We start from the raw sequence: 122,438 nt of genomic DNA, 5'->3' as shown, positions 1-122,438 counted from the left end.
CCCTTTGGCCCTCGATGTTGCGCCGACCTGTGAACTAATCTAAGCCCCTCCACCTACACTATCCCATCATTATCCATATGCTTATCCAAGGACTGTTTAAATGCCCCTAATGTGGCTGAGTTAACTACATTGGCAGGCAGAGTGTTCCATGCCCTTACCACTCTCTGAGTAAAGCCTCTGACATCTGTCTTAAATCTATCACTCCTCAATTTGTAGCTATGCCCCCTTGTACAAGCTGAAGTGATCATCCTCGGAAAATGACTCTCACTGTCCACCCTATCTAATCCTCTGATCGTCTTCTATGTCTCTATTAAATCCCCTCTTAGCCTCCTTCTCTCCAATGAGAACAGACCCAAGTCTCTCAGCCTTTTTTCATAGGGCCTGCGCTCCAGACCAGGCAACATCCTGGTAAATCTCCTCTGCACCTTTTCCAATGCTTCCACATCCTTCCTGTAATGGGGCGACCAGAACTGCACGCAATATTCCAAATGAGGCCGCACTAGCGTTTTGGACAGTTGCAGCATGACATCACGGCTCTGGAACTCAATCCCTCTCCCAATAAAACCTGACACACCATAAGCCTTCTTAACAGCACTATCAACCTAGGTGGCAACTTTCAGGGATCTATGTACATGGACACCAAGATTCCTCTGCACATCCACACTACCAAGAATCTTTCCATTGACCCGGTATTCTGCCTTCCTATTATTCCTCCCAAAGTGAATCACCTCACATTTATCCGTATTAAACTCCGTTTGCCACCTTTCGGCCCAATTCTGCAGTTTATCTAAGCGTCCCTGCAACATTCTTCCACACTGTCCACCACTCTACCGACTTCAGTGTCATCTGCAAACTTACTAACCCATCTACCTATGCCTGCATCCAAGTCATTTATGAAAATGACAAACAGCAGTGGTCCCAAAACAGATCCTTGAGGCACACCACTAGTAACCGGACTCCAGGCTGAATATTTTCCATCAACCACCACTTGTTGCCTTCTTACAGAAAGCCAGTTTCTAATCCAAACTGCTAAATCTCCCTCAATCCCGTGCCTCTGTATTTTCTCCAATAGCCTACCATGTGGAACCTTCTCAAAAGGCTTTACTGAAGTCCATGTACTTCACGTCAACTGCCCTTCTCTCATCCACATGCTTGGTCACCTTCTCAAAAAACTCAATGAGGTTTGAGAGACAAGACCTGCCTTTGATGAATCCATGCTGACTATCTCCAATCAAATTGCTGCTTGCTAGATGATTGTAAATCCTATCTCTTATTATCCTTTCAAAAATTTTTCCTACAAAAGACGTAAGGCTCTATGACAGGTCTATAATCCCTACTGCCCTTCTTGAACAAGGGCACATCATTTGCAATCCTCCAGTCCTCTGCTGCTAAACCTGTAGACAATGAAGACTCAAAGATCAAGGCTAAAGGCTTCGCCACCTCCTCCCGAGCTTCCCAGACAATCCTCGGAAAAATCCCATCTGGCCCAGGGGATTTACCTACCTTCACACCTTCTAGAATTGATAACACCTCCTCCTTAGCAACCTTAATCCTTTCAATTCTAGTAGCTCATAACTCAGTCATCTCCTCTACAATATTCTCCTGATCCTCAGTGAAAACAGATGAGAAATAATCATTTAGCACCTCTCCAATCTCCACAGCATCCACACACAACTTCCCACTTCTGTCTTTGACTGGCCCTATTCCTACCCTAGTCACCCTCTTATTCCTCATATACCTATAGAAAGCTTTAGGGTTCTCCTTTATTCTACCTGCCAATGTCTGCTCATGTCCCCTCCTTGCTCTTCTTAACTCTCTCTTTAAATCCTTCCTAGCTAATCTGTAACTCTCCATCGCTTCATCTGAACCATCTTGTCTCATCGTCACATAAACCTCCTTCTTCCGCTTAACAAGAGATACAATTTCTTTCGTAAACCACGGTTCCCTTACCTTATCGCTTCCTCCCTGCCTGGCAGGGACATACCTGTCAAGGACACACAATATCTGTTCCTTAAACCAGCTCCACATTTCGATTGTCCCCCTCCCCTGCATTTTGCTAACCCATTCTACGCCTCCTAAGTCTTGCCTAATTGCACTATAATTGCCCTTCCCCCATCTATAACTCTTGCCCTGTGGCATGTTCCCATCCCTTTCCATTGCTAAAGTAAACATAACCGAATTATGGTCACTCTCTCCAAAGTGCTCACCTACCATTAAATCAAACACCTGGCCTAGCTCATTACCAAGTACCAGATCCAGTGTGGCCTCCCCTCTTGTCGGCCCTTCGACATACTGTGTCAGGAAACCCTCCTGCACACATTGGACAAAAACTGATCTATCTGACGTACTAGAATTATAGCACTTCCAGTCAATGTTAGGGAAGTTAAAGTCTCCCATAATGACCACCCTGTTCCTTTCACTCCTGTCCAGAGTTGTTTTGCCGATCCTCTCCTTCACATCCCTGGAACTTTGTGGGGGCCTATAAAAAACTCCGAGCAGTGTGACCTCTCTTCTCCTGTTTCTGACCTCAGCCCATACCACCTCAGTAGATGAGCCCTCAACAAAAGTTCTTTCAGCCACTGTTATACTGTCCTTCACTAACAAAGCCACACCTCACCCTCTTTTACCACCTTCCCTGATCTTAATGAAAGATCTAAACCCTGGAACCTGCAACATCCATTCCTGACCCTGCTCTATCCATGTCTCCGAAACGGCCACAACATCGAAGCCCCAGGTACCTATCCATGCTGCAAGCTCACCCACCTTATTCCGGATACTCCTGGCGTTAAAGTAGACACTTCAACCAGCTTGCTGTCTGCCAGCACACTCCTGTGACAGTGAGGTCCTGTCCATGTCCTCTCTATGATCATCCTCCTGTGTACTAGAACTACACCTCAGTTTCCCATCCCCCTTCTGAGCTAGTTTCAACCCACCCGAATAGCACTAGCAAATTTCCCACCCAGGATATTAGTGCCCCTCTGGCTCAAATGGAGACCGTCCTGTTTGTAGAGGTCTCACCTTCCCCAGAATGAGCCCCAATTGTCCATGTACCTGAAGCCCTCCCTCCTGCACCATCCCTGCAGACACGTGTTCAGCTGAAATCTCCCCCTGTTCTTTCCCTCACTATCACGTGGCACGGGTAACAAACCAGAGATGACCACTCTGTTTGTTCTAGCTCTCAGCTTCCACCCTAGCTCCCTGAAATCCTGCCTGACATCCCTATCCCTCTTTCTACCTATGTTGTTGGTGCCTATGTGGACCATGATTTGGGGCTGGTCACCTTCTCCCCTCAGGACCCCAAAGACACGATCCGAGACATCACGGACCCCGGCTCCTGGGAGGCAACACACCAACCGTGAATCTCTTTCGTTCCCAGCAAACCTTCTATCAGTCCCTCTTACTATTGAGTCCCCAATGACTATCACTTTCTTCCTATCTCCCATTCCCTTCTGTGCAAGAGGGACAGACTCTGCGCCAGAGACCTGCACCCTAGTGCATATCCCTGGTAAGTCATTCCCCCCAACAGTATCCAAAACGGTATACTTGTTTTTCAGGGGAACGACCACAGGGGATCCCTGCACTGACTGCTTCTTCCCCCTTCTAACAGTTATCCAGCTTTCTTCATGCTTCGGAGTAACTACTTCCCTGAAACTCTTGTCTATCACTGACTCTGCCTCCTGAATGATCCAAAGTTCAACGATCACTTATATATCAGAGGGATGAAAAAAATGTCCCTCCCTTCCTAGAAAGCTCTGCACCGAGGTACTGCTGTTGCTGCAGCCAGAAATGGAAGGCTCCGACGCTTGAGGTAAGCTTTTGAAGTTTGAAAAATCTCTGACTCACAGGCTTCCTGACAGGCCCCTGGTCCAAGCTCCCGCTCACGCTGCTGCTCAACTAGAAATGTCTTTGGTGGTGGGGTGGGATTGTATATGGCGGAAGTGTCGGAGGATGATGCGTTGTATCCGGAGGTTGTTGGGGTGGTATGTGAGGATGAGGGGGATTGTCTTTTGGCTGTTATTGCGGGGCGGGGTATGAGGGATGTGTGGTGGGAATTGCAGGAGACGCGGTCAAGGGTGTTCTCGATCACTGTGGGGGGAAGTTGTGGTCCTTGAAGAACGAGGACATCTGGGATGAACGGGAATGGAATGCCTCATCCTGGGAGCAGATGCGGCGGAGGCGAAGGAATTGGGAATAGCGGATGGAATTTTTGCAGGAAGGTGGGTGGGAGGAGGTGTATTTCAGGTAGCTGTGGGAGTCGGTGGGCTTGAAATGGACTTCGGTTTGTAGGTGGTTGCCTGAGATGGAGATAGAGAGATCCAGGTAGGTGAGGGATGTGTTGGAGGTGGCCAAGGTGAACTTAAGGTTGGGGTGGAAGGTGTTGGTGAAGTGGATCAACTGTTCGAGCTCCTCTTGGGAGCATGAGGCTGCGCTGATACATTCACCAATGTAACGGAGGAAGAGGTGGGATTTAGGGCCAGTGTAGGTGCAAAGGAGGGACTGTTCATGTTGAGTTACCTTCAGTTTACAACGCAGAAACAAACCCTCAGGCCACGTCCTTATGTTAATGCTCCACACATCGAATCCTATCAGAACGGCCCATCCTTTTCTTCCAAATATTCTCACTTCTTCAAAACGTGTAAGCTATTTGCCTTAATGATTCCACAAAAATTTCAGCTTTTCTCACCATCGTAGTAACAGTGTTTCTCTTGAAATTCTTGAATACTTTGGGCTATTTTCTATTTTATTTATGTTCCCTCATTCCAGGTTTCCTACAAATAGAAAGCATTTCCTGCTGAACCCCTTCATATTTTTAAAGATGCCTATTAGGGATTCAGAACTTCTGTTTTCTGGAGAAAAGCAGCTTAGATCCTTCCATTTTTGTGGAACGTGATGGCTTAGTGGTATAATCGCTGCCCTATGAATCCAAAGACCTGGATAATGTTCTGGAGACCCGGGTTCAAATCCTGCCATGGCAGATGATGGAATTTGAATTCAATAAAAATGTGGGAATTAAGGCTCCAATGATGACCATGAAACCATTGCCAATTGTTGGGGAATAACCCTTCTGGGTCACATAAATCTGCCATCCTCATTTGGTCTGGCCTACATGTGACTCCAGACCCACAGCAATGTGGTTGACTCTCAACTGCCCTATGAGATGGCCTAGCAAGCCGTTCTGTTGTACCAATTGCTACAAAGTCTCAAAGAAATGAAAGTGGATGGATCGCCTGGCATCAATCTGGGCACTGAAAAAGACAATGGCAGAATCAGCCCTGTTGACTCTGCAAAGTCCTCCTCACTAACATCTGGGGGCCTAGTGCCAAAATTGGGAGAGCTGTCTCACAGGCTAGTCAAGCAACAGCCTGGCATACCTTACAAACAATATCCCAGACATCACCATCACCATCCCTGGATATGTTCTGTCCCACCAGCAGGAGAGACCAAACAGAGCGGGTGGCACAGTAGTATGCAGTCGGGACAGAGTTGCTCTGGGAGTCCTCAACATTGACTCCAGATCCCATGAACTCTCATGGCTTCAGATTAAGCATGGGCAAGGAAACCTCTTGCTGATTACCACATACTGTCCTCCGTCAGCTGATGAATCAGTACTCCTCCATGTCGAACAACACTTACAGGAAGCACTGAAGATGGCTAGGACACAAAATGTACTCTGGGTGGGGGATTTCAATGTCCACAACCAAGAGTGGCTCGACAGCAGTACTACTGACCGAGCTGGTCGGGTCCTAAAGGGCATAGCTGCTAGACTGGGTCTGCAGCAGGTGGTGAGGGAACCAACAAGAGGGACAAACATACTTGATCTCATCTTTACCAATCTACCAGCTGTAGATGCATTTGACTGCAGTGCTTCAAGAAGGCAGCTTCTCAAGGGCAACCAGGGACTGGCAATAAATGCTGGCCAGACAGTGACACCCACATACCACAAAAATAATAAAATAAAAATAATCTCACAGACCTAGGTATCACTCTTGTTAATCTCTTTTCCACCTTCAATAATGCCTCATTGACCTTACTGTAACATGGGAACGTGAGCTGCAGAAGTGCACACAGTATAGCCTAGCCATGAGTTTCTCAGCAAGTCTAACCTGACTTCCCTCTTCTTCACTTCAATCACTGTGGAAATAAACCCTAGTGTTGGATTTATATTCAACACGATTTGTGTATCTGATTACGTAGATCAGGCAGTTTGCAAATGCAGATCGTGAAATGATTGGTAACTTCTTTTCTGTAACAAAATAAATAACAAAATGATTCAGTGCAAATGTCTTTTAGTTAATTCCCACCTCCTTCTCCATCTTGTACTGGTTTTACAAAATAATAATCTACTCCAAATCCTCAACATTGTTGTAGGGCATACAGAAGGATGGACAATTCTTAACTCTGAATGATCTACTTCCCCTTGGGATGTGTTCTCCGACCTTTGGAGTACGGTGTATGTTGCCAGTACATGCTGATTGTTCTCCATAAGTTCTGGAAAGGATAAATAAATTAAACAGGAAATGCAAGCATCATCTCTTTGCTGACAAGGGGAGAATCTGATCACTGGCAGGATGCATCCTACATTATCCCTAGTAACAACTGTGTTGATATTATGGCTTTAAGAAGTGTATATTTTATTGGGGCTTTTTGTGTAAAAAGGTTGAGAGAAAGGTGGTGAGCAGTCTACTCAGAACCATTAGAGTAAACAGTTTGCAAGGTCTTGGGTTTCTTTAAAAAAAGTTGGAACAATAGAAGCAGCCTGAATGGGTGTGACAAGCCCCTGCACAACTAGGAGTTTCAGTTTTTAGTAGCAGTTGCTGAAGTTTTGAAGCTGGATGTGGAAGCTGATTTTCCTCACTCATTTACAGTAGAAAGCTGGGGTTTGTCTGAGCTGTACATCACACAATATATTTTACAGAATTTGCCTTGTCAGTGGTGTGTTTATGGGATGTTACCATATTGGAACAGTTACAGTTTAGTAGTTAAATAATCTATTTTTTAAGGTTTCAATAGAGTTAAGTCATTCCAATTTCTTCTTTCTTTTAATGTATTGTAACTATAGTATATGAATAAAGTGTGCTTTGCTTAATGCTGAGTAGTTTGACCAATCAAATTGCATCTGGAACACAACAACTTACATTTACCTTTAAAATGAGTAAACTTTAGGGTCTAGGCTATCTTCAGAATATACTTTGAAGGGTTTTGATCTGGTCCACAACATAACAACAACACAAGTAAACCCCTCTCCTCTCTGAACAACAGTGTTCAGGCTGTCTCAAGTCTGACTCTGGTTTATCAGAATTGAGGGCGGAAGCTGCAAATGATGAAAGGCCCTCTGGTCTTTGGTCTCCTTGGTTTCCATCTTAAACGCTTCCCATGCATCTTCTGCTTGGAGATGGGTAGCTATAAGACCACAAGTGCTGTATTTCACTGGCCCTAGTTCCCACTGTCCAATAACCCATGCTGTCTGACGCTACTATCATAATCCACTAATCTATCATTTACAAAGGATGAAGTCTAGTTGCTTTCCTCATCATCGAGTCCAGCCTGAGTCGACCAAACATACAATCCCCCTGGTTGGAGCAGCAATGACCTTTGATATACGCTGAATCTGAACCTACTTCCACATGAGCAGGTGAGCACAAATAAATGGTGACTATTCCAACTTTCTGCCCATTGGCTGAGATTGTGGGGAAATATCCTGTTCCTTGTTGGACGGAATTAAGAATCCTCACACAATGATGATCACACTGCGCATTGGGCTCCTACTGAGTATTCACCATTACTTAAGCTTGTTGCATTTACCTTTCTTCTTGTACTTCCAAATCTCCGGCAGAATCACCCTGAGAGCTGCCAGACAGATTCTCATCTGGAGAATGAGGATGGGAAAGAGAAACATGAACAATATTCAGTGGAACTCATTCTTACTCACTTAGTAGATCTCACCAATTGCCATTGGCTGTACTAAGTTAATAATAATTAACCATGATATTAGAGGGAAAATTATTGTGGAATGCAGATCTTCATTGAAGAATATCCTGGTTTCCCAAACAATGGTTATAGGCATCAGTATTGATAAATAAGAGAATATACTGAGACAGGCAATAATTAACCTGGATATCAGTGAACAAAAGATGAGTTCAGAGAAACCTGGAAATTCCAAGGAAGCAAGAGCACATGTGGGAAAAGAGAAGAGAAGACCATTGAAATAACTGCACAGAGGCTGGTATCCTGTCACTAAGTCACCCTTTATTTACTTGTGCACTGAATGCCAGCTATGGCCATCCAAGCCTGGATTCAGTCCCCCTCAACCCAGGAGATTCCAAATCCCCTGTTAATATTGATCAGCCAGTGCCTCTTGATTGCCCCAGGTTAACAAACCCTATGAAGGACTTCATTGTCAATGAGGTCCACTTGGTTACAATCACTGCATTCTCCCCACCGCCAACCTCCTTCAAACATCCAGGGATGTAGGCCTCATCTTTCTCTTGTAGGTTTTCCTGTAACGTTTTTGCCTCAGGTCTGGTTCCTCTGATTTGGACTCTGACACGTGTGGCGTGCACTGGACTGCAGCCCGTCTCTTGCATCTGGAGCTTCTCAGGAAATTTTCCTCCTTTTCTTCCAGTGGTAATGGTATCGAGGCTGCACCCATCTGGAACTCCAACATTTCCTTGACACGAGCTGAAGGGGAAGAACTTATGCTTTCTGACAGACTCTCTGTCTGTTTGAGGGGTCAGGTATGTCTTACTCCAGCCCAGTTTATGAGGTAACAGCTTTCAGGAGATCCACCTTTGTTGAGGATCGTCGTGCCTACCAAAACTTTGTAAATCACAGGACCTGACCTCGCATCAACCTCATCTCGTACCCATGACGGGTCATTTCAATGGTTCGGGCAACAAACCCTGTCCTCCCAAATAAACTGTCTCTCTCACTTAGAGGAACCATATGGCTGACATTGGTGTTTCTGCTGCCAGTTCACTCCATCCCACAGGTCTGGGAATATCAAGTTTATAGTGGTGCAGAGTCTTCTTCCCATCAGCAATTCCACTGGAGCTATCCCTGTTGTTCTGTGAGAGGAGGTCCTATAATCAAAGAGGAACTGGGGCAGTTTGGTATCAAGCGAAGCTGTAGGCTGCTTCTTCAAGCCTGCCTTCAACTTGTGGACCACTCTTTCTGCTAGGCCATTGGATGATGGATGGTACGGAGCTGTCCGCATGTGCCAAATGCCATTCAATGTAATACTCAAATTTCATGCTGGTAATGACATTCCACTGTCCGTGACCGATGCTTCTGGGAGTCCATGAGTTGTGAACGATGTTTGCAGCTTCTGAAATGCCATCCATTAATTTGCCAAATGGACTTTGTGCTCATTCAACCACTTTGAATGGGCATCCACAATGACTGGGAACATTAAGGCCATGAAAGTACCAGCATTGTCGACGTGCAACTAGGTCTAGGGTTTAGCCGGCCCCATGCATGTGGGGCTGCCGCTGGTGGCAATTTTTGTCCTTGTTGGCACTCTGGGCACTGCCCCACCAACATAGCTATGTCAGCTTCCAACCCTGGCCACCAGACATAGCATCTTGCTAGCATCTTCACCTTGTAAACCCCTGGATGACCCCAGTGGTGTTTGGCTAGTATTTAGCAGTTATCTTTACTCCAGACAATCTCTCATGCCCCCCAAGGAGACATGCCATCCTCTACAGTGACCTGGTCTTGCCGGGTCCAGGAAGGTTTCAGCCCCTATTGTGATGGCTCTGCTGTTTCTCCCATTGCCATTAGCTGTCTTAATTTTGCTGGGACAGGATCTTTTTGTGTCCACAGTCAGACATGGGCAGTCATGACCAGAAGGACATCCTGACAGTTTAAAGCCAGAACAGACTCTTCCAGAGGAGGCACTACTGGTGGAGTATCTGCCAGTGGGAGATAGCTCAAAGCATCAGCAATAGCCACTTGGCTTCCTGGACGATGTTGTAACTTAGAATTGAAGAACTGCTACAGTGTGGGAATAGGCCCTTCAGCCCAACAAGTCCACACCGACCCTCAGAGCATCCCACCCAGACCCATTCCCTATAACCCCCCTAATGCACACATCCCTGAATACTACAGGCAATTTAACATGGCCAATCCACCTAACCCGCACATCTTGGGACTGTGGGAGGAAACTGGAGCACTACGTGGAAACCCGCACAGACACATGGAGAACAGCTGAGCTGCAGTGGTGTTACGGAGACACGGAGACAAGCTCTGGCCTGTCGGCTGATACTCAGGACAAATGGATCCAGTCATGAACGGACAATATTTGTAAGTTCGAGCCATCCAATGTGCTACATGGGCTTTCATGACATCCTCCCCCTTGATGCAACTATAGGGAAGGTGATATTATACCCTGCACATAGCATAGTCCAGCTACTGGAAGCTGGCAAACTGAGAGTGTGTCATTGATCTCTCTTCCAATCTGAGCCAAAGATTAAAGGAATAATTGGGTTCTCATGTCGTGGCCAGATTCGGGGAACATACTTTTGCCCTCTCCCTGCATTAACCAGTTTTTGCTTGAATAAATGTCTACCACTTGCCTGAATCCTGCCTGCAACCTGAGTCTTTGTCTCTGGTTGAGAGGTGTGCTCCTGCAGATAATAATTTGCTTTCCTGTTTCTTTTCTACCAAAGTGGATAACCTCACATTTATCCACATGATAGTACAACTTAGATGCTTTTGCCCACTCACTCATATAGTCCAAATTGCACTGAAGCATCTCTCCATCCTCCTCACAACTCACCTTCTGACTTTTGTGTTGTCTGCAAACTTGGAGATATTACACTTAAATCATCTAAATCATTTATTTTGTGAATAGTTGTGATCCAAGCACTGAACCCTGTAGAGCCTAACTAGACACTGGCTGTTACTCAGAAAATGACCCAATTATTCCTACTCTTTTCCTCCTGTCTGCCAACCAGTTCTCTATTCATGTCAGTACACAACCTCTGATCCCAAGTGCTTCAATTATACATGTTAATTTCTCTGTGCGTCCTTATCAAAGGAAAGTACAAGGGAACTACATCCACTGGTTCCACATTATGAACTCTGCAATGTTGTGCTTGCAACCTCACTGGCCATCTGCTTGGCACCTCTCCTGGCACACAGCTTGCTGTTATTCTTGGCTCTGTGAAATCTACAATAACAAACTGTGAGATTTTAGATTGCCGGAATAAGATCATGCAACATTCATGGTTCTGCATTTCAGAGAAATTGACTAATTTTGTTGGACCTGGAGCTATTAAATTTCTTTGAATTAGTCAAAGTTATGATGTTTGTTTCTGGTAAAATTATGCCTCTGGCATTTTTAATTTTTTAATTATTTATGCTCATATTCTGGAATGGATAGCATCAGGCCTCGGTGATTTGCCTATGTTACATCTCTTTGTTTTTCAAAATAAGAAACTCACTAACTTCTCTCCGTAATTCTCTTCTTGTTATGCCCTCTCTTACACAGCTACTCTCCATTGCAAAATATTTTAAAAATAGGTGGCGAGCAAAAACAAAATACTGAAAACAGCAAAACAAAACAGAAAATGCTGAAAGTATTCCCACGTGGAATTAATGAAGGTCGGGAAGCGTCTGTGGTGAGAGAAATATTTAAAGATTTCAAATTTCCATCTCCATTTTCCTTTCTTCATAGATGTTGCCAGACCTGCTGAAGATTTCCAGTATTTTCCGTTTTTGCTCATTTAACAGGTCTGTCATTCCCTAATTGACAATTATGGCCTCATTTTAAACTGCCTTTCATGGGTTAGCTCAGTCAGCTGGACAGCTGGTTTGTGATGCAGAGCAATGGTAACACTGTGGATTTAATTGTTACACCAGCTGAGGTTACTGTGAAGGGCTTGCCTTCTCAACATTGCTCCCTGCCTGAGAAGGAGTGACCCTCATGTTAAACTCTCCACCAGTTGTCTCTCTCTAATGAGAAAAGTGGGACTATGGTAACTTCACCATAGCCCATCTTTTTCTTCATATATTGATGACAAGCATTGCTATCAATTTTGTAGGTCTTTTTCAAGCTACTTCAGTATTTCCTTTTTCTCACCACACTGTTCTCCCGAATCCACTGGATTTCCATTTTTCCTTGCCCTTGGGTAAAATGTTTACAAGTGTTCATAACACAGAAACAGTCCTTTCTTATATTCATTCATAGGATGAGGGCGTCGTTGGCTGGGCCATCATTTATTGCCAATCCCTAATTGCTCAGACAGCAATTGAGAATCAATCACATTTCTGTGGGTCTGGAGTCACCTGTAGGCCAGACCAGGTAAGGATGGCAGATTTTCTTCCCTCAAGGACATTTGGACCAATAGATCCATGAATGCATTTGTGATCTGTATGAACATCCTCCACTTCATCGAAAATGAGTCAATATTTCCTTCTGTTCCTATCTCCTTCATGTAATTACGTAGCTTTTCCTCTTTCTGTGCACTAGTAATTCTGCGATCATGTCTCCTAGTTGAAAGGTTTGGTCCTTGACGTATTTGTCTGTCTGTTTCTACATCACTTCCAGAAGACTTTCAAGTGATTCACCCGACATCACAGGCTTGTAGGTGTTACTGTCAGAACTTTGCAATGCAGCCTGACGTGGAGCTGAACGTTTCTGTTCTAAAACCCTTCACTTGATTGTATCAGACACTTGGTATCTGTAAACTAATTCAAAAGGATTAATACCAGGGGACTCACTGGGAAACAGAAGAACATCTGCCTTTTATCCCAGTCATGGGACTATTGGTTGTAATGGAGCCTGATCATTGGTTTTAGGATCTGGTGGTACCAGTCCAACACCCCATGATGACAGCATACAGCTGAGTCACACCCAGGTTACCCATGGCTTTCTGCTGAGCATGAAATGTGAGCCCTGGTCTGACTAGATAAACAAAGAAACTAGCAGGAGTAGGCTATCATCCCTTTGCATCTCTCTGCCATTCAATATGTTCATGGCTAATTCTCTGTCTCAATGTCATATTCCTACTTTATCCCATAACCTTGGATGCCTTTAATATTAAAATATTATCATTCTTCACTACATTTGTGACTCAGATTCCACAGTCTTCAGGTGCAGAGAATCCCACAGGTTCACTGCCTTTGTGCGAAGAAATGTTTCCTCATTTTATCCTAAATGGATGACCTTTTTCACCGAGAATGTGACCCCTAGCTCTGCACGCCCCAAAGATGGGGAAAATCCTCCCTGCATTAGTCTATCCAGCACTGTTAGAATTTTATACATTTCAATCAGAACCCCTCTCAGCCTTCTAACCTCTGAAACATACAGTTTTTACTATGTTGCAAATACAGAGGTGAGGAGGGTAATTTGTTTCCGCTGTCGTGGAATTGTAATATATTTTATTTTTGTGCCGGATAGGGATGGAGAATTGTTGTTATTCATGCACATGTTCTTTCGATATTAGCAGCGCTGCACGTGTTAATCTCAGCATCAGGATGCTGCACTATAAGTTCACCACAGTGCAATATGAGCCAGTAGCTGGGCACTTCCTGTACATGGGGTTACGAGGGATACTGGTATGGGAGGAATTTAAATGAAGCTTGTTAGTTATTCTCCTTTAAAGAATACTCATTTTGTTAGGGATGTATTTCGCTCTACACACACCTACTGTGAGCCTGAAATCCTGGAGACCTTACTTTACTGCTTAACATTAGCTGCCTTACATTTCTTTTTTTTACTTTATTGCATTGGTCTTAACTTTCTCATTTTAATCCAAATATAGCTCATTTAAAAATACAATCTTTCCTACTTCATAGTAATTTGTAGATGGTCCCTAACAGTAGCTTCTTGCCAACCTTCTTCCTGTGAAGACAATCCTTGTTTATTTCACTCTGTTTCAAACTCAGCACAAGCTGCTCCTGAGAAGGTCCTGCTGCCCCTCCGTTTCCCAAGGCAGTCAGACCGTTCTGGATGAAGAGCTAGTTGAATTCTGTCATCACTGTCTTAGCAGATATTGTTCACATGGAAACAGCCAGTCAGAAATGGGCAGCTATTTCTACGACGCCCTATTTGTTGAACAGCCCCCACACAGTAACAAAAATTGAACGGTTCCTCAAAGTGCAGCACAGGAATCGTAAGTATCAAGAGTGTGCTGATACAAAAGATCCATTGTTCCATAAGTCACTTCAACGTGTGAAAATCCAATTGAGTCATTGATTCCCTGATTTACAGGTTAGAGGTTTAAAAGTAATATACCACACCAAATTTTGTCATTAACAAGAGGATAATCCTATCCACTGTAAACAAACTTATTCTTTAATCAAACAAGAAATGGATCTCTAATATCAGAGTACACAGCCTCAGCTTTATACCTTTAAATTCTCACGCACGTGCTCATATATACACACAAAAACAGATTAGACCATTTGGCACAAATACTAGAGAGAAAATATCGTCAGGAAGACTGTAATTCCAGAGATCAAGAGTCCAGATTCCAAGGATAGATTTAAGTGACTCACACAGTCCTTTCAAATGTTAGCACTAATGACACACTGCTGTTTGTGAAGCAATGGTTGATCTACAATTCAATGATTAATCAGTGGGCCTGTGTGTTTTCTGGTCAATGAGTTCTCAGTTTTCAGAGCCCTGTGTCTCGCTTTCTCAGAAGGAAAGAAAGATGTGCTTCTTTTTCGGCTTTTGGACATTATCACAGAGAACCAGGAGAGTCCTGACTGTCTCTGCTGCATCGTACGCACAGGTCTGTGGCAACATGCACGAGAGGGAATCAGAAAGCCGTTGTCAAGGCATTGTCTGTTGTTTCGGGAGGCAACGGCCTTTACAATGATCACTTGACTATTAATCCAGAAACTCAGCAAATGTTCTGGGGACCCAGGTTTGGATCTTGCCACAGCAGATGGTGAAATTTGAATTCAACGAAACAATTTATGCAAATGATTTGGACGAGAATATAGAAGGCGTGGTTAGTAAATTTGCGGACGACACCAAAATTGGTTGCATAGCAGGCAGTGAAGAGGGTTTATAAAATGTGAGGCTGGATGAACACAGCAGGCCAAGCAGCATCTCAGGAGCACAAAAGCTGACGTTTCGGGCCTAGACCCTTCATCAGAGAGGGGGATGGGGGGAGGGAACTGGAATAAATAGGGAGAGAGGGGGAGGCGGACTGAAGATGGAGAGTAAAGAAGATAGGTGGAGAGGGTGTAGGTGGGGAGGTAGGGAGGGGATAGGTCAGTCCAGGGAAGACGGACAGGTCAAGGAGGTGGGATGAGGTTAGTAGGTAGCTGGGGGTGCGGCTTGGGGTGGGAGGAAGGGATGGGTGAGAGGAAGAACCGGTTAGGGAGGCAGAGACAGGTTGGACTGGTTTTGGGATGCAGTGGGTGGGGGGGAAGAGCTGGGCTGGTTGTGTGGTGCAGTGGGGGGAGGGGATGAACTGGGCTGGTTTAGGGATGCAGTCCCTACTGCATCCCTAAACCAGCCCAGTTCATCCCCTCCCCCCACTGCACCACACAACCAGCCCAGGTCTTCCCCCCCACCCACTGCATCCCAAAACCAGTCCAACCTGTCTCTGCCTCCCTAACCGGTTCTTCCTCTCACCCATCCCTTCCTCCCACCCCAAGCCGCACCCCCAGCTACCTACTAACCTCATCCCACCTCCTTGACCTGTCCGTCTTCCCTGGACTGACCTATCCCCTCCCTACCTCCCCACCTACACCCTCTCCACCTATCTTCTTTACTCTCCATCTTCGGTCCGCCTCCCCCTCTCTCCCTATTTATTCCAGTTCCCTCCCCCCATCCCCCTCTCTGATGAAGGGTCTAGGCCTGAAACGTCAGCTTTTGTGCTCCTGAGATGCTGCTTGGCCTGCTGTGTTCATCCAGCCTCACATTTTATTATCTTGGAATCTCCAGCATCTGCAGTTCTCATTATCAGTGAAGAGGGTTTTCTAGGATTACAAAGGGATCTTGGAAAAATGGGTCAATGGACTGAAAAATGGCAGATGGTGTTCAATCTGGATAAATGCGAAGTATTGTAATTTGGTACAACAAACACGGTTAAGGCTTGTACAATGAACGGTATGGCCTTGGTATTGTTGTAGAACAGAGGGACCTAGTGGCGCAGTATATAATTCTGTGAAGTTTGTGTCACATAACGACAGGATGGTTAAGGAGGCGTTTGGCACTCTTGCCTCCATTTCTCAATCCCTTGAGTATAGGAGTTGGGAAGTCATGTTGAGGTTGTAAAAGACATTGGTGAGGCCTCTTCTGAAATGTTGTATCCAGTTTTGATCGCCCAGTTATAGGAAGGATATTATTAAGCTGGAGAGGGTTCAGAAGAGATTTACCAGAATGTTGCCAGGTATGGAAAGTTTGAGTTGCAAAGAAAGGCTGGAAAGGCTGGAGCTTCTTTCGCTGCAGCATAGGAGATTGCGAGGTGGCGTTATCGAAGTTTATAAAACATCGCGGGGTATGGGTAGAGTTAATGGTAGCTGTTTTCTTCCTAGGATGGGGGATTACAGGGCTAGGGGACACATTTTTAAGATGAGAGGAGAGAGATTTTAAAAAGACATGAGGGGCAATTTTTTTTTTACACAGAGGGCGATTTGCATTTGGAATGAACTTCCTGAGGAAGTAATGGATGTGGGCACAATTACAACATTTACCAGTAAAGGTTTGGAGAGATACGGGCTGGGATCAGGAGGGTGGGATTGGTTCAGTTTGGGATGATTTTTGGCATGGACATGTTGGACTGAAGGGCCTGTTCTCCTGCTGCATGTCTCGATGACTCAATGGGCAAAAGAATTATGAGGTGAAGTGAGAGTGACAGCCCTTGACAGCAAGGCTGCATTTGACTGTGTATGGCATCAAGAGATTGTGGCTCTGGAGTGAATTAATTCCTCTCTCAGGGTGACAACATTTGGACTTATTCACCGGCTCATAAATGGGCTATTGCCCTTAACTCTGCCAGACCACACCGCTGCAGCCAAGGTCTGTAGTTTCCTGATTCCTCTGCCAAATTCCATCTTCTCAAGCAAAGATCAAGCCTTCCTCCAGCCATGATATAGCTACTGAAGGAGAAGTTCATTGAATCATGAGGAGGGGTAAAAGAACAGAGGACCAAAGATAGACTAATTATCCCATTGAGCTGTTCAACCATTCACAAGTATCGTGGCTGATCTGGTGTGGCCTATCATTTCATTTTCTTGCCTGTCTCCTACTACCCTTGCCTCATTTGTCAATTAAAAACGAGCCAAATTCAGTCTTGCAGATAGTCAATAATCTAGCCTCCAATGCAGAAGATACAGTTAAACATTGATTACCCTCAGAGAAATCTCACCTCATTCCCCACTAATGGAAAACTTTTTTTTTGGCTAAGTGTCACTTTGATCATGTTTCTCTCCATGGGGCCCAATGGGTTTTCTCATCATATCTTACTGAACTTTCTTCATTAACCAAAGACACTACTCCCATGGTGACGCTCATGAGCGATTCTCACCTCAATCTACCAACCACTGTTCCTGGAACAAACCACTATTCAACGGATATCTTCAAAGACTCAGCACCCCAGGTGGCCACACCATCTTTAAAAAATTACCATTCACCTTAACAAGCGATGGCACCCCAAAGCCACTCTGCTCACCAAAGGACAGTCTGGTAGAAAATGCCAGTGAGGAGGAAAGTGATACTGGATTTGCCCAACTGGGACCTGAAGGTCCGGGGAGCTGGAGAGGTCTGGGGGGTATTCTTTTCCCACAGCTGAGGAAGCCTTACCATCAGACATGGGCAGCCTGCTCGGAGGTCTGTATGATCGTAACGGTTCAGAGGAATGGCCAGCAGTGACATAAGAAGGTCAATGACCTTCTGTGGTTGACCAGGGTGTATGTGTGTGTAACACTTTTGTCTCTGCTACTTTACAATCACAGGATGGGCCACTGGGAAGGGGATGTGGATATCTGGGGCCACACAACAGATTCAGGTTGTGGCTGGAATTGACTGGTCAAGGACAGCTCTCTGTTGCCTTCTTTTGTGATGCAAATTGAAAGTTCTTGATGGGGATAAAATGACTGCAAGGTCAGGGTAAATGAATTGACCTGTGTGAAAGGAATCATAGAATCCCTACGGTGTGGAACCAGGCCAGTCATTCCATTGAAGTCCCTCTGACCCTCCGAAGTGCATTCCACCCAAAACCACCCCTCTAACAATTCCTGTAACCATACTTTTACCATGGCCAATCCACCTAGCCTGCACACCTTTGGACTGTGGGAGGAAAATGGAGCACCCAGTGGAAACCCACACAGACACTGGGAGAATGTGCAGACTTCAAACAGATAGTCACCTGAGGCTGGAATCGCACCCGGGATCCTGGTGCTATAAGGCATCAATGCTAACCATTGACATACCAAGTTGCCCAAGGAAGTTTCAGAAAACACCAATCTTGGAGCTTTTACATAGAAACTAGGAGGATCGCTTTTAAAGAGAAAGTACATTGGATGTTGGGGAGATGTTTCCATTGGTGGAGAGGCTAGGATCTGAGACACAGCCTAAAAGTAAAGGGAAGACATTTTGGAACGGAGATAAGGAGAAATTCCTTTAGCCAGAGAGTGGTGAATCAATGGAATTCACTGCCACGGAAGGCTGTGGAGGGCAGGTTATTCAGTATATTTAAGACGGAGATAGATAGGTCCTTGATTATCAAGTGGTTTAAGGACTATGGGGAGAAAGCAGGAGAATGGGGTTGAGAAACTTATCAGACATGATTGAATAGCAGAGCAGACTCGATGGGCTGAATGGCCTAATGTTTTACTCCTATATCTTATGGTCTTATGGTCTAAATTCTACTGATATGCTGTTCCAATAAACACAGGTCCCACTTATATAAATCCAAGTAATAAGAAAACAATAAATTAAAACTTAGTCTCTCAAAGTTCACACACAACGTGTCTTCTGGAATGCTCTGCCTTCTCCACTGTCTCTCCAGCCTTTATTCTGCTGAACCTGCTGCGAGGGACGTTTTTTCTGTGATTTCTTCTGTGAGGACACTTAGTTAACAGTGCCATGTACCTTTTACGATGGTCTGTTTATCTGTAAGGACAGCTCAAATTCTATTACCCATTGTAATTTAGTGCTGTCTTTCATCACATTCAGTTACTCCATTTATTTTCCCATTGTCCCAATTACATTCTCTGGATTTTTTTAAAGAGAACCTAGTGATTTTGTGTGAGAGCGAGGTATTCATTACTCGGGTGGAGGGTTTGCTCACACCCCTTCAAATAGTAGTTGGCTTTCTACTAATTTTGCAAATGCCCTCTTTTTTATACCCTTAATGGCCCGTCCATTTCTTACATTGGGATTGGTCCCTGGTTGTCAATACTATCAAATGTAAACTCAACTGACTTTCAGTTTCCGAGTGCTTGGCTTAAGTTAATTGGCGGATTCAAGCTACCAAAGTTACCAAAGCATTGAAACAAGCATAAGATTTTCAATCACGCAGCCAATTGATACATGTTTCAATCTTTAGAACTTTCTGTAATCTGCAGCTTTTTACAGACCCACTTTCTGTACAAATCTCTCAGGTTGGAAAAACACTTTATCTCTGAAAGGGAACACACATGGTTCTCCTTTATCATTTTTTTTACAAAAAATTCTAGCTTTCTGCCTTCATGATTTTACTCTGTACAACATCGTAACACTCTGAGCAGAATGGCAGCGACAGTGAAAGTGACGATTTGACCCAGTTCCATCACCACCACGTCAGTCCCCACATGCCCAAGGTGAAGCTTTTCAAGCAAAGAAAATGGGAATTCCCTGAGACTTATTATATCTTGTTCTATTCCAGTAATGGAGTTATATTCAAAGTGTAGAGCTGGATGAACACAGCAGGCCAAGCAGCATCTTAGGAGCACAAAAGCTGACGTTTCGGGCTCTCTGATGAAGGGTCTAGACCCAAAACGTCAGCTTTTGTGCCTCTAAGATGCTGCTTGGCCTGCTGTGTTCATCCAGCTCCACACTTTGTTATCTCGGATTCTCCAGCATCCACGGTTCCCATTATCTCTGATGGAGTTATATTCATGTGGGATCACCTGGTCACCCCAGTACCTGGCCTTTAGAGCTTTCACACCTGGAAATAGCTCTGACTATTTTCTCATTTAAATGAAAAGTAACCTCTCATACATAAGAACCTAAATTTGAAGGGACACATAGCTATGTACTATATTGCTCAGTGAGGGAGTAAGCCTGTATAATAGACGTGTTAATTGCTTCAGAGGTTCTATTCAGCATACGGTAAATATATATTACAAACTGAATTTTGGTCGGTGAACCTTGGAGAAACTGACTGAAATCGTCACGGTGCCTCTTTCTACACATTTAGGAAAAGGCCCATTTGGTCAGATTAATTGCTTTGGTGGTGTCTGATATGTGAATATAGTTGTGGTGATTATTGAACAGTCCATGGTCCAGTGATAACTGATTACTGAATTGAAGGTAATTGGAGATTGGTGACAGATGGTTATTGCATTAAGTCCTGACATTGTCCAGATTAAAGTTGGATTTGGGCATTTTAGATGGTGCGCCAGAGTGATGATCCGGGGTAAGTGAAAATTCAGTTTAAATTGAGTAATTGCTTTCATGGGTTTGAGGCCACATTTTACTTTGACTGGAATTTCATCTGGACCTTACATGGGTGAATCACTTGAGGTGTACTAGGTATATTCAGGGCTTAAAAAAAAATTCTTAAAGCAGATGGTTTTGCACTCTAAATGCCAATGAACTCAGCACACGTGCTTTATGCATACAAGTAACTACAATAAAAAGTATGCAGTATAAGTCAAGATTACTCATTGTAAAACTCAGTAAATTCAACAAAACCTTGCAAAATTCATCATTCCCAGTCCCATTCTTTAGTAACCCCTGTGTGTTGGACTTAAGCCGATGTTTGCATGTTTCATTGCAAAAGACTCTCAATTCCTAATCTGATAAATTACTGCAGTGCTTTCACTAAATGAATTTTGCTTACTGCTACAGAATTTCCAAGTAATAGTGAGGATTTTCTGTCACCAAGATCATCGTTCTTCCAGTGTAGGTGGGAACAGCGAATGGGAACCTTGCAGAATCCCCGTCATAGGCTCTAAAGGAAATATATGGATTCCTCTGGTCAGTTCCTGTATGCCTGGAACCCTCTGAAAGTATCTATTTAAACTGTAGAATTCAGAGGGACTGCTGAAGTTAGTAACCTCAGAGAAAAGTAAGCCTATGAAATACTTGGTCTAACTCCTGGGTAAATATTTAACTGGCTCCCAAATTATCTTACACACCCCCAACTATACCTCTTCTAGGCCCTTTACACTCTCTTCACCATCAAACCCGACTCTGTCCCCCTCCAGTGTGGGATCTGACACACCCCTCCACCATCAAACCTGACAACTCCCAAACTATGTGCACGAGACATGACAGCTTGGACCCAGTCCCCGCTCTCTTCCATTGCTGGACCTGCCCACCGCTTCCCTGCACCAGCCCTGACACTCCCAGTCCTGAAGCGGGAACCTCACAGACATGTCTGGACCAAGCAACCCCCTTCTCCTACTGCGGCACCCCTTCTAGTGCTTTAGATCTGAACTTCTCCCTCTCGAGACCTTATAGCCCTCCCAATCCCCGGGCCCAGCGCAAAACATCTTCTCTGCCGTCCGCTAGCACCCAACAACCCCTCTAGACTGCTTTCTCCTGGACCTGATATCTTACACACCCTGATCTATCCTAAAAGCTGCAACATCCTGGCTGCCTTGACAGCTTGCACTATGTACATGTGGCACCATACTGCCTATCCACATGTCACTATTCCAACCACTGTACCCTACCAACCAAGGACCCCTAACAACCTGGCACTGCATCCCATTACCACCTGGTGACCTATTGTCTGACCCGGGACAAAGGCTCAGGAGGCAGGCAGGGTTCAGGCAAGTGAAAGACGTTGCTTCCACCAGAAACTGGTTTATGCAGGGAGACAGTTCAAAGGATCTTCCCCGAATCTGGTTTCAGAGGCTAAATCAATGTCACCCCCTCTGGCTTTATAAAGAAATGCAGCTTTTTAAATGCATTTTGTGTTATAGCAATCAAATGCAAAGTATTCACTGTCTTACCCCCTAATCCAACCACACAATCCTGTGGGACACCTAATCAGTGATGGACACTTTTATGGACAGCCCCAAGTTCCCATGATCTTATGGCAGAATCTTCTGTCAGAAATGCAGAGCTGTTTTGTTGCTTAAAACACAAAATAATTTGCGTAAGATTCCCATTGTTTGGAAAATCCAACCCAATATATGTTCAGCATTATCATCTTCCGAAAATTTGCTTTTGGAGGCCTCAACTGGTACACATTGTTATGGAGGAGCATTTGCAATCCTCTGGTATCCAACCACAAGACTGTAATTCCTATCACTGAACTACAAGATCATATCACACATCATTTCACATGTGATGATTCTTCATGTCGTTCACATCTGGCCACAAAGACCGATCCCCACAGTTATTGAATGGGATTAGAAACCAAATCTTTTCAACAAGTGAACAATATTTTGATTACCCAATGGGTGGGCTAACTACTGGCCCCAGGAGTAAACAGAAAGGATATACTTAAGCCTGAACCCTTTGTACTCATGTGTGTTCTTGTCCACTGTAAATATATCTGCACAGATTGGCAAAAGATTGGAGCTAACTTCTAGCCATCTAGTGATAATAGGAACTGCAGACACTGGAGAATCTGAGATACAAAATGTGGAGCTGGATGAACACAGCAGGCCAAGCAGCATTTTAGGAGCACAGAAGCTCCTAAGATGCTGCTTGGCCTGCTGTATTCATCCAGCTCCACACTTTGTTATTTCAGCCATCTAGTGCCTTGTCTCTTCCAGTGCTAATTATTTTTGCATCATCTACCTTTGTATACATGTGATGGTGGGATTTATTTTTTAAAAGGTCATACATGACATGGATTATAGAATCCAGTAACTCCATAGCCACAAGGAATAACAAATTGTAGGCTCTTGAGATAAGTTTGAGATGAGAGGAAAAGGGCCCAGCTGTTAAGACACTAGCCTGTTACCAGTGGACCTGTTGAGCCTGCTGTCTGTAAAAGGGAAAATTGTGGGTCTTGGCGTTCCATTCGAGGGGCCTGGGTCATATTTTGGAACCACTTTCATTGAGATGGAATTTTTTTTGGAGTGAGTTCCATTTCCCGAGTTTCTCAGGCAGTGCATGTTCAGTCTTAGTCAGATATTGCATTTTCATTTAACTTCCATGCAGCTGATTTTACTATTGCATCTGTTTCTGTGTGAGAGACACACAGACAATTGATTGCCATGGGCCTCAATCTACCTGAAGTGCATTTAGTGGCAGGTGAAGAGACATCTGCTCTTTGTCGTGAATGCATTCAGTGGAGAAAGGAGATGAGGGAGAAAGGAATGGCTGGTTATGCTGAAACAGTTAAATGAAGTAGATTGGAAGCAGGGTTGTGTGGAGCATAAACACTGATACAATTAGGCTGAATGGCCTGTCTCAGCTACAAATACCATAAAATTGCACTCCTTTCATCATCCTCAAAAACAAGCATTGAAAATCTTTTTTCTTCTTTGTTAAAAACACAATTCCAAGTGGGAGGAAGGAGAAACTGTCTGGAAGCACATTCAGTGCAGTCAAGGAACAACAGGCCAGGCCTTAGGCCATGCCAGTCCTATTCTTACGAGTGAATTGGGCCCATTTTTCACTTTGGACACAATCAGGCAATTGAGCGTAATTTATGCCTGTGTTTCCAAATTTAATTTATGAATCAAAATTCCATCTAAACTTCATTGAAGAAAATGGAATGTAAATTTTGCAAAATACAAGGTTCAATTTAAACATAAAGAAAGTTTTTAATCTGATCCAAACACAAATTAACTCAATTACTGCATGAATCTAATTGATTGAAATTAATTTTGAGTGAATAATGTAAAGAGTTGTTACTTTCCAGTCTCTTTTACCTCCTCCATCTTCTCTTCCTTATCTTCCAAGGATGCAGTTTATAGAGTTGTTTATACATTTATAAATTTTTTTGCATGATAATTTGTTTGTTGCATTTAAAGTTTTTGAATAGTTGCTGGTTTGGATATGCTTTTATTGAAGTTTTTAAAATGTTGGTGGGTGGTTATGTATTTTGAACATTTTCCTACATTTTGAATATGTATGTTTCTGAATAAAATTTTACCACTCATGTTGATAAAGTGTTACATTTTCAATGCATTTGCTCTTAAACTGAACAAGAAGCTCTTCAACAAACAACTCTATCAATGTAATGATTATAATGAATTGCATTCTATTTTTAAAATCATACTGTCCAATCTTGTGATTTTTGCACAGTGGAGGGAAGGGATGACATGGAATGTATTATGCAGAGTCATGCCTTCAGATTCCTGCACCCTTAGCCTTCCAATCCAGTTCCTGCCTCCCATGCAGACCCAACTCCAATTTCTAAGGCATACTATTTTACCTAACTGGTTCCGCTGTAAGGATTTCTACGTTGTTAGAAAGTGCAAGCTGCAGCAGACTGATATGGCCCCAGTCTGCCAGCATCTCAGGACTTTCATAACTTTACTCATAATTGCTTATTGCAGACCACTTTGCAGATCCACTTGCACTTGTGCAGTTCAGACTCTAACTTGGAGGCACACTGGAAACTAATATTGTAATGCTGCAAGAACATTCTGCAAATAGAAACTAGAAGATTCATTGGAAGATTTTGGACGCTGATGCTCTCTGGAGTTGAGACAAAGGTTCTGTCATCTGCTCAGGGCCCCAGTGAGCTAATGACGGACTCCATACTTCTTCTTCAGCAAGCCGAAGAAAGGAGGGTGGGGTACAGTTCAGATCCTGTACAACCCAAAATTGGGACCTCAGCAAGGAACCTGTGTGTCAGCTTCTTCAGTAATCTGTCCTTTCTTCATATGCCTCCAATAGGGTTATCTCCTTCGACACCTGACAGACATGTGAGTCCATGTCGAGAATCTAACTTTCCAACTTTTAAATTCTAGATTTCTACCTTTTTGTTGACGCCTTTGCATTGTGGATGTTAAACTTGTTCACGTGGCACCGTACCCTCAAAGAGGAGATGTTTCCTTGCTTCAGTCCCCAGCCAGACCAGAAGATGAAACGTGTCTGGAATCATTTGTCATCCAGTTAAAGTGCCAGTGTCTGAGCAGTGGAACAGAGGTCCCCAAGCTGCAGAATTCTTGGCAGTGCCCCTACCACACCTCTCTTGGGACCCAATCCAATACGATTTTACTGCCTTTCAATACGACCCTTCTGACTTAACACTCTACCCCACTCTTGACCAAGAGATAATGGGAACTGCAGATGCTGGAGGCCGAGCAGAGGTGCTGCTTGGCCTGCTGTGTTCATCCAGCTCCACACTTTGTTATCTCCCACTCTGGACTCAATTAGATCTGATTACCACCATTCACCACAACCCCTACCAACATGCCACCTTACCATATTAACGACTTGACTCCATTCTGATTCACTAAAAATCATTAAATAACATTTAATTAACATATTGTTTAGTCCAGAGACGTGCAGCTTAGGTGGATTGACCATAATAACTTGCCCCAACGCATTTAGGAGTGTGTAGGTTAGGTAGATTAGTCATGGTTAATGCCATGGATAAGGGTGGGGAGTGGGTATAGGTGGGTTCTCTTTGGAGGATTGGTGAGACTTGATGGACTGAATGGCCTCTATTTGTGCTCTACGGATTCTATGAAAATAAATATTGGAATGATGACAAAGGGATTTGGATGAGTTGAGTTAACAATGGCACCCCCCCAAATGTAGTATAGAGACGGGAGACACTGATAGACACCACTAGAAGCAAATATGAAGAGACAAACCCTACCATCATTTGCCCCTACCAGGTGCAGCCTAACAAGCACACAGTCTGTGGTTTTGAAACAAACAGTGATTTAGACTGTATGGTACAGCCAAGAGCCTAAGGACTGACATCACACAGGCCTCATACAGGTGAGAGGGAGAATACTATATACAACCTCACTCGATAGCTATCAGCCCTGGGATTCCACTTGCACCACATTTTGTTTCAATCCCTATTAAACTTACGCATGCAGGATTGTAGAGTTAACTGGCATTAAATCAGAGACCAGTGATGCCAATCAATACTGCTGATGAACTGAGAGATTCTTTCTGGAAATTCTTTGAGAAGTATGACACGTGGATAAAATTCCTACCGGAGAAGCTAGATGAAGTCGGAACACAATTAATGAGCGCCCACCAAACTTTCACTCATGGGGCACAACACACTGAAAAACAACAGGTTGAAGTAAACGAGATTACTAATTATTACTAATTGATGGGATGACAACTGGAACTGGGACACAAATATTCAGATCCACCATGAACTTGACTCCTCTCCCATGTGGCTGTTGTTATAATTGCATTTATTTTAGTGTATTTCACAGCTTTAACCATTAAGATCAGTAGAGGAAAAAATAGATATCCCAACAGCTTGGCACCATCACCATGGGCAATAATATGCCCGAGTTCAAGAACCTTAGGATACAGGAAGCTCCTGGGTTATTTTCCAGTTTATCTTATGTATATATTTCTCATTTATGTATTCCTTCCTGTATTGCTAAATTTCTTTTATTCTACTAGATTTTATATTACGATAATGTGTTATCTCAATGATTTACTGCTGTATGTAACCATGTAAACTTAGTATGCATAGTTGCAACGCCCCACACTTTACCATCGTAACCTGCATGCTCAGATAAGTATCTGATCCATACCCATAATGGCTTATGCTCTAGGTCACCTTTAGAGCAAATCTACCTTGAACCCATTTACCTCATGAGAAGCCCAACCTGGCTTTGTGCATTTAGAAAGTGAATGATATTTGGTAACCCAACTGCTCAAGTAAAATTAAATCATTAAAATGGAACCAGCTACAACCATAATGCAAGAACTACAAACACAGCAACTGATATCCTTTTATGGTATTTTGTATATTACATTGGTTTTATTAGTTGTGATTTTAAAAAGGGATGGATACCCTAAAAGCATAATCCGCTGTTACCTCTGCGGCAGAGCGCAACAAGAAGACACAATGCAGCCAGACACACCAGTCACCCTACTGTACATCAGAGACATATCAGAGATGACCACAGGTCTACTCTGGCCCCGAGGTATCATTGTAGCCCAGAAACCAACAACCACCCAGCGACAGCAACTGATGAACATAAAGGATCCCATACCTACGACCAATAAAACCAATGTAATATACAAAATACCATGCAAGGACTGTGAGAAACATTATGTAGGCCAAGAAAACTGACAATAAGGATACATGAACACCAACTGGCCACCAAGAGATGTGCCCAATTCTCGCATGCATCCATTATAGCATGAGCCAAACAGAGACATGCCAGGGAATTCCTGGAGGCCTGGTATTGCATCAACAAACACATTGAACTGTATCCGATATACAAACCACTGAAAAACAGAACCGGAAGTGATGCCAAACACCCCGGCAAGCCAAGGCATATAAATAACAAGTGGGACAGAACACTGAATGGAGGTGCGTGGATGATGCTATCCAGCAGGGTGACGAAACATCTGCAACCAAATACACCAGCTCAGCGAGCAAGTCTACAAGCTCATTCACAACCCGAGCTACAAATCTTCTCAAAAATGTAGATAGCATCGTAACAGGGTAGATTTTCAAATTCAGTTTGAGGGAGTGCAGGTTGGACCTCAAACTTAAGGGCAATTATTGAGGTATTAAGAAAGAGATGCCCGAAGTATCCTGGGAAAATAGACTAAAGGGAAAGTCAGAAGATGAGCAGTGGCAGACATTGAAGTAAATATTTCACAATATTCAGCAAAACCTTATTCCGATCAAAAAGAAGAACTCAATGAGAAGACAGAGCCATCCACAGATAACAAACGTGGTCAAGGAGAGCATCCGATCAAAAAGTAAGCCATATGATGTAGTGAAAACTAGTTATTGGCAGGACGATCGGGATTTCTTTTTGGGAACCAGGAGCAGGTGACTAGAGTGCAAATGAGAGAGAAATTGCTTATGAAAATAAGTTGACACGAAATGAAACAAAGTACAGCTTCAATGGATATATAACATAAAAACTAGTAGATATATTGTGCATGATGGTTGACACACTTGGATAGGTATGGATGTACAATCTTAAACGGAAAGGTTTGATAGCTCAAGAAGTGACCACTCACCAGTGAATCGATATTGTCTGCACAGTTGAAGGAAATGAACAAAGTAACTACAGGAACCTTGTCTCCTTACAGACCAATCATCCGCCAATAATTGATTGGGTGAGCCTAACTGGGACATGTGGACAATGTGGAAAATGATTTACAGATCACTTGAGAAGAATTGAATCCAGGTCAACAAGTTAGCATCCTCTGATGAAGGGTCTAGGCCCGAAACGTCAGCTTTTGTGCTCCTGAGATGCTGCTGGGCCTGCTGTGTTCATCCAGCCTCACATTTTATTATCACCCTTATTGGGCTTTGCTTGTTACTGGTCCACTGGCCTCACAAGTGTTTATCCTGGTAGTGGAAATACTGAATAAAATTATTTGCACAGAGGTGTCTTTACTAAGTCACTGCAGATATATGATGTGGAGGTGCTCGTGTTGGACTGGGGTGAACAAGGTCAAAAATCTCAAAACCCCAGGATATAGTCCAACAGGTTTATTTGAAGATGCAAGCTTTTGGGGTCTCGCTCCTTCTTCAGCTGTCAGTGAGAGAGGTGGCATCAGACACAGAATTTATAAGCAAGAGATCAAATGTCACTGAACTGATGTGAATAATTTGAACATTCAAAGTTGGCTGTTGAATCTTTAATGTGTTGGGAAGGATTAATATGCAAATTCAAGAATTTCTTTCAAGTCGCTGCCCCAAGATAACTAAAGGTTTTATCTGTATACAGAGTTGACATCTCAGGTCAGACAATGACCCTTTGATCTTTTGCTTATAAATTCTGTGTCTGATGCCACCCCTCTCATTGACACCTGAAGTGAGACTCAAATGAGACTTGAAAGCTTGTGTCTGCAAATAAACCTTTTGGACTATAACCTGGTGTTGTGGGATTTTTGACCACTGCAGATGTATACACACAACATGGGTGTTGGGGGGAAAATATAAGTACTACTGCTGTACGCTGATAGTGTGGGGAATGAAAAAAATAGAATCCAGGTCAACGGACTTCAGTCTAAAGGCCTACAGATCTTTCAAGTCAAAAGAGAACTCAAACTGGAAGAGCTGTGAAATAGAGTAGTTAAATTTAGAAAATCAGAGACTCGGTGAATATATAGATGCTAATTACATTTTAAAAAATAAGCTTGGGGCTGGTTGTTGAATAGTTAATGTATAGTTAATAATAGTTGAATGGTTCTGAAACATTTAGTGCGGCAAATTGCTTTAAGGTCTACCTAATCGCAATAAATTAGTTCGGGAAAAGGCAGACCATGTTGGGGTCTCAAACCCATTTTTCTACATCTCCAAATTGTCATAGTCACAATGTCTATCTTACTAATGCAACTTACATTTGATAGTTATCATGCAATCAACTACATCTTATGAAAGACAATAGTCTCATCTCATTTGACTACCTAATGATTTTTCACTGCTACTTTAAACTAAGTCGACCCAGTCTGAACATAAGGCTGGTGACAGGCAGCTCTCTAACCAACCACATGTTGGCAGTATTAATGTTTCAGGTCCGGTGACCCTTCCTCAGAGTGGGTTCTGAAGAAGGGCCACTGAACCCGAAACGTTAACTCTGTTTTCTCCTTCACAGATGCTGCCAGATCTGATGAGCTTTTCCAGTAACTTTAATTCACATGAATATTTGAATTGATATTAAACCTTAGTATATAAGGTTTGATTTCCAATCAAATACAAAACTTTCCACAAGTAGGTTTCAAGAAATATGGATTTGAAACAAATTTAGCTGTTAGCATGGAGCCCTGCCAGCTGTTCTTTTTCCTGATGTTAAAAACAGTCTAAGACAAGATAGCTGGGTGGCTCAGTGGTAAGCAATACTGCTTCACAGCACCAGGAACTTGGATTTGATTAGGATGAGATGTGAAGGCTCAGTTAGGGCACTTGAGGGCTACGAGGTAGCCAGGAAAGACCGAAAGAGGGAGCTCAGAAGAGCCAGGAGGAGACATGAGAAGTTGTTGACGGATAGGATCAGGGTAAACCCTAAGGCTTTCTACAGGTATTTAAGGAATAAAAGAATGATGAAAGTAAGATTAGGCCCAATCAAGGATAATAGTGGTAAGTTGTGTGTGGAGTCAGATGAGATAGGGGAAGTACTAAATGAATATTTTTCAACAGTATTCACTCTAGAAAACGACAATGTTGTCAAGGAGAATACTGGGATACAGGCTACTAGCCTAGTTGGGATTGAGGTTCACAAGGAAGAGGTATTAGAAATCCTACAGAGGGTGAAGACAGATAAGTCCCCTGGGCCGTTGGGATTTATCCTCAGATCCTCTGGGAAGCCAGGGAGGAGATTGCCGAGCCTTTGGCATTGATCTTTAACTCGTCATTGTCTACAGGAATAGTGCCATATGACTGGAGGATAGCAAATGTGGTTCCCCTGTTCAAGGAGGGGAGTAGAGACAACCCTGGTAATTATAGACCAGTGAGCCTTACCTCAGTTGTTGGTAAAGTGTTGGAAAAGGTTATAAGGGATAGGATTTATAATCATCTAGAAAAGAATAAATTGATTAGGGATAGTCAGCATGGTTTTGTGAGGGGAAGGTCGTGCCTCACAAACATTATTGAGTTCTTTGAGAAGGTGACCAAACAGGTAGATGAGAGTAAACTGGTTGATGTGGTTTATATGGATTTCAGCAAGGCGTTCGATAAGGTTCCCCATAATAGGCTATTGTACAAAATGCGGAGGAATGGAATTGTGGGAGATATAGCAGTTTGGATCGGAAATTGGCTTGCTGAAAGAAGACAGAGGGTGGTAGTTGATGGGAAATGTTCATCCTGGAGAGCAGTTACTAGTGGTGTACCGCAAGGGTCGGTGTTGGGTCCGCTGCTGTTTGTCATTTTTATAAATGATCTGGATGAGGGCGTAGAAGGATGGGTTAGTAAATTTGCAGATGACACGAAGGTCGGTGGAGTTGCGGATAGTGATGAAGGATGCTGTAGGTTGCAGAGAGACATAGATAAGCTGCAGAGCTGGGCTGAGAGGTGGCAAATGGCGTTTGATGCGGATAAGTGTGAGGTGATGCACTTTGGTAGGAGTAACCGGAAGGCAAAGTACTGGGCTAATGGTAAGATTCTTAGCAGTGTAGATGAGCAGAGAGATCTCAGTGTCCATGTACACAGATCCTTGAAAGTTGCCACCCAGGTTGACGGGGCTGTTAAGAAGGCATACAATGTTTTAGCTTTTATTAATAGAGGGATCGAGTTCCGGAACCAAGAGGTAATGGTGAAGCTGTACAAAACTCTGGTGCGGCCGCACTTGGAGTATTGTGTACAGTTCTGGTCACCGCATTATAAGAAGGATGTGGAAGCTTTGGAAAGGGTGCAGAGGAGATTTACTAGGATGTTGCCTGGTACAGAGGGAAGGTCTTACAAGGAAAGGCTGAGGGACTTGAGGCTGTTTTCATTAGAGAGAAGAAGGTTGAGAGGTGACTTAATTGAAACGTATAAAATAATCAGAAGGTTAGATAGGGTGGATAGGGGGAGCCTTTTTCCTAGGATGGTGACGGCGAGCACGAGGGGGCATAGCTTTAAATTGAGGGGTGAAAGATATAGGACAGATGTCAGAGGTAGTTTCTTTACTCAGAGAGTAGTAAGGGAATGGAACGCTTTGCTTGCAACGGTAGTAGATTCTCCAACTTTAGGTACATTTAAGTCGTCATTGGACAAGCATATGGACGTACATGGAATAGTGTAGGTTAGATGGGCTTGAGATCAGTATGACAGGTCGGCGCAACATCGAGGGCCAAAAAGCCTGTACTGTGCTGTAATGTTCTATGTTCTATGAATATTTGAGCCCAGTGGCAGCTCTTTCACTCGTGAGTTACAAGTTCAAACATGTCTAGATGGCTCACAGTAAGAGCTGCAAGATTCCTTCAAAGCTGGTGATGACCTTAGTATTTAAAGGTTTGATTTCCAATCAAATACAAAACTTTCCACAAGTAGGTTTCAAGGAAATATGGATTTGAAACAAATTTAGCTGTTAGCACGGAGCCCTGCTAGCTGTTCTTTTTCCTGCTGTTAAAAACAGTCTAAGGCAAGATAGTTGGGTGGCTCAGTGGTTAGCAATACTGCTTCACAGCACCAGGAACTTGGGTTTGATTCCACTCTCGGGCGACTATCTGTGTGGAATTTGCATATTCTCCCTGTGTTGGCTTGGGTTTGCTCTGATTTCCTCCCACAGTCCAAAGGTGTGCAGGTTAGGGTGGATTGGCCACACCACGTTGCCCATAGTGTCTAGGGATGTGTAGGCTAGGTGGATAAGCCATGGGAAATGCCAAGTTACATGAATAGGTATAGGGGTGGATGTCTGTAGGATGCTCTTTGGAGGGATGGTGTGGACTCAATGGGCTGAATGGCTTGTTTCAACACAGTAGGGATTCTAAGAGTCCAGAAATGTACAGTTAAAATTATTCAAAGACCATAGCATTTTTGGATCTGTGATATTTGATGACGCAATTAGGTTAGCATGGTATGGTTCTATGACTCTGGTCAAAATCCATTGATTACTTTAGGAGTTAGATGAGGGCAGTTAGTGCCTCTGCAAGCGTAACAGTTTCAATGAGGCCTCTAACTAAAAGTCCATGGAACTAATAGGTGAGAAATTCTGGATGTGAGTTTGCTCGCTGAGCTGGAAGGTTAGTTTTCAGACGTTTCGTCACCATTCTAGGTAACATCATCAGTGAGCCTCCGACGAAGCGCTGGTGTTATGTCCCACTTTCTATTTATCTGGTTAGGTTTCCTTGGGTTGGTGATGTCATTTCTTGTTCTTTTTCTCAGGGGATGGTAGATTGGCTCCAAGTCAATGTGTTTGTTGATGGAGTTCCGGTTGGAATGCCATGCTTCTAGGAATTCTCGTGCATGTCTCTGTTTGGCTTGTCCTAGGATGGATGTGTTGTCCCAATCAAAGTGGTGTCCTTCCTTATCTGTATGTAAGGATACGAGTGATAGTGGATCATGTCGTTTTGTGGCTAGCTGATGTTCATGTATCCTGGTGGCTAGCTTCCTGCCAGTTTGTCCGATGTAGTGTTTGTCTGCCAGACTACTTGGACCCCTTGGCATCAGGGTAGCCCACAAACCCACCAACACACTAAAACAGCAGCTAATGAACTTAAAAGACCCTATACAGACAACAAATAAAATGAATGTCATCTACAAAATACCTTGCAAGAACTGTGACAAACACTACATTGGACAAACAGGCAGGAAGCTAGCCACCAGGATACATGAACATCAACTAGCCACAAAACGACATGGCCCACTATCACTCGTATCCTTACATACAGATAAGGAAGGACACCACTTTGATTGGGACAACACATCCATCCTAGGACAAGCCAAACAGAGACATGCACGAGAATTCCTGGAAGCATGGCATTCCAACCGGAATTCCATCAACAAACACATTGACTTGGAGCCAATCTACCATCCCCTGAGAAAAAGAACAGGAAATGACATCACCAACCCAAGGAAACCTAACCAGATAAATAGAAAGCGGGACATAACACCAGCGCTTCGTCGGAGGCTCACTGATGATGTTACCTAGAATGGTGACAAAACGTCTGAAAACTAACCTTCCAGCTCAGCGAGCAAACTCACATCCAAAGCCTCAACCTTAACTACAAATCTTCTCAAAACTCGCTAGGTGAGAAATTCCACCAGAGGAATTGGAATCACAGAATCAAACAGTGCAGAAAATGCCCTTTAATCCATCAAGCCTGTCCAGCGAAAACTACGTTAAATCTATACTTGGCAATAAAATGTGAGGCTGGATGAACACAGCAGGCCCAGCAGCATCTCAGGAGCACAAAAGCTGACGTTTCGGGCATAGACCCTTCATCAGAGATGGGGATGGGGTGAGCGTTCTGGAATAAATAGGGAGAGAGGGGGAGGCGGACTGAAGATGGAGACAAGAGAGTTGCAGTGGGAGAGAGATTCCCTGAGGTTGGTCTGGAGGGAGGAGGGTAACTTCTTCAGGTTAGGCATCCCAAATCTGTACTTGTCCCACTTTCCAGCATTTGGCCCACAGCCTTATGGCATTTCAAGTGCTCATGCAAGTACTTTTTAAAGGTTGCGAGGTTTCCCACCTAAAGTATCTTCCCAGGCCATGCATTCCAGATACCCATCACCTTCTGCGTGAAAAACATCTTCCTCAAATCCCCTCAAAACCTCCTTTCACCTTATTGACCCTTCGACTAAGCTGCTTTCTATCCACTCCCTCTCAGCCTCCATTGCTCCAAAGAAAACAATATGACTATCTCCAGTCTCTCTTCATAGCTATGTAACTGCTCCAGAGTAAACTTGCACATCATGTGAGCTGCAGTATAGATTTTAGCCCAGTAGGCTCCATTTAAAAATGAACCAGCATGCATGCTGTCAATGGAGATTAACTGATTTCTAGACACTAATTACAAGGGATGTATCTATAGTGCAGGAAAATGACATTGAGATAGAAGATCAGGAGTAATCTAGTTGAATGGTGGAGCTGGTTTGAATGACCTATTCATGCTCCTTTTATTTACGTCATTACGAAATACAATCTTGACTTAGGTAGGCTTCATGCATACTTCCCTGATTCATATCTGAACATGAGAGTAATGCCTTATCAGGCAACATTATGATTTAATTGCTTGAAAGATCACTTTGAAGGCAATAGAATTTACACATAAAGGTAAATTTGCCAGTCTGAGCAGATCAAATCATGCTCTCTCATCAGAGAGAGATAAGTGATGGTGGTTTCACCATCTTTCAGGCAAGGGGCAAGGTTGAGAAAGTGGGACATTTATGGTAACCGCAGCTGGCACAGGAATTGAACCCACACTATTGGCATCACTGTACGTTACCAACCAGCTGTCTTGCTATGTGAGCTAACTGACCCTCCCCCGAGTTTGAGCAGAATCAAGGTGAGGGTGAGATAAAGAGAAGACCAAGCATCCAGTGCCAGATGGCGGGAGAGTGACAGGGTTGCCTGCAGGCTCTTGCCCAGAGCCATTTTCTTCCAACTGAAAACCTTCTTTATTTTACTTTTGCTTCTTCCCTTTTCTTTTGCTTTATTTTCCTTTTTTTTTGCTATCTTCTTTTTCTTTTCCGATTCGGGTTGGTTGGCAGCACTGGCGCAAGCAGAATGATGGTCGTGGCTTCTGTGGGTGATGAGAGACATTCCCATTCCATTCGGGGCCTATGGCAGCGAGTGTTGTTCTCCTGGCATTTGGGGACAGCGGTCACGGCAGCAGGATTCTTCCCCTGGCGTTCGGGACCGGTGACTCCTCCAGCAATTGGGGATGGTGGCACCTACAGCAGTGGACAGTCCAAGATGGCGGCGCTGGCAAAACTGCATCTGCAGCTTAAGTGGGACTGGTGGCCCAGTAGGGGCCGGGCAGCGGAATCCGGGACTCTTGGTTATGGGGTGAGTGTGGGTTCAGTGGCGTTAGTGAAGTGGGCCTAGTGGTGAAGAGATGACACCTCAAGTGGGACAACTTCAGCGTTGGTGGGTCGAGTGCAGGTAGTGATGAGATGGTGGAGGCTCAGTAATGACATGGACAGGGTGGGAAAGAGTGATATTCTGAAGCATTTACTTTATTTTTATAATTTTTTCCATTGACCTATAATGCTGGATTATTTCTTTCTTTACTTTTCTACATTTCCTAAGAATTTGATCTTAAGTATCTGGAACCAGGTACCTTTGAAAGTGAGGTGGCCCTGTAATGCAGTGACAAAAACCCTTCCCTGTACTCCTTTGAGTACATGTGACAATAAGCTCAATTTATTCATTCATTCAAATGATGAAACTTATCTGAACCTGCATTAACGAGTAAAATGTAACAATATGTAATGGTAATATATTACAAGGTATTCTTGAGTTGAGAAAAGTACAGCCATGGTTCAATTTGTAATACACCAACTTTTCAGGTCAAAGTTTGTGGGTTCGCCTCCTGCCTTAAGACTTAATTCCAAAAATCTAAGCTGGCCGTCTATTGGAACTCTGTGTGACTGCTTTATGGTTAATGTTATTTACCCAAGGTTTTCCCAAGTGGGCGCAAAAGCTGCCATGGAGCTATTTTGAATAAAAGCAGACAAATTATTCCCCAAGCCCTGGCCAAAATTGTCTTTCAATTATCACAACGAAAAAAACGTATAATATTGCTATTCCTGAGGACTGGCAGTGTGCAAGGTGGCAGCTGTGATTGCTACATTTCAACAATGTCTGCAACTTATTTCCTTGGTTGTGAGGCATTGTAGGGTCATGGAAAATCAGAAATGCACATCTATCTTTTCTGAATATACTCCTGACTGACCTGATCTTGTGAATTATATTGTGGTGCTGTGATCCAAGGAGGGCACTGTTGTTTCAATTGAAACTCAAGAAAAATTTGCAGAATACATTCAAACTCTCACTGAAAGCTGCTTATTTCCAATTATTTCATAATTCAATGTGTTGAACATTAAATTACAACCACTCTGTATTTTTATGCTATCTAGTTCAAATTATTCTCTCAGAATGAGAATATTCTGGAACTAAGAAGGGTATAAGTTTATGCAAAATGATTTGCTTGTGGATTGGGGGGCTGTTCGTAACTTTTAGGCATAACTGCATTCAGGAAAAAGAAAAATGTTAACTTTATGGAAGTTAATGTGCAAGTGAAACATAGAGATTAATACATTTCATTCTGTTGCGTCCAACTCATAAAACACACCTTAATCATACCAGTACAGAATATCTGTTGGAATATAGCCAAAGTACAAAGTAATGTTAGAGGGTAGTGCTATTGGCCAAAGCAGTTGTGGGGGCTGTATTTTGGAGCTGTGCCCTTGTGAACTGGTTTCTAAGCAGCGTACAGTCTCAGTTATCCTTCAAACTAAGATTACAGGAACTTGGCCTATTCTATTTGCAGGTAAGAAGCTCTCTCAGGGAGAGGTCTCTGAATGTTTGGGTTCTCTCTGTATTTTTATAATTTCCGGATACTGCTTCAGATTCGTTAGACCTTTACAGCTGCATAATGTGTAGCATAGCCTTTTAGCAGCAAAAGAACTTTCATTTCTATAGCACTTTTAATTTGGCTAAACATCCCAAAGCATCCTGCAAGAGTATTGTCAAACAACATTGTTCGCTGACCCAGAAAAGGGGGTCTTGCAGCAAATGATCAAAAACTTGGTCAAAAATTGATTTTAAGGACTGTTTTAGAGGAGCAAAGAGGGATAAGATGATAGAAAGGTTTTGGAAGGGCATTACAGGGTTCCAAGAACCTGAATGTACAGTTACCAATGATGGAGTGTTTAAAATAACAGCCTTTGTTTGCGCTTAGTAAATCAGGTCATCAGTGAAAACGTGCTCAAGGGTATTTACTCCCTTGAAAAGGAACGTGCTGTTACAGAATTGTCTTATGAGAGCAATGTCTTCTCTGTCTCTTTATTTAAAGCCAAACCTTTTGCTGAAAATGAATCAGTTCTGGGCGCTGTGATATTTAAAGGGGAGGCAATGGCCTCTTGGTATTATCGCTAGACTATTAATCCAGAAACTCAGCTAATGTTCTGGAGACTAGGGTTTGAATCCTGCCACGAAAGACAGTGGAATTTGAATTCAATTTCAATAAATCTAGAATTAAGTATCTAATGATGACTATGAAACCATTGTCAATTTTCGGAAAAACCCATCTGGTTTGCTAATGTCATTTAGGGAACGAAATCTGCTATCCTCAACTAGACTGACCTACATGTGACTCCAGAGCGAGGTTGACTCTCAACAACCCTTTGAAATAGCCTAGCAAGCCACTTGGTTCAGGGGAAGAGAGGGATGGGCAACAAAAGCTGGCCAGCCAGCAACACTCATGTCCCCTGAGTGAAATAGGGATAAAAAAATCTAAATTTTGGAGAGTTGGGAAACATATCAAGGAAATGGGTTAACTATGCACATGGAAACAAGGGAAAACTGGGAACTGAATGGCTGACTCCAAAGCAACTGAAGTGGTTTGAGATTATTTAAAGGATTTGGTTAGGTAGAGAGAGAAAAGATATTTGCTCTGATGAAGGAGTTTTATATCATTCGCTCATGGGATGTGGGTGTTGTTGGCTAGACTCACATTTACTGCTCATCTCTTGTCACCCAGAGGGCAGTAAAGAGGTGTTTTTCATGATATGTAATCATAATCTCTAGCTTGGTATGCAGGGGACAATTTCAAAGTTTGCTGATGATAAAGAACTTGGACACATTCAAAATAGTGAGGAGTATGAAAAGGACATTGACAAGCTGGTGGAGTTGGCAGATAGGCAGCAGATGAAGTTTAATGTGGAGAAGTATTTCCTCTCTTCAAGAAAGGAAATAGGGAAATCCCCGGCAATTACAGACCAGTAAGTCTCACGTCTGTCGTCTGCAAGGTGTTAGAAAGGATTCTGAGGGATAAGATTTATGACCATCTGGAACAGCATGGCTTGATTAAATGCAGTCAACACGGCTTTGTGAGGGGCAGGTCATGCCTCACAAACCTTATCGAGTTCTTTGAGGATGTGACTAGAAAAGTTGATGAGGGTCGAACTGTGGATGTGGTGTATATGGACTTCAGCAAGGCATTTGATATGGCTCCCCATGGTAGGCTCATTCAGAAGGTCAGGCGGAATGGGATACAGGGGAACTTAGCTGCTTGGGTACAGAATTGGCTGGCCAGCAGAAGACAGCAAGTGGTAGTAGAAGGAAAATATTCTGCCTGGAAGTCAGTGGTGAGTGGTGTTCCACAGGGCTCTGTCCTTGGGCCTCTACCGTTTGTAATTTTTATTAATGACTTGGATGAGGGGATTGAAAGATGGGTCAGCAAGTTTGCAGACGACACAAAGGTTGGAGGTTTCGTTGACAGTATAGAGGGCTGTTGTAGGCTGCAGTGGGACATTGACAGGATGCAGAGATGGGCTGAGAGGTGGCAGATGGAGTTCAACCTGGATAATTGCGAGGTGATGCATTTTGGAAGGTCGAATTTGAAAGCTGAGTACAGGATTAAGGATAGGATTCTTGGCAGTGTGGAGGAACAGAGGGATCTTGGTGTGCAGATACATAGATCCCTTAAAATGGCCACCCAAGTGGACAAGGTTGTTAAGAAAGCATATGGTGTTTTGGCTTTCATTAGCAGGGGATTGAGTTTAAAAGTCGTGAGATCTTGTTGCAGTTCTATAAAACTTTGGTTAGACCACACTTGGAATACTGCGTCCAATTCTGGTCGCCCTATTATAGGAAAGATGTGGATACTTTGGAGAGGGTTCAGAGGAGGTTTACCAGGATGCTGCCTGGACTGGAGGACTTATCTTATGAAGAGAGGTTGACCGAGCTTGGACTTTTTTCATTGGAGAAAAGGAGGAGGAGGCGGGACCTAATTGAGGTATACAAGATAATGAGAGGCATAGATAGAGTTGATAGCCAGAGACTATTTCCCAGGGCAGAAAAGGCTAACACGAGGGGTCATAGTTTTAAGCTGGTTGGTGGAAAGTATAGAGGGGATGTCAGAGGCGGGTTCTTTACACAGAGAGTTGTGAGAGCATGGAATGCATTGCCAGCAGCAGTTGTGGAAGCAAGGTCATTGGGGTAATTTAAGAGACTGCTGGACATGCATACGGTCACAGAAATTTGAGGGTGCATACATGAGGATCAATGGTCGGCACAACATCGTGGGCTGAAGGGCCTGTTCTGTGCTGTACTGTTCTATGTTCTATGTTCTAAGTATGAGGTGATACATTTTGATAGAAACTTTGAAGAGACACCACTACTTTAATGGGAGTTCAGCAACAAGGGGACCTGGGTGTGTTGTGCATACATTATTAAAGTTGGGCGACGGGGCAGCAAGCTCAGTTAATAAAGTATTCAGTATCCTAAATTTAATTCATGGACTACAGGAGAAAGGAGGTTTTGCTGAACTTATATAAAACACTAGTTAGTCTAGTATTGTCAACAGTACTTTGGGAAGGTTGGAAATGCATTAGAGAGAGTGTTTATGAGAGTGGTTCTGGAGATGATAAACTTCAATTAAGAAGATTCATTGGAGAATTTGTGACTGTTTCTCTTAAAAGGACAAAGGAATTTTTGGTAGAAGTTTGTGAAATCATGAAGGGCCTGAAAAGAATACATAGGCAGAAGCTGTCCCCATTTGTATAAAAAAATCAAGGATGAGAGGACATAGATTTAAAGCAAGTTACAAAAGATGCGAATGTGATGTAGAAAAAAACTTTAGTCGCTTGGTGAGTAGTTAGGATCTGGAATACGTTGGCTGGATGTATGATAGAGGCACGTTCAGTCAAGGCAGTGGATGTTCATTTGAATGGAAACATCGTGCAGGTGTAGGGGGAGAAGGCAACCAAATCATACTAAGTTATTACATTCATTTGGAGACCCAGTGCAGACACGATGGTCTACTCCTGCAATTCTATGATTTTGTGGTAACTTTCAGATTATAGTTAGGCCATTCTTCTCTCACTTCACACGAAGGGCTGTGGAATTCTGAAATGCTGTTCCTCAAAAATTGATTACAGAAATAGCCTCTCACAGATGAAGTGAGAGACAATATATTTTGATTTTAGCACAAGAATTGTTACTCTGCCCTCAAGTCATAATGTGAATAAAGTGAAATGCTATAAATTGGTGTTGGTGTAGCAAGCTCCTTGCTAACAAAACCTGCTTTGTCACTACCATAAAGGTTATCATTCTCACCCTTAAAATGAAACTAAACTCAAAGCTATAAACGTTTACAGTGGGAACTTTCTGAAAAATGAAATCCTGTCAATTTGGTTAACTAAAATGTTCAAAATTATGTTATGGAATCAAAATGAATGCAGTGAGTAGAGGTGAAGGTCACTTATGAAGGAATTGAACAGGCTGAGACTTCATAGGGTTGAATTGGTCGGTTAGGGGCCTCAATGGGCTGAGGGGAGGGTGAGATACCTGCCATCTATTCCCCCATAACCTATCATCTTCTCTTCTGCTGGTGGGAATCACTGTCACCACCCTCCTAGCCAACCCCAGGGGCTTCATTAAAGTCTTGGTCGCTGATATATCACAAAGCAACAGGTTGTCCCCATTCAGCCCCTCATGTCAAGGGCCCAGTGAGGGTGGCAGTACATCTACACGGCTTTATTGCCCCCACACATTCCCCTCCCACCCCAGAAAAACAAAGGGCAACTGCCAGCCAGTTACCTTAGTTTCCAATGGCTATGCCGAGACCTGTTAGAAAGTGCAAGTTCGTGGCTGACGCACAAGAGCAGGATTGGGTTTGACTGTAACAGACTTTCCCCCTCCATCAAATATTCCACTGACTTGACTGCTGGCCACTTGGCAAGGCACTGCAGAATTACCTGTTGCTATGGAAATAAATGCAATGCCAATCTGTTAAGTGTAAATCTTATGAAGTAGTGGAACAGGCTGAAAGATCTACTCCAGTTCTGATGATCCTATAAAGAACAGCATCCCTTCAGCAAAAGTAATTGGAAAATATTTATTTTTCTGCCACAGATGTATCATTATAGGAGAAAGAAACTTTGCAAATACTTCCTGTGAATGTTAAGTTTGGATCAATGGGGCAAATCCTTCATGTTGTTTCCACTTTCTCAGACAGTACATAAAACCAAAGCACTTAACAGATTCCTAGAAGGCCTTGTTAATCATTCACCTGCCCCGCATAATAATGAAGTGGCTACTCTTGTTTGCCATTGACCTCAGAATGTCTCTAACAAGTGAAAGTTGGAGTCAGTAAAATGCATGAACAACTTTGACAAAATGGAAACTTTAGCGTAGCGCATTGTTTGAATGGGATTGGTCACAAAGCAGAATGTGGGAAGAGAAGTAAGAGGTGACTGAAGTAAGGGGTGGGTTTTAAGAAGGAGCTAGATTCGTGTATGAGGGAACGGAGGATGAGTTGCATTAAGAGAGAGTGGCACGGTTGCGTGTATTTTAGCAGAATTCTAGCTCCTGCACATCATCTTATTGAGGAGGCTTATACTCCTGCTTGGACCCATTATGTGGATGACCAGATGGAGTTGCATTTCGGGTGGATTTACATGGACCTAATAAATGGACCTTGGGCGCTGAAGCCAGGTAAAAGTCCAGCAGTGACTGTGGCTGAGAGAAGGAGAGAAACCAGAGGCAGTGGAGTCTCTTTGTGAAGGCCAGTGGGACCTCTCAGGCTAAATAAAACTTTCAATATGTAAAATGTACCTTGCCCACCAGCAGTGGGTGTGAGTATCACTTACAATTTCTATTAGAGTGTCAGAATGTGGCGGGAAACCATGATTTAATTGGGGTCAATTTAAATGCCACTGTCTTATTTTAATCAAGTTCCGTTATTAATAATGTGAGCCCATTCGCTTTTCTCTGAATCCACAGCCAGCCTTAACCAACCAACCAAAGTGAGAGCCGATAATGAAAAGTGTTTCATAATCGAACACAGATCAAGTAAATGATTGAAGACATATCTATTTCCCTTGTAAAACTGAGTTCTGCGTATGCAGAATAGGATACCCTTTGACCCCAGTTATACCCAATGTACACAGAGCACACTGATTCGGGGGCACCATAGTTGATAAACACGAGGTTATTGACTGTTGCTTTGTATTTCAGGAGACGACGCTAAAGCCTACCAGCCCTGTACTGCCTATGAGCAAGTGAGCACAGTGATATAGATGGGCCTGCACCAGAGCACCATGTCCCTTGCCATCCACATACTGGCTTGCATATTCGGCACAGGTTCATGGGTTGCCATCAATGGCCTTTGGGTGGAGCTTCCGCTTATAGTGAATGTTTTGCCTGAAGGATGGGACTTGCCCTCTTATCTCACTGTCATCATTCAACTAGCCAATGTGGGACCCTTGTTTGTCACGCTCATGCACAAGTTTGCGCCAGGGAAGATGAAAGAGATTGTTGCCATCCAGATTATTGTTAGCATTGGAATCTTGGCCAGCTTGCTGATGGTGTTCTTCTGGAAGGAAACTACATCACTGGCAGGCACACCTCGCAGTATGGCGTTTCTGACACTCGCCTTCTTCTTGTCTCTAGTGGACTGCACATCTTCAGTGACCTTCCTTCCCTTCATGATGAGACTCCCGACTAAGTACATGACTACCTACTTCATTGGAGAAGGTCTGAGTGGCTTCATTCCTGGCCTTGTGGCACTGGGCCAAGGTTCTGGGATGACCAAGTGCGTGAATGTTTCAAAGCCAGTCAATGTGACAACTGGTAACTTCACAGAAGAGGTGCATGGTCACCAGATTGAAGCTCAGTACTTGCCTGCCAACTTCTCCACAGAGACATTCTTAGCTTTCCTCACAGTTATGATGATTTTCTGCCTGCTGGCCTTTGTTTTCCTCACACGGGTTCCTCACAAGATGTTTCACAAAGATCAAGTGTCTAATGAGGTGTCACATGTCTCAGCCACTGAACTGGAACTGAATAAGTACATCTCTGAGCGGCCAGCAGACACACAGAGCTTCAGTCTTCATGATCCAGGGAAGGCAATAGATAAAGCTAAGCTTGCAGCCGAAACACAAAGTGTGGCACTCAGTGCATTCACTAAGTATTCCAAGCACCAACTTCTCTTCATTTATCTTCTTGTTGTCTGGGTGAATTCATTGACCAATGGTTTCTTACCATCAGTGCAGACATATTCATGCTTACCCTATGGAAACATTGCTTACCACCTGTCTGCTGCTCTGGGTTCCATGGCCAATCCTGGTGCCTGTGTTATTGCTCTGTTTGTACCCAACAGGTAGGCAATGCTGAATGTTTTGGAATTTGGATGTGGCGAGACTGTTGCAGTGAATCCATTCCAACGTCTTCTAAAATGCAACAGAATGAGCTAGAACAAGTCGTGAATTGTGATGTGATGACCTCTTGGTGCAATTTGGGAAAAACTTGCTGGGAAATGACTCTGTGTAGGAGCCAATACCTAGCATTCCTGGGGAAGAAAAACTCTATATAGGTATAAGATTTGGTGCTTTATGGTGGATTTGCTGGATAACTAGATCAAGGATATGAGCGGCTTTTATAACTGTCCATTACATTTTTTCCTCCTTCACTTCTAGCCCAATGTCAACTAGCACTGAGGTGCAGTCTTCCATGGACAAAGTGTTATGGACCAGACCAGATCCCCTCAAAATATGGCCCAGACTCTAACTTTTCCTTATTTTTAAGGCAACTGCCTCGTTCCAGAAGCAATGCGGCTGGTTGGGGTGGCACGGTGGCTCAGTGGTTAGCACTGTTGCCTTACAGTGCCAGGGACCTGGGTTCAATTCCAGCCTCAGGTGAGTGGAGTGTGTGGAGTTTGCACGTTCTCCCCGTGTTTGCGTGGGTTTCCTCCGGGTGCTCCGGTTTCCTCCCACATTCCAAAGATGTGCAGGGTAGGTGGTTTGGCCATTCTAAATTGCCAATGTGCCCAGGGATGTTTAGGTTAGGTGCATTGGACATGGGAAAGGTAGGGGAATGGATCTGGGTGGGATGCTGTTCAGAGTGGTGGTGTGGACCTGTTGGGCTGAATGGCCTGTTTCCACACTTTAGGGGTTCTACAATTCTAAGATATCAATAGCCAAAAGACTCGACATTAAGCAAAAACACAGTGTAAAGCACTGTAGTAAAAAAACTCAAACAAAAGAGAGAAGAACTTAGAATAACTTAACTCTATTGAAAAACTTAGCAGAATAACAGATATGGTAACTACTAATAATTAACTGTTCCAATGTAGTAACATCCAATAAACATGCCCTTGGCAAAAAAAAAGTCAATTCAGAAAATTAGATTTGTCTCACAGGTAGCCCAGCAGTAGACAGAAACCCCATTTTCTGGTTGTAACCAAGAGAGGGAAAAGATAGCTTCTACTTCTTCAAGGCTACAGCAGCAACTGCTTAAAGCTAAACATAAAAACTAAAGAAAAAACCAGGAAGCCTAGTCTGTGAGAGCTGTCCACACCCAGCCAGATTGCCTTTATTGTTCCAACTTCAAAAAAAATCTCAAGACCTCAGATAATAAAATGTGAGGCTGGATGAACACAGCAGGCCAAGCAGCATCCCAGGAGCACAAAAGCTGACGTTTCGGGCCTAGACCCTTCATCAGAGAGGGGGATGGGGTGAGGGTTCTGGAATAAATAGGGAGAGAGGGGGAGGCGGACCGAAGTTGGCCTGCTGTGTTCATACAGCCTCACATTTTATTATCTTGGATTCTCCAGCATCTGCAGTTCCCATTATCACCCAAGACCTCAGAAGCTGTGTACCTCTTAAAGCCACAGCATCATCACAGAAGGTAACGCAATGACAGCTACAGAACTGGAAATCTTTGTAGCATTTCAGGAAGCCATTCAGCCCATTATAATGGTCATCGCTGGTTGCTAGATTATTTTAAATCTATTCTCACTGCTCCACACCCTTTTGCAGCATTGTAAATGTTCCCCACAAATTTGGCATCATATCTGACACCTCTGAAGATTAGCTCAGATTGCCCCATTACTAAATTGATGGGATTTGTGTCCAATTTCTTGCCTGAGAAATGGATCTAGTGCATATCAATTTTTACCACAGGGAGGACAGTAGTTGGGTGGATGTGCAGTCAGATTTTGGCAGACAGAGCTTTGTTAATTGAGATGATGAGTCTGCCCAGAAACCCAGTGAGAAGCAGCAGCTACTGCATCAGGAATCAATCTGGTTGAAGAAGTTCCTTTTCATCTCAGCTCTAAAGGATTGTCCTTTTACTCTGAGGTTGTGCCCTCAGAACCTAGTCTCTACTAGAGGAAACATCTTCTCCATGTCCACTCTATCCAGGCCTCTCAGTATTCCTTAAGTTTCACTAATATCGCCCCTCAGCCTTGTAAACTCCACGGAGTGCAACCCAGAACCCTTCTATGCTCCCCATTTGACTAACCCAGAACCCTTCTATGCTCCCCATTTGACTAGCCCCTCATCCCTGGGATTCCTTTTGTAAATCTTTGCTGGAGGCCCTCTGATGCCAGCACATCCTTCCTTAGATAAGGGGCCTACAAATGTTTACATATTCCAAATATTGTCTGAACAGAGCCTTACACAGCCTCAGCAGTACATCCTTGCTCTTGAAATGAACGCTAACATTGCATATGCCTTCCTAACTGCCAACTGAATCTGCATGTTAACCTTAAGAGAATCCTGAACTAGGTCTCCTAACTCCCTTTGTGCTTCAGATTTCTGAAGCCTTTCCCCATTTAGAAATAGTTTGCTCTACTATTCTTCCTGCCAAAGTGCATAACCGCACACTTTCCCACATTGTATTCCATCTGCCAATTCTCTGCCCACTCTGCTAGCCTGCTCAAGTCCTTCTGCAGCTTCCCAATCTCCTGAACACTGCCTACCACTCGACCTATCTTTGTGTCATGTGCAAACTTAGCAACGATGTCCTCACTTCTTTCACCCAGATTGTTAATATAAAACGTGAATAGTTGCGGTCCCAACAACTGACCAGTGCAGACCTCCATTAGGCACCAGGTACCATCCTGAAAAAGACCTCTTTATCCCCACTCTCTGTCCTCTGCCAGTCAGTCAATCATCTATCTATGCCAGTACCCTGCCCTGACACCATGGGCTCTGATCTTATTTAGTAGCCTCCTGTGCAGCGCCTTCTAAAAGGCCTTCCAGAAATCCAAATAGTTTGCGTCCACTGGCTCTCCTTTGTCTAACTTGCTCGTTGCCTTCTCAAAGAAATTGAACAGATTTGTCATGCTTGAATTCGTTGATGAAGTTCTTGATTCAGCCTTATTTTACCATGTACTTCCAAGTACTCCACAAACTCACCCTTAATAATGGACTCTAAAATCTTACAAATGAGCAAGGTTGGGCTGGCTGGCCTATAGTTTTCTGTCTTTTGCCTCCCTTAACTCTGAGCTGGAGTTCCTCAAGCAACCAATGCTTGCTACAGATGTGGTCACTGCGAAACACTACAAGGCCCACCGGCTGCCACATCATGTAGTCACAACACACCCTTTGTGCTTGGCGTGTCTATTTTAATTACATAGTTCTCAATTTGATTTTTGAAAATTTCATATTGGACTCTTGTTGCCTGTAAATATTTGCCTTATTAATGTTTAATGTGAAAGTAATCTATAATAGATAATCAAATTAATAACTATCACCAACCGCTGAACTTACGGTTTACCTGTAATGCGAATATTTTGTGCTGGGTCCTGGATCCTGGACATCCATTTACCCTGTTAGTAAGAAGACCTTACAAACTATGACCAAAAACAGCAAGCAAAAAGCACTCTTCCTCTCTGCTTTGAATTCCCACCTTTTCTCCAAAGTCCCTGAACTATATACACACTCGATTGTTTCTCCCCTGGATGGAGGCTCTCCTTTCTGACCATGCACAGCTCATTGATCATATGTCCCTTAACAGTATACCAGTCATCTGCTGACAATACAACCAATTACTACCATAAGGAGTCTCTGATGTGAGTATGGAAGATACATTTATGGAGCAGCTAGTTAGGCAATGAGAGACAGGAGGATAGAGAGATGTGCACATGGTGAAATAAGGAGGAGGCTTGAGAGGAGCATACGGCAGGAAATGGACGAGGCCTATTTCTGTGCTTTAGCATTAATGTAATTAATTCTATGGCAGTAAATAATGAGTGCCATTCTCATTTGCAACAAAACCAAAACAATACTACAGTATTGAGTACAGATCTGATGGAACTGGCTCAACTTCAATATTATCTATTTCTCTGTTTTTGTTTTTTTTCTATCTTCTCATCCTAGCTATAGAATTTTGAATGTTTAGATTACATGGACAGGTTGCATACAATCCTACAGGCAATGACAGACAAATAGAAACTCTATTATAACCAGCATGTTCCCCACAATAGGAAAGCCTCATTACAATAATGTATGATCCTCAACCAGTCCCCAAAGATGCGATCTGCTGAAAAAGACAAGCAAACAATAATATTCCAAAGCGAGTTGGGGAAAAAACTCTAGGAAATCCTTTGCTGATCAACACAGGAAATCTAAACTTCATTAGATGATCATGTGGCTCCTGATAATTCCTAGCAGCACTCACTCTTTTGGTTGAGGACCGTAGTAAGTTAGTTTTCCCTTGAAAAAACTCATCAGTGGAAGAATCAAAAGCGAAAGGGCTTGAAATTAGAGATGAACCATGCAACTTGGGAGGCTCGGTGGTTAGCAATGCTGCCTCACAGTGCCAGAGACCTGGATTTGATTCCACTCTTGGGTGATTGTGTGGAATTTATATGTTCTTCCTGTGTCTTCATGGGTTTCCTCCCACAATCCAAATATGTGCAGGTTAGGTGGATTGGCAATGCTAAATTGCCCACACTGTCCACGGGTGCACTGGCTAGGTGGATGAACCTTTGGGAAATATAGGGTAGGGGATGGGATCAGTGTTGACTTGATGGGCTGAATGGCCTGCTTCCATGCTGAAGGATTCCATTGTACAGGAAATCATAAAGCATCTTTTCCACACAATGCAAAATAGAATGTGATATTCTTTTGCAAAAGATCAATGGCTGGTGGGATGTTTTCAAAGAATATAGAACTAAGTTATAACCTAACTGAACTGTGCAGATTTGAGGGGCTGAATGGCCTCGTACCATTCCCACATTGTCCATTTCTATTCTGAGCAATTGAATACAACATGATAGAACATAGCTACTGAACACACATTTAATTTTTATCAGATAATCTATTAGGTCAGCAAGAAATATCAAGCAATGGAATTTGCCTGCTAGCAAAATGCATATTTTTAATCAGAATAAATTGTTCTGCTTTGCAGGAAGTTTAATAATTGACCCATTATTCTGAAAGAGAAATGCTGACTTGCCTTTGTTGAATCCTTAGGGTGCTATGCAGTGTGGTTCATGGATCGATGCATGTCTGCTTGGGAATATAATTGGAGTTTTCATTAGTAATAATAGACAAATCTAATCAAATATTCCATATAGTGTGATGGTTCTCATACTGCTGAACCATTGGAAATGTCAGATCTAAATTTTTTAAAATTTGTTCTTGGGATATGGCCATTGCTGGCTAGGCCAACATTGTTGCTCATTCCTAATCGCTGTTGAGATGATGCTGGTGAGTAGCTGCCTTGAGCCGCTGCAGTCCGTCCGTTGTAGATACGCCCAAGGTGTTGTCAGGGAGGGTTTTGAACCAGCGACAGCAGTAAGAATGGGAATGCTGCAGTGTATATCATAGTCGGTACACATAGCTGCAATGGTGCACTGATTGAATGAACCTTTTACAGTGGTAGATAGGGTGGCAGTCAAGTGGGCTGCTTTTTCTCAAATGATGTTGAGCCTCTTCTGAACAATCAAAACAAATAGATGCAACTTTCTTCAATAACCAGTTTTGGGTCAGATACATGGGACACAATCTTGCAGTGGTCTGAGCAATGTGAGCTATGTGTAAGTGTGAGGCAGAATTGGACAAGGAGACCCAGCTCAACAGTAGGAGCATCTTGTTCCATCTTTTAAACTCTTCACAAGCAGCGTGGCATGGTTTTTAATGGGCAGCAGTGAGTTACCAATAAAAGATGATTATTGATTGTTAAAATGTCTTGTTGACAGGACAACTTGCCCGATTAATATTGAGCTTTCTATCTTACCAAGCTCACCAAACAAGCTGAACATTGTGAGAGCTTGACGCTGAAACCAGAGTGGACACTGGCAGAGATAATGGGAACTGCAGATGCTGGAGAATCCAAGATAACAAAGTGTGGAGCTGGATGAACACAGCAGGCCAAGCAGCATCTCAGGAGCACAAAAGCTGACGTTTCGGGCCTAGAACCTTCATCAGAGAGGGGGCTGGGGAGAGGGTTCTGGAATAAATAGGGAGAGAGGGGGGAGGCGGACCGAAGATGGAGAGAAAAGAAGATAGGTGGAGAGGAGAGTATAGGTGAGAAGGTAGGGAGGGGGTAGGTCAGTCCAGGGAAGACGGACAGGTCAAGGAGGTGGGATCAGGTTAGTAGGTAGGAGATGGAGGTGCGGCTTGGGGTGGGAGGAAGGGATGGGTGAGAGGAAGAACAGGTTAGGGAGGCAGAGACAGGTTGGACTGGTTTTGGGATGCAGTGGGGGGAGGGGACGGGCTGGCTGGTTGTGTGATGCAGTGGGGGGAGGGGACGAACTGGGCTGGTTTTGGGATGCAGTGGGGGAAGGGGATAAGCTGGGCTGGTTGTGTGATGCAGTGGGGGGATGGGACGAACTGGGCTGGTTGTGGGATGCGTGGGGGAAGGGGAGATTTTGAAGCTGGTGAAGTCCACATTGACGCCATTGGGCTGTAGGGTTCCCAAGCGGAATATGAGTTGCTGTTCCTGCAACCTGCGGGTGGCATCATTGTGGCACTGCAGGAGGCCCATGATGGACATGTCATCTAAAGAATGGGAGGGGGAGTGGAAATGGTTCGCGACTGGGAGGTGCAGTTGTTTATTGCGAACCGAGCGGAGGTGTTCTGCAAAGCGGTCCCCAAGCCTCCGCTTGGTTTCCCCAATGTAGAGGAAGCCACACCGGGTACAGTGGATGCAGTATACCACATTGGCGGATGTGCAGGTGAACATTTGCTTAATGTGGAAAGTCATCTTGGGGCCTGGGATGGGGGTGAAGGAGGAGGTGTGGGGGCAAGTGTAGCACTTCCTGCGGTTGAAGGGGAAGGTGCCGGGTGTGGTGGGGTTGGAGGGCAGTGTGGAGCGAACAAGGGAGTCACGGAGAGAGTGATCTCTCCAGAAGGCAGGCAAGGGTGGGGATGGTAAAATGTCTTGGGTGGTGGGGTCGGATTGTAGATGGCGGAAGTGTCGGAGGATGATGTGTTGTATCCGGAGGTTGGTGGGGTGGTGTGTGAGAACGAGGGGGATCCTCTTTGGGTGGTTGTGGCGGGGGCGGGGTGTGAGGGATGTGTGCGGGAAATGCGGCAGACGCGGTCAAGGGCGTTCTGGACCACTGTGGGGGGAAAGTTGCAGTCCTTGAAGAACTTGGACATCTGGGCTGTGCAGGAGTGGAATGCCTCATCCTGGGAGCAGATGCGGCAGAGGCGGAGGAATTGGGAATAGGGCATGGAATTTTTGCAGGAGGGTGGGTGGGAGGAGGTGTATTCTAGGTAGCTGTGGGAGTCAGTGGGCTTGAAATGGACATCAGTAACTAGCTGGTTTCCTGAGATGGAGACTGAGAGGTCCAGGAAGGTGAGGGATGTGTTGGAGATGTCCCAGGTGAACTTGAGGTTGGGGTGGAAGGTGTTGGTGAAGTGGATGAACTGTTCGAGCTCCTCTGAGGAGCAAGAGGTGGCGCCGATACAGTCGTCAATGTAACGGAGGAAGAGGTGGGGTTTGGGGCCTGTGTAGGTGCGAAAGAGGGACTGTTCCACGTAACCTACAAAGAGGCAGGCGTAGCTGGGCCCCATGCGGGTACCCATGGCCTTCCCCTTTGTCTGTTGGAAGTGGGAGGAATCGAAAGAGAAGTTGTTGAGTGTGAGGATGAGTTCGGCTAGGTGGATGAGGGTGTCGGTGGAGGGGGACTGGCCGGGCTTGCGGGACAGGAAGAAGCAGAGGGCCTTGAGTCCATCTGCATGCGGAATACAGCTGTATAGGGACTGGACATCCATGGTGAAAATGAGGTGTTGGGGGCCAGGGAATTGGAAGTTCTGGAGGAGTTGGAGGGCGTGGGTGGTGTCATGCACATAGGTAGGGAGTTCCTGGACCAAAGGGGAGAAAATGGAGTCCAGATAGGTGGAGATGAGTTTGGTGGGGCAGGATCAGGCTGACATTGGGTTGTCCAGGGCAGGCCCGCCTCCCCCTCTCTCCCTATTTATTCCAGAACCCTCTCCCCATCCCCCTCTCTGATGAAGGGTCCAGGCCCGAAACGTCAGCTTTTGTGCTCCTGAGATGCTGCTTGGCCTGCTGTATTCATCCAGCTTCACACTTTATTATCTTGGATATTGGCAGATTCATTTCGCTACTTTTCCTGAAAGGCATTCATGTTGTGTATGATCAAACTCAAGCCAGGCATAATCCATGGGCATCAGCATTACACATGCTTTGTCCATGAACATTGGCATCTGACATCTGCCAAATTCCCATGATCAATCTGGCCCAGTCTGTGAGCTGGGCACCTGTGCAATATGGTCCTGCTACCTGTACAGGTATAGGAGTACACTCAGTGTGGTTAGGAAGGGACTCAATGGATTTTTACCCAGCAACTCCTCTATTTCTGAAAAAGGGTCCCGATCTGAAACGTCAGTTTTCCTGCTCCTCTGATGATGCCTGGCCTGCTGTGTTCCTCCAGCTCCACACTGCGTTACCTCTGACTCCAACAACAGCAGTTCTTACTATCTCTGAATAAATAGTGATATAGTTTCAACTCAGGATGGTGTGTGGCTTGGAGGGGGCCTTGTAGTTGGATAGTGTGTGCTGTGAATAGTGCATACTGCTGCAATTCTGTGCTTGTGATGGAGGGAGTGAATGCTGAAGGTGCTGGATTGGGTGCTGATCAAGTGGGTTGCTTTGACCTGGATGGTGTCAAGCTTCTCATTGTTGATGGAACTACACCCATTCCGGAATGTTAAACATTTCCTCTCTCCACCACTGCACACAGCGGCAGCAATATGGACTATGTACAAGAGTCTCTACAGCAACAAGCTAGTGAATAAAATTCCATCGTACTCCTGATTTGTCTCAGATAGGTGTATTTTTGATTTTCCCAGTGGGAAATTTAGCCAGACTCAAATAAGTTGGAATTTATGCTTTGGCTCAGAGACAAGTTAAGGTTACAAGTTCACTCCTCATTTGTTTATTGTTTCTCAAAATCGGCAACAAAGTTTGCACTGAAGTTCAGCATTGAAATGTTATCAGTGCAGAGAAAAGATAAGACTTAATGCATTGTGAAGAAATTTTTAATATGACTTAAATTGTGGCCACATGGACTGATTCTCCAAAAACAACTTGCATGTGCTAGCACTTTTCGAGTAGAAAAATTTTCCAAAGCATTTCAAAGAGACAAGATCAGGCAAGAGCTGAGACCAAGCCAAATGCTGTGATATTTGAACAAGTAATCAATGTTGCACGAAAGGGAAAGATTTAAGAATCATCTAAATAAGAGGTGAGAGGTGATAACAATAGGTTCTAGGCTAACGTGGGGCTGAGATAACTGAAAATAGTAGTCTGCAAATGATAGGGTTGGAGGATCTCAGTGTTAACAGAATTGGAGGAATTCTGGAATCCTGGAGTGTTGCAGGATTGGAAAAGGTTGAGTGAGACTGTGCAATGACTTGAAAATTTTAAAATGGAAGCATGTGTAGACTAGGTGCCAATGTAGGTCAATAAGGACATAGTCAATAAATGAACAGCACTTGGCACGGGTTAGAGTTTTGGTAAACTGCAGTAGAGTTGACGTTTGCTCAGCATAGAAACTGGGAGGTCATCCAAGAGTACAGTAGAATAGCTGAGACTGGAGGTAACAAAACCATAGGTGAGGCAAAGGTAGAGATAGAGATAGACACCACACAGATTGCAGCCGTTCAAAAAGGTGGCTCAGTGCCATCTTCTCAAAGACAATTAGTGTTGGGGAACACATGTTGGTCTTGCCAGTGACACGCACATTCCATAAATGGATTTTAAAAATGAGGTTATTCAGCCTGATATTGAGTAATAGAGTCATACAGCATAGAAACAGACCCCTTGGCCCAAACAATCCATGCTAAACATAATCCCAAACTAGCTAGTCCCACCTGCCTGCTCCTGGCCCATATCCATCCAAACCTTTCCTATTTATATATCCATCCACTTCAAATGTCGTAAGTTGTATCTGCATCCACCACTTCATCAGAAGGTTCATTCCACACGTGAGCACCCTGTGTAAAGCATTTGCCTCTTGTGTCTTTTTTAAGGACAAAAAAAATGCGCACAGTTGCCAAAACTACACTATGGTAACCTTGGTAGTAACAAAGAACATTAGGCTTGTGGAATCCTGCCAATGGTGTGCGCTTATGAGGAATGAATGAGAATTGCTATTTGTGCAACTCTTGTCAATGTCAATGTAGATGTCATAGTGTTAAATATAGAGACAAAAATATCTTCTGAAATCATGGCACAGTGTGCATGCCTTTTACTGTGTTGGCATAAGCTTATTCACCTGCTGCACACTGCATCTGTGCATTCCTAGATTGGAAGAGGCACAAAGAAAATGAAGCATAGCTAGAACTTTTGAAAGATAGGACCCTTCTATTACTGAACATCACTGGGCAATGGCCATCTGCTTCCCTTATCCAGTTGGGAGTCAGTAACTACTGCCAAGTCAGCAGTATGGACAGCATAAGCAGTTCTGATACCAGAGGTTGATTTTTCCAACAGAAATAGATAAAATGCCACTTTAAATTAAGAATGAAAACTCAGCTTTAAATCAAGCAGAGAACGAAATAAATTTCCCCTTCTTGATATTATTTTAAAATAGCAATGTGTAAACAACGGTCCAGAACCTATGGAAGATTGTGGTAATTAACTGGTATATATTGTGATATAATGATTTCATGGTCAACATTAGGTTAGCTTTTTATTGAATTCATCTTTCACTTTCTGCCACATCATGTCCCCAGACCGTTTGGTGCCCAAGTCTGGTTGAAATCAGGAGTCAAGCAAATAGACAACACAAGTTTGTTGGAAGAGTTTCCTGTGTAATCTGTCACTTATTAAAATTTTATCTCTCTTACTTGCTGTTCCATCACTTTCTTGGTGTGATTTCTACTTTTCATTTGCTTTCACTCTTTTGAATACACACGCCCTATCACCAGGTCCTTGTTCTTGTGGGAAAATCCATTAGATGAAAGAGGTGAAAAGTTCAATTAACAAACACAAAGCAACACGAACGAAAAAACAAAAATAGAAATTGCTGGAGAAACTCAGCAGGTCTGGCAGCAAGTGTGGAGAGAACGCAGAATTAATGTTTTGTGTCCAGTGACTCTTCTTCAGAAAAAGCAACAACAGTTTGTATTTATATAGCACATTTAACATATTAAAGTATATCTCTTGGCACTTCCTGGTTGCTTGGAGTCCAGCTCGATGAGGTGCTGTTTTGACTGAGGACTGAACTGGGAATGTTTCTATGTCTTCCCATGCACCCTCAAAACAATATTTCCCACTTAAATTTGCACTGAGACCAGCACAAAATAATTGAATGGTGGAGCAGCCTTGAGGGAGCAAATAGTCTACTCCTTCTTCTAAGTCCTATGTCCCAGTTCAATTACTTTCCACCCTGTTCATACAAACATATGAGTAAGGGATGCATCTGCTGATATCCATTTGTGGTCCTCTCTGCCAAAGTAGCGGCTCACCTATTGGGCAGGACACACAGGTGTGTGGAAACAACATACTATGGTGGAGGAGTCAAATAAAGTCAGCATGAAAGTAGCAGGTAGAGGCTGTAAAAGTGATTGGACAAATCTTAAAGAGCAGGGTTGTCAACTATTAGACTGGCCAAAGGCAGGAATGTTTTCAAAGAAGGATCTGGAATGTCACACTCGTCTTCGGCACAAATGAAACTGATGGGCATCAAGCTGGCTAAGACAACAAAGTGTGGAGCTGGATGAACACAGCAGGCCAAGCAGCATCTAAGGAGCACAAAAGCTGGCGTTTCGGGCCTAGACCCATCCAATTCAATAAAAAGCTAACCTAATGATGACTATGTAGCTATTATGGGTTGTTGCAAAAACCCGTCTGTTCGCTAACGTCCTTTAGTGAAGAAAATCTGCCATCCTCACCCTAGTCTGACTTCCATGTGACTCCTGGTCCACAGCAATGTTGACTGCCATTTGGGCAATTACAGATGGGCAATAAATGCTGATCATTGGTACCCATACCCACTGAACCAATTTTTAAAAAATTCACATATAAGTCTGACTCGGTAAGGATGGCAGATTTACTTCCTTTAAGAACGTAAGTTAGCCAGATGGGCTTATACAAGAACTGATGGTGGTTACATGGTTGCTATTGGGCTAGTTTGTAATTTTATTTAATTTTAATTTCACCATTTGCTGTGGGGGGATTTGAAACTGTGTCTTTAACATTAGCCTGAGGTTCTGGGCTTCTAGCCCGGTGACATTACTGTTATGCAAAAACAAAATAAGGTGCCCCCCTAAATTGATTGGTCCCCACAAGCAGAAATATCTTCTTTGCACCCGTCCTATTAGATCTTCTCGGAATTGTGAATGCTTCAATAGGCTACCCTTCTGCATTACGGGTAAATTCTTAATTATTTCACTCTCGCTCCACCCACACCCTACTCCAGTGCTTTGTGGAAGAGCAAAAGTAAGAGAGAAAAAGAGCTCAGAGCCTAGAAGGGAAATGGGAATTCTGCAAAATATCTCTCTGAACCCCTCAAGTGATCAAGCCAGGAGATCGAACCAATTGGTGACATTGTGAAGGGAGATGAATCAACCGTAGTGAATGGATTGTCTGCAGGTCATATACATGTCTATCTAAATGGCTGTGGTATCAAAGAAATTTGCAGTAGACACTATAGAACTTCCTTGGGAGCTGTGCCAAAAACAGCTCTAATGAGAAAAGTATTATAAAGAACATGTTTCTCTATTGGGCAAGGCAGAAGGAGTGTCTATTATGGAAGGTCATCATGCCCCAAGCCTCCTATGCAACAGGAAACAAAAATAGGTGTGTTAGGATTTCGTGCCAAGGGATTTTTTTTTAACATTCTTTGGATGTTAACTTTGATTCTCAGCTCAGTGGATCAAATCTCAGTATACTGAGATACGGGAGGGTCAGAACACCTTTCCTCCCCTCTCTTTTCCCCTCTGCCAGGTCAAGGAGGCGGGATAAGGTGGTAGGTAGGAAATGGAGGTGCGGCTTGAGGTGGGAAGAAGGGATGGGTGAGAGGAAGAACAGGATAGGGAGGCAGAGACAGGCTGGGCTGGCTTTGGGATGCAGTGGGGGGAGGGGTCGAGCTGGGCTAGTTTTGTGATGCAGTGGGGGGAGGGGAAGAACTGGGCTGGTTTTGGGATGCAGTGGGGGGAGGGGAGATTTTGAAGCTTGTGAAGTCCACATTGACGCCATTGGGCTGCAGGGTTCCCAAGTGGAATATGAGTTTCTGTTCTTGCAACCTTCAGGTGGCATCCTTGTGGCACTGCAGGAGGCCCACGATGGACATGTCGTCTGAGGAATGGGAGGGGGAGTTAAAATGGTTTGCGACTGGGAGGTGCAGTTGTTTGTTGCGAACCGAGCGGAGGTGTTGTGCAAAGCGGTCCCCAAGCCTCCGCTTGGTTTCCCCAATGTGGAGGAAGCCACACCGGGTACAATGGATGCAGTATACCACAGTGGCAGATGTGCAGGTGAACCTCCATGACCTGTCCGTCTTCCCTGGACTGACCTATCCCCTCCCTACCTCCCCACCTATACTCTCCTCTCCACCTATCTTCTTTTCTCTCCATCTTCAGATCGCCTCCCCCTCTCTCCCTATTTATTCCAGATCCCTCTCCCCATCCCCCTCTCTGATGAAGGGTCGAGGCCTGAAACATCAGCTTTTGTGCTCCTGAGATGCTGCTTGGCCTGCTGTGTTCATCCAGCTCCACACTTTGTTATCTTGGATTCTACACCATCTGCAGTTCCCATTATCACTGGAATACAGCTTGTCTCGCACGTTGTTTTTCAGTTATTCATCTGAAATAACAAGTCAATGCAGGTACAGGCACGTGTGAGATTTTGATATGCTATACACTGTTAAATGCTTTGGGTATGATTCATGCCTCATGCTAAAGTTTGAAAAAATATTGAACACTCCTAATCCTGGTGCAATGGTTCACCTCTGAATGTGCAAACATATGAATTAGGAGCAAGAAGAGGCCAGTTGGCTGCTCCAGCCTGTTCCTCTGTTTAATAGGGTCTTTACTGATATGGTCGTGCCCTCAACTCCACATTTTCCCCGACTCCAATGCCTCTTAATTCCATTGTTAGTCAAGAATTCATCTCTATCTGTGTTAAAAATATTCAGTGACATTGACTCTATTGAACACTAGGGAAGAGAGTGCCATTCTGGGAGAGTTGCTCACCTTCGTCTTCTTATTTTTAAACTATGTTCCCCAGTTCTAGTGTGTCCCACAGGAGGAAACACTCTTTCAGCACGCATCCTGTCAAGTCCCCTCAGGATTTTATCAGTTTCAATAAGGTCGCCTCTCGTTCTTCTACCTGTCCTATATTCATAAGACAACAAATAACTCCTATCAGAGATAGTAAGAACTGCTGACGCTGGAATCAGAGATAACAGTTTGGAGCTGGAGGAACATAGCAGGCCAGGCAGAATCAGAGGAGCGGGAATGTTGATGTTTTGGGTTGGGACCCTTCTCCAGAAATGCTGCTTTTTTTTCCCATCACCCAGATTTCACCTGAATGAGCTTTCTCTCTGAACTGTTCTTAAATAAATAGCCAAAACTGTACTCGGCACTCTAGATGCCATTTCTCGAATGCCCTGTACAACCATAGCAAGACACTTTCTAACTGTAAATTTTGTTCTTTTTGCAACAATTACAACAGGAGTGATCATGACACTGATTGGGGAGATGATACTCGGGGAAGGAAATAGTGAAAAGGGGAATGGGAGGGACCTCTACTGGGCACAGGATGCTCAAACAGGAAGGACCCTCGCCCACAGTTTTCACTTGCTGACTTCATCATGTGGCCAATAACTGTTCACAACGTCTCAATGGCTCAAGCATGGGCAAGCTGCCCTCAACACCACTCCCCCGCCCCTTCAAACCATGGCACATACCAGTTGGACAGTTTTTCTCTCTCTTTAGACCCTATGCCCAAGCACCTTTCATTTACTCCTTACCTTTCTCCCGACTCTATCTTCTGCATAAAAACTGACATTTTCCTAGCTACCTTCAGTTTTGAGGAAGGGTCACCGGACACGAAACGTTAACCCTGATTTCTATTCACAGTTGCTGCCAGACCTGCTGAGCGTTTCCAGCAATTTCTGCGTTTGTACATCCAAAGGTTGTGTTGTTTCTTTTAAAAAAATTCGTTCATGGATGTGGGTACTGTGGGCTCAGCCAGTATTGATTACCCATTCCACAAATGCCCATGAGATGGTATTGAGATGACTTTGTGAACTGCTGCAGTCCATGTGGTCAAGATACGTAAGAAAGTCCTAGATTCATATCCTATCAGAACTATAAGTTAGCCCAAGCCTTGTAGATGGGTCAAAATTCTGGAATTTCCAACTCAATAGCAACATGTGTATCCCCAGCAGATAGACGCAAGAAGTTTTCTCTTCATCTCAGGGTAATTAATGATGAGTAAAATGTTCTGGCCATGTGAATGATACCTTGAGCAACAATTTTCCAAAATATTCTGCCTTGTGCAATTTTTAGCTTGAGGAATGCTGTAATGTAAAGTGGACAAACTTCAAAAACTGATTATATTTTTTCCTCCCAATAATGTTTCAGATCCTTGGTGCTGCTGGGATTCCTGTCTCTGGTTGGCACAGCGTTTGGTGCCTATAATATGGCAATGGCTGCCTTGAGCCCGTGTCCTTTGTTACAACACTCTGAGGCTGGAGCCATCCTGATTGTGAGTGCAGAATTACTGCGGTCAGAAAATGCAATATTGGGTCGTGTGTGAGCATTAAAAAAGGATACTTAACATCAGAGTTACCCTCAAATTTCCCAACAGCAACAAAATCTTGTTACCATGCGTGTCTACTTTATTCAATAGATTATTTCATGAATTTCTCTTTATCAGAGTGAGGGATATCATTGTTGGCAAATGGAAAACTTTCAACTGTTGACTCTCAATAAATTCCCAATTGGATTTCTGTATTTCCCTTCGGCCAACTTGGAGACATTTGGAAACAACATTGTGAATTTAAGGGTTTTCTAGAAGGAGCCTCTAATCTTATTTCTGAAATAATACTGGTTAAGGCGAGAAAGATTTCTGAGGTAAAGGTGTCATAGCCCCAGATAACTGCCTACTTGATAGGGAGTGACGGCTGGTGATGGGTTTAACCTGAGGGTCACCATGTCTCTGGTGAGAGGCAAAGCTGAGAAGGCAGGATCTTCATGGTGACCTCAGCCAGGATAGGAATTGAACCTTTTCCATTGATATCGCTCTGCATTCCAAACCAGTCCATCTAAGCTAACCTCATATTTGTTACTCACTTTAACATTTTCCTCACTGTTACATTTCCTTTGACCTGCACAAGGGTCTCGGCCTTGTTCAGTTTTAAAATATAGAGCTGACAGCGACTATTTCATTTAACCCTCCCTTTTGTAGGGCCACTTTCCTGCTGACTACCTAAAAAAGTTGAAGCTATTACTGTGGAATTTTGTGACTGAGTGGCGAATGTTTTGTTACATTTTCAGGAGATTAATAAGAAACTACAAAGCTTATTCGATCCAACGGAAATGACATTGGCTTCTTACCGGCTTCAGTAAGTCGGTCTCCAGCTCGCTACGTGTATGAATTAAACCCTGTGGAAGATCCAAATCTAACAAATCTTTTAATGGCTGCCACACGCTAGCAATTTTTCAGAGTCCTTCCTTACTGTAAAAGCCCGTCTCTGTTCCTGTTCTCTCCTACTCACTCATAATTCCTGTGCATTGTGAGGTGACTCTGAGAAACCTGAAACCCCCCATTGTGCGCTAAATTCCTGTAGGCTGTAGGCTGTGAGATTTGACCTGTGTCTAAATTGTGAATCAATTGCTTTGGAATCTCACTAAGCATTATTGGCAAATGAATGCATCAACATAACGAGCCTAGTCAGTACACATTAACTATCTTTCTGCTGTTCAAATATTATAAACACATTTAGTTTCTTTCAGGACTGTGGTCAAACATAAATGCAACTACAGAAGAACAAAAATAAAAAGTTGTATTCATATAGGCTCCCACAAGATCTCAGGACACCTCAAAGCACTGCATAGCCAACAAAGGATTCCCTGATAACAAAGTGTGGAGCTGGATGAACACAGCAGGCAAAACAGCATATTAGGAGCACAAAAGCTGACGTTTTGGTCCTAGACCCTTCATCAGAAAAGGGTCTAGGCCCGAAACGTCAGCTTTTGTGCTCCTAAGATGCTGCTTGGCCTGCTGTGTTCATCCATCTCCACACTTTGTCATCTCGGATTCTCCAGCATCTGCAGTTCCCATTATCTCTGGAAGGATTCCTTGATGTGTTATCATTTCAATGCAGGAAATGAGGCAGACTATTTATGCAAAGCCAGATCTCACACAGGAATATAATGTTGATTGAAGGATAAATATAGGCCACAAGATGAGGGATTTACTTTCATTGGAGGAAGTTCAGAAAAGATTTACTAACATGATTCCTAAGATGAAGAGGCTTGCCTTACGAGAAAAGCAGGTTAAACAAGTTAAGCCTATAGTCAGACAAAGGAAGAACTGCCGATGCTGGAGTCTGAGGTAACACAGTGTGGAGTTGGAGGAACACAGCAGGCCTGGCAGCATCAGAGGAGCAGGAAAGCTGACATTTTGGGACGGGTTACTTCTTCAGAAAACGAGAAAACCCTTTCTGAAGAAGGGTCCCGACCCCAAACATCAGCTTTCCTGCTCTTCTGGTGCTGCCTGGCCTGCTGCGTTCCTCCGACTCCACACTGTGTTATCTTAAGCCTAGAAGAATAGGAGAAGATCATATTGAAGCGTAAAAGATTCTGAGGGCTTTTTGACAGGGTAGAGAATGTCCACTCTTGTGGAGGAATCTAACACTATGGATAGAGTTCCAAAATAAGGAGTCTCTCATTTAAGATAGAAATGATGAGGAATTTCATCTCTCAGTTTTGAAGTCTCTCCCTCTGACATCAGTGCAGGCCAGAATTGAATATATTTAAACTGAGTTTGTTGATTCGGGATTGACACCAATTATTGGCCTAGCCGGCAATGTCTACATCCCACGAAGACATAGATTTTAAAAAAAGGGAAGGTGAAAAGAAATGTTTCTGTGGTGTCAAGATGTACACAATGTTTTACAATTAAACTAAAGGTAAAGAAAATTTGAAGGGACCTTTAAAATAGATCTGGCTCAAAATATAAATATATTAATAAATTTATAATAAATATAAATGGAAGGAAGAAAACGGCAGCTTTGACCAAATACTTTATGTCAACCTCACTTGAGGCAGGATATCCCTGACAATCTAGGAAAATAGACTTGAGGCTTGATTCTTTTGAGAGTGTAACTAAAGTGGTGGACCAAGGACTGTCTATGGATGTAGTTTATATGGGCTTTCAGATATGGTTCCAAATGAATAACTTATCAGTGAAAATTAAAGGTCTTAGAATTGTCAGGTGGGTAGGAAATACATAAATGCAGGCCATATTCTAAATGATAAGAGGTGAGGAAGTGATGATGCCCAAAAGGACCTGACTATTCTTATTTACGGTAGCTGAAGGCTAACACGTAGGTGTGACAAGTAATTTGGGAGACAAGTGGTACATTTCTCTTTACCTCAAAGGGACTAAAAGATGTTTTATTTAACCGTATTTAGAGCATTGTGTACAGTTATGGCAAACAACACATTGGCCCTTACCAGAAGAGGATTTGAAAACTAGAGTAAAGACATCTTGCTGCAATTGTAAATAGCCTTAGTTAGATTCCATCTGGAGCTCTGGGTACAGTTTTGTTCTCCTTACCTAAGGAACAAAATATATGCTATAGATGGAGTGCAATGAAAGCATACTGGACTGGTCCTTGGGATGACAGGACAGTCCTGTGTAGTGAGATTGAGGAGACTGGGCCTATAGACTCTAGAGTTTAGAGGAGTGGTCAAGTGGAATTGGAGATGCTGTGGCAAAAGTGGTTTCAAGCAATCCCATAAACCCTAGATGGATGTTTTTGAGGCCATGGGTTCAAATCCCATCATAGCACACATGAATTTGATCAAAAGGTGGGTCTAATGGGGCCTTTTAACCACTATATGTTGTCATAAAAACCCATCTAGTTCATTAATGGCTCAGAGAACAAAAACCTATCATCCTTGTCTAGCGTTCACATGATGCCACAACCAGCAATATGGTTCTTTCTTAGCTACCTTCAGGCAACTAGGGATGAGAACTAGGGATGAGAACTGCCTACGTCCCACAAGTAAAGGTGATTTAATTTAAACCCAGAAAGCTGCCATCCAGTAAAGTTTTTTTACATAGTTTTTATGGAAGGAATTGACAGCATGAATAGAAAGCAATGCCTCTGTCTAGTGGAGATATCTAGGACAACTTACGGTCAGGCCATTGAGATGTCAAATGAGGAAATACCTCTTCAAGCAAAAATGGTACATGCTCAGCATGCTCTCCTATAGAACTGGAAAACACTCACTGCTAAGAAAGATTTTGCTTGTCAAGGATATTAAGGGAATGGAACCAAGTAAAATCAGGCAAGATACACATCAACCAAATCCTTATAAAATGGCAGAACAGATTTTAGGGGCTGAATTAGACACTCCTGGTCCTGTGTTCCTGAAGGTGGAAGGGGATTTTGATGCACACAAATCTTCCTAGAGCAGAGAAGGTGAAGAAAATATTTGACAAAGTTTTCATGACCATGAAGCTTTGGTCGAGTACCTGAAAAGAAACTGTTTCTGGTAGAAAGTGGCAAAGGTTTAAAGTTGCTTCCCAAAGAATTGGGCTTTGGGGATTTGGGGAGTACAAGAAGATGGGAGGAAGGTTTGATGCAGCGAATTGTTACAATCTGGAATGAGCTGCCTGAAAAAGCCCTAGGAGCAGATTCAATCATAACCTACAAAGGGGTATTAAACAGGAAAAATTGCAGGCCTATTGGGAAGGCTGAAACAAATGGAACTAGCTGGTTAGATCTTCCAAAGGGCCAGTACAGATACAGTTGGATGAAAGGCCTTCTTTTGTGCTGAATTGGTCATTGATTCTTGAAGAGGAGGCCTTGGGACAATACTGTTCTCCTCACCTCTTTATATATAAAAAAATTACTTGACATCATGTTACAAACCTTCCAAAATTAATAAGCCTTTAAATCAACACACTGTGAAGTTGAGAACTAGCTTCTCCCCTGGGGTTACAATTGTTCAATTTAAAAATGTTATTCCAATTAGTCTTCACTTAATGCATTTATACATCAGCACTTTTGTGGTTTAAAGAGTTATTACTTCTGGCTATAAAATACTAATTATATAATTATAATTTTCATGAGTCCAATGTTGTGCGCAGGTTAATTTCATAATATGCATTTTTTTATATAAGCCAATTTCTTCCAGCCAGCTGCTGTCTTCACACTTTCCAATTTGATTACTTTCTTAGAGTTTTGTTTGATGATCTTTTTTCATTGCACTGATTGACAGGGCAGCTGGGGTCCTAGCCATCAGCTCTGACACAGCAACACTACCTCATTATAACAAAGTGTGAAGCTGGATGAACACAGCAGGCCAAGCAGCATCTCAGGAGCACAAAAGCTGACATTTTGGGCCTAGACCTTCATCAGAGAGGTCCCTGATGAAGGGTCTAGGCCCAAAACATCAGCTTTTGTGCTCCTGAGATGCTGCTTGGCCTGCTGTGTTCATCCAGCGTCACACTTTGTTATCTTGGATTCTCCAGCATCTGGAGTCCCCATTATCTCTGATCACTACCTCATTGCTATACTTGACTTTCAGCTGAGATTTGGCATTCAGATCTCCAGGTTGGGAAATGAACCTACAATAAAACAGGTCAATGGCTAGGGGCCTTTCCCACCTTGATACTTGGAGCTGTTGATGGAGTGAGCAAAGTGTAATGATGATGCATGTCAAAGGTCACAATCTAAACTGGTCTAACAGAGAAACCTGTGGGCCTCCAACTCTGGCTGACAATGTACTGGCTTTGGCCCCTTTGATGGGAGCTGCTTGTGGAAGAGATGAGACAAGAGATGAGCACTCCCACACCAAATGTAAATTTCATGGAAATCTCCATGGCTGTGCTACCATAGCGCAGTTATGCTAACATGTCTAACCACAGGCTATCTGGTCACTGTCACGTTACTGTTTTTGGGAAATTGCTGTGTGAAAAGTGCCTACTACATTTCCTATTTTACAGCAGTCGCTAAATTCAAAAGTACTCAAGGGACTGGAGGCCAGTTAGCTCAGTTGGCTGGATAGCTGGTTTGCAATGCACGGCGACACCAAGCACATGGGCTCAGTTCCTGAACTGGCTAAGGGCAACATGAAGGTTGTCAGCCATGCCCCTTGCCTCAAGTTCAACCCACCACTAACACACAGCTCCTGAACTCTGAAGATCAAAATGGGAAATGCCCCAACACAATGAGGTGTTTTAGCCATCAGAGGCAGAACATTTTAGGTTCACATTCCATTCCAAAATCCTGAGTGCAAAATCTAAGCTGACACTCCAGTACAGCAGTTAGGGAGTGCTGCATTGTCAGAGTTCATGGCTAGGACCCCAGCTGCCCTGTCTATCATTGTGATGGCAAAAAAAATTATTAAGCAAAGCTCTAAGAAAGGCGTAAGAGCCCATAGTGTTTTGGGCAATACTGGCATGGATAGAGGATTGTGAGCAGCTTTGGGACCTGCAGGTTAGGAAAGAAGTGCTGGCATTGGAGGGCTCCAGAGGAAACTTCAAGAAGGATCTTGGAAATGAAGAGCTTGTCATAAAAGGAGCGGTTGAGGACTCTGTGTCTGTACTTGATGGATTTTAGGAGGATGAGGGGGAATCTGATTGAAACTTATAGAATATTGAGATGCCTAGAGAGGATGTGGATTAGGAGAGACTAGGACTCATGGAACAGCCTCAGGGTGAAGGGACGTCCCTTTAGACCTGAGATGAGGAGGAATTTCTTCAGCCAGTGGGTGGGGAATCTGTGGAACTCATTGCGGTGAGGGCTGTATTGGCCAAGTCATTGAATGTATGGAAGACAGAGATAGATAGGCTCTTCATTAATATACAGATCAATGGTTATGGAGGGGAAGGCGGGAGAATGGGGTTGAAAAACTTATCAGCCAAGATTGAATGGTGGAGCAGACTTGATGGACCAAATGGCCTAATTCTGCTCCTACGTGCTATGGTCTCAAGGCTGACTCTCTGACAGGCTGGAATTGAGGCACCTCCACCTCTGTTTCAGTGGTTGCGAAGTACTTTGAAACACTGAAAGGCGCTACATAAATGCAAATCCTGTTCTGGATAACAAGTCAACATTACATGGCTGAATGAATTAATACAGTGATGATTTTGTCAAGAATTCTTTGCGCCTTTGTATGACAACCTGTTTCTTTCCTAATCACACAGGTGCTTTCGTGGATTTTGTTTTCTGGCACCTTATCGTATGTCAAGGTAATGATTGGAGTCATTTTTCGTGATGAGAGTCACAGCGCTTTGGTATGGTGTGGAGCAGCAGTGCAACTGGGATCAATGATTGGAGCATTGAGCATGTTCCCACTTGTAAATGTGTATGATATTTTCACCGCTGGGGATAGCTGTAACATGAATTGCTCTCTGTAAACCCTCCGAAAATAATTCCAGATGGGGGAAGAAAGCTACGGCAATGAAGAAACAAAATATTACTACTATCTGTGCTGACTAAACAATCTCATTGTTACTGTATCATTGCACAAACAGTTTCCAAGAGTCGATTCACATGTTAAATCACTCATCAAAAAAACGTAGATTTAAATCTGTAACTTTTGAAATTCTGAATTGAATCTTGAGGGTTTTACCCCTTTTTAAGTGTATTCCCCTGTTTAATGCATATGATTTGCTGAGCTCAGCCTAGAAATAAGCAGTTTCCAGTACTTGACACTGATCTGGTATATGCAAATAAAGATAATGTTAAACACAAGAGATTTAGGAATGAGATTTTTTTTCAACAAAGCATTATGAAGGTGTTACCACACTCCCGAATGTAGTGATAGACAATGAGATTGTGTTGACATTTAAGAAAAAAGGAATAGGGAGGTGTTTGATTGAAAAGAGGAAGTAATATGGGGTTAGGTAGATACCTGTACACAGTTAAAGATAACATTTTATTGACACATGATGTAACATAACACATTAAAAACAATTATGACTTACCCCAAAACCTGGCTGTTTAATGTTAGAAAAGAATGCAAGATCTTTCACCTATTCAGCTCTACATTTCTGTTAAGAACTGAAGAATTCACTTGGATACCTTGGCTGGGTCTTTGGTTCTGGCAATGAGTGTTGCTGTGAACAAGTTTCTCGTGGGTGTGAGTGCACGAATCGGAGATAATACATTGTTCACAGTCTGTCAGTCACTTCCAATCAAACTGTAAAATGACAAATAAACAGAGAAAGCATTAATATTTACTTGACCCTTAAATAGTGAGAATAACATTTTTCTTCCACTGTTTTACATGATTTAAGCTGTTAGTTTTTTTATTCCTACATGAGAGAATTAGTGGCAAAGCCAGCATTTGTTTCTCATTTCAATTTGCCCTTGAGCTGAATGGCTTACTCAGCGATCTCAGGGAGAAATTTATTGTCAACCACATTGCTGTGGGTCTGGAGTTACATGAAGGCCAGACCAGGTAACGATGGCAGATTTCCATCCCTGAACAACATGGGTGAAGTACATGGGTTTTTATGACAATTGATGATAGCATCATGGTCCCCATCAGCGAAACAGATTTAATGTTTCAAATATCGTATAAATTCCTCAGACACGCTTTTCACCATTTGGCATCTGTCAGCTGAATATTCTGATTCTTGATCAGGATTCAAAATAAGGGTCTGAGGAAGGGTCACTGAGCCCGAAACGTTAACTGTGATTTCTCTCCAAAGATGCTCACAGTGCTGCTACGCTTTTCCAGCATTTCTACTTTTGTTTCTAAATTCCAGCATTGGCAGTTATTTTGGTTTTTATTCAAAATAAAATTGTTTCTTACAGAGCTTTCTCTGAGTTTGTTTTTCAAAGGGCTGCTTTTATATTTGAAGAGCAGCTTCTAACTTGGATGGCTACTTATTGGTTTTCAGGGTCTATTTTTCATTCTCACTAACTTGTTTATTTGGTGATACATTCTATACCTGTGTTGAATTTTTATCTGTTTTCCTTTTCTAAACAGGTGAGATGGCAAAATTACCGATTATGCATATTAGTAAATGTTTTATCTTAAAATCTCTGAATAAAATGTTTTTGTTAATATATTATGAATAACTCTCAAATCAAAATTTGAACTACTTGGCACAAGAAAGCTTCTTGGTAATGAATTTCACATCAGTAGCCCCTTTTATCATTCCTGTTTGAGATGTGGCTAGGGTAACATTTATTAGCAATCTTAAATAGCCTAGAGATTAGATTAGATTAGATTCCCTACAGTGTGGAAACAGGACCTTCGGCTCAATAAGTCCACACCGCCCCTTGAAGAATCCCACCCAGACTCATCTCCCTATAACCCACTCACCCCTGAACACTATGGGCAATTTAGCATGGCCAATCCTTCTAGCCTGTACATCTTTGGACTGTGGGAGGAAACCGGAAGAAACCCACGCAGACACGAGAGGAATGTGCAAACTCCACACAGACAGTCGCCCGAGGCTGGAATTGAACCCAGGTCCCTTGCGCTGCGAGGCTGCAGTGCTAACCAGTGAGCCACCAAGCCGCCCAAAATTTTAACATTGTAAAACAATCACAAAGGCATTTTGCAGGTGTGATATCAATCAAACTTTGACACTGAACCACATAATGAAACACTGGTCAGGTGACCAAAAACTTGGTCAAAGAGGTCTTATTTGTGGAATCTCTTAAACATGAGAAACTTACATTTATATAGCACTTTCACAACCACAGGATATGGAAGGCAGCTAGGAGTCAATTACATTGCTGTGGAACAAAAACAAAGTTGCTGGAAATGCTCAGTAGGTCTGGCAAGGAACAAAACGGAGTTAACATTTTGTTTCCAATGACCCTTCCTCAGAATGGACCCGAAACATTAACACTGTTTTTCTCCTTCACAGATGCTGCCAGACCTGTTGAGCTTTTCCAGCAACTTCTGTCTTTGTTCCTGATTTACACCATCCGCAGCTGGTTCAGTTTTTATATTGCTGTGGGCCTGGAGTCACATGTAGGCCTGAGCAGATAATGAGGGTGGATTTCCTTCCCTAAAGGATATAAATGACAGATGACAAGGTGTGGAACTGGATGAACACAACAGGCCAAGCAGCATCTTAGGAGCAGGAAAGCTGATGTTTCGGGCTGAGATCCTTCATCAGAGAAGCTTTTCTGTTGAAGGGTCTAGGCCCGAAACGTCAGCTTTTGTGCTCCTAAGATGCTGCTGGGCCTGCTGTGTTCATCCAGCTCCACACCTTGTCATCTCGGATTCTCCAGCATCTGCAGTTCCCATTATGTCTAAGTGAAAGATTTTTTTTAATATGACAATCGATGATAGTTTCATGATTGCTGTCAGAGAGGCTAGTTTTCAATTCTGGATTTATTTAATTGATAATTGAATTAATTCAAGGGCGGTGCGGTCACTTAGTGATTATCACTGCTGCGTCACAGCACCAGGAACTCAGGTTTGATTCCACCCTTGGGTGTCTGTCTGTGTCGGTCTCTCTGGGTTTTCCAGTTTCCACCCACAGTCCACAGATAGCTAGGTGGGTCAGCCATGGGAAATGTGTGGTGATTTGGGGTTAGACTCAGGGCACCGGGTTCAAGTGGGATGTTCTTTGGAGGAAAAAGATTTGAAAGAAACCTGAGGGGCAACTTTTTCACACAGAGGGTGGTTCATCTGTGGCATGAATTGCCAGAGGAAGTGTTGGATTCAGGCACAGTGACTACATTTAGATTGTCAGCAGGTTGTGTGTTCAAAGCATGTCAGATTCGTGGTGTTTGGCATCAGCTCAACCTCAGTTTTGGGATGGCACAGTGACTCAGTGTTTGGCACTAGTGCCTCCCAGTGCCAGGGATCCGGGATCAATTCCACCCACGGGCATCTGTATGGATTTTGCACGTTCTCCCTGGGTTTGTGTGGGTCTCCTCCTGGTCCTCCGGCTTCCTCCCACAATCCAAAAAATGTGCAGGTTAGGTGGATTGGCCATGCTAAATTGCCCACACTGCCCAGGGAGGTGCTGGATAGGTAGATTAACCATGGGAAATGCAGGGTTACAGGGATAAAGTGGGTATGGGTGGGATGGCTTTTAGAAGATTGGTGTGGTCTCCATGAGCCGAATGGCCTGATTTCACAGTGTAGGGATTCTGAGTTTCCACAGGAAAAGAAATGCGAATAGGAAAGTCTTGGAGAAATATGGGCTTGCCCACAGGCAAGCAAGGCTGGTTTAGCTTGGGAAACTTAGTTGGCATGGATAAGTTGGACCAAAGAGTCTGTTTCTGTGCAGGATGACTCTACCCACAACATGACTGGTTACTCCATCTCCCATTACATAAGGGTCCAGTCCTGCCTCAGGTCGTCTGTTTCTGAATCTCTTTGTTGCCTTTTCTGCCACCAGTCTTCACAAGTCCTACATACTCCCAGCCAACATCCAACCTACACAATGTGCTCTGGATGAGATGCTTGACTTCCTGCAGCGTCCAAAGCAATCCTGCAGGGTTGGTGCCTTTCAACAGCGGAAGAGTAAACTTCCACTAGGCAATGGCCTAGTGGTATTATCACTGGACTGTTAATCCAGAAACCCAGTTAACATTCTGAGGGCCCAAGTTTGAATCCTGCCACGACAGATGGTGGAATTTGAATTCAATAAAAATATCTGGAATTAAGAGTCTAACAATGCCCAAGAATCCACTGTTGATTGTCAGGAAAAACCCACTTGGTTCACTCATTAGGGAAGGAAACCGCCATCCTTACCTGGTCTGGCCTATTTGTGACTCCAGACCCACAGCAATGTCGTTTACTCAAAACTGGCCTCTGGACAATTAGGGATGGGCAAGGAATGCTGCCTGGTCAGTGATGCCCTCATCCCATGAATGAATAAAGAAAAAAAAATCTTCTACAATCCAATCAATACACACCTTCAAAATAAAGGTGAGGAGAAATGTGGAAATTATTAAAATGCACAGCTGGAATGTATATTAGGGAGAAACTGTTGGATGGGCCACATCAGCGATGAAGAGAAGCTGTATGTTTGTTTTGGGGCAGAAAAGATTGAGGGAGGACCTGACAAGTGTGTAAGATTATGAGGGGCATGGGCTGGGTGTATAGAATGCAGCTGTTTCCCTTAGTTGAACGGTCAATAACTAGGGGGCATAATTTTAAGGTGAAATGCAGAAGGTTTGGAGGGAATTTGGGGGAAGGTTTTATCACCCAGAGGGTAGTGGGGGTCTGGAATGCACTGCTAGAAAGAGTAGTTGAGGTGGAAAACTTCACAAACTTTAAAAAAAATACTCAGATGAGCACTTGAAATGCCACAACATTCAAGCCTATGGGCCTATTGCTGAATGGTGGGCCTAGTATAAATTTACTGTAGCTTTGATAGTACAGACTTGATGGGCCCAAGGACCCCTCTGTACTCTATGATTAAATGGTTTTATGAAACTTCACCTGGAGAACAGTAAATAGTTAGAGGTAGTGATATTAAAATGTGAGGCTGGATGAACACAGCAGGCCAAGCAGCATCTCAGGAGCACAAAAGCTGACGTTTCAGGCCTAGACCCTTCAGGGTCAGCTTTTGTGCTCCTGAGATGCTGCTTGGCCTGCTGTGTTCATCCAGCCTCACATTTTATTATCTTGGAATTCTCCAGCATCTGCAGTTCCCATTATCTCAGAGGTAGTGATATTCCCTTTTGTTCCGTGTGGTAGAGGTTGCAGGCTGGAAGACATTATTGAGGCAATTTTGTTGTGGTATATCTTGTAGCAAGTAAACAGTACTGATGTGGAGGGAGTGAATATTTAATCATTGATTCAAGACCACTTTCTCCCAGCTGTACTGCTCCTCTCTAAAATTGCTCTGTGACCTGGCATTGCAGTCATATGGATGATCAAAAGAGGGCGCACACACCCTGCTGGAAGAATGGATTTCAACATCGGCAGTGATGCTCATTAAAACTAGTTCAAAACTCAGTGACGAACCGACTTCAGTGCCTGTCTCTCTTTCCTTCCCAATTTTTCTCTCCTCTCCCACCTCCCCAACTGGTACTTTTCCCAAGAAGCCATTATTCATGTGTAAGCCTGGACAGCGAACAGAAGGAAAAGGAACATTTAGCTCTCTGAGATAATGGCAACTGCAGATGCTGGAGAATTCCAAGATAATAAAATGTGAGGCTGGATGAACACTGCAGGCCAAGCAGCATCTCAGGAGCACAAAAGCTGACGTTTCGGGCCTAGACCCTTCATCAGAGAGGGGGATGGGGAGAGGGAACTGGAATAAATAGGGAGCGAGGGGGAGGCGGACCGAAGATGGAGAGTAAAGAAGATAGGTGGAGAGAGTGTAGGTGGGGAGGTAGGGAGGGGATAGGTCAGTCCAGGGAAGACGGACAGGCCAAGGAGGTGGGATGAGGTTAGTAGGTAGCTGGGGGTGCGGCTTGGGGTGGGAGGAAGGGATGGGTGAGAGGAAGAACCGGTTAGGGAGGCAGAGACAGGTTGGACTGGTTTTGGGATGCAGTGGGTGGGGGGGAAGAGCTGGGCTGGTTGTGTGGTGCAGTGGGGGGAGGGGACGAACTGGGCTGGTTGTGTGGTGCAGTGGGGGGAGGGGACGAACTGGGCTGGCTTTGGGACGCGGTGGGGGAAGGGGAGATTTTGAAACTGGTGAAGTCCACATTGATACCATATGGCTGCAGGGTTCCCAGGCGGAATATGAGTTGCTGTTCCTGCAACCTTCGGGTGGCATCATTGTGGCAGTGCAGGAGGCTCTTAGCTCTCTGAGACTGCTTTGCCATTCATTAAGATCATAATCAGATTTGTGTATAGTTCTGAGCGCCACATGATAGGAAGGACATGAAGACATTGGAGAGAGTTCAGAAGCATTTACAGGAATGGTTCCAGGGATGAGAAACTTCAGTGATGAGGATGGTCTGAAGAATTTAGAACTGTTCTCTTTGGAAAGACAGTGGCTAATAAGAAAACTTTGGGGTGGCACGCTGGCTCAGTGTTTAGCACTGCTGCCTCACAGCACCAGGGACCCAGGGTTCAATCCCAGCCTTGGGTAACTGAGTGTGTGAAGTTTGCACATTCTCCCTGTGTCTGCATGGGTTTCCTCCTATAGGAGGAATTCTATAGCTCGAAGATATGCAGGCTAGATGGATTGGTTGTGCTAAATTGCCCCGAGTGCCCAGTGATGTGTAAGTTAGGTGGATTAGCCATGGGAAATGCAGGGATGGGGATGGGGGGTGAGTCTGGGTGGGATGCTTTTCAGAGAGTTAGTGTGCACTAGTTGGGATTCTATTCCCATTTATAAACAAGTCAAGAGCCAGGGGGTGATTTAAAGTGATTTGCAAAGGAGAAAATATGATGGAAGGAAAAAACATCTTTTTAACACAGTGAATATTTGCTGCCGAGATGAATGGGTGGAGGCAGGTTTATTGAGGCAAATAAATTATCTGTTGACTCTGGGCCATTAAGTAAATTCAAGGCTGAGACAGACAGATTCTTAATCGATAAGGGGGTCAAGGGGTATGGTGAAAAGGCAGGAAAGTAAGGTTAAGGGTAATCAGCTGTAATCCCATTGAATGGAGGAACAGACTACATGGGCTAAATAGTGTACTCCTGCTCTTATGTCTGATTGTCTAAACTGTAAGAGGGTGTTGTATTGGACTAGAAGTAGTTTATTGCAGGTCAATAACCAGTTAGAGGTGCTCAAGGAGCTGAATGGCCTACTGCTGTTCAGACAATCCTATGATATACTGTAATAGAATTTGTTTTAGACAATTTGAAGAGGACCAGATGTTAAGTTTTTTTTTTCTTTTCTGGGCTCTCAACCTCTTCTGCCCGCTGTGATATCATTGCAGTGGATTTGGCTTTTGGACTACTCCGTATTAACCCTTTCAGATCTATATATGACAGTTATGGCCCAGAGAATGAGAGAGTAGCAGAACTTCAAGATGGGCATACATGGAAGAGATTAAGGTTTTTTTTCTGTTGGGGGCAGTTTTTATAGTTCCAAGCTTGATATGTATTTCCATATTGTACATGTTAAGAAGAGGAGCCACCATTTTAGATTTAATCTGTGAGTGGTACAGATGTGTCTCAAGTTTTTGGATATATGTATTTTTACTGAGAGTTAACAGCCGTGAAGCAGAATTTGAAGTGAACAATTTAGTGCATTAGGGAAAAGAAAGGGTAGAAGTGAAGAAAATAAAAGCTGCCGTTGCCTATTGGTTGGGATTCCAAAAAGATCCCAGAAAATGTTATAGAAAGGCAAGAGCCAGCCAATGTCAGGCAGAGGTTCAGTCAGAGCGAGAAGGATAATTACCAGGCTGCAAAAAGTCAGAGCTACGTAAAAGGTCCCGAGAAGAAAACTCGAAGCAGTTATGACTGGAATCTGAAGGTATAAAAACCCCATATTTGTTCCAAAACTGTTTAGAAGTCAGTAAGAAAATAGCTCCAGAAGTCAATTACCGTTGTCTCAATGGAACGAGGAAACTTAAAGTGGAGACAAGGTGATGTTGGGATCTGACCTTTCCACTATAACCATCAGCTGCTGGGGTCATGACGCCTATTGCAAACCGAACAGCTGAAGAGGTGGCATTTGAATGTGAGCAAGTTTCTCAGCCTATTACAGAACTAGGAACCTTTTATCCCCATGGGAGGAAGTCCAAATCCGGGAGTCCTGAGAAGGGGCACATGAGGTCATACGCCCTTGAAGCCTTTACAGAAGTGGACCCTGAAGGGGCAGGAACATTACTTCCCCCTCCATGTCCGGTTTAACCCTCTTCCTCTATCCCACTCATCCTTAGATTGGCTATAGTTGTAGTGCTCCTGATAGGTAATGCTTGACAAATGTTCATTTAACTAGTAACACAACAATTGGGTGGTAATGAAATAAAGTGACCAAAGGTGTGCACCAGCACCTCTAAACAGAAAAAAAAGAATATTACAGGACTTAATGCTCACATCCTGGGTTGCCCAACAGAGTTCAGTTTGAGGCCTCAGCCTTGTAGAATCCAGCAGTGAGAATAAATGTCTGACTTATATTCTCCCTGAAGGATTGAGGTTGCAGGGGGAGGGGGTCAGGGGTAAGGCCAGAGGCCACCCCTTCCTCCCTTATATATGCCTCTAACTGCAACCACATTGGGGTAATTAGATGTCCTAACCATAACCTGGCAGGGAGCTCACTCTGGCATCCCAGCCAGAGAACTAGCCACCTTTCTCATCACTGGAAAGGCTAGTAATTGGCCATTTTTGGACCACTATTGGACTCATTAGGGCTGTGCTTAGAGGTCGAACTCAAATGTTTCCCACAGTCCTTTTCACCCAGAACCTAAGTAGTAGAGGTAATGAGAAGGCAGTAAGTTTCTCTCCAAGGTCAACTTACCCAATGATTTTCCCTCTCTCCTTCTCTCTCTTGCCATCTCAAGGGAACAGGTCAAGAGCAGTTCTATCATAGCAGTAAAGATCAAAGTGAGGAGATGAATACAGCCAGGCTTCATTTATCTGCAATGCCAACATATAAACAGCTAGTGGGATATGCCCAACATGACTCATATGTGTCATCACTGGAAGTGATGCAGTGTCACCTGACACAATTATTGCAATAACCCCCACAAAGGCCAGTGCACAGCCAGGGCCAAATCCTAGAGTAAACAGAATTCCTGACTCTCTTGCTTGTATCTACCAGCCAGGGCTCCCTGATTGGACCTGATTAACAGGCCTAACATCTAGTTCACCTGATTCCTTGTTCTAATCACTACAATTATGGCATTGTTTTCCACCAGCTTTATGCCAAGTTGAGTTCCTCATTTGATGCTGTTCCAGGCACTGGTATTTGTAAATAAAAATTTTTGATTTAAATAAAAGAACTGCAGATGTTGGAAATCTGAAGCAGAAACTAAAATAGCTGGAGAAACTCAGCAGGTTTGGCAGTATCTGAGAAAGCAAAGTCAACATCTTGGATCCAGTGGTCCTTCTTCTGAAGATGGGTCACTGGACTTGCAACATTAACTCTGCTTACTCTCTATAGGTACCCCCAGGCCTACTGAGTTTCTCTAGCTTTTTCTGTTTTGGATCATGAACTTTAGCCCTACCCCAGTAGATTCCATTGTCAATCTTTGGCAACACAAGATCAAGGATGCTCATATAGATGCAGGTCCCCCTCCAATATACTCACCGTCCTGACTTGGAAATATGGCATCGTTCCCTCAGCGAGATTAGGTCAAATTCCTGGAATCCCTTCCCTGAGGGCATTGTGGGTTTATCTACAACACATAGCCTGCAACAGTTTAAGAAGCTCACAACCAGCTTCTCAAGGGCATCAAGGGACAGGCAATAAATGCTGGGTCCAACCAGTGATGCCCACAGCCTGTGACTGAATGAAAAGCAAAACCTGATAATGGTGGCAGCAGGTGAAAGGGAAGCAGGTGAATGAACGGCACGTTGAAGGAACAGAACAGAATGGAAATGTCATTGTTTCTGAAAGTCTTGTACAGAGAGCAGGCTCGTTGTAGAGCTAAGCAGTGAACTGATTGGTACACATCTGCACACCCCTGGTGGATGTGCTGACCAGGAAGAGATTGCGTATGACAAACTGACAGAAGCATGCAATTCCCACTGGAATTTCCAGAAAAATACCGTTGTCATGCAGGTGAAATTTAACAAGCATGCCAAGCGGCTGAGAGAAAACATTCATTTATTTATCAACAATCTATACATTCTGCTGGAAAATTGGAATGTAGCAGCTTTAAAGAAGAATTAATCAGGGACAGGATTGTAATCAAAGTCTAACATCAAACATTGCTGAATCTCTTACAGACAAGGGATGACTTGGCATTAACAAAAGCTGTTCTTTGGAGCAGGCAGGCAGAGGTTAGGAAGACAGTTGTTCAGTCATTCAGGGTGACAGGGAGAATCAATTACAAACATAAAAGCTGACTCAGCACAATTTGTTAAGCTGAAGAGTGAAAGCCAGGAGTGCACTGAGGGGGTGGGGTGGGGGTTGGGGGGGGGCGCAGTGGTGGAAGCAGATATGAAAGAGGCATTTAAGGCACTTTTAGATAAGCACATGAATATGCAAGAAATGGAGAGATATGGACCAAGGGCAGGCAGAAGGGATTAATTTAATTTGGCAATGTGTTTGGTGTAACATCATGGGCCGAAGGACCCGTTCCTGTGCCATACTGTTTTATGTCCTACGTTCCATGAGATGGGATTTTAACAACCAGCACCTATGCCCATAACAGCTCACAACCAATTTACCAGCTGGTTGCTAAGATAGTGTTGCACTCGCCAAACAGTTAGAGGCATGCATTTTGTCTCAGCAATTTTGAACAATCAGCTTCCAGAATTTTAGTTTGACTAAATTAAATGCACTCCATGAAGAGGAATACTAGCTTTCCCAGCATACCCACCTGCGCTGATGGAATGATGAAATTGTTGGTCTGGGGAGGTGATAAGTTTAGCAATGAGATTTTGAGGCAGCCCTAAGGCTGGGCACTTCAGCTTCACAACAAAACTACTTCTCAGTTCAACAGTAAAAGACACTAGCCTGTCCCTCACTGGAGGAAATCTCCCATTATGTGGACTGCGGTGTCAATTTAGCCAACAGTATTAATTTGTTATCTGACTTTAAGCCCTAGGCATCTTGTCCATGGAGTTGTATTTGTGGTAAGTGTTGAAGATTTTTCTCTAATCACTGTTCAGCATCGGAAATAACTGAAACTGCTGCACCAGTATCCAATTTAAGGCATCTGTGGTACCTTAGATTGTAACTCTCCAGTAACCTTGATCCAATCTTTCGGCTTTGCCCTGAAATGTCATCTCTGTCTCATTAACATTTTGCTTTTAAATTTTTTGGGTTTTAAGTTTTGGAGGCTTATCTTTTTGCTTCTGCAACATAGACATGTTCTGATCAATCTGTTCAGAGATATTACTAAACATCTTTGGAACAGCAGGGTAACCTGAACTTGGGTTGCCTGGTTCAGAGGTAGGGATATTATAGGCTTCTGGTTGCACCACCCTACTTAAAAGTGACTCATCTTCACAAAAAAGAAGAGGCATTTGGTGCCATGACAAGAGGAGGCACAGAGAATGTTGATCAACTATTCCAACTGACTGAGACTTGGTGTGAAAATTATGAGATGCATAGATAGGGTTGACAGTCAGAATCTTTTTCTCAGAGTTGAAATATCCAAAACTAAGGAGCATGCATTTAAGGTGAGAGGGGGGAAACGTTCAAATGAGACGTGAGGGGCAAGTTTTTTTTAACACATAGCGTGGTAGGTGCCTGGAATCCACTGGTTCTTCTGTCAAGGCTCTCCTCCGCTGTTCCAGAGAAAACCACCCTAATCCGTCCAGTCTCCTCTTACCTTCTAATCTTCACCTCAAACATGAAAATAAATCAAAATGTTTTGGAGCTGGTAAATATTCAGATTAGATCCATGTATTAGGGTAAAATTGAAAACAAAGCACAGATATGGAATTGTTTCAGAAATTATCATTCTTTCTTTGTTGACTACTTTCAGGCCGGTTGGATTGAGTCGCTCTTGGTAATTAGGATCAACGGTTGTAACCCCCTAGAAGCATTTTTTGGAAAGAAGTATTAGAGAGTGCTTGCCTTTGTATTGACATGCTCGCGAGCTGGAGGGAGGAATGTAGAGCTGACTGTGCGGAAAAGCACACAGTGTTTCATTCATCCTCCTCAATTTGATAAACTGTTAGAAAGATGATGAGGCTTTTTTTTGTAGCAATCTTCTCACAGAGCATCAATCCAGGTACCTTTAGAGGGACCGTGCATGCAACAGATGGACTAGTATCCAGTGAATAAACTGGAGAACAGTAACCTTGTTATGGTTATTGATGAGGGGCCAGGAGTACTGTTCTGGCCCAGGGAGGATTGTAAGCGGCTTGGTAAATCGATATGCAGTTATTGCTGAGTCCAGCTTTAATTTGCTCAGGCTAGAGTTCCTGCGCATTTTGAAAGTCAATCATTCTGCTCCTTGGAGTTTAAAGAGGCAATGCTGACTTTCAGTGTACCTCAGCTAGGGTCTGCCTCTGGAATGGGGGAAAGTTGATGGGACTGCTACTGAGTGGTGGGGCAAGGATGGGGAGCTAGGAGTTTGCTTTGATCTCAGGAAGTGAAAATGGGAGAAAGAAAGACATACCCTTCCTTTATTCTAAACCATTTATGAAATTACTTGACAGCCAATGATGCGCTTATGGAGTGATGGAGGAAAGATGGCAGCTAAATGGTGTACAGCAAGATCCCACAAACAGGAAGGTGATAACGACAGGATGCCATAATCTGCTCATACAATGCTGGTTAATGGATAAGTATTGGCCAGGGTTATAGGGATGACTCCCCTGCTCTTCTTCAATGTAGCAGTCATGGAACCTTTTACATACTCCCAAGCAGTTAGGTGGGGCCATGGTTTGATGTCTAATCCAGTGCAAACCAAACTTTCTCCTTCTGCAGCCCCATTTCGAGACTTGAGATGTGCCATGATCTCTCAGTGGGAATGGGATTAGGGAGCTGTGAGAGCCTGGAGGGTTTATTGGAGCCAAAATGTCAGGCGGCCAGCTCATTTGGGTCCAGAGCCCCTCACTTCAGCAAAGTCTGGCCTAATGTGAAAAACACCACCTCTAACACTGTAGCTGGAATGACAATGGGGATTTTCTTCACCCTAAGTGTGGGAGGGGTCTTAAACTCAGACTAACTTGTTACTAACTGAGCTACCAACAGTGCTGAATGAGGATATTGTATCCAGCGAGAGGCAATTAATAGCTCCATGCCTGGATAAATGTATTCAGCTCATGGGGGCAGGGTTTGTTTTGTCTTTTAGCAGCTTAAAGATGGAGGTGGAGGTTGTGAAACGTAATGACAAATGGTCTGCCCATCAGCGTGATTGGATTAAGAGAAAACTACATTGCAACACCAACACAATTGTGCAAAACCAAGGCACGGACTGGTGATTACTCCCTGAAATGGGCTTTTGGCATTGGGTAATGTTAGCAAGGAATCTGCTAATGCCAGTCCTTCAAGACTCTACAAATAGATGACTCATTTAACTGCAACTCCCAGGTATTGGAAATCGAATTCAACAGAGAAGAAAAGATTAATGTGGTGGGATGTGGGTAATAAATCACTGAGATTATTTGGTGTAAATATGATTTTTCCCTTATTCATCGACATACTTCATATTATAAATTGATTAAAGGAGAACAGTGACAGGAATATATTTTCAATGTAGAATACTATCCCCTAATATATATTTTCAACAGTGTCACTGTGCTCGGTTGTTGATACTGTATCTTCTGAATTAAAATATTAACTTTATGTGCTCAACAATAACAGTAATGCGTAGTTATACTGGGCATTTAACACAGCAAAACAGTAACCTAAGGTGCTTCAGTAACTGAAGGGAATGAATTGAATGCTGTGTGAAACAAGAACTATTAGGACAGGTGATTAAAAGTGTTCTATCGAGGATCTGAGAGAGAGAGGAGGGAGTGGAGAGGTGGACGTGCTTCGGCAGAGATTTCCATTATCTTGGGGGAGAGCCAACTACCAATGATAAAACTGAGATAACAAGATTCAGAGTGATGTGAGGCTCCAAGGATATTTTTTAGCGCTGGAGGAGGCTTCAGAGATTGCTTCATCTGCTTCTAGTTTAGTTGCATCAACTTTACAGACAAATTTACATATTCTGCCAACATTTGGCAAGGCTGAGATGGGATGGAATTTGTTAAATGTGTTCCAGAAAGTTTCCTCAAGCAGTTTGTAGAGGGCCCTACTCAGGTCAGGCCAAACTCAACCTGCTCTTGGGAATAGGGCAGGACAGGTGACTAAGGTGAGAGTGGGGGAGGACTTTGGGACCAGTGACCATAGGTCTTTTAATTTTAAAATAGTTCTGGGGCAGGACAAAACTGGCCCACAGGTTCAAGTTCTAAAGTGGGGCAAGGCGAATTTTGATGGAATTAGACAGGAAGGGTTGACTGGAATAGTTTGCTTGCAGGCAAAGGGACCTCTGGCAAGTGGGGGGCCTTTAAAAGTGTGATAGCTAGAGTTCAAGGCCTATATGTTGCTGTGAGGGTGATGGGCAAGCTTGGCAGGAGTAGGGAACCCTGGATGACAGGATATATTGAGGCTTTGACCAGGAAAAAGAAGCAGGCATAGCTGAAGTACAGGCATCTGGGATCAAGGGAATTTCTGGAGATCTATAGAAGATGCAGGAGTTTATTGAAGAAGGAAATCAGGAGGGTGAAAAATGGACATGAGATAGATTTGGCTGGAAAGAGTAAGGTGAATCCAAAGAGATTCTTTAAGTATGTTTAAGGAAAAGTGATAACTAGAGAGAGAACAGGACCCCTTAAGGATCAAGGTGAACGTGTACATGTGGAACCATAGGAGATGGGCAAGGCCCTCAATTAATATCTCTCCTCTAGTTGACCATGGATAAAGACATGAAGAACTGAGGGAAGTTAGTGGCAATATCTTGGAGGCAGTCCATATCACCATACAGGAGAGGTTGGAAGTAAGAGAATGTACAAAGGTGGATAAATCTCCTGGTACTGATCAGATATATCGAAGAACCCTGCAAGAGATTATTGAACATAATCTAAACTTGGGTCTTGAAGATTTGACGTGTGTGGCCTGCTCCTATTTCCTTTGGCAGCTTGTTCCATCGGGGGATTGTCCTTGGGAAGAAAGACTGTGACTACATTGTCCAGGAGACAAATGCTCATAGTAGTATGTGTGGATGGCTGCCTTGTGTTTAGTCATGGCTGGGGACACCAGAGACCTGTTTGTACCTCTTATCCCTGTCCATTCCAAATATAATAAGACTTAATCAGCCTGTTTTTCTGCTTCTGCTGAAAGTGATTTTGATTCCAAATCTTTGATCAATGATATGACATTGATGGATTGCCCAGATGATCAGTGTAGAATCGAACAGTTCTGAATCAATTCAATCCTTTCATATCTATCTTTACATAAGGATCCCACACACAACTTCTGTACTCCAGGATTGGATGAACACATGTTTGGCAAGAGCCACAGAGATGTGCAGCACTGAAAAAGGCCCTTTGATCTGGTCCATGCTGGTCATAAATAACCACCACCTGATGATTCTAGTCCTATTTCCCAGCACTTGGCCCACAGCCTTGCAAGCCTTGGCATCACTAGTTTACATTTCTGCCTCTCCCACCAGATTCCCACCACCCTCTGCATGAGAATCCAAACCCCCTCCACTAAGAAAACAAGTCCCTTTCCACTACCCTGTCCATACCGCTTGTGATTTTAAACATCTCAATCATGTTCCCCCTCAGTCTCCTCTGCTTCTAGGAAAACAACACCAGTCTGTCCAATTTCTCTCCATAACCAAAACTCTCCAGCCCAGCCAACATCCTGGTGAATCTCCGTTTCTTTAAATTGTGTTATTTTTTGTTGCAATATCAAAGAGTCCGAGAACCTAGTTACCTGCTGAATGTGGATTTTCATGTACTGAGGCACAGTTGATGAGTGAGATGGGAGTTTGGGTGTGGAACTGGATTATAGGCCACAAAATCCAGTTCAGGAGCTGGGTGACACTGGAGTGCAGTTGCGGGGTAGCACTGCATTGTTAAGGATCTGATAAAAATGATACTAGCAATTGACCCAACTGAGGATTGTGGGAGTGAAGGATGGGAATCATTAAGCATGGGGTTTAAGTTTTGGGGAACTTCCAGGAGAGACGACAGTGCCATGGTTTGAATATGCTGGGCTCTCCTCATTGGAAACAAAAAGAAATAATCACTGTCTGTTTGCCAAACGTGAAAGGTCCTCCAAACTTCGAGAAGTCTAGGGCCCATTGCATTAAGCTTTAGATGTCCTAACTCTGAGACATCTTCTGGGAAATTCTAGCCTGAAATGGTGGATGCTGCATGGGACTCTTCTGGGATTCATTCCTGAGTTAATTGGGACTCTTGAGGAATTTCCTCCTCTGTTGTCTTTCAGATGGTGTGTTAAACTGAGCCCTTACTTTACCTGGAGGTTAGAAGAATCAGAGGTGATATAATTCAAAAATATAAAAATGCTTCAAGTGTTTGACAGAGTAGGTTTTGAGATTTATTTTTGATCTGCATTATGCACTCTCATCCACAGGTTGCAAGAACCTCATAATTATTGGAAAATTGTAAGGACAGATACTCCTCAAGAGCTAGCCTTTGAGTTCCCATGCCTGCCTTACTTGTAATCATATCCCCTGTCCTTGATTCTAATCTGAGATTGAACTGCTTAAATCTAAGGAGTGTAACCACCTCCTGTAATATGTCCAGGTAACATTCCTGCTCTCTGATGGGGTGAAGTGTCTGCAGCTTGGACTCTTCCCACTCAACTTGGATTGGAAGTTGCCCAAGCTGCAAAAATCTGCTACAAATGCACTGTCTTGGATCAACTTGGTGTCCAGCAGCTCCCACATTCTGCAGCTGCACCACATCACATGACCCACTATCTCTATCATACTTCTGGTTGCTAATGATTAAGTCAATCTTTACGTTTGAAGAATCTCCACTTCTTACACATTACTGCAATTGCTTTCTCTTTTTTATGCATAAGTATCAATCTAATATCTAACAAGCTGTTTTTAAGGAGAAAGAGAAACAAAAGAATACAGCTGTAAACACAAACTAGAGATCTTACTTTTACATGATGTTTCCTACTTACATATACTCCCAACATAAAAAGCCTACCTGAGTCAGGCAATGGGACCGGTTTCAGCCAGTTCTTAATTAGCTATTCTTTCAATGCATCCCTTGAAAATAGGCCCTTCTCGGAACTACAGAATGTTGAGCCATAGATTTCATTTTAATGACAACTACAAATTTCAATTTAATTTAATTTAGGCTAAATTAGGATTGCGCAAATTAAAGATTCAAATATTTTCTTACCCAATAAGTATGAACTGAGCATTCTTCTCCAGATTAATACAAGCTTACAATGATACTTTCTAGCCCTAGGCACAACCTCAGTCTCAGTAATGTTGGTTCCCATCAAGTTGTCCAGTTGTCATAATTAACTCCCAATTAACACAATGGCCCATAGGCTTGAAGACAAGCTAGGCATTCTACTAATATGTGACCCATTGCTAAGGCCACTTACTCACTATCTCTCTCAACCACTACCAAAATCCTTGCTGTCCACCTTCCTGTAAAATCCAGTGATGTGATTATGATTGTAGAATCCCTACAGTGTGGAAACAGGCCCTTCGGCCCAATGAGTCCACACCAAACCTCAGCGCATCCCAACCCAACCCATCCCCCTAAAACCCACCTAATCTACACATTCCTGAACACTACGGGCAATTTAGCATGACCAATCCAGCTAGCCCGCTCATCTTTGGCCTGTGGGAGGAAACCCACACAGACATGGGGAGAATGTGCAAACTCCACACAGACAGTTGCCCGAGGGTGGAATTGAACCCAGGCCCCTGGCACTATGATGCAGCAGTGCTAACCACTGAGCCACCATGCCTCAAGAGGAGTACAGGATTTTTAAAAATCATTCACAGGATGAGGGTGCCACTGGCTAGGCAGCATTTATTGCCCATCCCTAATTGCCCAGAGGACAGTTATGAGTCAACCACGTGTAGGCCAGACCAGGTAAGGATGGCAGTTTCCTTCCCTAAAGGACATGAGTAGACGAGATGGGCTTTTCCTGACGATCGACAATGGATTCACAGTCATCATTAGACTCTTAAATTCAGACATTTATTGAATTCAAACCCCACATCTGCCATGGCAGGATTCAAACCCAGGACCCCGACTATTATCTGGGTCTCCGTATTAACAGTCCAGCGATACCACTAGGCCGTCATCTCCCCCTTGTTTTGGTTTTGTTATTGTGGAAAAAAGTCTTCAGTTTCTCCACACTGGTAGAAAAACGCTCTTAAAGCAATGCATTCCCCATTACATTTCTCCCTTCTCAATAACTTAATGGTTTAGGTATTGAACAAGTCATTTAAGTATTGGGTAAAAAAGCTTCTATTTCATTCCCTGGACAAGATTGTGACCTGGCGAACCCTGCTAATTCATTCTGAAACCAGATGGTAATCTAGGAAGCCACAAATCCATCTTTCCTATAATATTTGAAGTTTTTAAAGAATGCAGCATTATGTGTGTCTGCCTCCTCCCTAATCAACCCTAGTATTCCAGCAGTCTCTTGTTATATGTGCTCAATGTACTTCATCAAATGTCCTTCATTTGTATGTGATCATACATAATAATACAATTAACATACCACCAAAAATGCTGACTAAAAATTCAAAATGAGCGTGTTATGTATTATAGTTGGGTGTAGGTCGTGTAAGAATGGTGTTCCTAGAAAGAAGAGGTTAGACATGTAACACTACTGAGTTAATGGGAACTGCAGATGCTGGAGAATCCAAGATAACAAGGTGTGAAGCTGGATGAACACAACAGGCCAAGCAGCATCTCAGGAGCACAAAAGCTGACGTTTCGGGCCTAGACCCTTCATCAGAGAGCTCTCTGATGAACGGCCTAGGCCCAAAACATCAGCTTTTGTGCTCTTGAGATGCTGCTTGGCCTGCTGTGTTCATCCAGCTTCGCACTTTGTTAACACTACTGAGTGCTTGGTCAGTGCTCTTAGGCTTGTTCAGACTTGTTGGAGCTTTTATGGAGAATACAGTGTTGGAATTAAAAACCTCCCTGTTGGGCTGCAGCAAATGATAAGTTTGTCGTAGTTCTGACTGGGGCCTAGTAACTGCCTAGAACAGAATGGAGTCGACATTAGGTGTGCACTACCAGAGGTCTACAAAACATTTATGATGAGGTAAATAATTCTTTGAACGTTGAGTCACAGATAAACAGGGTGGGTGAGAATGTGTTTAGCACACTTGCCTTCATTGCACAGTCTATTGAGTATAGGAGTTGGACATCATTGGCGAGGCCACTTTTGGAGTACTATGCATGGTTCTGGTTGCTCTGCTACAGGGAGAATGTTATTAAGTTGGAGAGGGTTCAGAAAAAAATGTACAATGATGTTGCTGGGGCTGGAGGGTTTGAATTATTAGGAGAGGCTGGATAGGCTGGGACATTTTCTCACTGAAGTGTAGGAGGTTGAACCTTATAGAGGTTTATAAAATCTTGAGGGGCATAGATAGGGTGAATAGCAAAGGTCTTTTCCCAAGGGTAGAGGAGTTCAAAACTACAGGGCATATTTTAAGGTGGGAGCAGAAAGATTTAAAAGGGACCTGAGGGGCAATTTTTTCACTCAGAGGGGTGGAATGGACTGCCAGAGGAAGTGGTAGATTGAGGTACAGTTACAATATTTAAAAGACGTTTGGATGGGTGTATGAATAGGAAAGGTTTAGAGAGATACAGGCCAGATGCAGGGAAGTGGGAGTAGTTGTTTGGGAAACTTTGTGGCTTGGACAAATTGGACCAAAGGGTTAGTTTCCATGCTGTATGACTATGAAATTTGTAATCTTAATTGCATCAGCACTTCTTTTATACCCCCAATTCAAGGCATTCTCCTTCATGTCATCTGCATATCTCAGTCCTTCTTCCAGTAACATCTCATCACCTATTTCATTGTCCTCATACAATCCAATCCTTACCTGTCACTGCATAACACTCATGAATTTCCCCTTCCTAGACTTCCTTTTCTTATGTCATTCCCTACCTTCCCCTGTTCCATCCCTTTTGCCCAACCCCAATGGTTATATGGACTTAAACATACAGAGTTGGGAGGGATACATACAGTGTGGAAGCAGGTCATTCATCCCATTGAATCCACACTGACACCCCAAACAGCATCGCACCCCGCCCCCCTAACCTAAACCTGCACTTCCCTTGGCTAAGCCACCTAGCCTCTTTGGACTGTGCGAGGGAACCAGAGCACTCAGAAGAAACAGACAGAGGGAGAATGTGCAAACTCCACACAGACAGTCGCCCACAGGTGGAATCGAACCCAACTCCTGGTGCTGTGAGGCATCAGTGTTAACCACTGAGCCGTTGTGCTGCTCCAGTAGGTTGGGGCTGGAGAGTTGCAGACACCTATGAAATTTCAAATCAGTTACTGGAGAGAGTGGAGTTGGACTCATAAATATGAGTAAATTGGCTCCCCTTCAAACCCCAGTTCATACCCTTTTCTTTTTCAGACAGACTTAAACTTCAATGCATTGATAGCACAGATGCGAAATTAGCATATGGGACAGGAAGTTAGATTTGTAAATTCTGAGTGCTCTTGGTTCACATCCTACAAATAATATTATGAAATTTACGGAAATGTATTCTTTTTTCCCTTCCACTAGTGTATGGCTGAGAAGACTAAACTCTTCATTATTAAAGTTGCTAATTTATGGAACAGACTGTTACATAGCTCAGTAAACATTGGCATATCAGGGAGACTATTGGATGGATTCCTGGCTCAGCAGTGAGTAGAATGATATGAGTGTGGTGTTAGAGCTAGACAAGGGGGTAAATTAAAGATAAGGGTGGGTTGGTTGGACACAGCATTCACCATTCTTATTGTAGGTTTGAGCAAAAATCCCCATCATCTAAAATACTGGACAAGACTTTAATTATATACTTTTGTCTAAATGCCTCAATTTCATCTCCTTACATAACACTCACTGGTAGCACAACTCATATCCGAACACTGTTGTATGAAAAAGAATTCCTTTGCATTTTTGTTCTTTTCTAACATCTAAAATACTGGTCAAAATCCAGAGTTTAGGCTGCAAAAAACATACACAGCCAGAATGATTTCAGTCTGGGACTATTGTTCAGCCTGGAATTTCGATTCACACCTCCACTCTAAGAAAGCAATCAACCAAACCTAATACTTTCGACTGAAACCAACTTTTACACCTTGGGCTACCCAGCAACAGACAGTATGTAGGTTTACACCATACCCCACCCACCTCCCTATTTCCTGCATATAAACTGATGTTTTCCCAGCCACCATCAGTTCTGAGGGAGGGTCACCGGATCCGAAACGTTAACTCTGTTTTCTCCTTCACAGATGCTGCCAGACCTGCTGAGCTTTTCCAGCAACTTTGTTTCTGCAACAGACAGAATGGGGTCTTCACAGAGAAACCCAGACATTCAACTTCAATTATATCATTTACACATACTCTTCACTATCAGGAAGCCAACTGGTTTCAGAAGGAAACACTAGAAACACAATGGGCAACACAGATTTGAGGAGAGATAACAGGGCACATGGTCTATATAACTGCTAGCCCTGATCTGACTTTTCAACAATAAGCTTCTGTGGAAAGAGTTTCCTCACAGGCTTCCAGCCTCATCAAGAGCTTTGGAACAAAGAGCCCACAGAGGCTGAATGGACAAGCTGAATTGGGAAGCTAGATCAAAGGCATTATCGCAACAAGGACACAAAAGTGGAGGGAAACCATCCAAGTGCTATCCAGACAAGAGCTTCTAGCCACGGGCCTGTTCCTAACCAAGACAACCAACAGTAGGACCCTCAACAGCCAGCTGTGCTTCAAAACTGTGTTTACCCCAGTGGTTGACCTTAAACTCTGAGACCCCAAAGTTTCCGACTTAGCTAGCGGGGAGGGGAAGGCGGGAGGTGACAGTGCATGGGACCCCATGGGTAGGAAACCTGATTAAAATTTCTGTGATTAAAACTCTTGAGTTAAATTCTAATAGCACTTAATCTAGCAAATAGCATACTTAATAGTATTACTCTCCTCTGTATAATTGTATCAGAGATAGTAGGAACTGCAGATGCTGGAGAATCCGAGATAACAAGGTGTAGAGCTGGATGAACACAGCAGGCCAAGCAGCATCTTTGGAGCAGGAAAGCTGACGTTTCGGGCCTAGACCCTTCATCTGAAAATTGATCATCTGATGAAGGGTCTAGGCCCGAAACGTCAGCTTTCCTGCTCCTCTGACGCTGCTTGGCCTGCTGTGTTCATCCAGCTCTATACCTTGTTATCTCTGTATAATTGATTGCGTTGATTTCACTGTTTATTCACCGTTATTTCTTGTATTACAGTTACCTTTTGTATTTAAATAAACACAGAGATTCTTTTGCATTGAAATGTCTGTCTGGTGCCTTCTTCATTTCACATTAACAAGTAACTCCAGAGTCTAGAACCAGAGATTTTGGGGGTGATTTGAACCACCTAAAAATCAGCAAATTGTTGAGTGCAAACCAGAACCTATGTTATTTCTGATGCTGTGCAAGTTGACATACCACCCAACTGGGCAATGCTTCTCTGCACATCGAGGTTCAGTGGTGTGTTCTGAGGAGTCTGCTCCTGGCTGTGACGTTCCTGGGAGAAAAGCTTAAGATTAGACAAGAAATAAAACTACTGCACATCTTGTTACTAAGACCAAGTTGAAGCACTTGAACATTTTATCCTGACTCGGGAGCTTTTAAATCCAGCAATGAACGCGGTCACCAGCGAATACCTGGTATATAATCTATCTGAGGGGACTGGTCTATAAAGACCCTGGACTCAGTTAGATGAATGGTGCTCTGCTACAGTCAATGGAAAATTCTGGAGAAACTCAGCAGGTCTGGCAACATGTGGAGTGAAAGCAGAATTAATGTTTTGGGTCAAGTAACCCGTCTTCAGAAATGGAGAACTGTTCTGAAGAAGAGTCATTGTGGATCAGAAATGTTAACTCTGCTTTATCTTTCTCTGTTATTGTTTCTGACTCCCAGCCTCCACAGTTCTTTGTGTTTTTTTGGTTTTTCTGTGCGACAGACAGCTTTTATTCCAGTAATTGTAAAGAAACAAATGGAAACTGTAGCTGTGAGTATCAGCTGTGAATCAATGATAGCACACACACCTCAGAGTCAGATGGTTGTGAATTCAAGCCTTATCCTCTTCCAGAAACATTAAAACTTACACTGGGAATTTTCTTGTCAGCATCGGCTGAAGTTTTACTGCATCAAACATCCCTTGTGACACCATCATTGTACTAGGAGAGTGCTGCAACTGCTGTTGGTGCTGACTTTCAGAGGAGTCAACAGACTGAGATCCCATTTGCTTTCTAAGTGGGTATGAAATATCGCAAACTCATTTTTCAAAGAAGAACAGGGAAGGTTTTCCAGCATTTCCAAATATTTCTGCACACAAGCAGCCTGACCTGATCTACTGGATATTACTTGTATGTTCTGTTCTTACATCAGGTTTCCAACAACTACAAAGTTTTGATTTTGAGTAAGAGGGATTTCCTAGTATTCTGGTCAGCTGTCCACCAACAACTGCAAATTAAAAATAGATTGTTTGTCTGTGGTTAAAAAAGGGGAATTTATGGGATCTTGCTGTGCGCAAAGTGACTACTGTATTTCTGCATGGCATGACCATGACTACCCTTCAAGATGACTTCATTGTAGCTGTGAATCATACTGAGGCCTTCTAAAGTCAAGAAAGATACTACATAAATGCATTTTTTCTTTGCGCTTGGTGTGAATAATCTTGATGCTGTTTTATGGAATTCTTACTCTTAATATTCCAACCTGTAGCCTACATGTGACTCCAAACCCACAGCAATGTGATTGACTCTGAACTGCCCTCTGGGCAATAAATGCTGCCTAGCCAGCGACATCCCTCATCCTGTGAATGAATAATGAAGAAAAAACATAGCCCAGGGGATAAAACTTCTGCGAGTACTCGACTGAATGATACACAAGGGGAACTCCAGTCTCTGTCTCTTGAAGCTGTTTATATGTTGAAATTATTGAAGGGAAAGATTTCACTTCATTGTTCTTTGTTGTGTTGATGCAAATGACTGAGTTGTGAATGCATCATCGTTTTCTATTTGTGTCAATGAGCAAGATTCCTCACCTCCTCTGGTTTCCCTCTCTCTCTTGTTTCAAAGCTTCCCACCCAACCCTGTCTCTCCTTCACACAAAGTGGGCGTTACTTGAGGAGTCACTGCTGATGAAGGGTATATAAGAGCAAGGGCATTAATGAACAATCCAGTTCAGCCTGGGACTCATTGTCATGCAGAATTCTGCAGGCAGATAGTCAGTTCTGTCCAGTCCTGAGCTGTCAGATGGCCGGTCCCATACAGCTGGCTGGGAGGTACTAGCACCAGCTGGCAATCTTACTGCTTTGTACAAGTTCTATCCTTGCCACGAGGAACACTCTGGGAGAAGGACAGTTCCTCCATCTGCTCACAGATTTAACTCACTGTGGCCCGACACTTTCAGCTCTTTCCTGACATGGGCAGCTTGCAGAAACAGAATGTATCATTTCACAGTCAATGAGTCCCTGGAAAACAGATTGAGATGCAGAAGGTAATTGTTGCCACAAAGAGAAGAGTGAACTGCATTTATGTAGCACCTTTCATGACCAGAGAAAGTCCCAAGCACTTTATGGCATTTTTGAAGACTGTTTGCTGTTGTGATGTAGGAAATGTGGCAGTCAGTTATAAGCTCCCAAAAAATAGCAATATGTTAAAGCAGGCAATTTTTTACATTGATTACTCACTTGGAATAGCTCCCTCACTCTTCAAAATTGTTATTGACCAGACCCGATCCCCCTAAGTTATATTGTAAAGGTAGCATAGATCCTAGATACTAAGTTTTGTTTGAAAGGCAAATCTAAGGTGCTGTGATCCAGGACTAATTTGATTGCTCTACCACTAAGCTTTAATTAAAACACACTTTATTCTTTTGACGCAGTTGAAATACAACAAAGAAGAATTGGCATAACTTTTCTCAATTGGAATACTTAACAAGATAAATGTGTTATTTAATCACTAATTATCAACTGTTCCAGATTTAGGCAGCATCCTATAAACACACCCTTGGAGAAGTCAATTCAGCAACACAGGTGTTATTCTCACGCACTGCCTCTCTCCAGTCCAGTAGAAAGAAGGACCGAAATAAACAATCTTCCCCTATTGACTTTTAAGAGAGAATCTCTGTCGAAGGCTTTACTCCAGCAGTGGAAAATTCACGCTTTTAGCTCCAGCAGCCAGCAAAACCCATCATCCAACTAAAAGCAAAGCTAAAGTCGCCATAGGTCTGTGTGAGATTGACCCTGCCCAATCATGGTTCTTTTGACACCCAGAGAGAGCTCAAAGCTGTTTACCAACTTCCTGTCAGAAGGAGACATCTGAGCACCACTGTGACAACACCCAACTGCGACAACACCCCTCTGCAAGAGAAACAGGGCATAACAGGCACAGAATGCATCTCTTCAAGGTACAGTATCATCACAAAATAGTCCCATGGTGAAATAACTCCACAGAGGCTGGTATCCCATCACCAAGTTGCTATTTATTTATGTGTGGAGAGTCCTTGACATTTTTCCAGCTCCCTCAGAGCCAGCTGTTAGTGTGAACAGGATGTCTGACAGTCCTGTTCATATCTAGTTTTCAGGGCTCCCTGGTTGGACCAGATTAACAGCCGCAAATAAGGAACTCATCTGCTGTGAGAACCACCTGGCTGACCATGTTATAATCACCATATCCCTCCCTCTCTGTGCTTGAGGACATGTAGCTCCTCCTGGGGTGCTTTAGTATCGGGTCAGGTTTCTCGAACTCTGATATGCACGGTAGCTCACTTTGTGCGTCTGGAGTATCTTGGAACCAGCTACTTCTCAGAAGAGGCTAGAAGTGAAGTTGTACTCTTAATCTGTAAAGGTTGCCTTTTGTAGGTTCTTAGTTTAGCCAGGGTCTTGCGCAAACTAGCGGGTTATATTCCAGAGCAAATTTTGTTAGAGACAGATTCTGCGATCAGTGTAAAGCTGGCACTAGTATCAACCTCCAATAGAACTGGGCAACTATTTAACCAGAAATTTATTTTGTTTGGTTCTGATTTGGATGTTGCTAAGCAATGTAATTGTTCCAAACCAGATGTAGGTGGGCTTTCCAGGGTGTGCACTCTCCTGGATACCAGCCTATGAGTTCTCTTACTCCACTTAGGTCAGTGGGACTATTTTGATGTCTCAAGTCTGCACACTGGCAGTGACAACAATGGCTTGCCAGCCTGGACCCTGGAGAAAATTTTAACTGGCCGAGGCTTGGCTTTGTTTCAGGATTTTGCTGTGGGGTGACCTACAGTCCCTCTGTTTAGGATACATCCTGAGTGATGTCATGCAATTGCATTCCCTCATGTGGTATTCCCTACGCTCAGTCGGCCTGTGAGGATGTCCACTTCCAACGGAATACACTGCAACTTATATGTTCCACTTGACGCATTTCCCAATAATAAAGCTTGTTGTAGTGTCAGTTTGAGGTCCAGTTGGCCTTCAGCTAGTAGGTGCTTTGCTTTGGTTATGTCACTAATCCCACTCTCGCTGACACTGAAATGACTCCACGGAGACTGTTTTCCAGTCACCAGGTCACCCTTTATTTACACATGGAGAGCACTTGACTCTAATCCTGCTTCCTCAGAGCCAGCTCTCATTGTGAACAGGATTTCTGACACTCCTGTTTATATCTGTCAGCCAGGGCTCCCTGAATGGACCAGATTAATAGCTCCAATCAGGGAGCTCATATTCTATGAGGTCCATCTGGCTGACCTTGCTATAATCGCTTAAAAAAAAACCATAATGGGAGTTATGTACAGACCTCCTAACAGTGATCAGGTCCAGGGGCACAAGATGCACTGGGAAATAGACAGGGCATGTCAGAAAGACAAGATCACGGTGATCATGGGGGACTTCAATATGCAGGTGGACTGGGTGAATAATGTTGCCGGTGGATCCAAAGAAAGGGAATTCATGGAATGTTTACAGGATGGCTTTTTGGAACAGCTTGTGATGGAGCCCACAAGGGAGCAGGCTATTCTGGACTTAGTGCTATGTAATGAGTGTGATTTTATAAAAGATCTTAAAGTAAGGGAACAATTAGGAAGCAGCGATCATAATATGGTAGATGTCAGTCTGCAGTTTGAAAGAGAGAAGGCAAAATCGGATGTAATGGTGTTACAGTTAAATAAAGGTAATTACAGGGGCATGAGAGAGGAATTGAAAAAAATCGAATGGAAGCAGAGCCTGGCGGGGAAGACAGTGGAGCAGCAGTGGCAGGAGTTTCTGGGTGTAATTGAGGACACAGTACAGAGGTTCATCCCAAAGAAAAGAAAGATTATCCGGGGTGGGATTAGACAGCCATGGCTGACAAAGGAAGTCAGGAAATATATCAAAGCAAAAGAGACAGCCTATAAAGTGGCCAAGAGCACTGGGAAATCAGAAGGTTGGGAAGGCTACAAAAACAAACAGAGGATAACAAAGAGAGAAATAAGAAAGGACAAGATCAAATATGAAGTTAGGCTAGCTAGTAATATTAGAAATGATAGTAAAAGTTTCTTTTAATAAGTAAGAAACAAACAAGAGGCAAAAGTAGACATTGGGCCGTTCCAAATTGATGCTGGAAGGCTAGTGACAGGAGATAAGGAAATAGCTGAAGAACTTAATAAGTACTTTGCATGAGTTTTCACAGTGGAAGATATGAGTAGTATCCCAACAATTAAGGAGAGTCAGGGGGCAGAGTTGAGTATGGTAGGCATTACAAAAGAGAAAGTGCTAGAAAAGCTAAAAGGTCTAAAAATTGATAAATCTCCTGGCCCCGATGGGCTACATCCTAGTGTTCTGAGGGAGGAGGCTGAGGAAATAGCGGAGGCTTTGGTTGTGATCTTTCAAAAGTCACTGGAGTCTGGGAAAGTCCCGGACGATTGGAAAATCGCTGTTGTAACCCCCTTGTTTAAGAAAAGATCAAGACAAAAGATGGAAAATTATAGGCCGATTAGCCTAACCTCGGTTGTTGGTAAAATTCTAGAATCCATTGTTAAGGATGAGATTTCTAAATTCTTGGAAGTGCAGGGTTGGGTTAGAACAAGTCAGCATGGATTTAGTAAGGGGAGGTTGTGCCTGACAAACCTGTTAGAATTCTTTGAAGAAGTAACAAGTAGATTAGATCAGGGAAACCCAGTGGATGTTATCTACCTAGACTTCCAAAAGGCCTTTGATAAGGTGCCTCACGGGAGGCTGCTGAGTAAGGTGAGGGCCCATGGTGTTCGAGGTGAGCTACTGGTTTGGATTGAGGATTGGCTGTCTGACAGAAGGCAGAGAGTTAGGATAAAAGGCTCTTTTTCGGAATGGCAACCGGTGATGAGTGGTGTCCCACAGGGTTCAGTGTTGGGGCCGCAGCTGTTCACTTTATATATTAATGATATGGATGAAGGGACTGGGGGCATTCTGGTGAAATTTGCCGACAATACCAAGATAGGTGGACAGGCAGGTAGTACTGAGGAGGTGGGGAGGCTGCAGAAAGATTTAGGCAGTTTAAGAGAGTGGTCCAGGAAAAGGCTGATGAAATTCAACGTGAGCAAATGCGAGGTTTTGCACTTTGGAAAAAGAATACAGGCATGGACTATTTTCTAAACGGTGAGAAAATTTGTAGAGCAGAAGTACAAAGGGATCTGGGAGTGTTGGTCCAGGATTTTCTAAAGTTTAACTTGCAGGTACAGTCCGTGATTAAGAAAGCGAATGTAATGTTGTCGTTTATCTCAAGAGGGTGAAATATAAAAGCAGCGATGTGCTTCTGAGACTTTATAAAGCTCTAGTTAGGCCCCATTTAGAATACTGTGTCCAATTTTGGGCCCCACACCTCAGGAAGGACATACTGCCGCTGGAGCATGTCCAGCAGAGATTCACACGGATGATCCCTGGAATGGTAGGGTTAATGTACGATGAACGGCTGAGGATCCTGGGATTGTACTCATTAGAGTTTAGAAGGTTGAGGGGAGATCTAATAGAAACTTACAAGATAATGCATGGCTTAGAAGGGGTGGACGCTGGGAAGTTGTTTCCGTTAGGCGGGGAGACTAGGGCCCGTGGGCACAGCCTTAAAATTAGAGGGGTAAATTTAAAACTGAAATGAGGAGACATTTCTTCAGCCAGAGAGTGGTGGGCTTGTGGAATTCATTGCCGCAGAGTGCAGTGGAGACCAGGACGTTAAATTTCTTCAAGGCGGAGATTTTTAAATTCTTGATCTCACAAGGAATCGAGGACTATGGGGAGAGTGCAGGGAAGTGGAGTTGAAATGCCCATCAGCCATGATTAAATGGCGGAGTGGACTCGATGGGCGGAATGGCCTTACTGCCACTCCTGTGTCTTATAGTCTTATGGTCTTATAGATGTGGTGATCTTTCATATTAAGCTGAAAAGAAGATGAGACCTCAGTTAACACCTTGTCAGAAATGTGGTACCACCAACAGTGCAGTGCTACTTCAGTACTGCACCGGAGGATCAGCCTAGAGTTTTGTGCTCAAGACCTTGTACTAAACTTGAACTCATGGCATCCTGCTGCAGGAGCAAATGCATTCTTCTATGAGCCTCGCTTTCTCTGAGGTGGCCTTGTGAGCTATTAGAATCATAATGGCCGATTGTCCCCGGTTATGTGAGGTCAGTGCTTCCCAAACTGCCTCCCCTGTGACCCCATTGAGAAGCTTCAATTGTTGTGACCCTACAGTGAAAGCTAAGGTGCGAAGAGGTGAAGTGAAGACCTACTGGACCATGGTGGAAGAGAGTATAAGCCGATGGGAGTGAGGAGAGGGGTTCATGGTGGCTGTTTTTGCCTTGGAGCTCACAATTCGAAAATTTCACCCCGTGACCCCACCTCAGGCCCTGACCCCTCACTTTAGAAATCTGCTTTAGGTGCAATTTAGCTCCAAGGGGTTTTAAGATGCAATATTAGTTCAGCCTGTGTTTAAGGCAGGAAGTCATTTTGACAAAAGGTTTGAAGTGTATGCTAGGAATGGCCACCTGGGTGATATTTCAGGGAGCTGCTTGAAAACTAAATTGGCTGCTGGCATTCATTAAGGAGCATTTCAGTAGGCAGTGTTTTAATAATAACGACCTCTTATACTGATCATTTGAGCTGCCTCAATATATGCCATGTAAATAGATTGTCACATTGCTGAATGTGGGAGCTTGTTATGTAGAAATTGTCTGCTGTACTTCCTATATTACAATGCCAGTGCAATTGAAAATGTACTCCATTGACTATAAGGAGCTTTGGATCATCCTGCGGGGAGGAAAGGTGCTGATATAAATAGAAGCCTTTCATTATTCGTCTTTTAAATTCCGTTGAATAATATTTTAAAATTGTTGTTGGATGTTTTTTTAGAAAAGGCTAGAGTGTTGGTTAAAAATATCATTACAGAAGTATTTATGTGACTGCATTTGCATCTCCATTTCTCTATGTGAATTGACAGCCTAATCTACACCCCACCTGATGTTTATTTCTCATGCGAACCTCTAAGTTTGTCGAAGACTCTACTGATACCTACATTTAGAACATTTGGAATTAAATTTGTATTGAATTCAAATGCATCCCTTTTAAAAGTCTGGGAAACAGGAAGAAAAATATTTTCAGACCAGAAGGATGACCTTTCCTTGCTTATATTTGACAGTAAATGCACAAATTATGAATGATATTTCTTATTTTCCCGCAGAGACTGCTGAGCAGAAATCTCCATTTGAATTAAATCTGACCTGAATTTCAAGATTCCTGAAATGCATTATTCAAGCATCTAGTGACATCACTGCAGCCACCTTTTGGCAATGAGAAGAGGTTGATGGTGCCCCCTAACCTTGTTTACGCATTCGTAGCGTGTTTTACAATAAAGAGCTCGCATCAAAATTTAGCTTCCGGGTTAATTTACTCCGAGGTTACAACTTCAGTCCTTTTACACGCTTCAAGCCTTCCATTAAGATTTGAGCATAAATGCCTGCTGGATGGTTCTGGCCTATAAATTCTCATCGGCATTGCCCAGCTCTTCGCTGAATGACATTCAGCATATGCTTGACATTCTCTGCCTGATAGACAAGTGAAATGCAATCAGTCCAATTGAGAAGTGACTCAGTGCGAGTCACAGTTCAGAAGTGTCTGCTCAATTGGATGCCAATGGTGTCTGTATTAATTAAACAAAGCCTAAGGAAGAGTAGAAACAGCAACTGCTGGAAGGACCGTACAGGTCAGGCAACTTTTTTACAGAAAGAAACACAGTTAATGCTTCAAGTCAATGATTGTTGGTCAGAAGTAATATTCACGATGTTAAGAATTAAGTGTAAATCAGTTGAAAGTGGAATGCAAGATAATAAAGTGTGAAGCTGGATGAACACAGCAGGCCAAGCAGAGATGCTGCTTGGGCTGCTGTGTTCATCCAGCTTCACACTTTGTTATCTTGGATTCTCCAGCATCTGCAGTTCCCATTATCTCTGAAACTGGAATGCACTTTTCTTGCTTATTTCTTCCTGACATCTCTGAAAGAAGTTGGTTCTCGCGAGGTAAGCAATGGGCTTTAGCAGTTCTCTTTTCCCTTATTTTACCTGGGTGGCCTAACCAGAGGTTAAGCAGTCAGTGAACAGGTTATTACACTGGCAGGGTATCACAAACCAACTAAGACAAGGGGAGCCAAATCAGCTCTGGACATGCATAATGAAAGCAAAGTCTTGTGGCTACTAGAAATATGAAACAAACGCAGAGAATATTGGAGAAACTCAGCAAGTCTGGCAGTCTCTGTGAAGGGAGAAACAGAGTTAACATTTCAGGTTGGTATAACTCTTCTTCAGACACACCTACTTTTCATAATTAGGGTTGTGTTCGCTGGATATTCTAACTCTTGATCAGGATTCAAAATTACATTTTTTAATGGTCTCATTCTGAAATTTTTTTTCAAGGGCTACTTTTTACTTTTAAGGGCAGGCTATTTTTTATTTTTCAGAGGCTTTTCTTTCATTGCCACTAGCTCCTTTACTTGGAGATGCAGTCACAAGGTAACATTACGTTCTATAATTATGTTAAATTTTATTTTGATTTCTCTCCAAAATAGGTAAGATTGCACAAATGATGTAAATATTATTAAATCTTTTATATTGAAATCTATAAATAAAATGTTTTGTTAATATGTTATGAATAAGTTTCTCATATTCTGTTTCCAAAATTAAAATTCTAACTACTAGGCAAAGATAGCTTATTGGACATGAAGCTCACATCTGTAGTGCTGATTTTTCTATTTGTTCATGAGATATGTGTTTTACTGGCTAAACCAGGATTTATTCCCTATCCCTATTTGTCCAGAAAGAATTCAGGGTCAACCGCATAATTTTTATTAAATCATAGGTGTCACTAGTTGGGCCAGAATTTATTGTCCATTCCTAATTACCCAGAATGCAGTTAAGAGTCAGCTATGGGTCTGGATACACATGTAGGTAAGGTAGGAAATGATTCCTCCCTGAAAGGACATTAGTGAACTAGATGGGTTTTGTCTGATAATCACCTCATCATTAGACCCTTAATTCCAGACTTTTAAATGCCCAAATTCTTCATCTGCTGTGGCGGGATTCGAATCCGGGCCCCAGAACATTACCTGGGTCGCAGGATCAATTGTCTTGGATTATTGCCACTAGGGAATTGCCTACTCTAAGAAAATTAAAAAGTAAACATTTTAAAAATTCAGTGTAAGCAATTAGTACTCACCAGCATTCCTTGGGTTTACAATTTCATATTTCAATGGTTTCTCCAATCTAAGACGACCTCTGCATGATCATCTGCAAAGGAACATTAATTCTGATTCATTGTACCTGAAACAAATGTGTTCTCATGACGTTTCTTCATTATTTATACCACTCTTGTCAGGGAGTTCCAGTAATAGATTTCATCAATATCATTTTAGAAGATTGATTTGGACACTGGGAACATGGAACTGACATAGTTGAAGGTTCAATGATGCAACTTTTTCAGAAATGGAATCTCCAATTAGAAATCTGACAACTATCAAATAAACGTGATTCCATTGGTTTCACAGCCACACAACTGTTGTAATCAGCTCCTTTGCTTACCACAATATATATACTTGCCCCTTTCTCCAAACTCCTCTTCTCTGATTGACTCAGCATCTGCAGGATCCAAGGGCCACCTGGTTGTGAGACTCAAGCCCAGTTCGACTCCCACCCCACCAAACCCCCAACACCACTCAGCACATCAATCCCAACACAACTTGCCAATACTCCTGATACTAGTCAGAAACTCGAGTTTCGTCACAAAGTCTTAGCGATACACAGCATAGAAACAGATCTTTCGGTCCGATTTGTCCAAACCAAACAGATATCCTAAATTAATCTAGTCCCATTTGCCAACATTTGGCCCATATTCATGTACACATTTCCTATTCATATACCCATCCAGATACTTTTTAAATGTTGTAATTGTACCAGCCTCCACCACTTCCTTTGGAAGCTCATTCCATACACGCACCACCCTCTGCGTGAAAAAGTTGCTCCTTAGATCCCATTTAAATCTTTCCCCTCTCTCCTCAAACCTCTGCCCCTCTGGTTTTGGACTCCCCACCCTGGAGAAAAGACTTTGACTATTTACCCTATCCATGCCCCTCATGATTTTATAAACCTCTATAAAGTTGCCCCTCAGTTTCTGATGCTCTGGGGAAAATAGCCCCAGTCAATTCAATCTCTCCCTATAGCACAAACCCTCCAACCCTGGCAACATTGTTGTATATTTTTTATAAGCCCTTTCAAGTTTCACAACATCTTTTCTATAGCAGGGAGACCAGAGCTGCAGGCAGTACTCCAATAGTGGCCTAACCAATGTCCTATACAGCTGCAACAGGACCTCTCAACTTCTATATTCAATGCACTAACCAATAAAGGCAAGCATATTAAACACCTTTTTTACCATCCTAGTTACCTGTGACTCCACTTTCAAGGAACTATGAGCCTACACCCCAAGGTCTCTTTGTTCAGCAACACTCCCCAGGACCTTAACATAAAAGTCCTGCCCTGATTTGCCTTACCAATATGCAGCACCTCACATTCATCTAAATTAAACTCCATCTGTCACTCCTCAGCCCATTGGTCTATTGGATCGAGATCCCATTGTACTCTGAAGTAATCTTCTTCACTGTCCACTGTACCTCTAGTTTTGTTCATCTGCAAACTTACTAACCATACCTCCTGTTCCTGAAGGACAGCTGCCTCGCAACAGGGCACTGAATAAGGGCAGTTCTGACATCATTCAAAGCTCCTGCATTAAAGTGTGCAGGGATCAGCCAGAATTGCATTAATGTGGAGTTATGCCCTTAACTGGGATAGAATAGGATGTCAAGTTTGCAAACAGTCTGGTTCCAGTGACTTCTGGGGGAGTCAGGACTTTTAAACTCCTGTTCTCATTCTCATACTTTGCAGTTGACTTAAGGAACTAAATAAAATTAAATAAAAAGCCAATGGGTTCTCTAACTGACCCGAATGGGCCCATCAATCACACTTTGTGGTAATTTTTGATGAGGAGGAAACACCCCTTCAGTTCCAAGGAGTTTATCATAGGCTGCTGGGTAACTTGTGTCCCTCTGCTGTTAACTTGGTAAAATCATGGGCTTGCCTCTGTATGTTGCAGGAAATGTTCCTAATTACTGATCCAATTTTCCACAGAAATTTAGTGATGGCATTTAACGGCAGAAGGAATCTTTCAATGGTGAAATTTAACTTCCTACAACATCAATCAATCTCTCTAGCCCAGAAAGGGAATAATTAAACCTATGGAAGCTCATTATTCATGATGAGTTTATCAATTTTGAAATGTTATATGTTATCCCTTTCATTTCCTTTCAGTGGCTTTCTTGCTCTCTCCTAATGGAATTTTTTTTGTACAGCCTCCTTATTGACACTAATTTACTTATCTTTTATTTATTTTTTAAATTTTAAAAAATGTTTGTCACTCTCTTTTATTGTCCAGTGTTCTGTGGTTTTCAACTTGTTAAGCTCATGGGTTAAGCAGATAAACAGTTGGCCCAATTTTACAACAAAGGCACTTTTGCTGCTAGATCACACTAAAAACATTATCAGAAATGGGAGTAGGCCATTCAGCCCTTCTAGCCTGCTCACCATTTATTGTGATCTTGATTGATCATCCAACTCAGTACTTTGTTTCTCTTTATCCCCATACCCTTTGAACCCTTTAGCCTGATGTCTAACACCTTCTTGTAAACATTCAATGTTTTGGCCTCAACCGCTTTCTGTACCAGAGAATTCCACAGGCTCACCACTCTCTGGGTGAAGAAATTTCTCCTCATCTCCGTCCTAAATAAATCCTGAGACTGTGACCCCTGGTTCTGGACCCCTTGGTCATCAGGAACATCCTTCCTGTGTTTATCTTGCCCAGTCCTGTTAAGATTTTATCGTTTTCCAGTCACCTGTATCAATAGGAAAACAGACTAACCAGGATATGCTGTCCCGGCAAGTTCTGGGACAATTGTAGATTTCTTTGTATTTTCCTGGGATTGATTGAAATCAATGGCTGGAAATTTCCTCTGAGCTGTTCCCACAATAGCACAGTTAGACTTTCCTGTCTCTGTGTAAAAATGTAGCTCCCAAATTACATTCCTGAGGTACATTTTCAGCCTTGCCAAATACATCAGAAATTGTATCCAATTGCCCCTTGCAACAAGAGGGATGAAAGAGTTGTTTCTGTGTGAGGTCAAAGGGTGCAGTTCAATACTATTTAGGTTCTGAAGAAGGGTCACTGGACTCAAAATATTATCTCTGCTTCTGTGTCCACAGACACTGCCAGACCTGCTGAGTTTCTCCGGCAGTTTGTGTTTTTGTTTATTTCGGATCTCGGGCATCCGCGGTTCTTTGTATGTTTTTCAATGCTATATTCAGCAATGGAAATGCATAGCTTCCTGTTTGACTCCCTGTAAGCATCAAAAGGAAAGAGGTATTTGTTGATTTTTTTCGCTTCTCTCTGTGGGGATATAAAGGCAAAGGCAGCAGCTGTATATGGACCGAGTGACAATTCCACTGACATTGGTAGGAAACATCCTAAAGCTTTTATCTCTCTGTGACCCGGGTAGTTCTAGCCATCAGCCTATTCTATCACCATGTAATAAATGGCAAATACTGGTTTCCTGACATGCCTGGCATGGTGCTCATTGCGCTTTTTTAAAATATATTTTTGATGAACAGCATAATAGTCATGTCGTATCTCAGCAGTTAATTTTAACACTGGGGCTGTCAGGACCTATCTGTTCTCAGTAAAGGATGACAGGTCTCTGGAGTGAATTCGCTCAATATGCCAATTTTACACTTCACTGCAGCACGGACAATGGATTACAGCCCTCAACAGCTGACTCTGTGTGTGTGTGTGTGTGTGTGTGTGTGTGTGTGTGTGTGTGTGTGTGTGTGTGTGTGTGTGTGTGTGTGTGTGTGTGTGTGTGTGTGTGTGTGTGTGAGAAAGGTTGGGGGAGCGTAGTGTAGGGGGAATGGGGGTTGCTTGGGAATGGGCTGTGCTATGGCTTGCAATGTTGACTGAAAGTGAGGACTAGGGTCAGCAGAGCAAAGGCAGGAAGAACAAGTGAACAAATCATAGTCAGCAAAGGGAAAAGGACTTGCTTCCTTTTTCTTATCTGCTTGCTTTTGTTTAGAGTTTCCACAACAGGATATTGCCAGGTTTGGAGGTTTGGAGCTACGGGGAGAGGCTGAATGGGCTGGGACTATTTTCCCTGGAGCATTGGAGGCTGAGGGTGACTTTATTGCGGTTTATATAACCATGAAGGGCATGGATACAGTAAATAGCCAAGGCATTTTTCCCAGGATAAGGAAGTCTAAAACTAGAGGGGCATAGGTTTAAAGTGAGAGAGGAAAGATTTAAAAGGTACTTAAGGGGCAACTTTTTCACACAGAGGGTGGTGTGTATCTGGAATGAGCTGCCCAAAGAAGTGGTGGAGATGGGTGCAATGACAACATTTAAAAGACATCTGGATGGGTTAATGAATAGGAAGGGTTTAGAGAGATGTGGACCAAATGCTGAAAAATGGGAGTAGATCAATTTAGGATATCCAGCATGGACAAATTGGGCCGAAGGGTCTGTTTCCATGCTGTGCATCCCTGTGGCTCTATATCAGTCTCTGGACCTGTCTCTGGGTTTGTCAGTGCAGGATTATTACAAGGTTTCCTGGGAAATTGAACTGTGTAAGTGGTCCACACAACCTTGCCCAACTCATAGAGAAACAACACAGAAGGTTCAATTCAGAGCCTTCTCATTTCCATTTCTGTGGAAATTCTGACCTCTGCTTGCATTTGCTCATTGTCCATGGAGGTTCTCTGACTTGTGGTCTCAGTCATTCACAAAAATCTAAACATGATTGCTGTAGCTATCAAATCTCTGCCAACTACCACCTTTGTTTAGCAGGCATGGGTACAACCTCAGACTGTACTGCAGTGATGACAACAACCTGCATTATACATCACTTTACCAAATTAACATACAAATTATGAGTAGCAGCAGGCCACTCTGCCCCTTGCATCTGCTCTACCATTCGATAAAGCCATGACTCCATCTCTGCCTTAAAAATGCCAAATACCTGAGCCTCCCTGGAGAAGAAAATTCCGCAGGCTTCTGATACTTTCTAAGAAGAAAGCTCTTCATCTCAGCGAAGAAGGTTACTTCAGAGTGCAATGGGATCTTGATCAGATGAGCCAATGGGCTGAGGACCGGCAGACGGAGTTTAATTTAGATAAATGTGAGGTGCTGTATTTTGGAAAGGCAAATCAGGGCAGGATTTATACACTTAATGTTAAGGTCCTGGGGAGTGTTTCTGAACAAAAAGACCTCGGAGTGCAGCTTCATAGATCCTTGAAAATGGAGCCGTAAGCAGGTAGGATGGCGAAGAAGGCATTTGGTGTGCTTGCCTTTATTGGTTAGTGAAAGAATATAAGAGTTGGGAGGTCCTGTTGCAGCTGTCCAGGACATTGGTTAGCCCACTATTGCATACTGTGGGCAATTCTGGTCTCCCTGCTGTAGGAAGGATGTTGTGAAACTTGAAAGTGTTCAGTAAAGATTCACAAGGATGTTGTCAGGGGTGGAAAGCTATAGGGATAGTTTGAATGAACTGGGGCTATTTTCCCTGGAGCGTTGGAGTCTAAGGGGTGACTTTGTAGAGGTTTACAAAATCATGACGGTTAGGGATAAATAGACAAGGTCTTATTCCCAGGGTTGGGGTGTCCAAAACTCAAAGGCATAGGTTTGAGGTGAGAGGGGAAAGATTTGAAAGGGACCTAAGGGGCAACTTTTTCACACAGAGGGTGGTGTGTGTATGGAATGAGCTTCCAGATGAAGTGATGGAGGCTGGTACAATTACAACACTTAAAAGGCACCTGGATGGGTACATGATAGGTATGGTTTGGAGAGATATGGGCCAAATGCTGGCAAATTGGGCTGAATTTATTTAAATATCCGTTCAGCATAAACAAATTGGACCAAAGTGCCCGTTCCCATGCTATATATCTCCATGACTCTATGACTCTATATAAGTTGACCCTTGGTACCTTTGTTCCTAAGATGGCACCATGAGTACAGCATTGAACACTTTTCACGGTACTCCTGCACTTGAGTACATGTGATAATAAAGCTTAAAATCAAAAAAGTCAAAAGTATAAGCAGCGATAAACATGTTAAGCAGTAAATATACAAAGCAGTAAATGTTGATTGACAATGAGTCTCAAGCCCTTCTGCCCTTCAGGGATCCTGCTGTATCATGGCCAGACTGGAGAACTCAGACTTCCCGGCACTGTTCACAATGCCGATCCAAGTTGAGGTCTGACAGCAAGTTAGCAACAAATATCGTTGCTTTCTTGCAGTCGCAAATCCCGTCCCGAGGTGAAATCCACAGAAACAGGTAAAACCCCTGAAATTGGTACTATTCTGAATCTCAGATTACAAGTTGCATCACCATCCTGTGGTACTTTCAATACCCTTCCAGACATTCCGTTACACGGAGATACATCTCCAGGTGGCTCTGTGTGATGGTGTAACCGGACAATTCTCATGGCAAGTTTAGTGTCACGTGATCATTTCTCTGTCAAAACAGCCTGTTTTCGCATTACAGACAGTAAGAACTGCAGATGCTGGAGTCAGAGATAACGCAGTGTGGAGCTGGAGGAAGACAGCAGGCCAGGCAGCATCAGAGGAGCAGGAAAGTTGACGTTTCGGGTCAGGACCCTTCTTCAGGCCTCTTTTCCACTATATTTCAATTGCTCGTTGTCAAGTCCACCCTTAACCCTTAATGATCTGGTTTGAAGATATCATTTTTACTCCCACCACTACAGAAGTCAATGTAGATCAGAGAGCACAGACATGTGGTGGACAAATAGGATGAAATAAATAGCCAGAAAAACACTGGAAGTGACACCAACATTTGTCAAATGAGGCGATTATCTGTGGAGAGGGAAACAGAGTTAACGCTTCAGGTCAATGACTTTCAACCAGCCTGGAGAGGTTCCAGCTTCCAAACTAGAACAGGACAAGGAAGATGGAGGTACATTGGGAGAGAAGAAGAGAGAACAAAAGGGAAGGTCTGAAATGGCAGGCAGCAGGAGAGATGGCAGAAAGAGAGATGGTGCAAGGCCGGAGGAACTGGTAATGGGGCAATATGAGTTACAAAAGATGAGTCTAGACCAGGTGAAAATGAATTGCCAACAAGTGCTGACTGAAAATGTGATTTATGAGCAGATTCAAAAACAGAAATTGCTGGAGAAACTCAGCAAGTCTGGCAGCATCTGTGCAGAGAAAACAGAGTTAAGGTTTCTGGTCTGATAACCCTTCCTCATGACTCAAGCAAATATGAGCAGATTCTTGTTTCATAAGGATTTGGAGGGTGTGTTGAATGGGGTGGGGTTGGGGGTTGGGCTGAGAATTCTCCCCTAACTTTAAAATATTGTCCTCAAAGTTTTAAGAATCTCTGCAAAGTCTGGCTGACAATATAGCAGTGGCTACATCACTGTCAAAACAATACTGGGCAAATATAAGATAGCTAGTGTAGGGAAAGTTATGGTCTCGGACCTCTTGTCTTCAGTATGGTGTACATTGGGTCTAACGTCAGAGTTCTTCTGTCTTTATTTATCATTGGGGCACAGCCGAAACCACTTTTCATCAAGGTGAGACTGACAGTATAACTGCATTCCAATACTTACTTACAAGGCTGTGACTGCAATTTGGTAATTCAAAATTCAAGACTGTTCAATATTGCATCTCTCTGGTTGCCAACTCTGATTGGCCTTAACTCTGGAAGCTTCATTACATTGGCCTCTCATCCACAGCCAACCCTCTGGTCAAATTGTTCCTTTCCCCCACAATCTTTGGCACTTAAAAAAACAATAAAATTGTTGAAAGTAAACTGCCTCCTTTTAATATTTCAACGATTCTTTTTGTTCACTTCTGTGTGTTGTTCACTGCAGAGCCCAAGAGATAAATGTTCGGTTCCTGGAAAGTCCAGGGCAGTCCTAGAGAGTTGGCAACCTGATGTGTAACAGTCAGACTCAACTTTGGATAATTATACACATTGTAACCGTCTCGATATTAATTCAGTCCCAGATCCTTTTCATTGTTCTGACTCACAGCTCTGACTGTGAATCTAGGAGACTAAGAGACAGGAGCTGAAAATAAACCCAACATTTAACCTCGTGAAAGGTTTAAAAAAAAGGCCTATAATTTAATGCTAACAGTGAAGTAGGAGGTACGTTTTCATTTTCAGTCTAATTTTGAGATACCACATTCTACTTCAAACCTGGTGCATCAGAACAATCCGCACATCTCAAAACTGATCATTAAAAATACCCCTTCCTGTTCGCTGTTTCCTAATTAAATGATGCTGTAGTTAACTATCAAAAAGTTTTGGAGTGAAATGTTGGATCAAAGATTTGCAGCAGTTGATGGTCATCTCTTGGTTTGCCCTGTCTGTTAGATTTTGCCTCCTAATCTTTCAGTTTAAAATGTTAACACTCGAATTAGTGGATGTGCAAACTAATAAAAGGGTGAATGAGATATAAATAAATGATGGGAGTAAAACTTTGTTTCATAAACTATTGAACTTGGCCAATATTTGGAAGAATTTAGTGCAATGTGAAGTGAAATTTATATGCTGCTATGAGGTTTTGCAGAAACCTCCTCCCAGTTGTTGGGATAGTGTTTCTCTTGACTGGGTGACCTCGAGCTAAGGGTCACAGTTTCAGGGTAAGGCCATTGAGGGCTGAAAGAAGGAGACATTTCTTCAATGAGAGATCATGAGACTTTGGAATTTTTTACCCAAGAAGGAAGCCGATGTTCAGCCATTGAGCTTATTCAATATAGAGACTGATGGATTGTTGGATTCTAAGTGAATCAAGCTATTTTGGGATTGAGGCTGGAAATATTACTGAGGTAGTGTACGTAGGTAAACTCAAACCCTCACAGAATGCAGATGCAATGCAGCCCATGCCTTGACAAGGACCATGGAGGAGCTGATGATGTAGCTGCTGAAGATGCGGTTCCTCTGTTTGGACCCATCTGGCGATTGATCCACATCATCCTGGTGTGCTGTGTCCATTTAGAGCAGGGAAAGAGGCGATGTGCGGGATGCTGAGGACCTGACAGTATGGGTGCAGTCACGTAAGGAGGACGATGAGGATGTTGAGGAAGAAAATGCCTTCCTTACATGTCAGAGGTGTCGGCTGCATCAAGCATCAGAAGCTAGGCAGGACCTTATTGCCTCCCCCACACGCAGGTTCCAGTCAATGAGCGCTGAGTGCAGCTGCTCATCATGGAGTGTAAGCCTGTGGTTGATCACCATACCAGAATTTGGTTTGCATTGAGGGTGAACCGCATGTTTCATTTGTGGTCCCTTTTGTTGACTGTAAATAAAAAGCTTGTGTTTGGAACTATCCGATTGCTGGACTCTCTGTGATGTTCCCCAGCAGTTCAGTGACGCGGTGTAGGTCTCCATGTAGGCATTGAGGGCAGAGTAGCGGTAATTTAGAGAGTGTGTTTGGACGGAATGTTGCTAAGGGCAGGTAAACTGTGAGATGTGGTAGTTTCACAGAGACTAGAGTGAGAGAATAGCATTGTATGTGCGAGGGAGTGTCAGCTTTGCTGGCTATGTGCCATTGGCATTTTGGCTTTGTGTCTGCTAAGGGACAATGTCAAATTGCCAACGCCTGACTGGGTGTACAACAGCATTTTAAAGATGGCAGTGGCAGTGAATCATCCAGTGAGTGCAGGGTTGTGCAAGGCGTGAGAAGTGTGCCTGGGAAGATGGGGATAGAAATGGATAAAAGGAATACCAGAGGGTTCACGCAGGCAGCTAATGAGGTGACTTTGGTAAGGTACATTGAGAAATCTCACAGCAAAAATCCCTCCATAGAACATTACACAGCCAAACAGAGGTAAAGTTCAGCCCATAGGCTACAGAGCAGTAGGTATACTTACGGTTGTATAGTTTGTAGATGCATATTTATTGAATCGTCTGCGGCCTGTATATTGAAGAAGTCACTTCGAATGTGTAGATCAGATTTTTGATGTCCTAAGTAAAGTGGGAAGGTTAATTTCTGAAAATTGCTCATCACCCACAGCTTCTGCCTTTAAATGTGAGCGTTTTTAAAGTTGAATGTGATCTTGCCTGCAGGAGAAGATTAGTTACAATCTTATTAAGTAGAAAAGCAGCCTGGAAGGGCTAAATAGCCTTGTCCTGACTCTATTTCTCATCTTCTTTCAGTAGATTTTTGGGAGACAGTGGGTTGTGGAATTGTCACAAAACTAATAAACTTGAACACCAGGCTCTCTGGACATACACCCAAATCCCACCATGGTAAATGGTGAAATTTGGATTCAATAGCTTCAGTAAAGATCTGGATGGAGAAGCTTTCCTAGTGCATGTTACCATGTAACCACTTTGGATCATGTGCAACTTCATCTGGTCCATTAACATCCAACACAGAAGGGAATCTGCCCTTCCTATCTGATTTGGCCTGCAAGTAACAGCAATGCAGTTAACTCTTAATTGCCTGCTGGGCAATAAAAGCTGGCCAAGTCATTATGGCCCAGAGAGCTTATCAGTCCAAGGGTAATTAGGGATGGGCAACAAATGAGGCCCTTCCAGGGATCCCACATCCCCTGGAAGAATACAGAAAGGAAAAGTTCTGACTCACAACAGTTTTGCATCAGTAAACACTGCAGCTCTCCATCGGTGAACTTTCCACTTAAATATGCCACGATTTCCCTTGATATTCAGATGACTCTGCTGACTGCAGTTAATAAACAGCACTTAAAAAGATCTTGCTGCGTTTCCTTGACAGTCCAGTGACCAGGGTGATGCTGCACTCGACTTAACAAAAATATGGGCTGATCAATGACTTGTTCCACATCAGCTTATTTCAAATGAGGCAGCTACAGGGTTTTATAATTGACTGCAGTAACCTCGAATTGTGGATAGAGTACTTTAGTATTGAGAAATCGGGATGCTATGGGCCAATACGATAAGACTTGTAGTTTTGTAATATTAATGGCTGATATGTTAATGCTCTCCTATCAAATTCCCTTGTGTACTGTGTTAACAAATGTGTTAGCAGAATCTACTGTTATCGCACAACTATCAATCCACTAATTTCAACACCGAAAGGAAAGAGTTTTCATCACAAATTTACATGTTGAGGATCTGCGTTTTCTTTTCAAAAGGAAAGCCGTGGATTCAGTTTCGTTTTAAATATTCATTTATCAAATATTCGACTGGTGCAGATACACTTAGCTGATGTCATCAGCAGGAGGAACATTAGTTCAGATTGACAGCAAATTCCCAATCCTTTCAGGGTTTTAGCAAATGCATCTGTAATGGAGTGTATCTCAAAATAAATCCAAGCCCAGAAGCCCCGAATATGAAGAAATGAAAATAATTGCATTTTAAATGGGGCGTCACGGTGGCTCAGTGGTTAGCACTGCAGCCTCACAGTGCCAGTGACCCAGGTTCGATTCCAGACCCGGGTAACTGTCTGTGTGGAGTTTGCACATTCTCCCTGTGTCTGCATGGGTTTCCTCCGGGTGCTCCGGTTTCCTCCCACAGTCCAAAGATGTGCAGGCTAGGTGGATCGGCCATGCTAAATTGCCTGTAGTGTTTAGGGGTGTGTGGCTTATAGGGGGATGGGTCTGAGTGGGATGTTTCAAGAGGCAGTGTGGACTTGTTGGGCCGAAGAGCCTGTTTCCACACTGTAGGTAATCGAAACCTTTGAGCATTTACAAAGTTATAGATAGCTCCAGGAGTATGGCTGAGCTTTCACCCTCTTCCTATGAATAGCAGCTTCTGAACACCGTATTAAGTTTTAAGGTTATCCATGAATTTTTGGGTCCAGTTAGATAGACGGACTATTGTGAGGGTCATAAGAATGCCAACAGTGTGAACTTGATGCTTGTTCTGACCGAGGTGGATATGGGATTTGTCTGCTAATCTTGCCCCTGAAAGTACAAAGCAAGAGCAAAACTTGACATGATCACTAGACCCTATTTCTGCCACTTCCAATGAGATGCCACCACCAGGCACATATTCTCATTCCCTCTCTTGTCTGCCTTCTACAGGGACTGTTCCCTCTGGGATAGTCTGGCCCACTCTTCCTTTACCCCCAACACCCTTCCCACAGACCTCAGCAACTGGCGAAGGTGTAACACCTGCCCATTTACTTCCTCTCTCCCCAGTATCCAAGGGTCCAAACATACCTTCCAGGTGAAGCAACACTTCATCGGCACTTCCCAGAATCTAGTCTACTGCATTCGCTGCTCACAATGTGGTCTCCTCTACATTGGGGAACGAAGGCTTGGCAACCGCTTCACAGAACATCTCCAAAAAAGATCATGAGCTACCTGTTGCCTGCCACTTTAACACACCACCCTGATCCCTAGCCAACATCTCTGCCTCAGGCTTGCTGCAGTGTTCCAGTGAATCTCGGACCTTTACATTGCTGAGGCCAGACGCCAAATCTCTGACACCTCCTCCTACCGCCCCCTGGATCATGACCCCACCTCTGAGCACCAAACCATCAACTCCCATACCATTCACAAACTTATCACCTCAGATGACCTCCCACCCACAGCCTCCAACCGCATTGTTCCCCAACCCCACACCACCCACTTCTATCTCCTTCCCAAAATCCACCTACCCTGGTCGACACATTGTCTCCACCTGCTCCTGCCCCACTGAACTCAGCTCCACCTATCTGGACTCCATCTTCTCCCCCTTGGTCTAGGAACTCCCTACCTACGTCCGTGACACCACCCACACCCTCCACCTCCTCCAAAACTTCCAATTCCCCGGTCCCCACCACCTCATTTTCACCATGGACAACCAGTCCCTACACACCTACATTCCCCAAGCAGATAGCCTACAGGCCCTGTGCTTCTTCCTGTCCCGCAGACCTGACCAGTTCCCCTCCACTGGCACCTTCATCTGCCTCGTCGAATCGTCCTCACTCTCAACAACTTCTCTTTCGATGCCTCTCAGTTCCTACAGACAAAGGAGATGGCCATTGGTACCCACATGGATCCAAGCTATGCCTGCCTCTTTGTAGGTTATGTGGAACAGTCCCTCTTCCGCATCTACACAGGCCCCAAACCTCACCTCTTCCTCCATTACATTGATGACTATATCAGAGCCGCCTTGTGCTCCCAAGAGGAGCTCGAACAGTTCATCCACTTCATTAACAGCTTCCACCCCAACCTCAAGGTCACCTGGACCATCTCCAACACATCCCTCACTTTCCTGGACCTCTCTGTCTCCATCTCAGGCAACCACCTAGAAACCGATATCCATTTCAAGCCCACCAACTCCCACAGCTACCTAGAATACACCTCCTCCCACCCACCTTCCTGCAAAAATTCCATCCCCCTATTACAAATTCCTTCGCCTCCGCCGCATCTGCTCCCAGGATGAGGCATTCCACTCCCTTACATCCTAGATGTCCTTGTTCTTCAACGACTGCAACCCCTCCCCCCCCCCCCCACAACCGTGGTGGTCGAGAACGCCCTTGACCATGTCTCCCACATTTCCCGCAACTCATCCCTCACACCCCGCCCCCACAATAACCGCCAAAAGACAATCCCCCTAGTCCTCACATACCACCCCACCAACCTCCGGATACAACACATCATCCTCTGACACTTCCGCCATCTACAATCCGACCTGACCACTAAAGACATTTTTCCATCCCCACCCTTGTCTGTCTTCCAGAGAGACCACTCTCTCCACGACTCCCTTGTCCGCTCCACACTCCTCTCCAACCCCACCACACCCGGCACCTTCCCTTGCAAGCGCAGGCAGTGCTACACATTCCCCCACACCTCCTCCCTTACCCCCATCCCAGGCCCCAAGATAACTTTCCACATCAAACAGATGCTCACCTGCACATCTGTTAATGTGGTATACTGTATCCATTGTACCCGGTGTGGCTTCCTCTACATTGGGGAACCAAACGGAGGCTTGGGGACCGCTTTGCAGAACATTTATGCTCGGTTCGCAATAAACAACTGTACCTCCCAGGTGCGAACCATTTCAACTCCCCTTCCCATTCCTCAGACGACATGTCCATCTTGGGCCTCCTGCAGTGACACAATGATGCCACCCGAAGGTTGCAGGAACAGCAACTCATATTCTGCTTGGGAACCCTGCAGCCCCATGGTATCAATGTGGACTTCACAAGCTTCAAAATCTCCCCTTCCCCCACTGCATCCCAAAGCCAGCCCAGCTCGTCCCCGCCTCCCTAACCTGTTCTTCCTCTCACCTATCCCCTCTCCCACCTCAAACCACACCTCCATTTCCTACCTACTAACCTCTTCCTGCCCCCTTGACCTGTCTGTCCTCCCCGGGCTGACCTATCCACTCCCCACCTCTCCAACCTATACTCTCCTCTCCACCTATCTTCTCTTCTATCCAACTTTGGTCCACCTCCCCCTCTCTCCCTATTTATTTCAGAACCTGCTCCCCATCCCCCTTCTCTGATGAAGGGTCTAGGCCTGAAACGTCAGCTTTTGTGCTCCTGAGATGCTGCCTGGACTGCTGTGTTCATCCAGTTCCACACTTTATTATCTTGGAAAAACAACACCTAATTTTCCATTTGCGGACTCTGCAGCCTTCCAGACTCAATATTGAGTTCAATAATTTAGGGCCTAAACTCTCCCATGTCCCAGCCCCTTCCCTCACATGCCAGGCCTTGTTATCACATAGCCTGCCATTACCTATTATTAGTCACTAACAGTCCCCATTAACAGCTATTCACCCTCCTAGCCAGATCGTTATCAACTCCTTTGTCCATCCAACTGCTCTACTCTCCCTTCGGGCTTTATCCTATCGTTTACTCCCTACCCGGTCCTGCTCCCTATTTTCTGCATATAAGCCGACATTTTCCCAGCCCCCATCAGTTCTGAGGAAGCGTCACTGGACCTAAATGTTAACTCTGATTTTTTTTTGTCACAGATGCTGCCTGACCTGCTGAGCTTTTCCAGCAACTTCTATTTTTGTTTCTGATGAGCGAAACACTTAATCTGTCATGGGAAATAGCTCATAGTGAAGCATTAGGTTTTTATCAGATTTTATTGTCATGTGCGCTCAAGTACAGGGTTACAGGAGTGAACTGAAATGTTTACAATGTAGCCTTTCCTGGTGCGATCTTAGATACAAAGTTTGTACGTACAAAATCTTAGGTAGAAAATAGAAAAATAAAGGAACAAGTTAAAAGTTCAACATTACAGTTCTTGACAGTATAAAGTAGTAAATAAGAAATCAAGTTAAAACTTCCAAATCACTGTCCTTCTTTGAAAACTAAAAGAACTGCAGATGCTGTAAATCAGGAACAAAAATAAAGTTGCTGGAAAAGCTCAGCAGGTCTGGCAGCATCTGTGGAGGAGTAAACAGAGTTAACATTTCGGGTCCGGTGACTCTTCCTGAGAACCGTCCTTCTTTAGTCATGGGTCTGCAGTTGCTCCACTCTGTGCTTTCCCCATGAGGACTCAATCCTTTTCCCCCGGGCTGGTCTTGAGCTCTTGATCCCTTTACCTCCACACTACCATCTCGTCGCCGGCCACCAGCCAGGCTCACTAGCTGCATTGCCACTGACCACCCAAGCCATGCTGTGGCGCCATTCTGGGCCCTTCCACTATGCCACCAACCTCAAGAGTTCTGTCCAGGCACACCAACAGCCCTGTGGTTGATGCATGTGGTCCCCGCTCTGAGTGCCCAGTTGCCTCCATGACCGAGCTCCTCCAGAAGGTAAGCATAATAAAAAAATTAAAAATAAAATTAAAGAAAAGAAAGAAAGAAGCCAGAAAAGAAGAAAGAAAAGCAATCAGAGAGGACTAGCTCTATCTCAGGTGTCCTACTTAGCCACCATCTGGGGCTCCTTGGCAGACAGGGAGCCAACAACCTCCCTTCAGGAAGAGTATACATTACATTTAGAATTAAGTTCAGCCTCTTCCATTTGAAATATAAGTCCAACAGAGTTTTGATCCAGTTGGGGTTATTTCTAAATTACTTCCAGAACCAATGCCAATTAAAGAGCAGCTTTATGTTATAGTTTAAGAAACACAGCAAACTGCAGCATTGAGGAAGTAACAATGACCAGATAGTTTGTATTGATGATGTTAGTTGAGAGATATATATTGGTCAGCTCACCAGGGATAACCTCCTGCTTATCTCTAATATCGTTCAACTGGAAGGCAACAGGGACTTGGTATGACAACTCATTGGAAAGACAGCTCCACTGACAGTGCAGCACTCCAATAGTGCTGCATTGAAGTATTAGCTCAGATTTTTAAGACTTAATTATCAAATGTGTTGTCTCACTTCATCTGTTAATGCCACCTTGTACTCCTCCACTGTCATCTACAGTACTTGTTACATCGCCTATCATTGTATCATCAGCGAAATTGGATATATTACTCTTTATTATAGAATTTTAAGTCATAAACAAATATTGTGAATAGTTGACGCTCCAACATGGATCACTGTTGGACACCGCCAGTCATACCATCCAATTACACTCCCTTTCTTCTCTTACCTCGCCTATTTCCGAACAAGATCAGTTATTTCCTTTCAATTCCATAAAGTTTAAGCTTAGCAGAAAACTGTATTTGCGTTTTTTTTTGCAAATTTGTATTAACTACATCCATTGATTTTCCTTTAACTACTACCTTAAAATAGTCAATTAGTTTCATTAGACATCACCTGTCTAATACAAATCAATGTTCACACTCTCAATTAAGTCATGTTGACTGTGTTTCTCAGGGTTTGTTCACTTTTTCCTTGAGCAGAGACTAAAATAATTTGTTCACAGCAACATATTTCTTGGAATAAACAGAAAATATTGGAAACACACCTTGGGGCTGGCAGCATCTAGTGAGACAGAGAAACAGAGCTAAACTTTCAGATCAAATACTTTCCTTCAGTTTTCTGACAAAAGGACCTTGATGTTGCTATCTGAGTCTGGCAGGGATGCCTGAGGCCAAATGGAACTGAGGCACCAGTGATAGAACATAGAACATTACAGCACAGTACAGGCCCTTCGGCCCTCGATGTTGTGCCGACCTGTCATACCGATCTCAAGCCCATCTAACCTATACTATTCCATGTACGTCTATATGCTTGTCCAATGACGACTTAAATGTGCCTAAAGTTGGTGAATCTACTACCGTTGCAGGCAAAGCGTTCCATTCCCTTACTACTCTCTGAGTAAAGAAACTACCTCTGACATCTGTCCTATATCTTTCACCCCTCAATTTAAAGCTATGCCCCCTCGTGCTCGCCGTCACCATCCTAGGAAAAAGGCTCTCCCTATCCACCCTATCGAACCCCTCTGATTATTTTATATGTCTCAATTAAGTCACCTCTCAACCTTCTTCTCTCTAATGAAAATAGCCTCAAGTCCCTCAGCCTTTCCTCGTAAGACCTTCCCTCCATACCAGGCAACATCCTGGTAAATCTCCTCTGCACCCTTTCCAAAGTTTCCACATTCTTCTTATAATGCGGTGACCAGAGCTGTACACAATACTCCAAGTGCGGCCGCACCAGAATTTTGTACAGCTTCACCATAACCTCTTGGTTCCAGAACTCGATCCCTCTATTAATAAAAGCTAAAACACTGTACGCCTTCTTAACAGCCCTGTCAACCTGGGTGGCAACTTTCAAGGATCTGTGTACATTGACACTGAGATCTCTCTGCTCATCTACACTGCTAAGAATCTTACCATTAGCCCTGTAATTTGCCTTCCGGTTACTCCTACCAAAGTGCATCACCTTACACTTGTCTGCATTAAACTCCATTTGCCACCTCTCAGCCCAGCTCTGCAGCTTATCTATGTCTCTCTGCAACCTACAGCATCCTTCATCACTATCCACAACTCCACCGACCTTCGTGTCATCTGCAAATTTACTAACCCATCCTTTTACGCCCTCATCCAGGTCATTTATAAAAATGACAAACAGCAGTGGACCCAACATCGACCCTTGCAGTACACCACTAGTAACTGGTCTCCAGGGTGAACATTTCCCATCAACTACTACCCTCTGTCTTCTTTCAGCAAGCCAATTTCCGATCCAAACTGCTATATCTCCCACAATTCCATTCTTCCGCATTTTGTACAATAGCCTATTATGGGGAACCTTATCGAACGCCTTGCTGAAATCCATATACACCACATCAACTGGTTTACTCTCATCTACCTGTTTGGTCACCTTCTCAAAGAACTCAATAAGGTTTGTGAGGCACAATCTTCCCTTCACAAAACCGTGCTGACTATCCCTAATCAATTTATTCTTTTCTTGATGATTATAAATCCTATCCCTTATAACCTTTTACAACACTTGACCAACAACCTAGGTAAGGCTCACTGGTCTATAATTACCAGGGTTGTCTCTACTCCCCTTCTTGAACAGGGGAACCACATTTGCTATCCTCCAGTCACCTGGCACTATTCCTGTAGACAATGACGAGTTAAAGATCAATGCCAAAGGCTCGGCAATCTCCTTCCTGGCTTCCCAGAGGATCCGAGGATAAATCCCATCTGGCCTAGGGGAGTTATCTATCTTCACCTTCTGAAGGATTTCTAATACCTCTTCCTTGTGAACCTCAATCCCACCTAGTCTAGTAGCCTGTATCTCAGTATTCTCCTCAACAACATTGTCGTTTTCTAGAGTGGATACTGTTGAAAAATATTCATTTAGTGCTTCCCCTATCTCATCTGACTCCACACACAACTTACCACTATTATCCTTGATTGGGCCTAATCTTACTTTCATCATTCTTTTATTCCTTAAATACCTATAGAAAGCCTTAGGTTTTACCCTGATCCTATCCACCAACAACTTCTCATGTCTCCTCCTGGCTCTTCTGAGCTCTCTCTTTAGGTCTTTCCTGACTACCTCGTAGCCCTCAAGTGCCCTAACTGAGCCTTCACATCTCATCCTAACATAAGCCTTCTTCTTCCTCTTGACCAGAGATTCCACCTCCTTTGTAAACCACAGCTCCCACACTCTACAGCTTCCTCCCTGCCTGACAGGTACATACTTATCTAGGACACACAGGAGCTTTTCCTTGAATAAGCTCCACATTTCTAATGTGCCCATCCCCTGCAGTTTCCTTCCCCATTCTATGCTCCCTAAATCTTGCCTAATCTCATCGTAATTGCCTCTCCCCCAGCTATAACTCTTGCCAGTGGTATACACCTATCCCTTTCCATCACTGAAGTAAATATAACAGAATTGTGATGGCTATCACCAAAGTGCTCACCTACTTTCAAATCTAACACCTGGCCGGGCTCAGTACCCAGTACCAAATCTAATGTGGCTTCGCCCCTTGTTGGCCTATCTACATACTGTGTCAGGAAGCCCTCCTGCACACTCTGGACAAAAACTGACCCATCTATAGTACTCGAACTATAGTGTTTCCAGTCAATATTTGGAAAGTTGAAGTCCCCCATGACAACTACCCTGTCTCTCTCACTCCTATTGAGAATCATCTTTGCTATCCTTTCCTCTATATATCTGGAACTATTCGGAGGCCTATAGAAAACTCCCAACAGGGTGATCTCTCCTTTCCTGTTTCTAACCTCAGCCCATACTACCTCAGTTGACGAGTCCCCAAACATCCTTTCTGCAGCTGTAATACTGTCTTTGACCAACAATGCCACACCTCCGCCCCTTTTACCATCTTCTCTGTTCTTACTGAAACATCTAAATCCTGGAACCTGCAACAACCATTCCTGTCCCTGCTCTATCCATGTCTCTGAAATGGCCACAACATCGAAGTCCCAGGTGCTAACCCATGCTGCAAGTTCACCCACCTTATTCTGGACGCTCCTGGCATTGAAGTAGACACACTTCAATCCAACTTCTTGCTTGCCGGTGCCATCTTGCTTCTGTGAAACATTATTTCGGACCACCCTACTCTCAACCTTTTCTATAGTCGAACTACAATTTTGGTGCCCATCCCCCTGCTGAATTAATTTAAACCCACCCGAATAGCCTTAGCAAATTTCCCGCCCAGGATATCGGTACCCCTCTGGTTCAGGTGAAGACCATCTTGCTTGTAGAGGTCCCACCTACCCCAGAAAGAGCCCCAATTATCCAAGAATCCAAAACCCTCCCTCCTGCACCATCCCTGTAGCCACGTGTTCAACTCCTCTCTCTCCCTATTCCTCGCCTCACTAGCACGTGGCACAGGCAACAAACCAGAGACAACAACTCTGCTCGTCCTAGCTCTCAGCTTCCATCCTAGCTCCCTGAATTTCTGCCTTAAATCCCCATCTCTCTTCCTACCTATGTCGTTGGTGCCAATGTGGACCACGACTTGGGGCTGCTCCCCCTCCCCCTTAAGGATCCCAAAAACACGATCAGAGACATCATGCACCCTGGCACTTGGGAGGCAACACACCAACTGTGAGTCTCTCTCGTCCCCACAGAACCTCCTAACTGTCCCCCCAACTATGGAGTCCCCAATGACTAATGCTCTGCTCCTCTTCCCCCTTCCCTTCTGAGCAGCAGGGACAGACTCTGTGCCAGAGACCTGTGCCCCACTGCTTTCCCCTGGTAAGTCGTCCCCCCCAACAGTATCCAAAACGGTATACTTATTGTTGAGGGGAATGGCCACAGGGGATCCCTGCACTGCCTGCCGGTCCCCTTTCCGTCCCCTGACCGTATCCCATCTGCCTTTTTCCTGTACTTGAGGAGTGACTACCTCCCTGTAAGTCCTCTCAATAACCCCCTCTGCCTCCCGAATGATCTGAAGTTCATCCAGCTCCAGCTCCAGTTCCCTAACGCTGTTTTCAAGGAGCTGGAGTTGGGTGCACTTCCCGTAGATGTAGTCAGCAGGGACACTAGTGGTGACCCTTACCTCCCACATTCTGCAGGAGGAACATTCAACTGCTGTGATCTCCGTTCCCATTATTCTAAATTCCCAAGACTTAAAAAATAAAGAATAAAAAATAAACTTGATAATTAGACATTGAATAAGGAATAAGTGGGTGAACAGTTGACTGGGTGTGACACATATATAGGAAATGTGTAAACTGTGATGTTGGAGTTTGTGAGATGTGAACTAGAAACAGAATACCAACTAGAAAGTTCAGGCAGTAGCACAATCACAATATCACTGAATTACTAATCCTGAACCCAGGCTAATACTGAAGGGACATGGATTCACTTAAGATGGTGAAATTTAAACTATATCAAAAATGTGGATTTAAAAGCTAGCCTACTAATGGTGATCATATAGTTATGATTGACTATTATTAAAAACACATCTGGTTCACTAATGACCCTTAGAGAAACAAATTTGTCATCCTTAGTTGGTCTGGCCAACATGTGACTCCAAACCCTCAGCAATGTGGTTTACTCCTAACTGCCTTCCAATTGGCTCTAGCAAGCCATTTGTAAGACAAGGGTGGTTGGAGATGGGCAACAAATGCTGGCCTCGCCAGTAAAGCCCATGCTCCATACAAGAATTTTAAAGAGTGTTATGTGATTGGATTCTGTCTAGTCAGCATTATAATTTCTGGCATTTAACACTTGACCTGAAAGATTAGCTTGGTTACTCTGTTTTGGGGTTGCTGCTGGAGTTTATTTATAGTGTTTTTAGCTTTTATTTCTAATTATCAAAGAATGTGGCTTGTTGCTATAATTTCCTCTTGAGCCTGTCCTACCTTCCCTATCTTTCTGTGGCTTGCTCGTGCTGAGCTGGGATAAGCTTTCATCATAGAACTTTCCTTTGAATTAATTCCCCACAATTCAAAAGAAGATCTACCCAAATTTACTCAAATATTTCCAAGTTCATTCTTTGAATTTTTAAAATCACAGATGATTTCAATTCTGGACCAGGGCTCCTTTATTTGTAGTATCTCAGAAAAAAAATGACAAATTGGAGAATGTTTAAGATGGTGAATGGATCAGAATTTTCCATTTAAAGATCTCTGGGAATTGAATTCAAAGTCTGGATCTGGATACTCTTAGCCCTAGAATCAAACATTTACAATCTTCAGGCAACAACTTTGGAAATGTATTTATGACCGAGAAAGAAGACCGACCTCAACAGTTCATACAGGTCTGTTGTTACAATCTCTTGGAGATGAAGAACTTTTAAAAAGAAATTTGAATCCAGTGATCATTTTGGAAAAGACCAAGGGATAAAATTTCAAGTTCCAAAGTTTTTAACGTAATGAACTAAGAGAAACATTGTTTGAACACCATTCAGTAGGCATTGTATACGCTAAATGACAGAGTTGATCTTCGCTTATCTTTAAAAGTGATATTGTTCCAAGACATCATAATCTTGCAAACTTCATATTGGTGACTGTGTGCCACCTGTTTGCAGTCTAAAGATATGCACATTCATTCCTTTCCATTGGGCCACAATTCAAGAGATACAACTACCCCTTTGTACATTAAAGATACACAGAGGACACAGATGCATAATCGTCATGACGGTGCTGTGGTCTCAATATTGTTATATTGCCATAATACCTTTCATGACACCAACATGAATTGGATATCTAGCTAACACTGTGCATCCCAAAGGACCAGTAGCCGAGTCAGTAGTTTTTAAACATGAAGGGGTCTCTCAATCTAACTGAGCACAGTTAGACACAACTGGTCCAAATGTGGAGACTTTGCAGCATTGAAAAGCAACTCATCTTATTATGAATAGACTCACTTGATGATCCTGCTCCTAAACTGAAAGAAAAGCCTTGTGTTAACTTGGGTATCATGTCAACGAAGCTCATTTCTATGATTTGTGCTGTTGTTGTTTTTCGGACACACATTCCCAATCTGATTCTGTTTTATTGTGCATTAGACTGCAGACTGGCTGACTCAGC

General features: G+C 43.5%; 1 protein-coding gene across 3 annotated transcripts; it reads left to right on the top strand.

The window, feature by feature from the left end:
* Positions 1-14,616: 14,616 nt before the first annotated feature.
* Positions 14,617-68,211, top strand: slc52a3 (solute carrier family 52 member 3). Of its 3 annotated transcripts, none has more exons than XM_048549734.2 (4): positions 14,617-14,741; positions 42,874-44,017; positions 59,709-59,832; positions 66,514-68,211. In XM_048549734.2, the coding sequence occupies exons 2-4, from the start codon at positions 42,936-42,938 to the stop codon at positions 66,724-66,726; spliced, it is 1,419 nt and encodes a 472-aa protein (XP_048405691.2). In that variant the 5' UTR covers positions 14,617-14,741; positions 42,874-42,935; the 3' UTR covers positions 66,727-68,211. The 3 variants fall into 3 exon arrangements, with proteins under 3 accessions (XP_048405691.2, XP_048405690.2, XP_048405692.2); XM_048549733.2 differs by lacking the exon at positions 14,617-14,741 and adding an exon at positions 37,092-37,180; XM_048549735.2 differs by lacking the exon at positions 14,617-14,741 and adding an exon at positions 42,165-42,351.
* Positions 68,212-122,438: the final 54,227 nt, after the last annotated feature.

Source organism: Stegostoma tigrinum, chromosome 19 (genome assembly GCF_030684315.1).
Source record: "Stegostoma tigrinum isolate sSteTig4 chromosome 19, sSteTig4.hap1, whole genome shotgun sequence".
Taxonomy (NCBI): Eukaryota; Metazoa; Chordata; class Chondrichthyes; order Orectolobiformes; family Stegostomatidae; genus Stegostoma; species Stegostoma tigrinum.
The sequence above is the reverse complement of the archived record's forward strand: the minus strand, read 5'-3'. Positions and strand labels throughout refer to the sequence as shown.

What these genes read in the sequence shown, in the direction of transcription:
- slc52a3 (XM_048549734.2), top strand. Translation starts at nt 42,936, where the DNA reads ATGGGCCTGCACCAGAGCACCATGTCCCTTGCCATCCACATACTGGCT. An exon ending in GCTCTGTTTGTACCCAACAG is followed by an intron (nt 44,018 to 59,708) that starts GTAGGCAATGCT and finishes ATAATGTTTCAG; the next exon opens with ATCCTTGGTGCTGCTGGGAT. An exon ending in AGGCTGGAGCCATCCTGATT is followed by an intron (nt 59,833 to 66,513) that starts GTGAGTGCAGAA and finishes CTAATCACACAG; the next exon opens with GTGCTTTCGTGGATTTTGTT.